This window comes from Sorex araneus, chromosome 5, assembly GCF_027595985.1.
Source record: "Sorex araneus isolate mSorAra2 chromosome 5, mSorAra2.pri, whole genome shotgun sequence".
Classification (NCBI taxonomy): domain Eukaryota; kingdom Metazoa; phylum Chordata; class Mammalia; order Eulipotyphla; family Soricidae; genus Sorex; species Sorex araneus.
In genome coordinates this window covers 36,467,672-36,611,850 of record NC_073306.1, presented here as the reverse complement: position 1 = coordinate 36,611,850, position 144,179 = coordinate 36,467,672, and the positions used below count along the sequence as shown (strand labels likewise).

Genomic DNA, 144,179 nt, shown 5'->3' with positions numbered 1-144,179 from the left:
TTGAGGTGATGGAACCAGAACATGGAGAATGCAAAAACGATGAATCTCAACTACATCATGAACTTTGTCAGAGGTCAGAAATTAAACCCTCCACTCCTTTGCATCCATCTCCTCTACTGCCTCATTGCTGCCTTTCTTTCTGTCACTTCTGACCCTGACATGTGTGCTTTCCACATATCAAGTAAATCTCTGACACCAGCAGGATGTCCCCCAGTTAAACTCCACTCTCATACTCCCATGACAGCCCCCACAGACTGCCCAGCCCTTTAGATGTGGTCACCTGTTCTTCTAACCAATTGGCTCTAAGTCCAGATTTCCATGACATGCTTATTGGGTTTGAATAATTTGTTAGAATGGCTTTCAGGATTCAGGCAGACACACCTACTGGTTTATTATGAAGATTTATTACAAAGGTTGTAACCAAGGATATGGATGAACAAGCTGCTGAATAGGGTACACATAGAATAAGTCTATGGAGAGGAGTGTGCCCTCCTCCAGACAAGAAAACGTGTTCACTTACCCAGAAACTCTCCAAACCCCATGCTTCTGAGAATTCTATTTTGTCTTTTTTGGGTCACACCCAGCAATGCTCAGGGGTTACTCCTGACTCTACACTCAGGGATCACTCCTAAAAGTGCTTGGGGGACCATATGGGGTGCTGGGGATCGAACCTGGGTCGGCCACATATAGGCAAATGCCCTCTCCACTGTACTATCATGCCAACCCTGCTTTTAAGACTGTTGTGTAGTGTAGCTTTCATCTTATATGAGACATTGGTCATTCACTCAATACCCAGCTTCTCTCTCCTCCCCAAAGGAGGGGGACTGGGAATGAGGCTGAAAAGTTCCAAGTTTCTCATCATGTCTTGGTCTCTCTGGTGACCAGTTCCACCCTGAAAGTATCCAGGGGTCCACTAAGACTTAGCTTATAAGATCAAAGACATTGTACCACCCAGGAAATTCCAAGGATTTCAAAGCTCTGTGTCAGGAAACAGGGTTAAGGCACTGGAGTGATAGTACAGGGGGCTGGGCATTTGCCTTGCATGCAGGTTTGATCCTGGCATCCCATATGGTCCCCAAGTACTGCCAGGAGTAATTCTTGAGTGCAGAGCCAGGAGTAACCAACCGATGAGCATCTCCAGGTATGATCCAAAAAGCAAAAAAAAAAAAAAAAGGAACCCAGGTCAAAATCCAAACATTAGAACTATGAATGCTCTTTGTCTTTCTATCACTTGTGAAATTATAAGCTTTTAGGGACTATGCTTCAGGAACTAGGACCAGATATTATAGTAATCTGCATCATAATTATAATTGTTTTAAAATTTGGGGGCCATACCCAGTGTGCTCAGGGATTACTCTTTGCTCTGTGCTCAGGAATTACTTCTGGTAAGGCTGGGGAACCATATGGGATTCCAAGAATTGTACCCAGGTCATGTGCAAGGTAAGTAACCTACCTACTGTACTGTCTCTCTAGCCCCTAAGTAAAGAAATTTTACTAGAGAGAGAAAAAATGCACTTGAGAGAGAGAGGAGAGAGAGAGAGAAAGAAAGAAAGAGAAGTGGGGAGAGAGACAGAGACAGAGACAGACAGGAGGGGAGATAGAGGAGGGAAGAGAGAGGAGAGCACTCATTGATTAAACAAAAGGAATTAGACTAGACTCCCCTCCCCACCTTGGGAGCTATTCCAGACTGGAATATACCCCAGTTCACAATTCTCAGGGATCAGTGTTTATGAAGGACAATAGATGGTCTGAGCCTGCACGGACAAAAGCATCTTCTCCCATTTGAACACCTTTCTTTATCTCAACTAAGTCTTATGTACCAGTGGCCAAAAAACAAAGGTAGATTTTTGGTTAGGAAAGAAAAAAATAAAGACATTTAGCCCAAGGCAAGAGATGTTTTCCTAGGGACATGTGGGACTCTTGAGGCATTATTTTCTTAAATCATCTTAGATTATCATGTAGCATCTTTCCATAAGCTTAATAAAGTCCTCAGAGCATCCCTTGAAAACACATGATTCCTTCACAAGGCTATTTCTCCCCCTGGGTCTAGGGCTACAGGATGAGAAGATAAATTCTGAGAACAGTTTCCCAGCCATCCTCCTAACTTCAAAGGAGATTGTAAAGTAAAGAAACAAAAAGATCACTCAGGCCAGGGTGTCCAAGGCCAACAGGCCTCTGCACCAGAACTGTTCTTTGTTTTCTTCATCAATAGAGCACTCTGTTTCAATTTCAGGTTTATTGCATGGATTCTGAAGATACTTGCGTCAAATAATTTGTCTTCTATGAGTTCGGACTCAATAAAGTCTATTTAATAGATCATACATTGTTGATACAGAAACTTCTTTTGTTGTTGTTGTGGGATGAGAGGGGAGGGGGGGAGGAGGCACATCTCCAGCATGTGAAGCTTACATTCACGTCCTTTGGACTCAATCTCTCCCGCCCCAGAAACTTGTTCTTGACTTTTGAGAGATGGATGAGGTGCAGAGACAAAGAGTAGGAGCTACCATTCTATAACATCTTTACCAGACTTTTTCTTTTTAACTTAAGAAAAGGAAAGTGGGAGGGTGGGGTGAGAAACTGGAGGTGGGGTGAGAAACTGGAGGTGGGTGGGAGGGAAACTGAGGACATTGGTGGAGGAAAGTGGACACTGGTCAATGGAGGGGAGCTTGAAAATTGTACAACTGAAAATCAGTCATGAACAGCTTTGTACCTGGCAGTGATTCAATTAAAAATATACTGACAAAAGAAGAAAGAAGAAGGAAAAGAAAAATAAGAAAGAAAGAGCTCCCCATACACACACAATCACATAAGAACCAAGAAGAAGGTGATAGTTTGTCTACAAGCCAGAAAGAAAGCCCTTATGGGAAACTGATTGTTCTGGACCTTGATCTGAGGCTTGTAGACTCCAGATTATGAGAAAATAAATCTAGTGTATTTAAGAAAAGGAAAAAGAAAGTAAGGAAGAAAGAAATCTGGGAATGGAAATAATGGACTAAGTTATGTTTTTAATTCTTTCAGCTCTAAAGTTCTCTACTTCTATTGAATCAGATTTATTCATAAAATTAGTTTTATCATTTCATGCTTAATTTTCTTAGTCATCAATAAAGAAAACACTGTATCACTGTCGTCCCGTTGCTCATTGATTTGCTCAAGTGGGCACCAGTAATGTCTTCATTGTGAGACTTGTTACTGTTTTTGGCATATTGAATACACCACGGGTAGCTTGCCAGGCTCTGCCGTGCAGGCGCGATACTCTCGGTAGCTTGCCAGGCTCTCCGAGAGGGGCGGAGGAATCGAACATGGGTCGGACGCGTGAAAGGCGAACGCCCTACTGCTGTGCTATCGCTCGAGCCCACTCCAGCCCTATGGATGCTAAAATTCAAAGCGTGGGGAAAATCGAATGAAAGATTGTATTCACAGAGTGAGGACAACAAATTTAAAGTAAGTGGTAAAGTATGAGACAACTCAATGCATTAAGACCAAGTTAGGGGGTCTGGAGCCATAGTCCAGTGGGTAGGGTGCTCGCCTTGCACCCAGCCGACTCACATTCAATCCCCAGAGTCACATAGGGTCCCTCCAGCCTGCCCAGAGTGATCTCTGAGAACATCCAGGAATAGCCTCTGAGCACCAAAGGTGTGGCCCCCAAACCAAAACCAAAATAAAAAGACCATGTTAGGATGCTAGTCCCACCTTGAGGCAGTTTTCAGGGTGATGCAGAATCTCTCTAATGTTCCTGAGCTTCTTTTTCAGGAAGTAACATTTTAAAACTTGATTGTGTTTTGTCAAATGGTTCCATATTCAATTGTAATTTCCCTTGTAATGCCTTTAGATAAGTGAATTTTGGAGACTGGTATTGCTACTATTTTTAAGTAGAGTAAACTGGGAAACTTTAAAGTAAGAAGGCTTTCAGGTTCAGGAGATGTACAGCACTTAGGTGAGTATCACCCAGATTGGATTCCTCAGGAACACATGGTCCCCAGACATCACTAGTTGCAGCTCTGGGGGCCTGTAAGCACCCGAGTAGGGCAATCCCCAGCACTGCAGGGCCCGAGCAGTACCACATCCTCTGACCCTTGCATTAAACTGCTGGCTGGTTGACTAAAACCAGCCTTCAGGAGAGACCCCCAGCTCCTGAGCACTTATTGGGAGGACCCTCCAAATAAGTAAATCAAGAAAACCCAGAAGCCTTTGAAAGGGAGGTACTCTGGCCAAAAGTAATGAACAGTCATAAGGTCAACCAGTAGGAATGGGCTGCCATTGTTTAAAATGGGGTATAATTTTGTGTGTGTGGCCACACCCAGCGGTACTCAGGACTTAGTTCTGACTTGACACTTTTGGTAGTGCTCAGGGGTCCATATGGGGTGACAGTGATGGAACCTGGGTTGGCTGAATGGGAGGCAAGCACCTTGCCTGCTGTACTATCTCTCCAGCCCCAGGCACAAAATATAAATGCTTCTTAAATGGGGCTGCACGGTGATGGTAGAACTTGATTGATATGATCAGATGTGGCATGTGTCAAAGATCAAAATAAAACACCCAGAGAGTCAGTTGAGGTAGGGTGTGTTGGCTCATGGCGAGGAGGGAGACAAAAATTCATAGGCTTGGCACATGCTGCCCGGGCCCATGTGCTGCTTGTGCCCACATGCTAGCACATGTGGTGCCCTAGCACATGTGGCGCAGGAGCACAGGTGGCACCCACATCTCCCCTCTTGAGATGTGTTCTTTTCTATCTAATGGGATGTATATAGGGGCTCCCTCTGCCCTTCGAGAAGCCTGGGTTCTCTCTTGAGTGTGTTACTCTCTTTCAATTTCTCTCCTTCCTTTCCCTTCCTAAAAACTTCCAAATAAAACCAGTTTTTTTCTTTCTTTTTTTTTTTTGCTTTTTTTGGATCACACCCAGTGATACACAGGGGTTACTCCTGGCTAGAGCACTCAGGAATTACTTCTGGCGGTACTCGGGGGACCATATGGGATGCTGGGAATCGAACCCGATTGGCCGCGTGCAAGGCAAACGCCCTACCCGCTGTGCTATTGCTCCAGCCCCTAAAACCTGTTTTTACTTCAAAAAATAAAAATCCACAGGTGAATGGGACAGATCAGTAAGAGAGGACCAGGAAGAACTGGCACCTCGAGGCTAACCAGAGACATCTGAGAGGGGATAGAGTAGGGCTTTGCCCTGGATTGAACACTGTTTGTTTGTTTTGTTTTGTTTTTTATTTCTGGCTTTTTTGGTCACACCCAGAGATGCTCAGGGATTACTCCTGGCTCTGCACTCAGGAATTACCCCTGGAGGTGCTCAGGGGACCACATGGGATGCTGAGGATTGAACCCGGTCCAGCTGCGTGCAAGGCAAACTCCTTACCCCTCTATTATTGCTCGGCTCTTCGATTGGACACTTTCAGCAATCAGCAGCAGTTACTCTGAGATTTGGTATTTTCCTCATTTTTATGCAGAAAGCAAGAGGAACATGGCAAAACGCAAGTTGTTCTTAGCAAGGAACCAGAGTCACTTGCTCTCCAGGGAAAGAGCATGTGCTGAGCTGCGCTTGTGGTTTTGACCACATTCTTGGTTTTGTCTGCTCAGACCAGATTATGGAGTGGTCTTGTTTTGTCTGCCTCTGTCATGGCCAGAAGGGCCTTATCTAATGTTTGTGTCTGTAAGGCATTTCATGTTCTATGTTGTTCCACGGTGAACCTCTGTGTGAAGATTGGGCCAGCTCCTGGCTCGGCTGTGCCTGGGTGTGAGTCTGGGGGTGGCTCTGGATGTCAGAACGGTACCGGTATGCACGGTAATGAGCATAGTATGAATTTTTTATATTAAAAATGAAAATCCTGGCAATTCAGATAAGAAAACAGGTGAAAAACTGCAAGATGGTAGACTGGGAAAAAACAAGCACCATGGTGAAAAATAGAGTCTCATGGGAGGGATGAAGAATGTGGAAAAGGTGAAACTACATTGTAAAAATAACTAGCACTTGAGGGCCGGAGAGGTAGCCCCAAAGGCTAGTGCTCACGCTTTGCATCCAGGAGCCCTGGGTCCATTCTCCAGCACCACGTGGTTCCCTGAGCACAGCTGGGAATGACCCTGAGCAATGCTCTGGGAGTGGCCCCTGAGCTCTCCCATAGATTTAAATAATTATAAATTTTGTGAAATTAATTTCTTTAATCATGTTATTATTTCTTTTCGGGGCAGGGGATTGAACCCAGGGCCTCTTCCAGGTAAAGCATTTGTTTACCTTCTGAGCACTTATTCCCTCACCAAAGTAATTAAAAAGTTTTATTCAGAATTATTATTTGTGGGGCTGGAGCAATAGCACAGCAGGTAGGGCATTTGCCTTGCATGCAGCCAACCTGGGTTGAGTCCCAGCATCCCATATGGTCCTCTGAGCACCACCGGGAGTAATTCCTGGGTGCATGAGCCAGGAGTAACCCCTGTGCATCGCCGGGTGTGACCCAAAAAGAAAAAAAATAATTATTATTTGAATGAGACTAAGTTTTTAAGAATTATTAGGTTAATATTGGGGTTAAGGCACTTATCTCACATTCTTCTAACCCTAGTTTGAATCTCAGGCATCTCATTCATTCCCCACAAGCATCAGCTATTTCCAGGACTAGCCCCAGAGCACTACCATGTGGGGCCCCCAGATAAAAACAAAACAAAATTAGGTTATGGTTGAACGGAACTCATGACTCTGAAAGGCTTCCATACAATCAGTGAAGTGGTTAGTGTTTGCTTTGGTGTTGCCAAGCCGAAGACCAGCAGACACTAAGAATGCTACAAATGCTGGAGTGCCTAATTTTTCACAGTGCCCATCACTAAAAGGACCCAGGGCTTCCTGGAGGACAGCCAGTACCAAATCTCCGGCATAGAAATACTGGTACATCTTGTCACCGGAGAGAAGCAGCATTTCTCTGGGGATTCCATGGATAGTGTTGGAGGAGACAAATAGACAACGTTGAGAAGAAAGTTTTCCCACGCAGAGATAGTCCAGCAGAATATTTAAACCAATGACTGCAATCAATTGGAACAAGTAAAGGCCATAAAATACATTGATGCCAGGATAATATATACATAAGAGAGAAATCATGGTTAAGATGTAACTGCACTATAGAGGTAAATTATCAGTCTGTTGTTCTAAGCATTTGTAAATATTGATTAAGCTAAATTACAAGTTCATTTAACACTGGGGTCATGACTTGTTGAATTTTAAGAGTTATTTATTTCATTTGGAGAACTGTCCTTTCATGGAAATGTCATTCTTTCTCAATTTGCAGCATCTTTTCATACACTTGACCATGTACAGTATATTTCACAGAACAAAAAAATTGATTTCAGTGAAAAACAGCTTATTAATTATTCATTTCATAGATGGTATCTTTGGTGGTTTGTCTAAAAGGCATTGCCCTTCTAAAGGTTATCTGATCATCTGATGCATTATCTTTCAGGAGTTTTATAGTTTTGCAAATCACATGTTGGTTTAGGATTCCTACCAAGTTATTTATTTTTTATGTGCCAGGGATCCAACTCAAGGCTTCACATATGAAAGACATGTGCTCTAGCACTGAGCCACATTTCTAGCCCCTCAGGTTAATTTTTGTGACACTGTAGAGAATATGTCTAAATTATTATCTTTATATATATTGATGTTCCATTGTCCCAACACCATCTGTTGTTTCACATATTGTTTGTATTCCTTTGTCAAAAATCAGTAAATTAGGGGCTGGAGCAATAGTACAGCAGGTAGGGCGTTTGCCTTGCACGCGGCTGACCCATGTTCGATTCCCAGCATCCCATATGGTCCTCTGAGCACTGTCAGGGGTGATTCCTGAGTGCAGAGCCAAGAGTAACCCCTCTGCATTGCCAGGTGTGACCTGTAAAGCAAAAAAAATAAAACCAGTAAATTATATCTGTATCACTGTCACTGTCATCCCAATGCTCATCGATTTGCTCAAGCGGGCACCAGTAACATCTCCACTGTGAGACTTGTTGTTACTGTTTTGTTTTTGTTTTTGTTTTTTAATGAAGCACTGTGATTCATGAGCTTCTGTTCATGAAGCAGTCTTCCAGCTATGGGGCAATCCTCCTGCCCTTGTATCTACTGTCCTTGGGTGTCAGCCTCAGGTGATGTCATTCTATACTCCACTAATGAGTGCAGTCCTATGTCTGTCCCTCTCTTTCTGACTCATTTCACTTAGCATGGTACTCTGTGGAGCATTTTTTAATGTGCCCTTTGGCCATTTGTATTTCTTCTTCTTCTTCTTCTTATTATTATTATTATTTAATGAATCACCATGAGGTACAGTTACAGACTTACAACTTTTCGTGCTTGTGTTTCAGTCATACAATGATCGAGTACCCATCCCTACACCAGTGCCCATTCTCCACCACCGATGATCCCAGTATCCCTCCCACCCCTTCTCCATCCTACCCCCCCCCACCACAATTGCCTCTGTGGCAGGGCATTCCCTTTTGTTCCTCTCTCCTTTTGTTGTGGTTTGCAATAGAGGTATTGAGTGGCCATCATGTTTAATCCATAGTCCACTTTCAGCGCACATCTCTCATCCCCAGCGCGTCCTCCAACCACACTTTCCCTCATGTTTCCTTCTCTATCTGAGCTGCCTTTTCCTACAGCATGTGAAGCCAGCTTCCAAGCCATGGAGCCAACCTCATGGTACTTATCTCTACTATTCTTGGGTGCTAGCCTCCCATTCTCTAACTTTATATTCCACAGATGAGTGCAATCTTTCTGTCTGTCTCTTTTTGACTCATTTCACTTAGCATGATGCTTTCCATGTTAATCCACTTATATGCAAAGGTCATGACTTCATCTTTTCTAACAGCTGCATATTATTCCATTGTGTAGATGTACCAATGTTTCTTTAACCAGTCATCTGTTCTTGGGCACTCAGGTTTTTTCCAGATTCTGGCTATTGTAAACAGTGCTGCAATGAACATTCAAGTGCAGATGTCATTTTGACTGTACTTTTTTACCTCTCTGGGATATATTCCCAGGAGTGGTATTGCTGGGTCAAATGGGAGCTCAATTTCTAATTGGTTTTTTTTTGTTTGTTTTTTGGGTCACACCTGGCATTGCACAGGGGTTACTCCTGGCTCATGCACTCAGGAATCACTCCTGGTGGCACTCAGGGGACCATATGGGATGCTGGATATCAAACCCGGGTCAGCTTCATGCAAGGCAAATGCCCTACCCGCTGTGCTATCGCTCCAGCCCCCTCAATTTCTATTTTTTTTTTTGAGAAGCATCCATACTGTTTTCCAAAAGGGCTGAACCAGTCAGCATTCCCACCAGCAGTGTAGGAGAGTCCCTTTCTCTCCACATCCACGCCAACAACAGTTGCTTTTGTTCTTTTGGATGTGTGGCAATCTCTGTGTTGTGAGGTGGTATCTCATGGTTGTTTTGATCTGCATCACTCTGATGATTAGTGATGAAGAGAGTTTTTTCATGTGCCTTTTTGCTATTCGTATTTCTTCCTTGAGAAAGTTTCTGTTCATTTCATTGCCTTATTTTTTTGATGGGGTTGGATGTTTTCTTCTTGCAAATTCCAACCAGTGCCTTGTATATCCTTGATATCAACCCCTTAGCATATGTATATAGGGTAATATTCTTTCCCATTCCATAGATTGTCTTTGTATTTTGGTCACTGTGCTCAGAGGCCTGATCAAGCGGGGCTGTTATACTCTCAGCTCTTTGAACTGCCCTGTCCAGCCAGGGCAGCAGTCCGACATCAAAGCCCAAGGATGTTATGCTGCTTTGCTCAGGTTCTGAAGTGTGGGATTTCCCCCAGGCTACCCTGGAGGCATTTGAAGGCCAAGCTGCTTGAGTCACATTTCAAGTGCTCAGTTATTGTAATAGCTACAGATTACGATGTTGGGTAATGCAACTGTTAAAAACAGATGCTTCACTGAAGAGTAATGATGAAAAAGTCAATCCTCAATTAAATTACAATTGCCTTATATATGCAAGTTATAGGGCTGGAGCGATAGCACAGAGGTTGGGCGTTCGCCTTTCATGTGGCTGACCCAGTTCAGTTCCTCCGCCCCTCTCGGAGAGCCCGGCAAGCTACCGGGAGTATCGAGGCCACGCGGCAGAGCCTGGCAAGGTACCCGTGTGTATTGGATATGCCAAAAACAGTAACAATGTCTCTCAATGAGAGACGTTACTGGTGCCCGCTCGAACAAATAGATGAGCAACGGGATGACAGTGACAGTAATGCAAGTTATGCAGAAAGGTAAAGATGTGCCTAATAAAGAGGTGAATTTCACTTAAAAATCACAGAAATACCTGTTTATAATGAGAGCCAGCATTTATCTAGCATTTTCTCTATGTCAGGCACCATACATGATCTTCACAAAGGTTATCTCATTTATCCTAATTCTTACAACATAGATAATCTAGTAAAGAAATATAATAACTGATATTTACTCCATGCTGTTCTAAACATTTTGCAACTCTTCAAGCCATTGACTGTCATGTAACCCACTACTATTATTATCCCATTCTAGAGATCTGAGGCACAGGAAACTAGTAAATGCAAATCCAAGATCTGTATATTCATATTTTTAAAATAGCTATGCCATTTTTCATGTTTTTGAAAGAAAAGGGTTTTGTTGAATGTTTTGATTTCCAGGTACTGCTTGGGAAATGAACTGAAAGTCATTTTCTACTGATGACTGATAATGGACCATAACAGATGTTATGGTTATGTTATGTGTAATACTTATTGAATTGTTTCATTTGGAATAAGATAAAGTTATTCTATCGAGAATTACTAACCTCCTCATATCTCTGGAAAGGCCTGTGAACAAACAAACCAATGAGAGATAAGCTTGGCAGTCCAGGAAAATGGACAAAGAGGGTTTCTGAGCCTGCTCTCTTCTGGGTAGAAAATGGAACGGAAAAAACCTCAAAGCTTCTGGAGTTTGGATTTTTTCCTCTATATAGGAATCTAGTACCATGAAGGGGTACATATGTGGGGGGAGGTATCCCTAATTTCATGTCTGTAGCCAGTCATGACCATTTTAAGGAAAAACATTAATTACAAGAAAAGAAGGTATACTATTTCTCTTTATAGAAAAAATGTTATTAAACATTTTAGCTTTATAGAAAAATCATGCTAAAACTTACATAGACTTTCACTGAAACCCAAATGGCCAAATAATTTTTAAAAAGGGAACAAAATTATAGGCCTTGTGGTCACTGCTTCCAAAAAAATAATTCAAAGGTACAGTAATCAAGACATCGTGGTACTGGAATAAAGGCAGACATCCAGGACAAAGGAGTAGAACTGAAGTTCCAGGAAAGACATCACACAAATGATTTTTTTTTCCTTTTGGGGTCATACCCAGCGATGCACAGGGGTCACTCCTGGCTCTGCACTCAGAAATTACCCCTGGCGGTGCTCAGGGGACCTTATGGGATGCTGGGAACTGAACCCGGGTCGGCTGCGTGCAAGGCAAATGCCCTACCCGCTGTGCTGTCGCTCCAGTCCCACACAAATGATTTTTCACAAGAGTGGCAAATCCATTTGGAAGTTCCAGGGGAAAAGCTATTCCATGTTTCTTTTAGCTTCTTAGCTGTGCTTGCACACTCCAATCTCTACGTCCTGCCTTTTCTGCCTTGTAGTCCCTTTCTGACAAGTTTTTGGGAGTTGGTGGGAGGTTTGAATCACTCCTTGCTCTGTGTTCAGGAATCACTCCTGACAGAGGCATATGGGGTGCTGGGGATTGAACCTGGGTCAGCCACTTACACGGCAAGTGCCCTACCTACTGTACTGTCTCTTTGTCCCCCCTTTCTGCCCTTTCTTCTCCTCACTTTTTTTCAGTTTCCTAGTCCTTTTAACATGTGTTTTTTTTAAATAAGCATCAAACTATTTAATTTCTCTGAGTAACTTTCCTATCAAATGTGAATAGTAGCACCATACTTTCTATCTCAGAGCATTGTTGAAAACATCGAGAGAAAAAAAAAGGAGGATCCAGAGGACGGCTAAAGGCGCCTGCCTTGCAGTAGGAGGCAGGAGCTCGTCCCTCTTGCATCCATAAGTGCTGAGTGCAGTTCCTGTATTTCTGCTATCTAGTGCCCCAAGCGCAATCCCCAATCAACAGTCACTGCAACAACAAAGGGAAAGGAGGGGGAAATGAATGTAAACAAATGAATGAAAACAAGCATCAATATCAGGGAGAGTGAGAGAGGAAGTGGGAAATGAAACAAGGCAGGGGGAAGGGATTCTTTATTCTCATTTAAACCTGGTAATAAAGATCCAGGTTTATTCTCTCAAGGATTGTCCTAGAAGTCAGAGATTCAATCTTGAAAAAGTGTGTGCTGCTTTAAGACCTTCAAGTTCCAGCAGACCCAATTTGGCTACAACTCTGTGTGTGCATGCACGATGCGTGCATGTGTTTTGTGTGTGTGTGTGTGTGTGTGTGAGTGTGTGTGTGTGAGTGTGTGTGTGTGTGTGTGGAGGGGGATAGCTGACAGGACTCAAGAACTACTCCTGCATCTGTGCTCAGGGATCACTCTTGGCAGTGCTCAGGGTGGTGGGGGGGATTGAACCAGGGTCAGTTGCACACCAGGAAAACATCTTAACCCCTGTGCAATCTCTTTGGCCCTGAGTTCTTCCTTTCTTAAGTAAGGAATCAGTAAGATTGTTTTAGTTTGGTTTGGGGACCACACCCAGGGATTCCCAGGGATAACTCCTGGCTCTGCACTCAGGAATCATTCCTGGTGGTGCTTGGGGGACCATATGGGATGCGGAGGATCGAGCCCAGGTTAGCTGCATGCAAGGCAAGCATCCTATTCACTGTACTATCTCTCTGGCCCAGGAATCAATAAGATTTTATATTGTGCCAATCTTGGAGTCAATTCTGCCAAAATGCTTGTTTTCATTAGTTTTTTATTTTTGCCATCCCCTGCAGTTTGCAGGGATTACTCCTGGCTCTGCTCCTAGGGATCCCTCCTGGCGGGTCTTGGGGGACTATACAGAATGGTAGGGATAAACCCAGGTTGACCTGGTGCAAGGCATGCATGCTGCCTACTGTGTTATCGCTCCAGCAGGATGCTTTTGATCCATTGGTGAAAATCACGTTTGCATGTCAGTGTGCTCAAAGCTTTTTAGAGTGTGATTCTCATGGATCCTTCTCATGATAAATAAGACACCAAGTAGAAATAAGAAATATGGATACAGGGCTGGAGCAATAGCACAGCAGGTAGGGCGTTTGCCTTGCACGTGGCCGACCTGGGTTCGATTCCCAGCATCCCATATGGTCCCCAGGGCACCGCCAAGAGTAATTCCTGAGTGCAGAGCCAGGAGTAACCCCTGAGCATCTCCAGGTGTGACCTAAAAAGCAAAAAAGAAAAAAAAGAAATGGATAAAAATACACATAAACACACACATTATATATGTCTTAATGTGTTAAACTGGAGGCAACTCAGATGGGCTCACAAAAGCAGGTCATCATTCAGGAGTCCTGTGAATGGCAGTCAAACTCACAACAGTTTAAAATAGCTGTGGTGGGAGCAATTACACCATGGAAATCAGCAAATGCTATAAACTAGCAGATTTTCAATCCAAAAGCTGTTTTACCAGAACAACACTATAAAAATGTCACACGCGCTTTATGCTTAGTCTTTCTCTGTATATGTGATATTTTACATATACTATACCTCTATAGAAGTGTGTACACACACATATGCACACCAACACCAATTTTTTTCTATTTTTAATTTTCTCCTTTTGTTTTGTTTTGTTTTTATGCTCTTGTATTTTGGGTTTTTTTTTTTTGGGGGGGTGGGCCAAACCTGACAGTGGTCAGGGCTCACTCCTGACTCTGTACTCAGGGATCACTCTTGGCAGGGTTGGGGGACCATAGGAAATACCAGGAATCAAACCCAGGGTTGGCTGTGTGCAAGGTAAGTGTTCAACTTGCTGAACTATCTCTCTGGCCCCTGTTTCAGTTGTTCTTTTTCTATAGTTGCAACTGTCTCTATGACAGTGAGAAACCAGCTCACATTATTCTCAATATATTAACTTCTTTCTCAGGCTTCTGACCAAACTATCTCCTTGACCCTGTTCCTACTGACCTTAACCAGAGAATCTGCCTCCTCTGCCTTGACCAGATAGGACATTTATTTGGCCCTCAACCTATTATTCTTGAGCTTTCAAACAACCCCCCACTGCCAGTCTTCCCTATCCAGACCACCAGAGTTACCTCCTTGACATGGGCCCTATCAACCTTATATTGCCACCAAATCTTGGCCTTAGTGCATTATATTTCCTTCCTTATCTACTCTTTCAATTAAAACTGCCTGCTCATTTGTTTAGGACTGGAGAAATAGCACAGAGGGTAGGGCGTTTGCTTTGCATGCGGCTGACCCGGGTTCGATTCCTCTGCCCCTCTCAGCTACCGAGAGTATCCCACCCTCATGGCAGAGCCTAGCAAGCTACCCACGGCATATTCAATATGCCAAAATCAGTAACAACAAATCTCACAATGGAGACATTGCTGGTGCCCGCTCGAGCAAATCGATGAACAATAGGATGACAGTGACAGTGACAGTGACTCATTTGTTTAGGGCCTCACTGGTGGTGCTCAGTAGCTGCTTCCAGCTCTGTGCTTAGGGGTGACCCTTGGCAGTGTTTGGGGAACAAACCAGGGTCAGCTGCATGTGAGGCAGGCACTTGCCTTCTGTACTGTCCCTCCAGCTTCTGTTGTTTTTAATGCATAATATGAGGAAGTCAATTTACTTCATGCATATGAATTGATAGATAAAATATAAGCTGCCCAGTTAAGTTTGAGTCTGGGACATACTTACAACACACTCTCCACAAAAACATATTTATCTGAACTAGAAATTTAATTGGGTATCTTGCATTTTTATTTACTAAATCTGACAATCCTAATTACAAATAAGCTTCCTTCCATCCTAGTAAGTCCCTGAGTTATCTGAAATGCCAATTATAACTCAAGACTTCCCTGTCACACCAGGACCCAAGCTCTTTTTGTCTTTGGATCTCAATACATCACAAGTCGACTGGAAAGGCACAGGAAATGCCCCTGTGCAGTTTGACTTTCTGTGCAACGCTTTTGCCCTGGGCCTGCACATCCTGCCTTTGCTCCCACCCAAAGGATCGGAGCAGTTAAAGGCAGTAGCAGACAGCTTTAGAGCTAATTGGAGAGTTATGGTTTACTAACTAGCTCATGAGTATTTTGTCTTGGACTTCTCAGAGGATAGGAGGCAGCCTCAGTCATCCTCCAGGAAGCCTGCCAGGTTAGCTCGCCGTCTGTGCACCCAGAACATTTTTGTCATTGTTCTATCTTGTCTTTGCCTTCATGTATCGAAACTATCCTGCTTGGAATGTTTTGTGATGAGCTTATCTCTGAAGTAGAATGCTCATTAAAAACAAAAGCGGGGGGTGGGGCGGAGCGATAGCACAGCGGGTAGGGCGTTTGCCTTGCACGCGGCCGACCTGGGTTCGATCCCCGGCATCCCATATGGTCCCCCAAGCACTGCCAGGAGTAATTTCTGAGTGCAAAGCCAGGAGTAACCCCTGAGCATCGCTGGGTGTGACCCAAAAAGCAAAAAAAAAAAAAAGCAAGGGGCTGGAGCAATAGCACAGCAGGTAGAGCATTTGCCTGGCACGCGGCCGACCCAGGTTCGATTCCCAGCATCCCATATGGTCCCTTGAGTGCAGAGCCAGGAATGACCCCTGTGTGTGTAGTGTATGACTGCCGGGTGTGACCCCAAAAGAAAAAAAAAAAAAGAGCAAAAGACCGCAAGATCATGACTCAGAGGGCTGGATGCATACTTGCATGCAGGAGCCCCAGATTCAAACTCTGACACTACATGGTCCCATGAGTACCTCTGAGAACAACCTCCAAGCACCAAATAGGGAAATAGGTCCCAGGCACTACCACATGTGGCTCCAAACAAAAACCAAAACCCCATGGAGAAGAACTAGAATAAATATACCCATATCATATGTGCTTGTATATGAATAGAACACCTCTGATATATAGAAAATAAACATTTCAGTTGATACTTTCAAGGAGGGAGACTACGGAATTGAGAATCAAGGATGAGAGCGAGCTTATTTATACTAGTTTTAGACATTATTGCTGTTTTTGTCTTATTTGGCATGGAGGATAGGACCACACCCAGCAGTGTTCAGGGCTTACTAGTGGCTCTGTATCACTCCTGTTGGTGTTCAGAGGACCACATGGGGTGCCAGGGATTGAACCTGGGTCAGCTGCATGAAAGGCAAATGTACTACCCACTGTACTATCAATCCAGCCCCTACTACATATATTATATAATCTTTTCCATATTTGTATATTTTAATATTTTGACCAAGTACCTTCATCAAAAACAGAAAAAAAGAAGAAAAAACCCAAGTGCATGTTTCATTGTTTTCAGAAGTGCTTTTTTTTTTTGCTTTTTGGGTCACACCTGGCGATGCACAGGGGTTGCTCCTGGCTCTGCACTCAGAAATTACCCCTGGCGGTGCTCAGGGGACCATATGGGATGCTGGGAATCAAACCCGGGTCAGCCTCGTGCAAGGCAAACGCCCTACCTGCTGTGCTATTGCTCCAGCCCCAGAAGTGCTTTTTGTTTGATTGATTATTTTTGTTTGTTTGTTTGTTTGTTTGTGGGACACACCCATGGGTGCTCAGGGCTTACTCAGGGCTCTGCACTTAGAGATCACTGCTGGCGATGACTGGGGATTTTATGTGGTGCCAGGGACTAAATTTGGGTCAGTTGCATGCAAGGCAAGTACCCTACCCACTGTACTATCTTTCCAGGCCCAACAACCTTCTTGCACAAATCTAATTTTTTTTGTATTATTATTAAACAATGAAGTTGTCATGAAGTAAAAGAAGAAAGAAAGAAAGAAAGAAAGAAAGAAAGAAAGAAAGAAAGAAAGAAAGAAAGAAAGAAAGAGAGAGAGAGAGAAAGAAAGAAAGAAAGAAAGAAAGGAAAGAAGGAAGGAAGGAAGAAAGAGAAAGAAAGAAAGAAAGAAAGAAAGAAAGAAAGAAAGAAAGAAAGAAAGAAAGAAAGAAAGAAAGAAAGAAAGGAAGGAAGGAAGGAAGGAAGGAAGGAAAGAAGGAAGGAAGGAAAGAAGGAAGGAAGGAAGAAAAGCAGGTGGCAGAGAAAAAACGCAAGGGTTAAGGCACTTGTCCAGAGTGATACCTGAGCAGAGCCAACTGTAGCCTGTGAGCTGTGCTGGATATGATCCAAAAACCCAAGCTCTCAGCTCCCCCCAAAGAAGAAAGAAAAGTGGAGAGGCTGGTGAGAGATCTCAGCACTCTAGAGCACATGCTTTGCATCAAGAGCCTGGATTCATTCCCCAGCACCACCTAGAACCGGAGCACTGAGAGGTATGGCCCCCCAAGCCACAGACACATACACAAAGAAAAGTGGAAAGACTGCCTTCTTTTGTTTTCTATTTTTAAAGACTGCCTTCTTTTCAGGAATAATAATAGCAATTGCGAGTTGTTGAGCATCTGCTATGCACCAGGAGCATATTTGCATGTTTCATGAGTCTTTTCCCTCATTTGATTTTCACAACCCCTGAAAACTAAAGGTTTACTATTATCCTTATTAAGCATGGCATGCCAGCCTCATTTTACCTAATAAGTTATGACACACGTGTAGCATTAACCCAAGTATCCAAGTTCTAAACGTCCTACCATCATCCAAGTCACTGTCACTCATCGATTTGTTCGAGCGGGCACCAGTAACGTCTCTCAATGACAATAAGTCTCAATGACAATAAGTCATTGAGAGACGTTACTGGTGCAATAAGTCATTGAGAGACTTACTGTTACTGTTTTTGGCATATCCAATACGCATGGGTAGCTTGCCAGGCTGTGCTGTGCCATACTCTCAGTAGCTTGCCAGGCTCTCTGAGAGGGGCGGAGGAATCGAACTTGGATTGGCCATGTGAAAGGCGAAAGCCCAACCACTGTGCTATTGCTCCAGCCCACCATCATCCAAGTAAATCTGGTAAATCAGTTTAATTCTCAGCAGTAACAATGATTGTCATGCAGCTGATTGAAGATGGAGTGCTGCCCCACCAGGAATTCGACATTTTGACCTCTGTGAGCCTATGTGATGGGGCCAGCTCTTTTCAGGACTGAACCCAGAGTCCCCTCAACCCCCACCTCAACACACCGTCTCCCAGGAACTCACCAAGATCCTCCTTCAACCCATTCGTGGGATGCAACTCCCATGCCAGGAGAAAATGTCCTCTAGGGGGCAGTGTAGATTAATTTCTTGGGTCAGCCGTTACAAGGTAGAGTCCCAAGTTAAAAGTGCACGAAGAAAAAATGTTGACTCTTGTGGTTCGAATATATACAGATTCCTCACGCTTGTGTCCAAGGCCCCTGGCTATTGTCCTTATGTTACCTCCATACTACCTTTTCTTCCTCTTTTCTTTATCTTCTTCCTCAACCTTTTGTTTCTGCAAACTAGGGCCAAGGTTTTGCCCACCTTTGATATACCTTCCATTCCCATGTCTTGTTACTTTATGCGCCATGTGGATGAGAGCCCTCCCCGTCCCAAGGGACCCAGCCCCGGCAGCTGATCTCCACTACCCAACTGCTGCCATGCTCCGGGCCGCTTTCCACACGCTTGGGCCAAGCTTCACACATGAGTGAACATACTCCTGGACACATCATCATAGAGGGAAATAAATATATATGCCTCTCAGAGAGCCCGGCAAGCTACCGAGAGTGTTCCTCCCACACGGCAGAGCCTGGCAAGCTCCTCGTGGTGAATTTGATATGCTAAAAACAATAACAATAACAGGTCTCATTCCCCTGACCCTGAAAAAAGCCTTCAATTGTTGGGAAAGATGAGTAAGGAGAGGCTGCTAAAATCTCAGGGCTAAAAAAATAAACAAAATAAAATCTCAGGGCTGGGACAAATGGAGACGTTACTGGCACCCGCTCAAGTAAATAGATGAACAACGGGATGACAGTGATACAGTGATACAGTGATGGGTGGAGGAATGCTGACATTAGCAGTGGATTAGAGTTGAAACATTGTGAATTTGAAAATCTATTATTAACAGCTTTGTAGATCATGGTACTTGATTAAATAAAGTAATTTTTTTTTGTTTTTTGGGTCACACCCAGCGATGCTCAGGCGTTACTCCTGGCTTTGCACTCAGGAATTACTCCTGGCAGTGCTTGGGGGACCATATGGGATGCTGGGGATCGAACCCGGGTCGGCCACGTGCAAGGCAAACGCCCTACCCGCTGTGCTATCGCTCCGGCCCCTAAAGTAATATTTTTTAAAAGAATGAATCTTGAGCCTCGGAGAAGTTAAACCTCTTGGTCACTGTCCCTAGCTGGTCAGCAGCAGCATTAGGATTCAACACAGTCTGCCTGATTCAGAATTTCTCTTCATTGTATGACTTTCCTCAGCACAGAGAGAGAACACAGCATATTCATTAGACTAAAAAGAAAAGGACATAATAAACAAAAAGCAAATTAACATGTAGGAGCCAAGCTCCAATCCAATGAAGTGAACAAAAAAAAAAAAGAAGAAGAAGAAACAACACTAGGAAGAAATGTTCTTTGGGGAGATTCTAAGCTAAGCGGAGAAGAGAGTGAGGATCTACAGGGGTTTGCTGATGATAGAGAATAATTTCTATGCATTATAATCCATTCAATGGCTCATGCATTCAGTGAATATTCATGTGTGCCAGTCCTAAGAGACAATGAAATAGAGTGGGAAACAAACAGACGTGAACACTGTCTCCTCCACCCCCGCTGTCTAATCGTGGAAGGACAGATTAATAACACTGAAATGCATAATTAGTAAGTGCTATGAAGGAAGGGGGGGGAAAGGATGCTATGAAATGGAAAAGCAAGAGATCCTCTTTAGGAGAACTTGGAAGATTGGGAAGGAGTTGGACAGGTGAAAATGGCAAAAAAGTCAGCAAGTACAGAGGCCTAAAAGTGTGGAAAAGATCAGGGTTTGAAAGCCTGAAGGGAAACTAGTATTGCTGGGAATCACTCTACTGAGAATCTTATTTTCTGTTTAGTAAAGCAGGAGGAAGATCCAAGAACTGATGCACATAGATATCTGGAGGATTAGGGCAGTGACTCAGAGCTCCTGTCTTGCAAGCATATGGTCATGAGTTCAAATCCCTGCTGTCCTGTATATGTAGAGCTCAATCTGGGCAGTTCTGCTCTTCTCCCTGGTACTGCAAGCAATTTCCAGCCATACCACGGGCAAGTGCACATTAGTACCACAAACGGGTGTGATCTTGTGATCCTCTGGGGAGCATGGCAAATAGAAAGATGTGTGAGTTGGGGCCGGAGCATGGATAGGGCATTTACCTTGCAGGCGACCGACCCAAGTTCCATCCCTGGCATCCCATATGGTCCCCCAAGCACTGCCAGGAGTAATTCCTGAGTGCTGAGTCAAGAGTAACCCTGAGTATCACTGGATGTAACCCCTTGAGTGTAACACAAAAAGAAAGAAAGATGTGTGAGTGCCATAGTCCAGAAGTGTGACACTTGGAGAGCACATGTGTGAGCACCACAGCACCCCAGGCAGCACCACAATACTAACCTGTGTGCCTCTACCCAGAGAGCCACCTCTGGTGGAGCGTGTGGGCAAGGAGCAAAAATATTGGTGAACATCATGACCAAGTGTGTAAGCACCACAACCTGCTATGCAATGCCAGGTGAGCACCAAAGCAGAGAGAGAGAGAGAGAGAGAGAGAGAGAGAGAGAGAGAGAGAGAGAGAGAGAGAGAGAAGCACAGCACATACAGATATGTGTTCAATCCTTGCTGATCACAACAATAACAATAATAACAAAAGGAAAGGAAACTGGGAGAAGAGAATTTGAAAAAAAAGAACTCAGGGCCAAGGATGTGGCTCAATGCTAGCGCCACATGTGTGGCTTGCATGTGTGAGGGCCGGGGTTTGGTTCCTTGCCCTGCATGGTCTCCCGAATGGGAGCAATTCCCATTATCTCCACTGGGTGTGGCTAGAAAACAACGACATAAGCCTGAAAACTTCTGTAGAATGTGGAGTGGGTGGTGATAGTTGTTGGGCCCAGCAAGCAGTTCTATGCTCTCAGAAAAGGCAGGTGAGGAATGGTTGGACTTAAAGTCAGTCCAAAGATTTGTTTTATTTGAAGCAAGAAAGAACTTAACATTTTGATTTAATACAGCAAGTTGAGTTAGCGTGTAGATGGGTTGACCTAGAGGCAGGGACACTTAATGAAATACTTTCGCAAGAGCTCAACACACACACACACACACACACACAAACACACACACACACACCCCAGGATTGCCCAAGGATGTTGGTTACAATAAAAAGAACCTCCTCTTCATTAAATCTAACAAACACACAATCCCCAGTCAGGAAGAGCACAGAATTCCCCGGGAGAATCTCTGGCAGGAGGGAAAGACTGAAACAACATCTGTGAGGTTTTTTAGTTTCTGACTCCTTTGGGGGTTCTCTGCCTTTGGGCCCCCTTATCTTTTATCAAAACACAACAGCAAAACCTCCTAGCAAGCAACCCTATGCTCCTGTGAGCTGATAAAAATCAAGAGAGAGTGTCTGAGGGATGGCAGTCATATGGGTGGGGGGGGCGGGGGAGTCACCCCATGGGACGATCTGGAACTTCAAACACTGCTCCCTCCCATGGAAACAGGGCAGATGAAAGACCAGTGGAGGAAAACGTCCTAGAGATAAATGGGTAGAATCTAGCCCGATTTTGAGGAAAGGAAAGAAAGTTAACAGGAAATAATTATGAGAGAAGCTGGTGTTGTGACAAAGTGATTTATGATCTTCCTACTCCCCTTACACTGATGCTAGCCTCCCTAAGCAACCTTCAGAGGATAATTTTGTTTCCCAGGTTGACTTTTCTATGGGGATGCCATTATATTTCTTAGGGTAAATTAGTAAATTGGGCTCTTGTGACTTAATCACCACCTCAGTGAAATGATAGAATCAAGTTCTTGAACTTGCAAATCAGAAATTCTAGCCTAATCAGCAGCTTTAATGAAGCAACTCTGGGTCTGTTCTCCAATCATTTTGTCACTCTCAAGATCGCCACGAAAATGGTTTCCAAGTCATTATGTGTGGGGCTTACAGTAAGGAGAGCTAAAGTCATTTTCTGAGGCTGATTATCATAGAAGTAATATTAATAATACTGATTGTATTGCTGGTGGCTCCGTAAAGTGGGAGGGAGACTCAAGAAAAGAGTGATTCCACCTCTCTGCTTAACCCACCGCAGTCATCCATACTTGGGGACATACCTGGGTGGGATCAGAACTGGAAAAGTCTGCAAAGAGTTTACCTACATGGCACAGTTGTTCATGGCCTGCCAGCCCCATCACAGTGCCATTCTGCCCAGCACGGGAGGTGATCCCTGTCACCTGATTTCTTGGGGAGTCATGGACTCAACCTGGAGTGAGGAATTGTTCTTTGCAGGAAGGAAAGTCAGTCCTAACCTTGGCCTAGGCATACTGAGTCCATCCTGTTCCTTCACGGAAAATAATTTCAGGGAAGGTAAATAGTGAAGCAACATAGTTGTTTTTTTATGATAAAATTTATTTAGAAAGATGAGAAAAGAGAGAAAGAGGAAACACATGTTCAAGAGAGAACACAGGCTTCTCCAGTGTGGGGGGAAAGGCAAGCAAAGAGACACAGAGACAGTAAGCGAACTATCTGTTCCAGACAAAATACAAACCTGAGAGGGCAAGCCCAGAATGGCTTTAGGGAGGATGGGTATTTTTTTGTTTATTTGCATGTTTTCTTTCTTTTTCCTTTTTATTTGTTTACTCATTAATTATGTAATCATGAGATACAGTTCATAATTGAGCTTCAGTTATACAAGGTTTAGGGAGGATATTTGATCAAAATTGTTTTTTTCCCTGGAATTGGCTATGTGTATAGAAGTTAATCTGGGCATTGTCACAGAGAAGCCCTGCACTCTTGATGGTCTTTTCATAATTTCATCCCTTGCACTGTTGACTGTGTTTTCATAATCTCATAGATTCTTCTGTAGCTTTTTTTTTTTTTTGGTTTTTGAGTCACACCTGGAGATGCACAGGGGTTACTCCTGGCTCTGCGCTCAGGAATTACTCCTGGCGGTGCTCAGGGGACCATATGGGATACTGGGATTTGAGCCCGGGTCGGCCGCGTGCAAGGCAAACGCCCTACCCGCTATGCTATCACTCCAGCCCCCTCTTCTGTAGCTTTTTCTTTCTTAAGAATCCACCTTTCTCTGGGTGGGGCCTTAGACTTCTGCATCTCGGTGGTGCTTCAGTTTCTCCTTTCAGAGTTCAGGATTTTCATATCTAAAGGATGTGGCCTTCAGGCCTTTGGGCTACTCCAAAACTAGGAAATCTCTTCTTAAATTTTATTCTTTCCCAAAAGTGCATTACCAGGATCCCCTACCTCTCTGCGACTATTGGTTGCTCTCTGTGTTTCTGACCTATTCCAAATACTTTGATACATCTAATCAGACCTCTTGATAGTCCTAAAAATGTTGTTAAGTCCATATGCTGCAATTATATCCTTTTTCTTGTTTGGGTGTTGTTTTGCCATTCTCAGAAATGCTTGGAAGGCTTAGGGGTCATTCCTTGGTGGTGCTCAGTGCTCAGGGCACCCTGCAATGCTGTGGATTGAAGCCACGCTGCCAGCATGTGCTGCAACCCTTTGAGTCATGTCTCCAGCCCCACATGTCATGTCTCCAGCCCCACCCTTTTCCAAATTAAAAAAAAATCTGTTATGCCCTTCTTAGGGATGAGGAACCCAAGGGTCAAAGAAATCAAAAGCAGGGCTGGAGCGATAGCCCAGCGGGTAGGGCATTTGCCTTGCATGAGGCCGACCCAGGTTCGAATCCCAGCATCCCATATGGTCCCCTGAGCACAGCCAGGGGTAATTCCTGAGTGCAGAGCCAGGAGTAACCCCTGTGCATCGCCAGGTGTGACCCAAAAAAGCAAAAAAAAAAAAAAAAGAAAGAAAGAAATCAAAAGCTCTAAAGCCAATACAACCAATAAATAATGAAGGTAGGATTCAAACTTGGCACACTTGTCCTTAGAGTCCTCTGGGTTTTTTTTTTTACCTATATTGGGATGAAATCACTGTTGTGAAACATGGTAGACATCCACAAAGCTTTTTGTATTGGAGTCAATGAACCTGCAAAATTAAGCTCCTTGTGTTGTCACTTGAAAATGTATTACTACAGTACATTGAGAAATACCCAGTTTTAAACTGGGTCCTGACTTCAATTGCTGACACTACATTGTCTCTAGGGACCATATGTGGTGCTGGACATCAAACTTGAGTCAGTTGCATGCAAGACAAGTACCATACCCACTGTACTATTGCTCCTGCCCCATCAGTTGAGGGGTTTTTTTTGGGGGGGGGGCACATCCATTAGTGCTCAGGGCTTGTTTATTCCTGGTTCTGTGCTCAGGGATCACTTCTGGCAGTGCTCTCGGGACCTTATGAGAAGTCGGGTCGACCAGGTGCAAGGCAAGTGCCCTACCCGCTGTACCATCACTTCCACCCCAGTAGTTATTTTTTTTAAAAAGAACAAATTAAGTATTTTTAAAAACACTTAAATTTCCAATTCCTCTTAGGGAGTTAGAATATAAAATATAATGGGCTCTGCACTCTCACTTAGTAGTATTTTCCTGGAGCTGAGTACTGACTGGCTACATCATTTCTTAACTATTCATTATTTCTAAATTTCTGATATCCAGCCTGCTTTACTCCCTTCAATCACTTGCCTAAGGAATGCAGTGATCCCTCATTCTCTAGGTAATCTCGTCCAATTGCATTCAAATACTATAAACTAAAAAAAAAAAGTTTGTCTAACAGATACTGACTACTGAAATATTCCGTCAACTAAATTACCAGCCAGTAAAGATTCACCCGTTAGCAAAACAGCCTACCCTACTTTCAAAGCACTTAACTTCCAGTAAGATAAAACACACAAATTAGCAGTAATGAAAAGCCAATTAATGTGAAAACAATGAAAAGAGAGCAAGGAGATAGAGCGGACTGTGTTGTATAGGTCACGAGGGAATGCCTCTCGAGGTGATACCTGAACCAGAGTGAAATTATAAAAGGAAAGATTCCCCAGAGAGGGGGATCAGTAGGTGCCAAAGTTATAGAGATTTTGACTTGTTTAAGAATACCAAGCAAATGAGACTGGAGTTCAAAGATCAGATGAAGAGGTGGGAAGTGCATTCAGAGAGCCAGAGGACCAATCTAAGGAGGGCTCTGTAAGCTCTGGTCAGGACGATGGGAAGTCACCAGAATGTTCTGAGCAGGGGAGTCATTCTGAATTTTTTTTTTGGCTTTTTGAGTCACACCCGGGGATGCACAGGAGTTACTCCTGGCTCTGCACTCAGGAATTACCCCTGGCAGTGCCCAGGGGACCATATGGGATGCTGGGAATCGACCCCAGGTTGACCGCGTGCAAGGCAAACGCCCTACCTGCTGTGCTATCGCTCCAGCCCCTGAATTATTTTTTTAAAGGTTATCTTGCTTGGGGTCATATCCGGTGATGCTTAGGGGTTACTTCTGGCTCTGCACTTAGGAATCACTCCTTGTGGTGCTCAGGGGACCATATGGGATGCCAGGAATCAGGCCTGGTTGGCCAGGAGCAAGGCAAGCACCCTACCCAACTGTACTATTACTCTGGCCCTGTTTTAAAAGGCTTAATGTGGCTATTGTATGGAAAATTGACTGTAAGATGGAAGGAATAGAAATAATTCATCCACGTGGGAATTCTTGGGATCACTCCTGGCTGTGCTCAGGGCACCATATGTGGTTGGTGCCAGGGTTCAAACCTGGGTTGGTCACATGCAAAGCAAAGCACCCTACCTGCTGCACTGTCCCTCTGGCCCTACAAACATAGTTATAACAATGAAATTCAAAAGATGCAGTATCAAGCTGTGCTTTTTGTGATTAAATATTGGTAAAATATTGATGATTAATTTTAACTTAATTGTACTCTAGGTATCTTATTGATGGATTAGAGATGTTTAGTTAAATCATAAAATACATATGCAATCAATACATGGGTCCTATACAATTAATTTTCCTTGGATTAGTAAAATTCCTAACTATGTTATTTTCCAAAAAAAATGGGGAGAGGAGTTAGAGTCGCACCCAACAGTGCTTGAGGGCTACTCCTGGCCCTGTGCTAAGAATTTTTCTCCCAACAGTGGTCCCAGCAATTTCAGAGGACGACATGGTTACAAGAGTGCAGTGGATCCATAATGGGTGCCTGAACCAGGGTTGTTCACATGTAAAACAAGTGCCTTAATCCCTGTATTACCTCTGGACCCTCTAATTATATTGTTATAAATTTCCCCCCATTAGGTTTGTAGGACTGGAGCGATAGCACAGCAGGTAGAGCGTTTGCCTTGCACGCGGCAGACCTGGGTTTGATTCCTTCGTCCCTCTCGGAGAGCCTGGCAAGCTAATGAGAGTATCCCACCCTCACAGCAGAGCCTGGCAAGCTACCCGTGGCGTATTTGATATGCCAATAACAGTAACAAGTCTCACAATAGAGATGTTACTGGTACCCGCTCAAGCAAATCGACAAACAATGGGACGGCAGTGCTACAGTGCTAGGTTTGTAGCAATGATGAGATGAAAAATATTAAAAAGAAAGTGTATTCCAAATGGACAACATTTGGGTTGGAGTGATAGCACAGCGGCTAGGGTGTTTGCCTTGCACGTGGCCGACCCGGGTTCAATTCCCAGCATCTCATGTGGTCCCCCGAGCACTGCAAGGAGTAATTCCTGAGTGCATGTGCCAGAAGTAACCCCTGTGAATCATTGGGTGTGACCCAAAAACCAAAAAAAAAAAAAAGACAACATTTAAAAGCTAATTAATTGACTAATTAATTCCCCCGTCCCTTTCCTTTGCTACTGCTGCTCTGCTGACTGGAATTCACACCTGGATGCATCGTTTGCACCCAGATTGGATGCTCTCACACTGCTTTCCATGGAGGTGCTCACACACATGTGTTTCTATGTGCCAGAGTGCACACAGTTGGTATGTGGCTGAGGATCACAGGCAGCAGAGCTGCCTGGCTCTCACTCAGCATGTGGCAGGTGCTGTGATGAAAACAAAGGCATCTTGCTTGCCAAACCAGCCCTCTACCTCTGAGCCATCTCAGGAAGCAAAATCACAAAATGTTAATAAATTTTTATAAATAGCTCAAAATAGGAACTGTCCAAACATTTTTTAACATTTAAAGAAGTTATTAATGCAAATCATCTATTAAAATTAAAATACAGGCCCAGGCGATAGCTCAGAGCTCAGAACACAGGTCTTTCAGGGCCTGAGTGATACAGTGGGTAGGGCGTTTGCCTTGAACATGGCCAACCCAGGCCCAGGTTCAATCCCTCAGGCACTGCCAGGAGCGATTCCTGGGTGCAGTCAGGAGTAACCTCTTAGCATGATTGGGTGTGGCCCAAAACCAAACAAACAAACAAAAAGAACACAGGTTTTTCTTGCTTTTGAGTCTGATCCTGATGGACCTGAGTTTGATTCTTACAATGAATGTTCCCCTACAGCATCACGCCGGTGGCCCTCACACAAACCACATCAGTTTCCTGGCTGTTCCTCTTGCACTTTTTTTTTTCATCTGTAGGTCACACCCATGGTGCTCAGGCCATACTCCTGGCTCTATGCTTAGGAATCACTCTTGGCGGGGCTCAGGTGACCATATATGGTGTTGGGGATCAAACCTGAATCAGCAGCATGCCAGGAAAGCACCTTACACGTTATATGGTCTCTCTGCATTCCTCCTATGACATTTGTTATCTACCTAAATTAAAACTCTGGGGGCCAGAGAGTACAGGGGATAAGGGGCTTGGTTCAATCACTAGCACCACATGGTCCCCCATGTGCAATCCCAGAGCACAGAGCCAGGAGAAGTCCCTGAGCACTGCAGGGTGTAACCCAAAAGCCTCCCAAAGAAGCAAACTAAATTGAAACTCTGTACTTATTAAACACTAGCTCATCATCCCCCACACAGACGCAAGCAACACTCTACTTTCTATGGTTTTGACTATTCTAGATGCTTCATACAGGGTAGACTATACTGTTAAAGAAATCTAATCAAGAATCAAATACAGGAACTTGAGAGATTAGAGGGAGAGCCAAGTATTATATATGCGTGTGGTCTCTCAACTTGGCTAATACCAAAGTGGGTTGAGCCCCAAACAAAGCTCACACAACACTTATGTAGGTTAGATACAGGATCCACCTATTCTATGGCAACACAATTCCAATCTAACATACACAATGGTTGCTAGCATAAGTAATGCTTAGTACAATCAGTAAGAATCCATTCTGTTTTAGGTTTCATGTGGACATTTACTAGTGGTTTCTGTGACCCTGTCCCATTCCTGCTCAGGCAACCTCATCAGTCTCACTCTTCTGCTCTGTTCTCTTCATAACTTCATGATTCATCTTTGCCCAGCTCTTAGAATGGGTCACTCAGAGGTCCTCTTTCTAGTTTCCTGATTCTGCTCCTAAATTTTCCCACTGCCTTCTCTTTCCTCTTAAGGTTTTGCATACAATTCATTTGCATGCCTAACTCTGTCTTGAAGCAGATGGTACTGATGAGCTAGACGCTGCAGCTGTAGACAAGCAGCTATGAGCCTCTGTGCATCATTGATTAAACAGGCCCTCTACTGTGAGAAGTCCTAGGCCTCTAATGAGGGGTCCTAGGAGTGGGGTGAGCCGTGGGGACCAAGACAGAATCTGGCTCCACAGCCAGGCCTGACTAGCCCTGTGCTTCTTAGCTAGGTCTCTAATCCTTTCTTTCAGCTGGTTCAAAGTATCCATCACCAGGTCTGACTGTTGGCTTCATCGAAGCAGCCTCCTTAAAAAGACACAGGTTTCTTTGCTATGAGATTAGCAGGTCCAGGACCTGTCTGATTTGAACTACAACCGTGGCCAAGAAATCAAGTTGGTTGTGAATCGTGTCCACAGTATTCTGGATGTCTGTTGAGCTTCATCTACCTGGGCAGCCAGCTGAGTGAGTGATACTCTGCCTGTTCCCAGTGCCCTCCAGACCAACCCCCTGTGATTCACCTTGGGGTGTTCTATTGCTCAGAAGTCACATTACCTCCTCAGCTGGGTCCCACTCTACAGGTTGTGTTCTCAATTACACCATGTTTTATAGAGTAAATGGTCAAATATAAACCAAGCTTTGATGATTAACCAGGTCTGTATTTGCTGATAAAGTTTTGCCGATTTCCAACACCTCCTTATTCATTGCTTTGCTTCATTACCCTGATTGACTGGCACCACCGCACCTACACAACTGGAACCTGCTTTTGAAATCTCTGGCATTCTATGGTGCTGTTGCGCAGGCTCAGTGAGCCATGAACAAGGTCCTGTGGCAGTGGGGTGAGGGTGGTCACAGCCCCTCTTCTTTTTATTATTATTATGTTGCAGCAAGTAGTCCTTGTCAATCCAGGTATCAGCACTGGTGCCTTTTCAGCAAATGCAAACATACCTGAGTGTTTTCCTGGTGTGGGGTCAGAGATTGCCCTGTACCTGGCGTGCCTTCTGCTCTTCCTCATGAATAGTCTGTTACCTACCATAAATCAAGTCTGCTAGAATACACTTGTTCAAAAAAAAAAATTTTTTTTTCTTTTGCTTTTTGGGTCACACCCAGCGATGCTCAAGGGTTACTCTTGGCTCTGCACTCAGGAATTCTCCGGGGTGCTTTGGGGACCATATGGGATGCTGGCGATTGAACCCAGGTCCTCGGCATGCAAGGCAAATGCCCTACCCGCTGTACTATCACTCCGGCCCCCCCTTTTTTTTCAACTTGTTCAAAATTTTTACAGAATGACAAGTTTAAGTTGCTGAGATACAGCCTTCTGTATTATCTCCTCCTTTACATTAATTACAGCAATGGGTTAAGTTTATTTCTGATAAACATTACCGGTCTTTTGCATAAGCACAATAAGAAAAACACAGATTCCTTCCATCTGTGACTTTAAATTGAGTTTAAATAGCTTTTCTGAGCTCAGGAGTAAAAGGTCAGTGCAGGATGAATTTTTCTGGTGATATCTCATCATACTGCCCAAACCACAGGCCTCAGGCCAGTTCGTTTTAGCTTTTCTCAACCCCTCAGGGTACTAGTCAGTTACTTATTTTTTTCTGTGGGTCAGAGGCTGTTCCTTGACTGCACTCTTGACCGATTTTATTTCTTGTGGGCCCTCAGATCCTCCCATGTTGGAGTCAGGCAGCATGAAGCCTGACCCTAGGTACATCCAAGGCCCTCGGCAGAATTCACCTTATAGGAGGTTAGGAAATAAGGTCAATCTTAGGGCAACTGAAGCTTAAGTTAAGTTAATATGACAAATGCCCAGGTTCCTTTTATTATGATCCACTGGTAACACTAGCATCATTACAAAGGCAAACACTGTCTGTCTTCCTGAGTCTGTACAAACAAGACATTGGCATGAAGTAAGTAACATACAAAAGGGACAAAAGAGAGAGAAAAGCAAATATTTCCCTGGCAGGTATGGTCTAATTAATGGTCCCTTTGATTCCCCATGATTTCTCAACCTGAAGTTCCCAGCATCCTCACTAGGCTACATGTAAGATCTAAAAAAAAGACACAATTCTTAGTGGGAATTTTGATATCAATGACATAGATGAATAATACCCCTAACCACACCAATTCAGATCAATTCAAAAATCAATTTTTCAGTGCACCTCGCATTGTGGGTGTGACAGAGAATAAATTCACAGATAGCAAAACAGAAGTCAGGGAGTATCTGGGCGTGTGCTCCAAAAGCTTCCGCTGTGCATAAGACTAATCAGCTTTCAGCATGTGGCTAGAGCAGGGCTGTCATCTCAACTGGATGCACAGCAGATCACCTGAGTCCACTGACACTTTCCTCTGGGGCTCCTCTGCCTTCTTAGCACATATGTGGTGAATCTCAGACCTCTGGCCTACAACTCTAAGAGCCATGGAGGTGACAAGAACCACGAGGAGTATGGTCCTTCCAAGCCGGCTGAAGGACTTCTTTCTTCCAGTCCTTCCCCAAATACAACCCCTTGTTGGAAACCTTGTGCCTGTGTCCTGAGGGTCACTGGGAACTGTTCCTGAATAGTTCAGTGGATTTGGGCAATAGATTTTATGGGCCACTTCTAGACTATCATTGGTCAGGGATCCTCTCCTCTTCGGGCAAAAAGGTGGCAGCGTTATGGGCTTGTATGGCATCAGAAGTCAAGTGTGGGTGCTTTGCACAGCAGCAGCTCTTGGCATTGCATCATCTGGGACTTGGATAGCCACTTACGCCCTTTGTTATTCATCAAAGTTGATGCTAAATGAGGAACCTTAAAGTAGATTGTTTTTCAGCTTCTCTGATCAGCAGGACTGCAGCTGCTAAAGACCTGAGGCACAGTGGCCATCCACAGGCCATGGAGAGAAGTATGTCACCAGCCTCTGCCAAGGGCCCAAATTAGGTCAGAACTCCTAAATCTTGGTGCTCTTTCTCGGGATGAAGAGAGGTTAAACTCCTTTTTTTTTTTTTTTGTTTTTGGGTCACACCTGGCGATGCACAGGGGTTACTCCTGGCTCTGCACTCAGGAATTACTCCTGGCGGTGCTCAGGGGACCATATGGGATGCTGGGATTTGAACCCAAGTCGGCTGCATGCAAGGCAAACGCCCTACCCGCTGTGCTATCTCTCCAGCCCCGAGGTTAAACTCCTTAGTCACCTCCAGGAGAACTAGAACTGGGGCTGAACTCAGAACACTTCTCCTTTCAGTCAGGGCGGTACCTCTCAGGGCTTCTCCAGGGAATTTTTCTACACTCATATTCAGGGCCTCCATGGACAAGGTGGGAGAGGTTCTTGAACTCTTGAGGTAACTGGATCTAGACGAACTGAGCTTTCTTATCTGTCTCCGGATCTTCCCACTTAAAGCGCCACAAAGTAAATAGTGGTCATTACTGCACTGACCAGGCACAGGTCCTTCGTCCTCCTGGCTTCTTAACTGGGAATTCTCATGGAAGGGTAGGCACATTTCACCAATATCTCAGCCTCCCAGAACTTCTCTATAACCTCCCTTACTTCTAGCTGAGCCTCACGGGATACTGGGTATTGTTGCTGGCTCATGGGGCTGGCTCCTAGCCTGAGTTCAATCACCAGAGGAATATGATTTTTTTTTTGCCATTTCCAGGGAAGGGGACAGGTGTTTCCCTTGGACCAGGCTTCAGGGAATTTGTTTTGGAATTTGCCTGAGTTTTCTTCCTCTCTGGACACCATGATAGTGGCACTGGGGAGGCACAAATTATCAGGGTGGAAATTTATTTGAGGTCCTAACTTCCTTAGGAGGTCTCACCCCAATAGTGATGCTGAATAGTCAGGGATATAGGGAAACTTGCTTTTCATTTGACACCCGGCATCAGCCAAGGTGATGGGCTCTTGGGAGCTTAGCAAATATGAGCACAGCAAAAAGCAATAAGGGGTCTTGGTGGGTTCTGCCTCATGGGGGACCGTGGGGCCCACCCTTTCCTAGAGGTTTCCTGACAATGCAGCTATAGGGCCAGTGACCTTCAGGTTTGTGAAAGTCTGACAAAAGCCTGTAGGATCCATGTGGCCTGAACAGGAGGAACATCATATAGGAATCTATGTAGGGAAACTTATCCAGGTGGTTGGTACTCCCTGTCAGACTGCCCTAGAGGTTCTGATGTCAGTTGTCCCCTCTGGTGGCCACTCAACATTAAATGTTATCCTACTCAAGTTTACAAAGGGTTTGTAACTTACCTGGTGTCATAATCCATGCTAAGGGACCGGAGCGATAGCACAGCGGGTAGGGCGTTTGCCTTGCACGCGGCCGACCCGAGTTCGATCCCTGGCATCCCATATGGTCCCCCAAGCACTGCCAGGAGTAATTCCTGAGTGCAAAGCCAGGAGTAACCCCTGCGCATCGCTGGGTGTGACCCAAAAGGAAAAAAAAACATAATGCATGCTAAAATATTTCTAAAAGTTCTTTAACATAAGATTCAGTGATTTTTATTTTTAACATAACATCTAGAACTTTCTGAAAGTGCTTTAACATGATGTTTAGGAGATTGTTAATTCCTCCCAAGGGCTGGTGTCATAAGACAGACAAGGGAAAGGTGCCCCTTTTCAGAAGCCACTCAGGTGTGACTGAGATCAATGGGAAGATTTAGCCTAAGTGGTTCAGGTTGTTGTGACTTATGACAGACCTGTAGGTCGATACCACATGGACCTAGATTTGACACTGAATCGCAGCAATTCAAGCTGCTCAGTCACACACACACACACACACACACACACACACACACACACACACACACACACACACACACCCAGAGGTTAGACTTTCCCTCCCAATTCCTCAGGCCCCCAGTTTAAGTCCTAACTCTGGGTCTAAGCAATAGATTCCAGAGGCTTTTCCTTCAAGGTCATGTAAGCTAAGATCTTGAAATCTAAGGGTGATCAGATTCTCCTTTAATCCTATGGTGTGAGTTTCAAAGAATAACTCGGGGGGTGCATGTGGGACTTGAACATTTGTTGGATAAGAACAGTTCCCCCTGCTGGCCCACAGCGATGAAGGACCTGGGGACCAGAGAAACAGGGCCCCGGGCTGATATATAGACAGTTTATTTCTCTCTCCTCGCCAGCGCAGTCTGATCTTTTAGATCTCAAAATCCTCTACTTTATGGGGCTGGAGCAATAGCACAGCAGGTAGGGCGTTTGCCTTGCATGCGCCGACCCGGGTTCGATTTCCAGCATCCCATATGGTCCCCGAGCACCGCCAGGAGTAATTCCTAAGTGCAGAGCCAGGAGTAACCCCTGAGCATCGCTGGGTGTGACCCAAAAAGAAAAAAAAATTCCTCTACTTTCTATCTAAATTCTTATCTTCATCATCGTCCTTGTCTAGTTTAGTCTTTCTAGTCCCCCCTTTCCCTTCATAGCATCACTGTATCACTGTCATCCCATTGCTCATCAATTTTCTCGAGCGGGCACCAGTAACGTCTCCATTGTGAGACTTGTTGTTACTGTTTTGGCATATTGAGTACACCACAGGTAGCTTGCCAGGCTTTGCTCTGCGGGCAAGATTCTCTCGGTGCTTGCCAGGCTCTCTGAAAGGGATGAAAGAATCGAATCTGGTTCGGCCGCATGCAAGGCAAATGCCCTACCTGCTGTACTATCCTTACAGCCCCCTTATAGCATAGTTATATGGAAATCATGAAGAGTGAGGGTGGGGTTGGACATTGTCATAACAACAAACAGAGGTAACAACAAACATTGTCATAACAACAAATACTCCCTCAGGTAAAGTTCTAGGGGATTAACTCAAGGACAAAATCTTATCTGAAGTGCAGCACTCCAGATTACTAGGAGATATGCTCAATGGCAGGATTCCATCCAGGGTGTATTGCTTTATCTTTTCCTCAGCTAGTAATCCATTTAAACATTCATAGTAAATTTACTTCTTATAATATTTCTATTCATTTTGTATGGACACAGTAAGTGATATATTAAGCTTAAAGCTTGGCTCTTGCTGAGGACATCTCGATAAATATCCCAGACAAGAGTCCTCAGGCCAAGTTAATCTTTCTAATCCCCAGCAGAGCATGTTCCTTATTCAGTTACTACTTTTTGGGTCACGACAGAGTTTGTCCATGACCATGCTCTTAATTTATTATATTTATGATGCTTAGATTGTTCCCTTTAGATACGAGGTAGCTTAAAACTTACCCTGGGTCAATCCACTCCCTTCATTGGGACCCTCATTTTGGGGGTATTAGGAAGTAAGGGCAACTGAGGCATAAATCAGGTAAATAAGATGGAGTCCCAGGAGTAAATATTATTTGGAGTCAATTAACTTCCATGTTACAAAGCATAGCATCAACTGTCTTCCTGTGTCTATACAAAAAGGACATTTCTAAGTCATGAAAATGACATAAAGGAAAGAGAAAAGCAATATAGGATTATTAGTGCTTGATGGAATTGGGTGTGCCTCAGGGGCACTGTTGTCGGGGTAACTCAATAAACCTGCTGGAGGAGCAAGGGTTAGGGTTGCTATCCAACACTATGGAATGCTATCCAATGCTTTCCAATACTATGGGATAGGCTCCTATCCCAAGACCAGGAACCAGGACAGCTAGCCCATCTATATTTCTCTGCTGTCTGGGGCAGTGTTGACCCACCTCCTATAGAGGATTTTTCTCAACAGCAGAGTGGCGCCTAGTAGTTGACTGGTCAGTGGGTCTCCACAGTCCTATCTGTCTCTGGACAGGTGGCATGAGGGCTCAGTTGGTTTCCCTGCCAGGAAACAAACAAAAAATTTTAGAGAAATCTGACTGCGAATCAGATGCAGGCACTAGAGAGATTAACGGGAGAGTCGTTTTATTTACACATGTGGACTCAGCCTGGCTAAAGCCCAATGTTCTTCACTCAGTGCTCATATAGGTTAGGTACAGGATCCACCAATTCTATGGGAACAATTTTCTCATCTATTATATATACACAATGGGCTGGAGTATAGCACAGCAGGTAGGGCGTTTGCCTTGCATGTGGCCGACCTGAGTTCGATTCTGTCTCTATTGGAGAGACTGGCAAGCTACCGAGAGTATCTCGCCCCCGCGGCAGAGCCTGGCAAGTTACCCATGGCGTATTTAATATGCCAAAAACAGTAACAACAAGTCTCACAATGGAGACTTTACTGGTGCCTGCTTGAGCAAATCGATGAGCAACGGGATGACAGTGATACAGTGATAAAATATACACAATGGTTGTTAACTTACATAATGCTTGCACAATCAGTGATTAGTACATTCCAATTTTAGTTTCATAAAAAACATTTACTAATTGTTTCTGTGACATACAGCCCTCCCCACCCCGACCCATTCCAGCTCAAGCAACCTGATCGGTCTGGCTCCTCTGCTCTGTTTTGGCCATAACTTTATGATTTATGACCTATTCATTTTTGCCCAGCTCCTAGGATGGGTCACTCAGAGGTCTTGCCTCTAGTTTCCTGCTTCTATTACTATTTCCCATGGCAATATAGCATTTGTCTCTGATTCACTTTTGTCAAAGTAATGTCTTTTTTATTTTATTTTATTTTATTTTTGCTTTTTGGGTCACACCCAGCATTGCATAGGGGTTACTCCTGGCTCTGCACTCAGGAATTACTCCTGGCGATACTCAGGGGACCATATGGGATGCCGGGGATCGAACCCGGGTCGGCCGCGTGCAAGGCAAACGCCCTACCCGCTGTGCTATCGCTCCGGCCCCAAATATCCTTTTTTTAAAAAGTAAAATAGTTTAAAAATTTTTTATTTAAGGGGTCGAAGTGATAGTCCAGTGGAGAGGGCATTTGCTTTAACATGTGGTTGACCCGGGTTCAATACCTGGCATCCCATGTGGTCCCCCGAGCACCATCAGGGGTAGTTCCTGGGAGCAGAGCCAGGAGTAGCCCCTGAAAATTGCCAGGTATGACCAAAAAAACAAAATTTTTTAAAAAATAATAAAAATTTAAATTCAGATTTATAAAGTTGTGCATAATACAGTTGTTTCAGACATTCAATGTTTTGACACCAATCTCACCACCAGTGACATTTCCTTCACCAATGTCCCAAGTGTTGAAGTAAAATAGTTTTATTTAGAGAAATATGAGGGGAGAGAAAGAGAGAATGAAATATATATTTAAAAGAGAACTTGCACTTCCCCAGAGGGGAAAAATACTGAAACTTCCTTTTCAAGGGATATCCTTTTTAAGGCTGAATAACATTCCACTGTAAGTATATAGCACCTTTTTTTTGCCCATTCAATGGGAAATGGGCACTTGTGTGTTTTCTACCTTTGGGCTACTAGGATTTGTGTTATTTCTACCTTTGGGCTATTGTGGTTTTTGGGGGAGGGAGGCAGGGAGTCCCTCCCTCCCAGGTTTGTACAAGGCAAACCTGGGTTTGATCCCACAGCACCCCATATAGTCTCTCTAGCACAGGCAGGAGTAAGTCCTGATTGCAAAGTCAGGAGTAACTCCTGAGCACTTGCAGGAATCACCACTGAGCACAAAACCAGGAATAACTCCAAAGAGCACTGCCATATGTGGCCCTCAAACTTAAAGACAAAACAAAAAACCCCAAGGATAAGTTTCAGAGTATAGCGGGGGATTGAAAGCTTGTATGAAATGGGCTCAGGAGAGAATGTGAAGAATGTAAATGGAAACAGGAGGCTTGACTGGCTCTTTCGAGGAGTTTTTCTTTAAAATAGGGCAAATGTGTGACATAAACTAGAAGATGATTTGGTGAAGTAATGGGAGATTCTTTTTTTTTTTTCACCCCTAAGAGGAGACTTAATGAATGGTCTGGAATCTCTAGCCCTGCCTTTTCTGAAGCGCTACAATTGTATATTCAAGTTTATAGCTGGAATCTTCATTTAGATGTCTCAAGAAGGAATCATCTTCACCTGTCCCAAACAGCACTCTGGGTTAGCTTCCTCTTTCCCCAAGCTCTCCTTTCCTAAGTCTTCACTTTGTCTAAATATTACTGCGATAATAGCCAAAAAGCCTTTTGCCCATTGCACGTTTCTCTTTTCCTTTAGGTTCCTCTCTTTTTATCAGTCCTCTCAACCAGCACATAAATCTATTGGTTTTATTTCCAAAATATATACTTGATATTTTCACTTTCATCATGTGAATTGCTGCAATAGTTTATCTATTTTTATTCATATCTACCACCCTTAGTTCTGCAAAGGGCAGCAAGAGTATAAGTCAGGTAATATCATATGACCACTTATTGCTCCCTGTTGGTACCTGTCACACTTCCCATCCTGTGTATCTTGAGCTACAAGGTTCTGTGTGTTTGTCTATTTTCTCCTTTAACCTCATCTCTGCCACTTTCCCTCTCCCAACCCAATGAAATTTCCTTCTTTCCTTTCTTTCCTTCCTTCCTTCCTTCCTTCCTTCCTTCCTTCCTTCCTTCCTTCCTTCCTTCCTCCCTCCCTCCCTCCCTCCCTCCCTCCCTCCCTCCCTCCCTCCCTCCCTCTCTCTCTCTCTCTCTCTCTCTCTTTCTTTCTTTCTTTCTTTCTTTCTTTCTTTCTTTCTTTCTTTCTTTCTTTCTTTCTTTCTTTCTTTCTTTCTTTCTTTCTTTCTTTCTTTCTTTCTTTCTTTCTTTCTTCCTTTTCTTTCTTCTTTCTTTCAAGAAACCTAACTAGGGGCTGGAGCAATAGCACAGTGTGTAGGGCGGTTTGCCTTGCACATGGTCGAGCCGGGTTCAATTCCCAGCATCCCATATGGTCACCTGAGCACCGCCAGGAGTAATTCCTGAGTTAAAAACCAGGAATAATCCCTGTGATCGCCGCCGCCATGTGACCCAAAAAGAAAAGACAAACAAAAACAACAACAACAACAAAACCTAACTATTCACACGTAAAGAGGCTTCCAAAAGTACACAGAACTTTACAAGCTCATGCCCACTACCTGAATCTAACACATTTTGAACCGCAATTTGTTCACAGAAATGTTAACTCCTTTGAATGTTTCCTGGGAAAGTGTCTGTCACTGGGCACTTGTTATGACTGAGTATTCTATCAGATTTTTAAAAAAATGCATTCTAGATGTCATTAATGATGGTTGCGTTTTCTTCCTCCTGTCTTTCCTAGTGAAATGTCATTCTAAAGGTAATATGTGTAATTCCTACATAGTTCCTACTGTTTAAGTATTCTTACTACTTCAGTAATGTTTTGTGTTTTAAACATTATAATATGGAATATTATGTTCTTTGTAATTTTATCATGCTTTGTATTTCCATATTTATTCTTTTGGCAATAACCAGTTAGGGTTCATTTTATTGGTGTGTTTCTATTTTGGCACCACACCAGCGTTGCTCAGTGCTTACTCCTGGCTCTGTATTCAGGGATTTCTCCTGGAAACTGTGGGGGAACTTATGGGGTGCTGATGATCAGATCAGGTTGGCTATGTGTAAGGCAAGCACTGTACCTGTTGTACTCTCTCTGGCCCCAGTAGTTTTTTAGTTTAATTCTATATTTTGTTTGTTTAGGGACCACACTTGGGGTGCTCAGGGATGATGCAGTGTTGGGGATTGAACTGGGGTCAGTGGTGTACAAGGCAAGCGCTGCCCCTGATGTACTAGTTCTTCAGCCCTCACCAGTTTTAATCAATTTATACACTGGCTTTATTATTTCAGGTATTTAGATTGTTTCCAATATTTTATGGATAGTCACTGTCACTGTCACTGTCATCCCGTTGCTCATTGATTTGCTTTAGCGGGCACCAGTAACATCTCCATTGTGAGACTCCTTGTTACTGTTTTTGGCATATCGAATATGCCACGGGTAGCTTGCCAGGCTCTGCCATGAGGGCGGGATACTCTCAGTAGCTTGCCAGGCTCTCTGAGAGGGGCGGAGGAACTGAACCCAGGTGGGCTGCGTGCAAAGCAAACGCCTTACCCGCTGTGCTATCGCTCTGGCCCTAGTACTGCAAATAATATCGACTTAATAGTTAAGAATTTGATTATAGGGGGCTGGATCAATAGTACAGCGGGTAGGGCGTTTGCCTTGCACGCGGCCGACCCGGGTTCGGTTCGGTTCCCAGCATCCTTTATGGTCCCCAGAGCACCGCCAGGAGTAATTCCTGAGTGCATGAGCCAGGAGTAACCCCTGTACATCGCTGGGTGTGACCCCCCAAAAAAGAATTTGATTACAGCTCCACTTTTTCATTCTGCTACTTTGGTAAGCTATTTAAATTTTCTTTTTTTTTTCTTTTTGGGTCACACCTGGCTCTGCACAGGGGTTAATCCTGGCTCTGCACTCAGGAATAATCCCTGGCGGTGCTCAGGGGACCATATGGGATGCTGGGAATCGAACCCGGGTCGGCTGCTGCAAGGCAAACGCCCTACCCGCTGTGCTATTGCTCCAGCCCCTATTTAAATTTTCTGTGCCTCTATTTTTTAAGTGGTGAAATGAGAGTAACAGTAATAGGTTTTCATGGCATTGATAGCAGGGTTAAATGAACTATGTGTAAAAATCTGAGAAAAATGCCTGGCATATGTTAAATGTCAATGAAAACAGACTTATTGTTACTATTACTAGGAATTGCTATACAGAATATGTGCATCTTCAATTTTATTATATATTACATATTTTCTCCTAAGCGATATACTTTCACTGGCAGTATGTTTCATTTTTATAATTTTTAATTAAAATTTCTGCCTCTGCCAAGCTGCTGGTGGTGCATTCGATATGCCCAAAACAGTAACAAATTTTACAATGGAGACGTTACTGGTGCCCGCTTGAGCAAATGGATGAACATCAGGACAGTGCTACAGTGCCTCTGTTAAGAAGTTATATAATTGTTTTATTTGGTACTTTGATATTGTGGAGTTAACTATCTTGTGATTTTTACCACTCAGGTTTCGTTTTCCTCCCTTCTTTCCTTCCTTCTTCTTTCCCTCCCTTCCCTCCTTTCTTCCCTTTTTTTTCACTCCCTCCCTCTCTTCCTTCCTCTCAGAATTCTTTCTCTTTCTTTCTGAGCCACACCTGGCTATGCTCAGGGTTTATTCCTGGCTCTGTGCTCAGGGATCACACCCGGTGTGCTGGATCCAATCCTTTTATTTGGCGTTGAAAATAGAAACCACCTTTGAATATATATATGTGTGTGTGTGTGTGTGTGTATATATATATATATATATATATATATATATATATATATATTGCTTTTTGGGTCACACCCGGCGATGCACAGGGCTCACTCCTGGCTCTTGCACTCAGGAATTACTCCTGGCGGTGCTCGGGGGACCATATGGGATGCTGGGAATTGAACCCGGGTTGGCCGCGCCCTACCCACTGTGCTATCGCTCCAGCCCCACCTTTGAATATTTTTAATCCATTTCTCTGTTGTATTCCCCCCCTTTTTTAAACTTGTTTTTGGAATACTTTCTGGATATTTAATTTTAAACAGTATTATATATTCATATATAATGAACATCATCTTGTCTGTATATGTATACCATCTTTTTAACTTATTACAGGATTCAAAATCTTAATGCAATTAAATCTAACAACATTTCCCCTATGGTTCGTACTTTGGGATCTTAAATTCTTCTCTAGTATTTAAAAAAAAAAGAATTTTCTATGATAAAGCAATTTATACTTTCTGGGGGAAAATTTACTTTTTGTGGTGGAGAAGGGAGGCTCCCAAGCGTGCTCCGGGGTCCTGGGAGGCACTCTTCGGGGATCCTCGCTCGCAGGGGTTCAGTGCAGGGGCTCTGCGGTCACAGGGACCGCCAGGGCCACCTGGGCGGTGTGCCGGGCGCCTTCAGGGCCACCTCAGCGGTACCCTGAGGGCCGCGTGTCGGGGGCGAGGAGGGGAAATCACACCGCGGGTGCGACCCTGAGCGCTGCTGAGCTGTATCTCCCTCTCCGTGCCTGGAAACTATCTTGAGGTCTCTATCTAGGATGTATTTTTGGAAATGAGTTGAGACAGGAATCATTTGTTCCCCTTTCGGAAAAACAGTCTGGGCGCCATTTACTGCAGAATTCATCTTTTCCCTTCTGACTCGGAATGCCATCTCGGTTAGAAACCGCGCTCCCAGGAAACCCGTCTGTCTTCCTTTCGGCTTCGGGCGCGCCCGGTGTCCCTTCTCCGGGAAATGCTGGCTCTCCTTCCCGGGCGACCTTGCTCCGGTTCTGCAGATCGCAACTCTCGAGTCACCCCGCTCCGATCCAGCCTACGTTTGTTTACTGCCGGGTGGGTCTGGCCGCGCTGCCGGCACACCCTGACGCGTCTACCAGGCCTGAGCGGGGCACCAGCCGGGGGCCCAGCCGTTGCCAGGCTGTTGCCAGGCTGTTGCTAAGGGCGGCTGACGCGGAGAGCAGCCAGAGGGGGCACCCCGCGTCCCAGTGACGGAATCCGGTGGGCGCCGGCGTCGCCGGGGAGTGCGTCATCACGCGCGGGCGAACGGGGGCGGAGCCGGCGGCGAGTCACGTGGCTTGGTTGCCTACGCGCTGCTGGGCCGTGGGAAGATGGCGGACGGAAAGGGAGACGCCGCCGCCGCCGGGGCCGGGACTGAGGCTTCGGCGGGCTCCGGAGCCGGAGACGGAACGGAGACGGAGTCCATGGCTCGGGGGCCTCGCCCCGCCTCTCCGGGGCCGGGAGCCTCGGGCCTGAGGCCGTGTCTGTGGCAGCTGGAGACAGAGCTGAGGGAGCAGGAGGTGTCGGAGGGCTCATCGTTGAACTACTGCCGGAGCTTCTGCCAGGTGAGGGGCAGGCGGGCCGGGCGGAGGGCGGCGGGCCGGGGGGAGCTGGGGAAGAGGCCCCCGCGCGCTGCCGCCGCCCGGGCCGCGCCGAGAGGCGCCACCCCGCTGTCTTCGCCGCGCCCCCGAGCCGGGCAGGCCCAGCTCGGAAGCTCGACCGCTGGCCACCCTCCGCCACTGCCCGACTTTGGCCACGGCCGGAGCAGCTTGCGCCGGGCCGGACGGAGTCCGGAGGGCGCTGGGGGCTCCTGGAAGGGCCGTGCCTTGTCTCGGTGGCTTGTGCCCTGGCCGGCCGGTCGGAGGGCCGTCGCCCCCGGGAGGATTGATGGCTCGTTCCTACCAGGAGGTCTTGTTTTGAAAGCGCCGATGGTCAGACTGGAATACCTGGGCTGTGGGGAGCAATCCGGGTTTATTCGGGACTTATTTGGAGGGAGTGAACGTCTTCTGGGCCCCCCGCGGAGAAGGTATGACAGTTGGCTTTGGAAGGCGTCTAGCGCTTTCCGATTAGGGACCTCGGAGCCGGTTGGTGGCTAGGTCGTTCGCCTTCGGGGGCCCCATTGGTGTCTAAGCCGTTCTTTATCCTCTTCTGTGCTGGTGTGAGGATGGTGCTGCCCGGAAAGAGGCCGGCGAGCCTTGCAGTAGCCGTCCCCCGGCCTGGGGAGGAGCGCCCGGGGGGAGGGGAGAGAGGTGGAGTGTGGTCTTGACCCTGTTTGTGGGCCCGAGTGGGGCCACCTCGAAGATTGCAGATTAAATAGTATGGTTAGTTTCGTTTCCACGAGCACGCCTAGAATCCCCCCCCCCCCACCCCCCGTGTTTCCGAAGCCTTTATAAAATCAGCCATTTGCCAGTATTTCTACTTTGGTTTGTGTTGTATCAGATTTCGGGGCCGCCCCTTTGCACACCTCACCTGGGTGCCTGCGAGAATGCAAAATAATCTTAGTTTGTTGGTACTTGAACTCTTAATGAGCGAGCGGAATAAATTGCGTTGCTTCAAAAATATAATTTGTGGGAGGCAGTTTGTATTGTCTGTCGGTGGGTCGGTGGCAGAATGAAAAATGAACTGGCATGGTTGCCCTCCGCCCTCGCCCCGGAACTCCAAGCACCTCAACGCTTAGAATGGAGTTTTGCGCTTGTAATCTTTTCCGTACATTGTATCTCTCTGGTTTTTGTGTTTAGAACCTGTAGCGTTTCCCGAGCACTATGAACTCATGAGGTGTAGTTGCTCTTTACTTCTTACCAAGGATGCTTCTTCCTAAACAACTTTTATTCTGCAAATTTTCATTGACTTCCCAGAATGGGGCTGGGCATTTTACAAGTGTTGAGGATTAAGACAGCACCTAACTCTTGGGCTGACCATTGGAAGGCGGGGCAGAATCAACAGTATTTCCAGTGCAGTTTGGTAATGATGGAAAGATGTTGTCAGGTCAGTGGTGAGGGGAGAGGTCTCTTGGGACATCCTAATGAGAATGACAGCGAGTCAAAATAATTAAAAGGTTAGCTATAAGTTGTAATAAGGGCTTAGAAAGAGAATGGGAGAGACCACTTTAATGGGTGGCCAAGGAAGGACCCTATGGCTAGAATAATGAAAATAAGTCAAGTAAGTGTCTAGCATGTGCGTGTTGCCGGAGGGGGAGTGTTGGGGGAATAGAGTGAGCATTTCCATTTAGAAAAAAAAAAAATGATAGGAGAAGGGACATAATGCTTTGGGGAGAAGCCTTCCAAACTAGAATTATATTACAAGAAAGAGAACATGAATAAAGTAACCAAAATGGAAGCTTGTGAGAATATTTGTTTTTAAGTCACATTCAGTTTGTTACTTGGTTGTAACTCCTGAAACTCAGGTGTGCAAAACATGCACTCCAACACTCCAACCCTTTGCACATTCCTCACTCAAGGATGCCATATTTATGTTCTGCGTTATACTTAGTTCATGTAGCTCTGGTGTTATTTTAACTGAACCTTGATGACACTTAGAGATGTGAGAACGTAGAATAAGTGCAAAATGAAAGTACTTTTGTAATTTTTCTCTTTGGTGAATATTTTTGCCTAAAATTTTTGCAAAGCATTTTTTTGACTACTGAGATAAGGTGTACCAATGGTATGTCGTAATAGAAGGCACATTGGTTTGGGATTTAGTTGGGTCCTAATTATGCTGCTACAGTTTATTACATAATAATCTTGGGCAAACCATGACTATATTTTGTCGTCTGACCTTTGTCTCCTTGTAATGCTTTATGCAAACAGTCTAATAAAACATTTCTGTATAGTTCTTGACAGTATTTGTCACTATTTTGTATCACATTTTTTTCTAGCAGATCAAATAAAATAAACTTAGTTTGTTCTTGAGCACCAGATACAGGGGGGGGAAATCCATGAAGAAACAGGAATATTTGATCCATCCAAACTTGTTTGAATAGCTCTTCAAATTTGAATTGGTTTCAAATTTGAAAGAATGAAATTTATTTATCCTCTTAATGGAAATTTGACTTCAGCACTAAGTGCTGGAGATTGATACTGCCTTCAAGGAACACATAAAATGTAGATAGGTAATATGGGGGCCTTAAAGAGGCCAGTCCTGTGTTCTCAGGGCTGTGGAACTGCAGCAGAGGTGTTTTCATCTGGTGGTTAGTTTAGAATTGTTCTAGACTTTCATTTACCAGGTAGATCTATTGCAAAGACTAAAATAATAGTTTGTCCATATTTTGTAATGCTTAAACGGTTCTATTTTTAGAATTGGCTATGTGAAATGATAGAGAAGTTTGTCTCATACTGGGCATTTTTTCAATTTTCAAAAGTTTTTAGATGATAAAAACAAAATATCAGAAGTAATTGTTCTAAGAAAATGATCAAGTTGTATTCTGTGAAATTTGTACTCAGTATCTATGGGATGCGGCAGTAATTTTTCATTTCCTTTCCCTTAGCTCTTTTTTTGAAAACATTGTTAGACAGTGTGGATAAGATTAACTTCAGAAAAGTCCTGTTTTTGTTTTTGCAGAAAATTTTTTGCTATATTCTGGGAACCAAAATTCCTTAAGTTTTATGACTACTACTTCTATTTCTAACATATTTTGAAGGTCTTACGTAGACTTCCTTAACTTCCTTAAAATTATTGGTAATGATTTTTACTTTGAGAATATCAGACAATAATTTTATGGGTGGACCTAGTATATTTGAGATACTTTCAGGTTCTAGGATAACAGTTCCTATAAATTTTTAATGGTTAAAATAAATTTTGTGGGGCTGGAGTGATAGTTTAGCACACAGCAGCCCTGGGCTTGATCCCTGGCACTGTATATGGCCTCCCAGCATCTCCAGGAGTAAGTCCTGAGGACCATGGGTGTGGCCCAAAATGCCCCCACCCCCCCCAAAATTTTTTTATATAATTTAGTTTTTTTTTCCAAAGAAGCAATTGAATCAGAAAAGCATACTGACATCATTTCAGCTAGTTGTGTGACCTTGAACATGCTGTTTTCTTAGCCTTTTCATTTGTAAATGGAATAATAATAGTATTTCTTATTCTCTGTGCATATGCATTGTGTTTGGGCTAAATAATACAATCACTGTTTAAACAACAAGTAACAACAGTGCCCCCACAGTGTTGGACTTATCAGGTTTCTTAGTCTTGGCATAAAGTCTTGGCAAAAATGGGACAAACACACACAAATTTTTTTACCTAGTCAGTTCCGTAACCCCAACCTTCTCTTCTTCCAGGGCACATTACGGACACACACACACATGCGCGCATGCACACGCGTGCGCGTGCGCGCGCGCGCGCACACACACACACACACACACACAGAGTTCCCTAACACACACACACACAGTTCCCTAACACACACACACACACACACACACACACACACACACACACAGAGTTCCCTAACCCCAACCTTCTCTTCTTCTAGCGAACTTCACACACACTCATCATAGTTTTTGCTTCTTCAAGACCCAGAATGCTTAAGCTTTTGTTGGTATAAAGCAACTGACTGATCTTCAAAATGATAGATTTACTTTACTAAAATAAAATAGCCTTAGTCTTCCCTTCTCTTTGTGCTTTTCTGTCTCTTTCTCTTATTTCTTGCGTGGCAAATTTTCCTTCCTTTGGGAGCAGTGTAAATGTTACTTCTTTTATGACACTTTCTCTGATTTCATTAGATAGATTTCCTCTTAGTTCTTTGTGTTCTTTTAACACTTTGTATATATCACGGTTCTCTTATTTTCATTATCACTATCTTAGTTCAGCTTTATAATGTTCTTTTGTTGCACCCTCTTGATTTTTGATTGGCTTTATCTATAATATATTTTGATGTTCTATTTTATTAATTTTATTATTTTTTGCGGTGTCAGAGAATGAACCCAGGGCCTCACAAATATGAGGCAAGTGCTCGCCACCAAGTCACATCTCCAGCCCCACTATTTTATGAATTGTAGATCCAATCTACGCTTTATTCCCTCACATTCTTCAATGGTTTATTGCCCCAAAGGCAATATAAAATTCAGTTCACTAGCCTGGCCAAAATGCTTTTTAGCATCTGGTTTTCTTGGCTCCCACCTTACCAGCTTCTTTCTTTTTTTTTTGCTTTTTGGGTCACACCCAGTGATGCTCAGGGGTTACTCCTGGCTTTGCACTCAGGAATTACTCCTGGCGGTGCTTGGGGGACCATATGGGATGCCGGGGATCGAACCCGGGTCGGCCGCGTGCAAGGCAAACGCCCTACCCGCTGTGCTATAGCTCCGGCCCCACCAGCCTCTTTCTTTAGGGTGGGGTGGGGGGGTACCACCTTTACTAATGTTCATTCTTTCTCATTGTGCGTGATTAACCCTGGACTCTCTTCCCTATCTGCCTACTTAACCCTTAAGATCTTTCACTTGGCATCTTTATTCTAGTAACATCTTGTGCATAAGTTTGGTGTCTGAATATTTGTTTCCATTTTTGTCTCATTGTTTAAGCCAATAAACCAATGCAAGGGTCTTACTTATTTTTTAATTTTTTGTATGTTTGGTACCTAACAATAGTACAGTACCTGGCTCAGGAAACAAATTTGCCACAAAACAAGTTATGTTGTAGGTAGTTTATGTTATGCTTAAGAGATGTATAGTTTTAGTATAATAAATAGCACTTTAAGTAATCTTTTAGGCCAGAGAAGTAGCGCTACTGACGGGTTTGTATGCTGGAGGCTGGAGGCTTGGGTTTGATCATGACAGGATCCCCTGAGCACCACCTAGATTCGTGAGGCACTGCTGCATGTGGCTCTAAAACCCAAAAATAAAAGAAGGATATTACTGTAAAGTAGTACATTTTGGTCATTTCTTAGAGACGTTACATATCAATTTAGCCTGCATTATTCTAATTGTACATTTATATGTGTAATGAGGGGTAGTATTGATGGAGAGAGAAAATAATTCCCTTGTATTAGTGTATTGAAGAAGAGTTAACATCCTAATTGATAAACAGTTTGGAGATATTAAACTATTTTATTTTATTTCCTCCCCCTCCCCTAACTTAAATGATTCTAGATTAAAAAACAAACTCGTCATTCCCTAGGAATTGACATAAAACTCATGTACACACACTTCTATTTACTTTTGTTCCTTTGCTTTTGGGCTTACTCCTGGCTCTCTGTTCAGGGATTACTCTGATGGACCCAGGGGACCGTACCAGATGTCAGAGATTGAACCCATGTTGGCCAACGTACAAGGGAAAATGCCCTACCTTCTATCTCCAGCTATATTAACTTATTAATTTAATATAATGAAGATTTTTTGTATTCATACACATTGAACGTGTGCACAATAAAACATATTCTTTTTTGTTAGAAATAATTTGTATTGATTATATATAGCATAATTTCCAAATTCCTGGAGTTGAAATTACTGGATTAAAGAGTAATTTTACATATTGGTGGATACTGACATACAAAATGTTGAATCATTGTGTCTGCTAGTAATGTTGAGCATCTCTTGTATTATTTTTTTCTCTATTCTTAACTTTTTAAAATTTTTTATTAGTGAATCACTATGGGGTATAGTTACAGATTTACAAACTTTCCTGCTTGCGTTTCAGTCATAAGGCATCCCTCTTATTTCACAATTCTTTGGAGGCGTGGGGGGAGTGTTGGGCCATACGTCGTGCTGGAGATCAATGGGGTTGTCCACATATAAGACAAATTCCTTAACCCATGTACTATCTCTAGCCCTCACTGTATTCTTGCCAGCTCTGGTGTTATTAAATACTTTTCAGTATTTACTATTATAATAAAACGCTATCAGACTATTAGGTTAATTCGCATTTTAAAACCATTTGTGTATTTTTCGTGTCTTAGATATTTAGTTTTACCTCTGAGACTGTATTTACTTTTTGTATTTGCTGTCTTTTAAAATGTTAGTTTATGAGGACTGGAGTGGGTTAGGCGTTTGCCCTTCATGCAGCCATATCGGGTTCAATTCCTAATACCTATATAGTCCTCTGAGCACCGCCAGGAGTAATTTCTGAGCACAGAGCCAGGTGTAACTCCCAAACATTACCGGATGTGGCCCCCCAGACCAAAAATAAATAAATGTTCGTTTAAAATCATTAAAATTTGCCTATAATTATTTAGTATGGCATGCAATTTCCCATGCTGCTTTGAGATTCAAAAAACAGAACATACCAAACTGTTGGAATGTTATGATACATTTAGCATTGGATTATGATTATGAGAAACTTGTCAGTATGCTCATTTCCCACAAACATTGATTGATGTTTTTATATAGGAATACTGCTAGTCTCAGGGATATCTGATTTCAGCTGAGTAACTGGAAAGACCTAGGGCTTCTCAATAGCTCCCCCCCCCTTTAATGTATTCATATGTTTTCATGTTTTCAAATCAGATGCCACTAGGGCCAAATCAGGTTGTTAGTTGAGGCATCAAATTACTGCTTAAATGGGATGATTTTTAAAAAATTTTATTGATTCACTGTGAGATATAGTTACAGGCTTTCACGTTTGAGTTACAGTCACACAGTGATCAAACACCCATCCCTCTACCAGTGCACATTTCCCACCACCAATATCCCCTGTATACCCCCCCTTTCCCACCCACCCACTGCCTCCATGGCAGACAGTCCCCATACTCTCTCTACTTTGGGGCATTATGGTTTGCAATGCAGATACTGAGAGGTTATGTTTGGTCATTTATCTGTTTTTGGCGTACAACTCCCATCCCATCCATGTCTGTCCCTCTCTTTCTGACTCATTTCACTTAACATGATACTCTCCATGACCATCTACTTATATGCAAATTTCATGACTTCATCTCCTAACAGCTGCATAGTATTCCATTGTGTAGATGTACCAAAGTTTCTTTCACTAGTTGTCTGTTCTCGGGCCGCTGGGGTGTTTCTAGATTTTGGCTATTGTGAACAGTGCTGCAATGAACATGTATAGGTACAGATGTCATTTTTACTGTGCTTTTTTTGCACCCTTGGGATATATTCCCAGAAGTGATATTGCGGGGTCGTATGGAAGCTCAATTTCTAGTTTTTTTTTTTTTTTTTTTTTAACATTGGTTTGTCCTTTCTCCCTCCTGCAGGGAACTTAGAGTTTATTTCTTTCTTTATTTATTTTGCTTTTTGGATCACACTTTGCACTCAGGAATTACTTCTGGCGGTGTTCAGGGAACCATATGGAATGTTGGGAATCGAACCTGGGTACGTCCCCTCCCCGATGTGCTATCATTCCAGCCCCATCAATTTCTAGTTTTTGAAGGACTGTCTATATTGTTTTCCAGAAAGGCTGGACCAGTTGACATTCCCATCAATAATGAAAGAGTGTCCCTTTTCCCCCACATCCATGCCAGCACTAGTTGCTTTTGTTCTTTTGAATATGCGCCAGTCTCTGTGTTGTGAGATGGTATCTTACTGTTGTTTTGATTTGCATCTCCCTGATGACTAGCAGTGTGGAGCAGTTTTTCACGTCCCTTTTGGCCATTTGTATTCCTTTTTTGAGGAAGCTTCTGTTCATTTCTTCTCCCCGTTTTTTTTATGGGGTTGGAGTTTCTTTTTCTTATATAATTTCACTAGTGTCTTGTATGTCCTGGATATTACTCCCTTATCAGATGGACATTGGGTAAATATTCTTTCCCATTCTGTGGGCTCTCTCTGTATTTTGATCACTGTTTCTTTTTAAGTACAGAAGCTTCTTAGTTTGATATAGTCCCATTTGTTTATGTTTGTTTCCACTTGCTTAGTCGGTGGTGTTTCATCCTTAAAGATGTTTTTAGCTTCAGTGTCATGGAGGGTTCTGCCTACTTTTCCTCTCTGTACCTTATGGATTCATGTCTGATATTGAGGTCTTTAATCCACTTTGATCTGACTTTTTTGCTTGGCACTGGACAGAGGTCAGAGTTCTTTTTTTTTTTTTTTTTTTTTGCAGATAGCTATCCAGTTTTCCTAGCAAAATGCTACCATCTTTAAGGTTTGGTTTGTTAATTTTTTGGGTCAGGGAGGTGGCTCAGTGGCAGAATTCTTGCATTGTGCAGAATATCTGAGTTAGATGCTCAGCACTACAGGAAAGTGTGAAAATAAAACCATGTACTAAGGATTATTTTCTAAGTCATGTCCAAACACTTTAGGGAATCATTTATTGAAACTAATGAATAATGTTTTATATCACTGTCATCCCGTTGTTCATCGATTTACTCGAGTGGGCACATTTCCATTGTCCCAGCCCTGAGATTTTAGCAGCCTCTCTTTACTCGTTTTTCCCAATGATTGGAGGCTTTTTCAGGGTCAAGGGAATGAGACCTGTTATTGTTACTGTTTTTGGCATATAGAATATGCCATGGGGAGCGTGCCAGGCTCTGTCTTGCGGGCGGGATACTCTAAGTAGTTTGCCGGGCTCTCCAAGAGGCATGCATATATATATATATATATATATATATATATATATGTATATTTCCCTTTAGGATTTTATGGAAAATGGGTAAGGAGTGTCTTGTGATGGGTCGTGCTTCGTGGTCGCACAGTCCAGGCATATCAGGAATATATTCACTCATGCGTGAGACTTATATTTTTTATATTATCATCATCATCCCGTTGATCATCGAATTTCTCAAGCAGTCTCAGTAACGTTTCCATTCATCCTAGCCCCGAGATTTTAGAAGCCTCTCTTTACTCGTCCTTCCCAATGGTGTGCCACATTGGAGGCTCTTTCAGGGTTAGGGGAATGAGACCCATCATTGTTACTGGTTTTGGCATATGAATATGCCGTGGGGAATTTGCAGGTCTCTCCCACATGGGCAGGAAACTTGGTAGCTTGCCAGGTTCTCCCAGAGGGAGACGTAGGCTATAAGATGTCCAGGAGCTTGGTTTTATAGTCTCTGGATGTTGGCCGTTGGTGGGATTACACGTCGCCAGGGGCAGTCCCTGGGTGTGACTGCCTAGCTGTTGGAAAATGGGGAATCTGGGCGGAAGAGGCCCAATCCCTATCCGAGCAGGCTTAGAGGTCTCAGCCCCGGGTCCTGCACACCTGGGTTCCTCTGCCCGTTCCTTCATGCATGAGGCTCATCCGAACATATGGAGAGGAGCCTTGAGCATGGTGAGGCTCTGGAGGTCTTCAACTGCTGGAGCTCTGCTTGGGCAGGGAGGGAAACTGAAGCCCACCCCCTCCTGAGGGGCCTGGGGAAGACAGCTGGGCTCGGTGGTAAGAGACTCTCTGTTTTATATAACGTTATATAAATGGTAAGCAAACAATATAAAATAAGTGAGTTTTTTTTTTTTTTTGCTTTTTGGGTCACACCCAGCGATGCTCAGGGGTTACTCCTGGCTCTGCACTCAGGAATTACTCCTGGCGGTGCTTGGGGGACCATATGGGATGCCGGGGATCGAACCCGGGTCGGCCGCATGCAAGGCAAACGCCCTACCCGCTGTGCTATCGCTCCAGCCCCAAAATAAGTGAGTTTTTTAAACTTACTTAAACGAGAGCATTAATGTTGTATTCATATTCCTAAAAGTTTGTCATTTATCCCCATTCAAGGTAATGCCTATTCCAATTAAAACACTCAAAAACTTGAATTGATATCATCTGTTTATTTATGTTCACTGTCCTTCACTTCACTGGAGCGATAGCACAGCGGGTAGGGTATTTGCCTTGCATGCGGTCCATCCAGATTCAATTCCTCTGCCCCTCTCAGAGAGCCCTACCGAGAGTATCCCGCCCACATGGTAGAGCCTGGCCAGCTACCCATGGCATATCCGATATGCCAAAAACAGTAACAAGTCTCACAGTGGAGATGTTACTGGTACCTGCTCGAGCAAATCGATGAACAATGGGATGACAGTGACAATGATACAGTAATCCCTCACTTTGCTTTCATAGTGAGATCTTGATTTCAGCATTTAAAAGGTTTGGTCAATAAAAATGCTAAGTTTAAAATGATTTATCTAAACCATGCCTTGAGTCTTTTTTTTCCCCCCTGGTTTTGGAACCATACCCTGCAATGCTCAGGGCTCTGCACTAAGGAATTAATCCTGTTGATGCTCAGGGGATCAAATGGGATGCCAGAGATTGAATCTGGGTCAGTTGTGTGCAAGGCAAATGCCCTGCCTGTTGTACCATAGTTCTGACCCAAGTCCCTACTAATTTAAGCAAAAGCAGAAATGCCAGGGATCTCTCTTGGACTATATGAGGGTTTTTATCAGATATTTCTAGTTTGGAAATGCAAAAAAATATATATGTATGTATATGCATATATATATATATATATATATAGAGAGAGAGAGAGAGAGAGAGAGAGAGAGAGAGTGATGTATCTCCTTTGGACCTTCTCAAGCCAAAAAACTGTTGAGCCCAGTAGGTTGTTTTTTTTTTTTTCTTTTTGGGTCACACCCAGCAATGCTCAGGGGTTACTCCTGGCTTTGCACTCAGGAATTACTCCTGGCGGTGCTTGGGGGACCATATGGGATGCCGAGGATCGAACCTGGGTCGGTCACGTGCAAGGCAAACGCCCTACCCGCTGTGCTATTGTTCCAGCCCCCAAGCCCAGTAGGTTTTTATAAGAACTAGAAAACGGATTCTTATTTATATGACACAAGCATTAAATTGGTTTTGATTGTAAGAGTGGAAATAACATGAAACAAGGTGTTTTGTTTTGGGCTGGAGCGATAGCATAGCGGTAGGGCGTTCGCCTTTCATGCGATTGACCCGTGTTTGAATTCTCAGCCCCTCTCAGAGAGCCTGGCAAGCTACTGAGAGTATCGCGGCCGCATGGCAGAGCCTGGCAAGCTACCCGTGGCGTATCCGATATGCCAAAAACAGTAACAATAAGTCTCACAATGAGAGACGTTACTGGTGCCCGCTCAAGCAAATCTATGAGCAATGGGATGACAGTGACAGTGACACATTTCAAAGTGGTGGGATTATTTGTGAAATTTAGTTTTTGTGTTTATTTCAGTATTTTTTCAATTTCAATTTGAATAGGCAAAAGGACACAGCTAGCTATGAAGGGTTATCTAAGGTCTGTTAGTCCTCCCCTCCTACCGCCCCCTCCCCCCCACCAGGGAAAGTTTGGAAACTTTGTTAGTCTATTTTCTAAACCAATGTATAGACAAAATTTGAAAGACAGTAACTGAAATGTCATTTGTTGGGCCAGGGGATGGCTCAGGGACTCTGAACACCTACCTGCCTTGAAAGCAAGAAGCCATGAGTTTCATCCATTGTGCTGCCAACACAGTGGCACCCCTGATCACAGTGGCTCTGTGTCAAGACTGTGTCTAGACTTCTGGTACTGCAACAGTTCAATCTCCAGCAGATAGTCAGGTGCGTGTAAGCACCACGACCAAGTGTGCATGGTTCCTTGTCATTACAGCAAAGGCAAGGAAGGAAGAAAATAAAACATAAAGTATCATTTTTCTTAGTAGAGAATTAATGGGACATTCATGATTTCATGTGTTTGTATGTTTATGGCATGCTTTTGAAATCAGTTTTCATTTTATCAGTTGTTTGACTTTGCTTCTTTCCCTTGTCAGATAGATATGCTTGTGTCTTGGCCCTCTTGTCATTTTCTTTTTTTTTTTTCTTTTTGTCCTTTTGGGTCACACCTGGTGATGCTCAGAGGCTACTACCGTCTCTGCACTCAGTAATTACTCCTGGTCATGCTCAGGGACCATATGGGATGCCAGGGATCAAACCATGGTTAGCCTGTGCAGGGCAAATGCCTTAACCTGCTGTACTATCACTCCAGCCCCTCATGTCTTACTCTGTAACTTCTTTTTCTTTTGGTTGTGAGACTAATACTCTCCAGTGTTTTTGTCTATTCTAGCACCCTCCAGTGCTCCAGGTCTCACTGGCTGGGTATAGGAATCTATATTTAAAAATCACTTTTTGCTTAGAACTTTGAAGGGTGTGGTACATTCTCCTGCCTCATTTTTTGTTATTGTGGTGTTCTGAGGCCATTTGATCCTTGTGGTACTCCCTTTAATTCCTTTTAGTGAAGCACACACTGGTAATGCTAGCAGGAGTATTGCTGAGATACTCACATGTATTTCTTATCTAGCTGGCAGTTCTCAAACAGCAGAACTGAGAGGACCAGGCTCAGTAGATGTGATGTGCAGGGAATTGAACTCAGGGTCTTACACCTGCAATGGCAGAAGTTCAAGCCATTGAGATCTCTCTCATATAGCCCTGGGCCCGTGTGTCTTTTTTTTTTTTTTCCTTTTTGGGTCAAACCGGGGTTGCACAGGGGTTACTCCTGGCTCATGCACTGAGGAATTACTCCTGGCAGTGCTCAGGGATCATATGGGATGCTGGAAATCGAACCTGGGTTGGCCGAGTGCAAGGCAAATACCCTACCCTCTGTGCTATCGCTCCAGCCCCTAAATGTGTTACTTTTTACAAAGTCAAATATCTCCAGTACAAAGTAGTGGAGAACATGCTAGAATGAATATAATCAGAAATGAAATCAATAAAGCTACCTGTTTATTCTTTCACAGATATCTCTTTGTACACATCCTGATTTTGGAATTTATTCCCTTATCTTTACTTTGTATTTGTGCATTATAATACAGTAGGTAGCAAGTTACATCTTTCCAGCTTTACTTAAATGTACTTTACATATTCTTCTGAAACTTCTATGAATTCTCTATAGTGAAATGTTTAGTTTTGTGCATTCATTTTTTACTGATGTGCAGAATTTTATTATGCACGTAGTTGTTTACTCTTTTAATGGATTTAAAAGCATTAGCTGCTAGGCTAGACATCTTCCCATTATGTCTTTCCACAGGGCATTTTTGTTCTGTTATTTTTTTTTACCACACCTGGTGGTGCTGGGGATAGGAGGAGTGGGGGCTCTACTCCTGACTTGGGTACTGTGTGGTACTGGGAATTGAACCCGAGGCTCCAGCATACAAAGCATGCACTCCAGCCCTTCGAATGAATTTTTTAAGCCTATATGTTTGTAGTGGAACCGCTGGGTTCACATGTAGTCTTACTTTCAACTGTATTGTAAATATTGCCAAGTTGTTCTCCGAAGTATATGTGCCAGGTTATGTCAGTTACCTGTGTATGAAAGTTACCATTGTTCCCACATTCTCTCCAGTACTAGGTATAATTTTTAAAAAGCTCAATTTTAGTCATTCTTGTGGAAATGTGCTTTTTTTGCTTTTGCTGCTGAAACCATACTCAGTGGTGCTATTTTTGGGGAAGGATGGAGGGGAATATTTTTGTGGTGCCAGGGATCAGTTGCAGGACCTCATACATGAAAAGCCTCTGCGCTGTCACTTGACCACAGCCCCAGTCCTCATTGAGGTTTATTTGTTTGTTATTTTGTTTTTGGCTCACACCTGGCAATACTCAGGGGTTAATCCTGGCTTTGCACTCAGGAATCACTCCAGATGGGCCCCAGGGACCATAATGAGATGTTGGGGATTGAATCTGAAACTGGGTTGGCTATGTACGAGCATAAATGCCCTACCCGCTGTACTATCCTCCAGTGCCAATGGTTTTCTTTTCTTCTTGTGAGGAATTGTATATCTTTTTACTATATAGTTATTACTACTCAGTTTCTCTTGTGTGACTTGCTTTTTCTTTTTTCTTGTTCATTTTCCATTTTTTTTCCCACTTTGTGGTCTCAGGCATGGATCCCTTGGCTTCCCACATGCAGGCATGCAGGGGAAATTCTCTACTGCTGAACTACATTCCTGGCCCACTTATCTTTTTGTTTTGTTTTGTTTGGGGGCTACACCTGATTGTGCTCAGGGCTTACTCCTGGCCCTGTGCTCAGGGATTAATCCTGGCAGGGCCCAGGGAGCCATATGTGATTCCTAGATCACACACAGGGCAGCCTCATACAAGAAGGAAATGGAGGGAAACCTCTTGGCATGATTGTTTCCACATTCTCTCCAGTACTAGGTATGATGTAGTGCCATGCTATGGGTGGCATTGCTTTGTGCAGTGTGGGCATTGTTGCCTTGTGTGCATGGGGAAAGACTAAGATGCTCACTACCACCTTACAACACCCTTACAAGAGAGCAAGTCACAAAAAGGTGAATGGAGGCAGAAGAGTGTAGTAGATGTCATAGGAGCTGTTTGCAAACTTATGTAAGATATCAAGGAGAACTTCCAGAAAGTTTGGATGAGACATTAGCTGGAAGGAAAAGATCCTGCATAAGTAGCTACTTATTTTCTTTAGCCACTGTTTTCTACTTGTTTTCTTTAGCCACTGAGTTGATTTTTCTTAGGCTTTTGTTTTTCTTAAAAATTAAACATTGTCTTTTGAAAAAATCAAGATCTTTTGAGAATGTCCACTTACCGGCTTTTTTTTTTCTGTGAATTATATGTTTTGTTGTTATATTAAGAAATATCCCTAAGCCCAAGACCACAGAGATTTTCTCTCATATTATCCTTTGGATATTTTGTTATTTTACATGTCATATTTATATGTGTGCTCCATTTGGAATGTGTTGAAGGATGGATGGCTTTCCTTTTTTTAATCGGAATATCTAAACATTTTAGTATCATTTGTTGAAACACTGCTTTCTCATTAAATTGAAAAATGGCCTCTGTATATGTGCTGCTGAAGTGAGCACTAAAAAAATTGCCTCTGTATCTTGTTGAAAAATTAGCCATATATATGTGGATCTTTTTCTTGACTGAGTTCCGATCTGTTGATATTTGTTAACTCTGTGCAGCCAGTACTTGTGTTGTGTTTTTTAGAGAGAAAATCTAAAATGAAAGCTATATTGCACATAGAGATAGGAAGTAGAATGTTGCTTGCTAGGGGTTGTAGGAAGACAACAATTGGGAGTTTTTGAATTATTTATTTATTTTTTAATGGATTCCATTTCAGTTGCAAGATGGAAAGAGTTCTGTGGATAGGTGTTGATGGTAGCACAATATAATAATACCACAAAACTAATCTTAAAATTGATTAATATGGTAAACTTTTATGGTTTGTCTTTTATGTTTTGTTTTGATGTCACATTTGACAGTGTCAGATGCTACTACCAGCTCTGTTCCTAGGGGGGTGGATGAAGGGTCACTACTGAAGGTGCTCAGAGGACCATGTGGGCTGCCTGGATTGAACCCAGGACTCCCACAAGGCATGTGCTCAACCCCTTGTGCTATCATTCCAGCTGGGGTCATGTGTTTGTTTTTATTACATGTTTCTAAAAAGCTGTATTGCATAATGGTTTACTAAAGTAGTACTCAATTTCAGTTGAGTGATTGAACAAAGAAAAAGTTTGAGCTGGCAAATGATAGGGGTAGAGGTATTAATCCTTAGGCAGCATTTTATTTCACTCTGTTATGCAGCTGCCTTAGAGTTTTATGAAAATGCTTGAATTTTTAAAAATCTTTCAGATTTGAGAGTATTTTAGATCAATTTTTTTTTCTTTTTGGGTCACACCTGGCAATGCACAGGGGTTACTCCTGGCTCTGCACTCAGGAATCACTCCTGGAGGTGCTCAGGGGACCATATGGGATGCTGGGAATTGAACCTGGGTCGGCTGTGTGCAAGGCAAACGCCCTACCTGCTGTGCTATTGTTCCAGTCCCTAGATAAATTATTTTAGTAATAGAAGATTTGCTGAAGCAGAAATACAGAATGTTGGAATTTATCTTTCCTTTTGCATTCTCACCCACCTCTTTTTCTTGAAAATGTTTAACCAAAATCCCAAGACAACATTATTTGTGGTGACATGTACATAATAAAAAATTCTAAAAATTAAGGATTTAAGTGTATGGTGATATTACATTTATTTTATGACTGTCTCCAACCCATCAATGTCAGGTGTGGGGTCAGAGCAGTATTTTATTCCTCTGACACTTGCATGAATTGCAGGTAGGTCCCCTGGACTTCTAGCATTACTTGGGAGCCCCCATCCCCCAATAAATAAACAAAATAGTATTTCCATTACCACCATTTATTTCTAGAACCTTTTCATCTTTCCAAACTGAAACTGATCCCAGTCGACACTAATCCTCTGTTCCTCTCTCCCAATCCTTTGGCAGCTGCCATACTACCTACTTTCACTCTCCAAGAATGTGACTATGGGATATTCATAAATGGTCCTTATAACATGTAGAATCTTAACACTGTTTGCTTTCTTATAATTTGCTCATTTGGCAGATTAATGGCCTATATTCTTCCATCTTGTGGCATGTGTCAAATTTCCTTCCTAATGTTGAATAATCTGTTGTGAGTATATAGCACAAATTGTTTATCCATTCATAGTTTAGTAAATTCTTGGTTTTAGTTTCACTAGCAAAGCACAAGGGCTTCAAATTCTGGAGAATTATTAAGTCTTTACAACACTTGGTATTTGATTAGAGTTTCCTGACCAGCAATATTAGCACCTTAACATGCTTATTAGCCATTTGTGTATATTTGGAGAATGATTGTATCCTTTCCCCTTATTATTTTGTTGTATTTGGGCCACACCCTGCACTGCTCTGAGTTTACTCCTTGCCTCATACTTTGCCGTGGGGGTGGGATACTCTCGGTAGCTTGCCGGGCTCTCCAACAGGGACGGAGGAATGGAACCTGGCTCGACCATGTGCAAGGCAAATACCCTACCACTGTGCTATAGCTCTCTATTTAAATATATATACATGTATTTATTGGGGGGGGGGGTGCTGGGCTGAGTTATCGCTGGCAATGCTTAGGGGTAGTCCTTGTTCTATACTCAGGAATTACTCTTGGCGGGCTCAAGGGAATATGGCATGCCAGGATGCCAGAGATCAAACCTGGATCAGCCTCATGCAGGGCAAGCACCTTTTTCTGTGTTGATTTTTGTGTCCTATAATTTTTCTGAATTTATTTGATTGTTTTTGGTGGCCATTTTAACATTTTCTTTTTTGGGCGGGGGGATTGTTGAGGCACACCATGCAGTGCTTGGGGAGAACATGTGCTAGGGATCAAAATGGGGTTCCCAAATGAAAAACATGTGCTCCAAATCATTTGAACTATCTCCCTGGCCCATCTTAAATATTTTATCTGCAAAAGATGATACTTTTACTTTCCAGTTTGAATGGTTTATTTCTTTTTTCTTGCCTACTTGCTTTTTCCAGAACTCAAGTACTGGTGTTAAATAGAAGTGGTGAAAGCAGGTATCTTTGTTCCTTAGCTGAAAGGAAAAGCTTTTTGTCTTTCACTGTTATAGTGCAAGAGGCATGATTTGGTTTGGTTGGTGGGCTATAGTATGTTGAAATAGTTTTATTTTGGGGGGTGGGGGAGGGGGGCACACTGGTGGTGCACAGAGTTTGCTCCTGGCTCTGTGCTCGGGGATCATTTCTCCTGCTGGTGCTCAGGAGACTGTATGGGGTGCTGGGAAACAAACCTTGTGCGCAAGACAAGCCCTTACCCACTATATTGTCTCTCTGATCCCAAGGTAGGTTTTTTTTTTTTTTTTTTTAATTCCAGGCTTGTTAATTTTTTTAAAATCCTGATAAGGTGTTGAATTTGTTGAATATCCTTTCCATATCAGTTGGTAGCCTTGTGAAGGTTTTTTTCCTTTCATTTGCTTGATGTGGTTTATTCCATTGATTTCATTGTTGCTACCTCTCAAGCATTGTGCCCAGGAGGTCCTGGAAGTCTCTCTGGTGATACTTGATCCAGTGGTTTAGGCCTGGAGATTTAGTGTTCAGGCCTGGGAATGTGTTGCTGCTAGGGCTACACCTGGTAGTGGTTGGGCCCATGTGAGACAGTGATCAGACTTAGATCCTCTGCATGCCAAGTATATATTCTAACCCCCTGAGTTATCTCTGCAGCTCCTGCATTGATGTTTTAAATATGCTAACGCAGTCTTCAGTGTGAAAAAGAAGTCACACTGGTTGTGATATATCTATTTAAATATGTTGTTGAATTTAGATTGCTAGTATTTTACTAATGATATTCTATCTGTTCATAATAGGAACTACTTCGTAACTCAGGAACTACTTCTGGCAATAGTAGGCCAACTGGTCTGGATTTTCCAATATTCAGGCCCAGGGGTGTGGTACTTCTGGGTACCACTGTGACATCCCTGGTGGTGCTGGGGGTCACCAGAGCCTCAGTGGATGGTGCTTGGGGCCATGAATTTCTGGGGTTCAAATTTACACTAGGTATGCACCTCTGTTAAATTCTCTTGCTGGCCCATCTTCCCCCTTTTTGGGGGTGAGGGGCACGCCCAGCAATGCTCAGGGCTCATTCCTAACTCCGTACTCAGTGATCACTCCTGGAAGGTTCAGGGGAACAAATGGGTGCCAGGGATGGAACCCGGGGCAGCTGCATTGCAAGACAAGTGTCCTACCCACTGTACTATCTCTCCAGACTTGTCTTCCTTTTATTGTTTAAGTGAGATGATATCATATGAGTGCTTTTGTGATTAGATTTTTAAGACTCATATCGTAGAGGAAACATGAAAACACATGCAATTGCAGTAGTAATAAAAATATTGTAAATTGAATGGACAGAATAGTTTATTTTTTAAAGATGGCAAAATTTTGTGTTGAGATTGTAAATTTTGTGACAGCTCCTATTTTTATTGTATGCTAACACTAAAAGGAATAATGTAAATTGAAATAAGTTTTCTGGAGTAGGATTTGGCTATGTAAAGCCTTAAATATGTGGTGTCTTTTGGTCAGGAAATTCTATTAATAAGATAGTATCTTCAGAAAATTGTCACAAACAGTTAATACCCAAGATATATAAAGCACTTGTAAAATAAGCACTTCCTCAAAGAAAATGAGACTAGTAGGTATATTTTTTTTTAAATTTAAATTTTATTGAATCACCATGTGGAGGGTTACAAAGTTCTCATGATTATGTCAGTTATACAGTACTCAAACACCCTTCCCTTCACCCGTGCCCATATTCCATCACCAACCACCCCATTATACCTCCCGCCCCCTCCCACCCCCCCAGTCCCCGCCCTTGTAAGTGATAAGTTTCACTTCATTTACGCTTTATCTTGGTTACAGTCCATGTTTCAACACATAATTCACTATTGTTGCTAGGGTTTCCCCCCAAAAAAGAGAAGACAGTCCCACTGTCAAGGAAGCATTTGATGGCTCTCCATTGCTGAGAATGTAGAGATATTAAGTCCCGCTGTTTGTTACATAACTTTTCTATTTTTTTCCCCCCTCGTCCCGCGCCACCGAGATCACGCCTGTTTAGTAATCACCACGCTGCCTGACAAAGGGAAACAAACCAAAAGAGATGGTTATTTCTCGTCATCAGCCGGCGTGGGGCTCTAGCTTAGTTGATAGTCTGGTATAATGTTAGTAGGTATATTTTTAAAATGCTCTGCCTCACTAATGTGAATGGAAATAATGAACTATCACCTCACACCAGTGAGACTGACCCACAGCACAAGACAAGATTATGAAAAACTGAACCCACTTCCACTACTGGTGGCAGTGTGTACTTGTTCAGCCCTTTTGGAAAACAATATGGACACTTCTTAGAAAACTTAGAATTGTGCTTCTATACAACTCAGCAATTCTGATTCTTGGCATCTACCCCAAGCCTTGTCCCCCCAAAACAAACAAACAAACAAACAAACCTTTCCATGCCTATGTTCACTGAGTCACTATTCACAATAACTAAGATCTGAAAATAGTGCAAATATGTAAGAATAGATGACTGGATAAGAAACTATGACATGCATACACAATAGACTACTACTTGGCTATAAGAAAAAATATGAGATCATGTGGTATAATTTATGTGGATGGATCTGGAGAGTATCACACTGCATGAAATTAGTCAGGGGAGGAACAGATACAGAATGATCTTTCCTGTGTGGGATATAAAGAAAGTTCGCTAGACAACATTAAACAACCAAAGGTAATAGAAAATGAGAACTGAATTTACCACAGTGGGGGCTGGGGCATGAAGGTATGGTGAAGGGAGTGGTATTGGAACGTCATATGCATGAAACCCTCTAATAATACTGTAAATCACGGTAGCCGAATTTAAAGAGAAAATAAAATTGTCACAGATACGTGGAAATAATTGTTAGAGTGGTATTGTCAATGGTGTGTATAATAAAGCAAAGTAGTAAACATAATGTCCAGAAAGACATTTGTGAATAAGTTAGGGCACACAACTAAGCTATATGAATGCTGATATTAGCACTGAGGAGATAGCTCAAATGGTAAAGACTATTTTTTTCTTTTTTTTTTTTTTTTGCTTTTTGGGTCACACCTGGCGATGCACAGGGGTTACACAACTAAGCTATATGAATGCTGATATTAGCACTGAGGAGATAGCTCAAATGGTAAAGACTATTTTTTTTTTTTTTGCTTTTTGGGTCACACCTGGCAATGCACAGGGGTTACTCCTGGCTCTGCACTCAGGAATCACTCCTGGCGGTGCTCAGGGGACCATATGGGATGCTGGGAATCGAACCCGGGTCGGCCGCATGCAAGGCAAACGCGCCACCCACTGTGCTATTGCTCCAGCCCCATTTCTTTTCTTTTCTTTTCTTTTCTTTTCTTTTCTTTTCTTTTCTTTTCTTTTCTTTTCTTTTCTTTTCTTTTCTTTTCTTTTCTTTTTTGGTCACACCCTGCAATGCTCAGGGGTTACTCCTGGCTCTCTGCACTGAGAAATTATTGCTTAGGATGCTCGACAGACCATGTGGAATGCTAGGGATTGAACCCAGGTTGGCCACGTGCAGGGCAAACGCCCTACCTGCTGCTCCAGCCCCTCAAGTGGTAGAGTCTTGCTTAGCATGTATGAATATGAGCTATCCCTACTACTATGTAGTCCCTCGTACTACTCAAGCACTGAACCATGGTGTTCTCCAGGAATGACTCTAGTTCTGCACTACCACTGGACAGTTCTTATTAAAAAGAGACACTGTTGTTGAAGAACATTTGTTGTTGTTTTGGGACACACTTGGTGTGGTGCTCAGGGCTTGGTCCTGGCTCTGAACCAGGGGTGACTTGTGGTGCTCAGGGAACCACCTGCTCTGAGGGATCTGACTTGAGCTTCGCTAAGCGCAATACAGGTGCCTTTTTCTTTTTGCTTTTTTTTCCTCGTGAAGTGAAATAATTTTATTGAAAGAAGTTTACTTAGGAAAGTGCAAGAGGAGAGAAAGGAATAATGTTCAGGAGAAAATATAGACATCTCCAGAGTGGGAAAGCAGAGAATGACTTTTGGGAGAAGGTTATATACAATTTCTCCAAATTGTCATGGGTAAGGCCAAGTGCTTAAACTACTGTGTTATCTCTCCAGTTCTGTTGCAGAAAATTTCACCCAACAATGTATAAAGTGATTCCATTAAAATTCTTGTACTTGGGCTTTAGAACTCCCCGCACTTGATATTGTATGTTAACTATTTGTGGGTGATGATGGAATGCATCACGACATTTTTTCCCTCCTTTTTTGTCTGAAAAGTCAGTTGACACCTTCACTGATAACGGGAGTGCACTCTGGAACTCCTGGTAGGTTACTTTTTCATCTGCAGTCTTGGCTCTGTAGATAGCAGCCATTATCTGCAGATATGTTGAAATAGTTTTACATCAGGATCCTCCGTGAGCTGTATTACAGATTCATCACCAGGATCTCACCATTCTACAAGTGATCATTGACGTAAAGGTTCGGCAGGGCGATACCATTTCACCGAAACTCTTCAGTGCCACCCTCGAGAATGTCATGCGACGACTGGAATGGGAAGGGATGGGAGTGAAGATAGGCAGTCGGCAACTACACCACCTCCGCTTCGCTGATGACATCGTTCTCATAACACCAAACATTAGCCAAGCAGCACAAATGCTGGCCGACTTCGACTGCGAGTGTGGAAAGGTCGGACTGCAGCTGAACCTCAACAAGACGATGCTCATGAGAAATGAACTAGTCCCTGACACTCCATTTGCTCTCAATGGAACAAACATCTCCGAATGCAGCAGCTATGTATATCTGGGTTGAGAGCTCAACATGAGGAACAACTTGGCACCAGTACTGCACAGGAGGAAGAGAGCAGTGTGGAACGCCTTCAAGAGCATCGAAGAAGTGGTTAAGAGGACAAAGGACCTCCAACTCCGGGCACATCTTTTCGATTCCACTGTTCTCCCTGCACTAACGTACGCCTCAGAGACCTGGGCCCTATGCAAACAGGATGAGAATCCTATTCAGGTATCCCAAAGAGGAATCGAAAGAGCTATGCTAGGAGTATCACGTCTCACTCAAGTGAGAGAAGGAATTCGGAATTCCAATCTCTGTCGACGGTCAAGAATCAGGGATGCTGTCTCGTTCGCCAAGACATCAAAAATCAGATGGGCCGGACATGTATTGCGATTCAGAGATGACTGCTGGACTAGAGCTTTTACCGACTGGATTCCATGGGACGTCAAAAGACCGCATAGCCGCTCACCAACAAGATGGTCAAACTTCTTTGTCAAAACCCTGAATGAACAGTTTGAGGCTCTTCCTGTTCCTGGATCGAGCAGATATCATTGGGCTACATTAGCACGCGACAGGGACAAATGGAGATGTTACTAGCACCCACTCGAGCAAATTGAAGATCAATGGGAAGACAAGTGATACAAGTGATCTGCGGATAGCCAATATCTACAGCATTCTTGTAAATTGTGTACCAGATGCCTCTGAGAATGACCCTGGGTGACTCTTGGATAGTGGTCTGTCTGCATGTAGTGTTGCAGGATTTCACAAGATGATTCTCTGCTTCATGACCATTACTACAGCTCTGCCATTGGCTGGCTCCATCACTTGCTCCACTCAGTGGTGCTGGGAGGTTGTGGGGGAGTGGGCTACAGGGCTGTACTCAGTGATGCTCAGTAATGCCAGGGATCAAACCAGCCACTTGTTAGGTATGCACCTTAACCCCTATACTATCTTCCAGACCCCTCTCTTTCTCTCTTTTTTTTTACACCTCCCCCTGCCCCATTCCTTTTGTTGTGATCACAGTGACTAGGGGTTATTTACCTGACTTTGGTGCTTGCATATTTTTTCTGGTAGTATTCCTCAGGAGTCACACATCTGGTTGTGCTTGCACACTTGATTGTGGTATCATCGAATTTTGCACTTTCAATTGTGGTGTTTGAACTGGTATTCACAGCACGACTTGAATCACACTATGTATGTATGGCACTGGGGATTTGAACTGAAGACCGGGATGTGCATGGCAGGTGGCTCTAAGCCAATGTAGTGTTCCTCTGGGCCCTGCTTATTCCTTTAGATGAGGATATTGTACAGTTCTGCACAGCAGTCTACTTTCTAAACAGTGATACTTTAGTTATGAAAGAGCAAAAGATTTTAAAAATATGAAGGTGAACAGCTAAAAGTTACAGTTAAATCCCACGACAGAATACATATTATAAAATTATTTTGGTAGACTAGGATAAAGGACTGAGTCCAGTGAGATTTAGCCAGAATGGACGAATAGGTTGTTAGACTTCTGTTTTTTTTTGTTTGTTTGTTTGTTTTTGCTTTTTGGGTCACACCCGGCAATGCACAGGGGTTATGCACTCAGGAGTTACTCCTGGCGGTGCTCAGGGGACCATATGGGATGCTGGGAATCGAACCCGGGTCGGCTTTGTGCAAGACAAAAGCCCTACCCGCTGTGCTATCGCTCCAGCCCCAAGATTGTTAGACTTCTGGACTTACTGGGTTTTTGTTTGTTTAGGGGATCACACCTGGCAGTGCTCAGGGATCACTCTTAACACGTCTTGAAATACTGCATGGGTTGCTGCGGATCAAACCTAGGTTGTCATGTGCAAGGCACAGTCTTACCTGCTGTACCAGCTCTCCATCCCTGGGTGTGGTTTGTCTAGAAGTAGCCGTTGTAACAAAGTTTTGATTTACTCTTGTCACTTTCTCAGTGTAAGCAGCTAACTGTTCTCTTCTTAACTCATTTCAGTTTCATTTCATTTCACACTCATCTGAGTTACTTTCTGGGGAGTCTTCAGTATGTTCTCTGTTTCATGTGTTAATCTTCTCACCATTTGCCTCCATCTGGTTTTGACTTTGTTCAAGTTTCTGTGTACTTGGAGCCCTTCTGTTTCCCTCGTTTTCATATTTTCAAACAAGCCATATTTAAGAAATCCAGTTTAGGTGCTCCTTACTGTTGGAGGTCTGTCGAAAGTGTAGTCATATTTTACTCTGCTGTTGGGATTTTACATGATAAAAATATTTTTGGTTGAGGGAGAGCTATACCCGCTGGTGCACAGGGGTTACTCCTGGTTCTGCACTCAGGCATTATTCCTGGTGGTGCTTGGGGGGACCATATCGAATGCCAGGGATCGAATCCCGGGTTTGCAAACTCCCTACCTGCTGTACTATCAGTCTGGCCCATAAAAGTTTTTTAAATTAAGCTTTCTTGCTGTAAGTGCAAAATTTGAAATGATGAAAATTCTTTTCTTAAAAAAATCATCTATTTCCTATTGCCAGAGGATTTGCAGCTTTAACAGTGAATGCCAAGTGTCAGGTATCTTTTTGTCATTTTTTGGTAAAACATTAATATTTTAGAGTGTAAAATACCAATTAACTGGACAGTTCTGAAGAAGCAGTCATTTTTAACAGTTCCGCAGAAGCAGTCATGATGTAAGAGTGTACCACTGGTAACTCACATGTGAATGTGACTTAACACAAATTGCAACACTAATATCAGTATATTATATGGAAATCAGATGTAAACTTTGAGGAAGGAAGCCACAGCCTAAGAGATAATACAGCAGATATGGAACTTGCTTTGCTCATGGCTCCTGATTTGATCCCCCGCACCATATATGGTCTCCTGAGCCCCAGGAGGATAGATCCCTGAAATAAGGGGCACTGCTGGGTGTTTCCCCAATCAAGAAGAACAAGTAAGATTGGCTTTTGTTGCTTTGTGCATGTCAGGCATCTGTTTTAGGTCACGAAAACATCTTCCAGGTCCTTTTCATTCAAAAGGTCATGTTTAACAGCATGACTGTCTTATCTCCTTAGTGCATTTGGTGATACTGTATTTGAACTCACTTCTTGTGTTTGCCAAACATGGACTTTATGCCTCTGAGCCATCATCTTCTAGACCAAAGGTAATTTCTATTTTTGGGTTTTGGGAGGGAGTTACTTCCAGTAGTACATAGGGTTACTCCTGGCTCTATGCTCAGGAATCATACCCCTCATTGCTCAGGTGACTATTCATACTGCCAAGAGTAATTCCTGAGTGCAAAGCTAGAAGTAACCCTTGTGTCTTAATCCATGTGCTATTTCTCTTGCTTCAGATTTCTGTAATCATTTGATATCATGGTTTCAAAGATAGTCTTTTAAGTCTGGCTCCTGAAAAGGGGTTAGATGGGACATAGGAGGAAGAGCATATTTTTTGGGGAAGATGTTTGTTTGGTCATGTGGAATTTAAGATTTGAATAGGACATCCTATTTACATCAGATGGAAATGTGTCAAAAGCAGTGGAAGAATATAGTAAGAACCTGAGGGAAAATCAGTCTGGAATATGAATGCAAGCACCCCAGTAAGACTGTTTGAAAGATTTCACCCCACTCCCCACAACCAAAAGACAAAAAAAATATACTTTCTTCTCAGTACACATGAAACATTTGCTTGAATAGACCACATGCTGAAACACAAATCAACTGTTTACAAAGTTATGAAAATAGAAGTCAGACCAAGTTTCTTTTTTTCAGATCAAAAAGTTATCAAGGAAAAAAACAAGGTCATCAGGGTAGAAGAAGTTAACCATGAAAAGAGAGCTGGGGAAACGCAAACATTTAGAAACTAAATAATATGCTATTGCTACTGAATGGAAAAAAATATTGGCATGCCTATATTCCAACAAAGCTTATTTCAAAGATAAATTAATTATTCAAAGCTCAACCTCAAACATTCCCGTCAAAAAGTGGGGAGATGAACAATACTTCCATAGAGACATAAAGATGGCCAATAAGCATAAGAAAATTTGTTCATCATCACTGATTATCAGTGAAATGCAAATAAAAGCAGTTGGTTATCAATGGTGAGAATGGCCTGTATCAGTAAGCCTTGAAACAATCTGGATTGGGGGATACTCTGAAAAAGGAACCTGCCCTCATTGTTGGTGGGAATAGTATCTGGTTTTAGCCTCTATGGAAAACAACATGGAGACACACACACATATATATATATATATATATATATATATATATATATATATGTAATTGAAATGACCTAGCAGATCCACTCCCTGGCATCTATCCCAAGAACACAGAGCATTAATTTGAAAAGATACGTGCATACTTGTTCATTGCTGTGTAACAATAAATAGCCAAGATATGGAAACAGCCCAAATGCCCAGCAACACATGAGTGGATATAGAAATTGATTGGACTACTCAGTTATAAGAAAAGAGGAAAATCCTACCTTTTGCTTTAACTTGGATGAAACTAGAGCCATCATGTTAAGTGAAATAAGTCAGAGGATGGAAGACAAATGCAGGATAATCTCACTTATATGTAATATATAAAGAAACAAAGCAAGGGAATGGATTGTACCCAATGAAAATAAATCCTGTACTCCTTATGACAATAGCTGAGACTACCAAGGGCGAGGGCTAGGGGAACTGGGGTAGGGAGGGATAGGACAGACATAACAACAGAAGTGAGTGGTTGGAATGGTGTTTTGAGCACATGGTTGTGATGGAATCTCTTTTGGGGACTCCAGCATGCAGGCATTCATTTTACTCTCTTGAGTTCTATCCCTGGCCCCTTGCTAATACTTACATATATGTATGTATAATAAGTATATACATATATGTGCACATACATACATATATATAAGCTCTATCTGAGCTTGTTATTTTTTTTTCTTTTGGGGTCACACCGGTGATGCACAGGGCTCTCTCCTGACTTTGCACTCAGGAATTACTCCTGGCAGTGCTTGGGCGACCATATGGCATGCTGGGAATCAAACCCAGGTCGGCCGCATGCAAGGCCAACACTCTACCTGCAACCTGTCGCTCCAGTCCCCTGAGCTTGTTCTTTAAAGGACATGAATAGTGTCCACTCAAACTCCATTACTCAACATTGGTGACTGCTATGTGGTAGCACCTTGAGAAATATGTTTGCTGAAACAAAGAAAAAGCTCCATTAATCGGTTTAAGGATGCTACTGAACTTGAGGATGCTATTGAATGCTATAAGAATGCTATTGAACTTGAGTCATTTAAAAAAAAATTTTACTTCTTTTACTCTTTCAGTTTTGTTTAAAATTCTAAAGAAAAACAAGGGACCTGCATTGTTTACTAGTTCTGATAGAATTTTGTTTATAAAATGATACTTTAATGTCAACTCATTTAACTAAATCGTGACTTATTGTTATTAGTTTTGGTTTGGGGGCTATACTTGGTGGTGTTCAGGGTTAACTTCTTAGGGATCATTCCTGGTGGGTGTGGGGGGGACTATACAGGGTGCTGGGATTAAATCCTGGTGGGCAAGGCAAACACCCTACTCCTGGTACCCAATTTGGGTACTGTCACTCCAGGCAGCTCTTGGTTAATTTTGCGTGTGTGGGTTATTAGTTGTGCTGACTTGAGGATAGGCACCATGTTCTTTTATCCCACTACCTTGCTCTGTATAGTAGGTCTGTCAGTAAAATATCATGTGGATAAAGTGGTAAATGTGTTCAGCGTACCTATTAAGTGAGATTTGAGAATGTCCTGTAGGGACAGAAGGGTAGAGTGTCAGTATTGTTAAGATTGATAAGTTACAGTATACAATCTCAGGGAGCATAAAATCTGATGCTAAGTTTAAATGTATAAACCTTTCTGAATTTTAGATGAATCAGTGCAGACCAGTAAATTGCTTGCTGACCTAAACAGAATTTCTTTCTCACTTAAATTTTATTTATTTATTTTTTCTTTTTGGGTCACACCTGGCGATGCACAGGGGTTACTCCTGGCTCTTTACTCAGGAATTACCCCCTGGCAGTGCTCAGGGGACTATGGGACGTTGGGATTTGAACCCGGGTCGGCCGCGTGCAAGGCAAACGCCCTACCCGCTGTGCTATCACTCCAGCCCCATCTCACTTAAATTTTAATTAGACATGTGAATGAGCATATATAGCATATAAGTAAGTATTGGTTTTGGGGAGGAGTGGGCCACATCCAGCCGCACTCAGGGCTGACTCTTGACTCTGTGTATAGGGATCACTCCTAGCAGGCTCAGGGAGTGCCAGAGATTGAACTTGGGTCTGCCACATGCAAGGCAAACATCCTGTTCATTGTACCATGGCTCCAGCCCCAGTATTCTGCATTCTTAATAATTCATTTAGCTCGCTGGGCAATTGTTAAGTAGTTTGTCTCAAAATCCTGTGTTATTTTTAAGTTTTTTCTTACTAAGATTTGGTATTAGATTAAATGAGGACATAGTGCTCTTCTGAAAATACAGAAGGATCCCAAACCTATAAAGTGACATAGCAGCAAAATACTTGTCTATACTAAAAATAACTGGCCTAATCATTCATGCATGCAGAGATGAATGAGATTATCCAATGTGTTAGTTTAGAGAGCCTTTTTTGTTAGTTTGGTTTTTTGAGCCACACTGGATGTTCTGCTCAGGGCTTTTCCTGCTAATTGCTTGGAGGTCAGTCCTGGTGATGCTTTGGGGCAGAGTGGTCCCAGGATTCAAACTCAGGCCTCCTGCATGCTTCCTTTATACACTCATTATGGTTGACCTATCTCTGTGTCCTTAAGAGTCCTCTGTTATATGAGGATTAGTTTTAGTTCCCTATGAACTCCCTCCTACCTGTCTCTCTCTTCTTGCTTCTCCATTTATTTATTTATCTGAGGGAGGAGCATATCTGGCAGTGGTCAGAGCTTAGTCTTGGCTCTATGTTCAGGGACCATGTGCGATTCTGGGGATCAAACTGGGGTTGGCCACATGCCAGGCAATCGTCTTACCCTCTATTCTATATCTCTGGTCCCAAAACCATTAGGCTTTAATTATTAGAGCTGATAAAAGGACCTTTTGTGAGGAAGTAAAGCTGCAGAAAACCCAGTGGAATTTTGTAGTAAGACACTTGACTTGTACATGGTTAACCCGGGTTTGATTCCTGGCACCACACACAGAGATCATCAAGAGTAATTCCCCGAGCAGAGAGCCAGGAATAAGCCCTAAGCTCTGCTGGTGTGACCCCATATCAAAAGTGTTTGAATGTTTGGGGAGGTGACTCAAAGGGCTAGCTTGCGTGCTTTGCATGTGGGAGACCCAGGTTCCATCCTGGAGCCACATGGTCCCCAAGCAACCCTGGGAGCTATCCCTAGCATTGTGCTAGAGTAATCCCTGAGCATGACTTCGCGCCAGGCTGTTTTTACTCAGGGCGCCCCAGAGGGGGCAGGTGAGAACCCTTCTCACCCCAAGGGACCCAGCCCCAGCAGCCGACCTCCACTACCCAACTGCTGCCACGCTCCAGGCCGCTTTCCAGACACATTATAAGACACTTCCTACCCATTTTCCATAATTACCACACCATATTTGTTGGAGTTCAGACAGTAGGCAACAAATCATATATACATATATATACGCATGTGTAATATATATGTATATATAAAACCTCTTGGAGAGCCCGGCAAGCTACCAAGAGTATCCCGCCCGCATGGGCAGAGCCTGGTAAGCTACCCATGCCATATTCATATGCCAGAAACAGTAACGATAGGTCTCATTCCCCTGACCCTGAAAGAGCCTCCAATCATTGGGAAAGACAAGTAAGGAGAGGCTGCTAAAATCTCAGGGCTGGGAGGAATAGAGATGTTACTGGTGCTTGCTCGAGTACATTGATGAACTATGGGATGACAGTGATACAGTGAATCCCTGAGCACTGCCAGGTATGACCTAAATCGCACACCCTGCATCCTCAACTACCCTCCTTGCCCCCAAAAAAAAAAAAAAAAAAAAATCTTTGAAGTGAACTAGGAAGATAACTCCGAGGTCATGCTCTTGACCCAAAGTTTGATCCTTTACACCACATGGTCCACAAACACCACCATGTGTAGTCCTAAATGGGGCCCTGAGCACTTGAAGGCTCTCCCCATGTTCCCCTCCATACACACACAAAGGAGTAATGAATTCAAATCAGATGAATTCATTTGAGGTAAAGGTCTCACTGACTGACTGTGGAAACTACTTCAGTCAAAGTACTAAACTTCCCAGTGCAGTCAAAATATTTATTCTAAGGAAAGAAAGCTTGTATTCTGCCTGTCTATAATTTAAGTCTTAGCCTAGCTATATTTATTTACTAAGCAGGGCAAAATTGAAATTAGTTATTTCAAGAAAGAACTGTATTCATAGATAAGTATCAAACAAGAATTTAACTTATTTTTCTGCCACTGCCTAGAGAACATGTCAGCTTTCTGTTATCTTCTATTTCTTGCCTCCCAAGGTGAGTGAGCAGGTCCAAGGGCCCAGCTGGACATTTTTGGGCAACCTGCACAAGGGCCCAAGGGTGTGATGCTGCTCTGGCCCTTCATTGTTGGAGATACCTGGACCACCCTAGTAGTGCTGGAGACTTCCAGAGCTACCCGTGGCAGTCTTTGGAGGATCATGTGTTTCTGGGAATTGAACCTAGGTCCAGGTGCATGTACTGTATGCACCCTCATTGCTGTATCATCTCCTCATCCATTTTAATTATCTTTTAAACAAATCCTTCCTGTTGGGTACCTTTGACTAAACAGATTTGATTGTGGTTCTACTTTTCTTTGTTTCAGATTTCTTACTCACCCATCTTAGATACCTGAGTATAAGAAATGAGGTAACCTGGATGATAATATATGACCATTGTTAATATAAAAAAATAGACATTTGACCAATATGTTAATTTTTCCTTTTCATCCCACCTTTCCCTTCACTCTCTTTGATGTTGTGATCACCAGGGGTTGGACATATTCTTCGTCATGATGGTTGCTCATTTTAGTTGTAGTGCTTGCTAGAGGTTGCATTTTTTAGTTGTTGTGCTTGCTCACTAGGGACTGCTGGGGTACTCACATATATGCTTACCAGATTTCACATTTCTTTATTTTTTAAACTTTTTAATTGAATCACTGTGAGATAGACCATTACAAAACTGTTCATGATTGGATTTCAGTCATACAGTATTCCATCACCCATCCCTCCACCAGTGTACATTTCCCAGTACGTGCCCCCAGGTTCCCTCCCATCACACCCTACAGTTTCTTTTATTCAGTTACATCACTAGTCTTCACTGTTCCCACCTTCCTTTCCCCTTCCTCCCTCATATATAACTCATGTCTCTAGATAATAATTAGCTTACAGACAAATGCAGTTATTACTCCTTGTGAAATTGGGAGAGATTATTTACTATAGTGTATTACTGTGATAAGTAAAATGATCTGAAATCAGAATCTCTGGAGGCAAACTATATTTTCCCATAATCATAATATTTTAGGAATATAGTCTTTTTAATGCAGACTTCAACTATTTGAAAACCAAGCTTTAGCGTGGTAGTTGTAAACACAGCATAGCATTAGTTGATGAACCTGGCAGTGCTCCTGGCATTGTGCTGGGACCATACACCATGTTAGGATTTGAATCAGCATCACAGCCACAGTTGTGTGCTATGCAAGTGCCTTAACCTTTGGGTTTTTAAATTTAGGCTTTTTGTTTGTTTTCAGGCTACACCAGATGATGCTCAGGGTTTACTTATGCCTCTGCATTCAAAACCACTCCTGACAGTGCTCAGGGAACAATATGGGATTCCGGGGATCGAACCAGGGTCGGCCATATGCTATACTGCTATAGTGCATGACCACCCTGGTATAGTGCTATACCTGCTGCACTATCTCTCCAGTCCCTGCCCTTTAACCTTTGCACTGTCTCTCTAGTCCAGTTCAGTGGGAGTATTATAGGTTTGGGGGGGTGACACCTGGATATGTTGGGGGTTATCCCTGGGTTGATTTTTAAGAGTGACTCCTGGCAGTGCTTGGGGAACCACGTGGTGCTGGGGATAGATTCTAGCATTTTCTTGTTCAAAATGTATGTTGAACAGATCCATTTATTTCAAATGGGGACATTGTAAAACACCAAAAAGATAGTACGGTGGGTAGGGTGTTTGCCTTGCTTGCAGCCAAGCAGGGTTGGATTTCTGGTACGTTTTATGGTTCTCAAGCCTGTCAGGAGTGATCCCTGAGTGCACAACCAGGAGTAAGCCTTGAGTATCACTGGGTGTACAACCTACCCCTGCTCCCCCAACCACCCTCCCCAAATAAATGCATCATAACTTTATGTATATTTTTCCCTCCCTCCCTCCCTCCCTCCCTCCCTCCCTCCCTTCCTTCCTTTCCCCCCCTTTTTATTGATTCATCGTGAGGTATAGTAACAAAGCTTTCATGTTTGAGCTTTGATCATATGATCATTAAACACCTCTCCCTTCACCAGTGCATGTTTTCCACCCCACCAAAATCTCAATACCCAATCCCCCCCCCCCCCCCGCCATTCCACACCGTTCTCTGCCTGTGTGGCAGACAATTTGCACAATGCTCTCTACTTTGGTTACATTGGTTATTTTGACACCAGTCCCACCACCACTCATGCCTGCTGAAAAAGCAATGCTAGACAATTTGTTTTGTATTGCTTGTTATGGGTAAAATATAATGTGCGGCTGCTCTCTCTAGGAATTCTAAAATTTTAATAATTAGGGTCTGGAGAGATCTCTGTAGCAAGTTGTTTGGTTCCGAGATTCGTGTGTGTGTCTCTGGATATGGCTGTGTGGGAGCTTAGGTAGACAGTAGTCTCATGTGGGCGTCATCTCAGAGTCCCATTGGGGTGGGGGGGAAGGAGAAGGGCGACTTCACCCCTGTCCCGTGAGGCCTGGTCTTTGCCGCCACCCCATACCTGGAGCTTTCACTGAGTTCTAGAAGATGGCAGCTGCCAGGATTCCTAGGGGACAGGCGGAGGGACGGCACCTGCTCCTTTCTGGTGTGGCCTAGCAAAAGTGGCCTATTGCAAAGTCCAGAGCCATCCCTGTAGCAAGTTGCTCGGTCCGAGATGTGTGTGTGTGTGATGTGTGTGTGTGTGTGTGTGTGTGTGTCTGGATCATGGCCGTGTGGGAGCTTAAGTAGATGGTGGCTGTATGTGGGCATCATCCATATTTCACATTTCTGACCACAGTGTTCAGATAACTTTTTCTGTAGCCGCAGTGCTCTCTTGGGGTCACACACATACCTGACTGAATAGGCTGGAAATAGCTGCAGGGATTGTGACAGCAACATTTTCAAACACCACAGTATGCTGTTAGGATTGAACTTCACATTTATGGAAGTTCAGTGAATTCAATTTGCATCTTAGCATCACCTAGTGCCTATGGTTAGGTTAGATTTTTTGAATTTTAATTTACATAAAAATTTACTTTATTAAGAACACTAATGTAACATTAACTTGTATAAGTTGGCAAGTGTAGATGGAACATTCTGTAAAGGGGCAAGAAAGAATTTTATGGAGCTGTAGATATGTGAGCCATACTGTAGAAGAGGGATTATAATTTTGACCTTGAATACCCAGTATTTGACTGGTGCTCAAGTGAGAATAACTCTGGGCATTTATGACTCTACACTTGGATTTGTTGTCTTTTCAAAAGTCCATTGTCTTTCTGTAACTCAGCAAAAGAAGTCATTAAGTGATGAAAATACAGTTCTCTAAATCAGAGTCTCAACTGGAGCTCTGTAGCCCCTTGTAGGCCCCCAGGATTCCAAGTGAAAATTGCATAATGGGGTATGGGGGGGGGGGAGTGCAGTATGAGACTAGGGGAACAGTTAGTAGGATAGAGGGCTATGGGAAAGGAAAAAGTTGGAAGGGGGCGATGGGAAGAAAAAAATACTTGAGAAATATTGCTTTTAAGCTAACATTCTTCAAGCTTCTGAACCTGCCAGCAATGATCCCTGAGTGCAAAGCCAGGAGTAACCCTTGAGCATCACCGGTGTGCCCAAAAACCAGAACAAAAAAAATAAAAAGAAATAAAGGAGAGGGAAATGATTTTAGAACAAAGAAAGTGTGTTTATTTCATTAATTGTTTCTTGTTATTTTAATTAAATTATTATTAAATAATTAAAACTGTAATTTTTTTTAGACCCTATTGCAATATGCAAGCAGCAAGAATGCATCAGAACATATTGTGTATCTTCTGGAGGTATATCGACTTGCCATACAAAGCTTTGCCAGTGCGCGACCATATTTAACTACAGAATGTGAAGATGTCCTCTTAGTACTTGGCAGATTAGTACTGTAAGTAAGAATTTAAATTACCCTTAAAAATTAGTGCTTTTGGTTATGTTTGTCTGACTTCTGTTTATGGCATCACATTGTTACATGAGAATCATACATTTGAATGAGCTTTTTTTCATCCTGAGCATTCATACTCATATTCCCAGGTGACAGAGTATAAGTGAAGCTATAACCAAGCAACTTAATAATACTCAATTGCCTGTTGAGCCTCTTTTCCTACTCCGGCTTAGATTGTAAGAATGATATATTTTCTCTGTCTTTAACTAAAGATTAGTTCAAGTGATGAGTATCCAAAAACTTTGGTAGTCATTGAGGAACACTATATATATATTTTAGGGGAACTTTAAAATCCTGCCATTTAGTTACATTATTTCAATTAAGAATAATTTCATTAGCAAAAATATCAAAATACATTTTAAGATAACCACTTCTAAAAGCCCATGACAATGTAGCTGCTTTTTAATGGTTTTTGATGCCTTAGCAGACAAAATAGTACCTTCAGTGTAATTTCCATCTACAAGTGGAACAAATAGAAAGCTATTCAGATTTTTCTCTGTCGTCTGTTTTCCAAAATCCCAAACCTCTTATAGCATATACCTTTATGGAGCACAAATACTTTTGGTTTTATAATCTTACTCTTCCTACTGTTAACTGTGGTGATCCTTAATGGGTAATGTAATATTCTGTAAGATTTTAGAATGAGGTTGGTTGTTTCAAATTGATCTTTATTCACATTGTCAGGCATTTTCTTTTTAAAATTCTTCCAATAATTGATAAGGTAGAAAGAAGAAATTCTATTTTTCTTGCTTGGTTAAAGGTAAAGAAGGTTACAGGTAAAGAAAAATGGTTTCTCCAGTCTATTTTCTTAGCAAGTGATAAGAACCTATGAAGATTACTTTTAATATACTTATCACTTTATCAACCAAATTGACTGTAATCCGAACACTTCTTTCTATCTTCTGTAGGAATCAGAATGTTTAATATATAGTTTGCTTCTCCATGCCCTAATTAATAAAACTGGGGTATGACTTTTAAAACCCTCATATTCTTACCAAATATATTAAAAGAGCAATTTGAATTTATTATCTTTTGGTTTACTTTTTTAAAGCCAAATAACCAATATAATTAAAATAGAAGAAATATTTAAAGAGTAAAATAGAAATGTAAATAAACTAAACAAATAAAATGCATATTGTATGTTATTTTCATGTACCTTGTGGCTATAACTAGCATTATTTGCTGATTTACATAATTCATGTTGTAGGAGTTGTTTTGAATTACTGCTCTCAGTGTCTGAAAGTGAAGTGCCATGTGAAGTCTGGGTACTCTTCCTTCAGTCTCTGCAGGTATGTTGATTTGCGCTCAGTTGATTTGAGTTCAGTAGATACTGTTTAAGAAAAGAGAAGGAGGCCCTCCAATAGTGTAGGATGTGTTAAATATTATGTTTTTCTCGCTTTTTCAAGCTAGAAATCAATGTTATTTTTACTATTTAAAAGCAGTTTTAGCAGAGGAAAGCTAAAATCATATCGGATGACAGGTATTAGGATCATTTATAGTACACCCATATTTAGTAATTTCCTCCTAACACTTCAAGGATTTTGTCAAGCTTAACCACATTAGTCACAATAGATTCTCTTTATTAATTTTCTCCTCTGTTAGAGGAAAAGCTGTAGGGAGAAGGGGTAGAATAGGGGCCAGGGAAATAGCTTAGAGGACCAGAATGCATTTTGTATTACCTGACCTCCCGAGCACTGTCTAGTATACTACTGGTGCTAGTATACTTCAGCACTGGTGGGAAGGCCAATAAGTAATAGTTATTACTTATTATCTTTAACTATATGTCTAACACTGCTCTGCATTATATTTTATACATTTTCTGTTTCCCTTTTTCTTTGGTTTATGGGCCATACCTAGCTGTGCTCATAGTTTACTTCAGGCTCTGAGTTCGGGTGATCATAGGTGGTACTGGGGATGAAACCTAGGTTCACTGCCTGCAAGGCTAGCGCCCTACCCACCTTGTGCTGTGTGTTATTTCTGTATTTGAAAATGGTCCAGCTCATTGAGCTATATCTTCAACCCCTGAACTGGAATATTTTGCTTTAAAAAAGAAAACATTGGGACCAGAGAGGTAGAGCAGTGGTAGGACATTTGCCTTGCACCCAACCAACCTGGGTTTGATCCCTGACATCTCATATGGTCCCCTGAGCACCATCAGGAGTGATCCAAGTGCAGAGCCAGGAGTAACCCCTTAGCACCATTGTAAAGTAACCCCTTAGCGCTACTGGGTGTGGCCCCAAGGGCCCCGCCCCTCCTTCCCGCTCGAAAAAAAAAAAATCTGTGACCAGAGAGTTTTACGGAGGTTGAGAAGCTCCCCTTGCACACAGCCGGCCCAAGTTTGATTCCCCAGAATGTGTCTGGTCTTCTGAGCACTGCCAGAAGTAACCCCTTGGACCACAACTGGGAGTGGCCCAAGTATTTAATTTTTAAATTCTTTTTTAAATTTCACCATATTTTTAATTTAATGTGGCCACCAGTGATTTTGGGCCACACCGGTGTTTAGAGCTTAACCCTACCTTTGTACTCAGGGATCACTCTGGCAGTGCTCAGGGGTGAATATAGTGCTGGAGATCAAACTCGGATCTGATGTATTATACAGGCAAGCATCTTAACTTAAGGACTCTCTCTCACTACAAATAATACTACTTTATTTTAAATTATCTTAGCTATTATCTTCTTTTGGTAACAGTATTACATAATCTTTCTTACTTAGCATTTTGACCTTTAACAAATGAAAAATAGAAGACTTATTCATCCGGACACTGCCTTTTAAGTCGCTATGTATCATGGTGATGGTATTTTCTACTGAATTGTATTTGGTATTATTCCTAATATGGTGACCAAACCACAGAAAATTCTGAATTTTTCATATAAATTCTGTTTTCAGTCCAAAGTAAACACTTATTTTATGATTAAAGAGAGAGATGCCTGAAGGAGTCAGGCATGTGACTCTCTGGTAGAGCACTTAGCCATCATGTGTGAGGCCCAGGGTTTGATTCTGGGAACCATGTGGTTCCTGAGCACAAGGTCAGACACAGTTGGGTGTGGCCCCAAAACCTAAATAGCAAAAGACCAAAAAAAGTCCTGAAAGAAGACAGGGCAAGATACTAAAATAAAATTGCAATCATTAGTTAAATATTGCCATTAATAAAGTCTTATTTGAAAATACTGCATCTTAACCCTCTCTCAGCAGGTGATACTTACTATGTTGGAACTATATAAAATTTCTGTTGGGTCAGGGATATGGTTCCCTGATGGAACATTTGAACTGGAAAAAACACTGTTTTTGGTTTGGGACCATACCCGATGATGCTCAGGGGTTACTCCTGGCTCTGTGTTCAGGAATCACTCTTGGCAGGGCTCAGGGATCAAACCTGGGTTGTCTGAGTGCAAGGCAGATGCCCTTTACACTATGCTATCATTTCAGCCCAAAACAACTTTTTTTTTTTTTTTAAAGATTTTTGGGTCACACCCAGTGATACACAGGGTTTACTCCTGGCTCTGCACCCAGGAATCACTCCTGGCGGTGGTCAGGGGACCAAATGAGATGCTGGGAATCGAACCTGGGTCGACCGCATGCAAGGCAAACACCCTCCCCACTGTGCTATCCCTCCAGCCCCCTAAAAAAACTTTTTTAAAAATGACTTTTGATGTAAACATTTAAGGGGTGATGTTAATTCTTATATTTAACTTAAATACAAGGTTATATTCTCAGGTATATGGCCACTTTCAATTAAAATTTCCAAAGAAATATTGATATAAATGAAAGCTTATATTCCGGAGAATTTTCAGCAGTCTAAAATAAGGGAAAGGGGTGGAGAGGTTGCAAGATATCAGATAGCTCAATATGAATATTTTGCATACAGGGCACCAGTTTTAATCCTGAGCATTGTTGGGAGTCATTTAAAAAGTTAAAAAGAATAAAAGATAAAAGAAAACAAGTTACTAATTTAGGTTTTGGTAACAAGTAATCCTCACTAGTAGTAGAAAACAGTGAAACAATAGTTTATGTTGAATTAAATTTCTTTCCCCTCACCCCCCCCCTTTTTTTTTCAGAACACAATAATTTTGGTTTATTTCTTTTGTTTGTTTTTGTTTGGTTGCTTGGTTTGGGGGATGTGCCCTGCTGTGCCCAGAGATGACCCTGGCATTGCCATGGAGACCATATGTGGTGCTGAGTATTGAACTGGGGTCAGTCTCATATAAGGTTCGCGCCATACCCTCCGTGCAATCTCTCTGGCCCTTTTAACATCACAACATTGAAATCCCGTGGCAAGTCTTTTTTTTTTTTTTTTTAATTAGTGAATCACTGTGAGACAAAGTTACAGACTTACAGGTTTTCATGCTTACGTTTCAGTCATACAATGATCGAGTACCATCCCTCCATCAGTGACCATTTTCCACCACCAATGGTCCCAGCATCCCTCCCACCACCCCCATCTTGCCCCCTTCACCCATCCCGCCTCTGTGGCAGGGCATTCTCATTTGCTCACTCTCTTCACCCTTTCTTTGTTAACCTTTAGTAGTAACTTTTTTTGTGGTGGGTGAGTTTGGGCCACGTGCATGGTACTCAGAGGCTGCTCTGTGCTCAGGAGTGACACTGGCAGTGCTTGGGGAGCCATTTGTGTGGTGCCAGAAGTTAAACAGGTTGGTGAGAAGCAAAGCAAGTACCATGACCCCTATACTCTCTCTGGCCCAAGTCTAAATTCTAAATTGTGGGTTGCAGCACCATAAAACTTAATAAATGTGCAATTTCTAATCAGTAAATGTTTGATTTATGTGCTTATTTTATACATTTATGTGTAGACATGGGACTAAGCAAGAATTTATCATGTGGAATTACTTAGTTGTATGTGGAAAAATTTTGAGAAGCCGTGCCTTAAACACTAGTTACATTTGGTTTGTTTTCTGAGGAGATAGAATAACAGCTAGTAATTGAGATTTTATACAAGAAAGAGTTACTTCTCATTTTAAGTAATTTGATACAAGAAATTTGGGGCAGGGGTTGAGGGATTGTTGACAGTGTTCAGGGTTTATCCCTTCCTGGCTCTGCTTCAGACCATATGCAGTTCCAGAGATCAAAGATCAGCTGCATGGAAGACAAGTGCCTTAACTTCTTACTGTCTCTCCAGCCATAGAAGAATTTAAATGATGAAAGTATATATTAATTGATATCATTAATATTTCTGTTAAAGGCAAAGTCGACTATGTGACTCCTGTAGAATCCTTTAAAGGCAAGCTGTACCAGTGATTTTAAAATATTTAATAATGTGTGATACAGAAAGAGAATTCTGGGGCTGAAGCTATAGTATAGCTGTGAGGTGCCGGCCTGGCATGTAGCCCACTGGAGTTTGATGTCCTGCACCCTCTTTGGTTCCCCAAAAGTGATCCTTGAGCCCAACCAGAAGTACCCTGGGCACACCTGGTATGGCCCCAAAATTTTAAAAAAATTCAGGAATCATTTTTAATACCAAAAAATTTTCGCGTTAGTGAGTGAAAACTCCCTAGTTTGAGAAACACAAAGAGTATAGTATGGAATTTTACAAAGCATTTGAGACCACGATGATAGATTCAAATATATTTAAAAGACAAAATTATTTTTTATATTGCTTACTGTTCTGTTTTCTGGTCCTGGCTATTTTACTTTAGGAATCACACGATGCATTATTGGAATTTGGGAATAATAACCTACAAATACTGGTTCATGTTACCAAGGAAGGGGTCTGGAAAAATCCAGTTCTTCTTAAAATTCTGTCTCAACAACCAGTAGAAACAGAAGAAGGTAAGTCTTTACACTTCACTGACTATATTGAAGGATTTAACTCAAAGAGAATTGAAATTGATTTATGAGAAAAAAATTATAAATTTCTCCGGTTCTTTGGTTCATAGTAGCCATTGGCTTTTATTATTTCTTTTAAGGATTTCTGTTTTCTTTTAGGTATGGTTTAAGTCATTGTACAGTTACTTATATTTATGACTTTGGGGCCATACATAGCAGTGCTCTGGGGACCATGTAGTGCCAGGACCAAATTCAGGGCTCCGTCATGAAAAAATATGAAATCCAATCCTTTGAACTATTTCCCCAGTCCCTGCTTTTATTTTTAAATGCTCTGTTGAGTAGCTTTTTTTTTAAAAAAAAAAGTCACTGTGATAAAAATTAATTGCAAAGAAATTACCTACTGCAGGTCTTTAGTGTTTATTCATTACCAAAATTGAGGGTAATGTGGTAGAGGGGGTTGTTTATTTATTTTAAACTTAGGATCTGCTGGAATTTGTTACTTTATAGAGAAACACAAAGAATAGTGTTTTTTTTTTTTATGGCAGTATTACTTTATTACTATTTTTTATTCCAGGAAGAATCAGTGGCAGCATTACTTTTATTTTTTTATTTTTTTAATTTTTTTTTCTAAGAATAGTGTTTTTTTAATTCTTAAGTTGCTAAAAATTTAATGTATGCCATCACATCAATCCTCATATATATATTTTTTTTTAATTTTTTTTTTTTTTTTGCTTTTTGGGTCACACCTGGCGATGCACAGGGGTTACTCCTGGCTCTGCACTCAGGAATTACTCCTGGCGGTGCTCAGGGGACCATATGGGATGCTGGGAATTGAACCTGGGTCGGCCGCGTGCAAGGCAAACGCCCTACCCGCTGTGCTATTGCTCCAGCCCCTTTTTTTAATATTTTATTGTGGAAAGTTACAAAGTTACAAAGTTTTCAGGTTTAAATCTCAGTTATACAATGCTCGAATACCCATCCCTTCACCAGTGCTCATATTCCACCACCAAGAATCCCAGTATAGCTCCACCCCACCCCCTCACACCCCAAGCCCCCCCACGACCCTAGCCCCCCCACCCTAAGCCCCCCCCCGCCTGTGTAACTAATAAATTTCACTTTACTTTCACTTTGATTGCATACAATATTTCAACAAAACTCACTGTTATTGTTTGGAGAGTCTCTCCCCTAAAGTCAGACCTGCTGAAAAAGAAGCATTAGATAATTTGTTTTCCATTGCTGAATCCTCATATATTTTAAAGACATTAAGAAACCTAGATTTCTACAACTTAAAAACTAGAAACTAGGGAATTTGGATATTTCTGCCCCACGAACTGCTATTTATGTTTCTCAAGAGTTATTCAAAATTTTTCCCATAATAGAATATTTACTGAAGTGAAACTTACTGATGAAAGTTCTTCATTTTTAAAAAAAAACTGTAAAAAGTCCACTGAAACAGTGTCCTAAGTAGAGAGAACATTTAAAATACAAGAATAATGTCTTTTATTTTCAAAATTGTGAATTTAAAACAACCAGAAAATTTGTGGATTTTGGTTAACATTTTTATTTTAGACACATAAGTCTGTTTGCTGTGGATAATAATTGTATTTCATTTGCTTTGGTTATTTAAAAAAAAAAATGAAAGGATCCTATATTGTTAAGTATGTTTCCAGAATAAAAATTAGTAAGTGTTGAACTTACTGTGTACCTCCTATTTGGGGTTTTCTGTATAGTAAGAAGATAGGCCTTAAGGCTATTTTGGGGTTCTTTTTGGTCCCTTTCTTTAGATAAGTCTGCTGCTTATCAGTTACAGTGCCAGAAGGGGTGAGAGAAATCAGAAAAACAGCTGTTAAATAGAAGAGATTTATATTTAGGAGCTAGAGAGATAACTCAGGGAATAAGGCACTTGCTTTGTTCCTGGCCGGTTCAGGTTCAATCCTAGTCATCCTGAGCACAGAGCCAGGAGTAAGTCTTGAACACAGCCAGGTGCAGCAGCCTAACCATCAACCCCTCCCCCCAGTCCCCTCCCTGCCACTGTACCCCACATAAAAAGATAAATAACTTTTTTGTTGTTGTTAAAAGTCCCTAATAAATAGTATCCTTTTGTAAATATAGGAAGAGGAAATAAATAGTATCCTTTTGTAAATATAGGAAGAGGATAAAATAACATTTTTATTATTTAGTGGAAATTGGTAAGGGACAGGCAACACTATCAAGAATTTTAGAATTGGATTCCAGTTCAGATAAAGATTGTTTAAGGTGAAAAACACTTGGCTCACTGCAGACAAATCTAAACCCAAGAGGAAAGAGAGAAATTCCATTGATAATCCCCTATTTACTCTTCCCCAGGTGTATTAATTAAATATGTCACCCCACTTCAGGAGTTAATGGTATTTAATTTCTATTCATATAGAAATAAGAAGCAAACAGCATATTACATAATATCTTAGCTTATAATAAAGATTAATTAGGTGTTCCCATCTATAGTTTTGGGGTACAGAATCTAAAAAATTGTTCTAAGTACTGTGGTATATATGGTGGGCAGCCTACTTATTTTCAGTTGTCCTACCTGACTATCAGATCTGAGGATTAAATACTTCCTCTTAACTCTACCACCCCTGCAGCCCTGATAGTAATATTGCTTGGTGCTAGAAAGCAGCGACTTCTCTCGTTGTTTTCTATTCAGAAGCTTGAAAGGGTACTTTCTTTTTAACTTCCAAGAATCTCAAAAGTGTTTTGTTTTTTTTTTTGGTCAGGATTTTGGTGGGATGGGGTATGCCTCCGCAGCTGTGCTCAGGAGCCACTCCCAGTGGTGCCAGATCTGAACGTTTAGACACTACTCTGGCCTGGTTGGTCTATCCTGCAGTGCTAGGAGTTACCAGGGCCACATTCTGTCCTGCGTAGGGACCACCCAGCTAGATTGGGTGGTGTTGAGGGAGTTAAACCTTGAACTAAAGGCCCACGCAGTTATGTGTACCCCCTTTGAGCCCCAAGGTTTAGTTTTCATAATGCAAAATAAATGTAAGATTTTTATTTATTTATTTATTTATTTATTTGCTTTTTGAGTCACACCCAGCGATGCACAAGGGTCACTCCTGGCTTTGCACTCAGGAATTACCCCTGACAGTGCTCTGGGAACCGTATGGGATGCTGGGAATCGAACCCGGGTCGGCCTCGTGCAAGGCAAATGCCCTACCTGCTGTGCTATCAATCCAGCCCCAGATTTTTATTTTTCCTTTCTTGATTTCTTACATTTTGTGGTTCCCTGTCCCCTCATACACACACCAGTTTATTATTGAAGTTCACAGAAAGGTGCCAGTAGTTGAGTCTTCTGCCTGGCCTGAAAGATGAGGGGTAGGTCTCTTCGTGCAGATTCTGGGTCAGGTACTGAAGGCCTTTTTCCATTCCGTCCAAGCACCTCATGGAAATGCCTCTTCCACTCATTGTGGGAGGTCGTGGTTTCCTGAACTCGGATAACCCATAGCCCAAGAGACCTCAGCCTCCCCATAGTAGTGGAAACCCACCACTGTCACCCTACTGAAGTGACTTCACCTCACTTAGTTACCATCTGGTATTTGCCAAATTTTCCAACTTTTTAATACCCTGTTGAATATCTCTATTTCCTTTCCCATAATTCATGGCATCAGAACTATTTACCCTTTCCTTAAGATTTAGGAAGCCCCATAGAATAAACTGTTGGTTCTGGTTTTATCCACTCCTTTTTCTTCCCTACCAAGGTTTGACGGAAGAGGTTTGTCCTTTGTTTTGTTTTTGTTTGTCAAACAACCACCTATGTCCAGGGGTTACTCCTGGCCCTGCACTCCTGGTGGAATCATTCCTGGTGGGGTTCGGGGCCATAGGGGATTCCAGGGATTGAACCCGGGTAGGCCTGTGCAAGGCAAGCACCCTACCCATTGTACTCTCACTCTGGTCCCAAGAGGTCCATTTTTGAGTCACCAACTCCCTCAGTTAAATCAAGCTATTAAACCCACAACATGCAATGCACAAATGTATGTTTGGTTTTGGTTGGAACAGGTATGAGGCATGCACTCTATCTTTGAGTCAGAACCCTGGCCTCATCGATTGTCTCCCCCTCCCCTGCCTTCCCCAGTTTATGTTTTGTATTTTCTGTAGTCCCTATCTCTGAAGTCTCATTTTCTCATTTTCCACTTTAGTCCTCCTAACCTGCCTCTGATAAACATCTCTCTCGCTCTCTCTCTCTCTCTCCTCTGTCTCTCTCCCCCCTCTCTCTCCTCTCTCCACACCCCACCCCCTCCTTTTAGGCATTATGGTTTTGCAAGATAGGTGCTAAAAGGGTATCATGTGTATCACTTTACCTCCTTTCAGCACTCAGTTCTTGTCCAGAGTGATAATTTCCAATTATTATTGTCTTAGTGGTCCCTTCTCTGTCCTGACTGCCTTCCCTCACAACTTCTGCCAAGCTTCCTACCATGGATCAATCTTTCTGGCTCTTGTTTCTACTGTCTGTACCCAGAGACATACTCAATGAGTGAGTGTGATCATTCTGTGTCCCTTTTCCCCAGACTCATTTCACTCAGCATGATACCGTGTCCATCCATCTATAAATGACATTTTAATGCAATATTGATCTTGTTCAAAATTGAGATTGCAGTGGTATAACTATGATTGTAATATGTTGAATGAGGTATTTGATCTCATAAAAGCAATAGCTATGGTTTCTAGGGGCTGGAGTGATAGCGTAGTGGGTAGGGCGTTTGCCTTGCACGTAGCCGACCTGGGTTCGAATCCCAGCATCCCATATGGTCCCCTGAGCACCACCAGGAGTAATTCCTGAGTGCAGAGCCGGGAGTAACCCCTGTGCATCGCCGGGTGTGACCCAAAAAAGCAAAAAAAAAAAAGCAGTAGCTATGGTTTCTAGATTTAGCTTAGTCCATGAATCAAGTAAGAGAGTATACTTCCTTAAAACCTCATAGTTAAAATTCTATAAACAGAATATGATTCCAGTAGGGAAGTACTAAGGCTTTTTGATTAAGGACAAATATTTAGCTATTAAATACAAACATTCTTAATATTCTTGGCAATAGACTTAGTGCTGTAGGGAATACAAAAGTTAATATACCTTAAAATACATATAGTCATATAAACTAATGTTATCTCAAAAGAAAGTTAACAAGCTAGAGTATTTGTTCACAAACATTGTCAATGGTACAGTAAAGGAGATGTCAGACAAATAATTGCACAAATGTTGAGCATTTTCTCCATGGCTTACCCTGTGCCAAGTTTCTTTTTTATCACTGACATTTCATTCTTCTCCATTTCTGTGAAGGAGATATCACTAACTTTTTTACAGATGAAAAAAGTTGAGGTACAGAGAAGTTAATTATCTTGTCCATTAGTCTCATAGAGTCATCTTTCCCCTTGATCCCCTATATAAAGAGTTAGGATTCAGTCTCAAATTGGTGATTTCAAAACCTGTAATCTTAACCTTTGAGCACACTAATTCTTTATTACTGAAAGAGAAAAGTAAGTGTGGTAAAAGGACATAATGCTATAGGGATTTAAAAGGGAATGAGATGTGAAAACAAGTTTCTTGTAGAATTTCTGAAAATGCTTAGAGCTTGTTCAGCAAATTAGCAGAGCATGGTTTGATATTAGGCAGAATAGGATATAGGGTGAGGGATATAACAGGAATTAGATTGGAGAGGGTTCTATAATGAATTACTGAGATACAGTAAGTTGATTTGTTTTTTTGAGGGGGGTGATTAGGTCATATCTGTTGGTGCTCAGGGATTCCTGTCAGGGTCACTCCCACCAGTTCTTGGGACCATGTACTGCTAGATTGGACCTGAGCCTCCCACATGTAAGGTAATATACTCAGCCTTTTGAAGTGTCTCCTGCTCTAAGTTGATTTCCTTGGGGCAAGGAGTTTGCCAAGAAGAATGATGCCAAAATATCACTTTATGATATTGTAACTGAAAATAGAAGTAAAGAATAAGGAACTGTCCCTGTCGCCGCCGCCATGAACAGCGTCGAGGAAGCGTGCACCGACATGAAGCACAAGTACGACCAGTGCTTCAATCACTGGTTTGCCGAGAAGTTCCTCAAGGGGGATGGCTCCGGGGACCCGTGCACCGACCTCTTCAAGCGCTACCAGCAGTGCGTCCAGAAAGCCATCAAGGAGAAGGAGATTCCCATTGAAGGACTGGAGTTCATGGGCAATGGCAAAGAAAAGTCTGAAGGCTCTTCTTGATCTTTACAGTCACCTTAAAATTGTACTTCTCTGAGGAACTCTGGATTTTGTCAATTAAGACTGTGAAGAGAGCCACTGATTTGAGGAGGAATTTACAGGGGAGTTTTATTTCCTCCTCCTCGATCTTTTTCTCTCGTAAAAGATGATGGACCATCACTGCTTTGGGACAATTTTCACAGCTTTGGCACCTTGAGAAACTCAGTAAGCTAAAACGGAATTATTTTTTGGGATTATGGTTGCAATAACTTGATCTGGAATCAGCTTTAAATATATACCTGTATGTAAATAATGATAAATCTGTCAGCGTCGCCTGACCTTGATTTATGCTGCCAAAAGGACATGAGGTATACTCAACCTTGCCCTTGCCTTGGGGCACTGTTCACGGATGTGATTGATTAGGACATCTCTTTTTCTCTCAGGGAGCTAATGGTCTGAAACGGGATCGTGGTAACAGTTTCAATCAATGCTTGGGAGCAGTTTTATTTTTTATATATTCTAACGCTTACTACTGCTGATGGGAAGTTAGCCCAGAGGAAGAAAACTTTTAACCCAATTAACATAGAGGTGTCAGAGCTCAGATTAGCACTTGAAAGGTTGCAGTGAACACCATGTCAGCTCTGTACAGCTCAGGAGTTCTGGTCCTTGAAGTAGCAATGGAGGAAGCTAAAACAAAATTATTTATTGGGATTACAATTATAAATTGTAAAGATTGGCAATTGCCAGTTTTAACTCAAGGTAATGAATTAAGTCAAAACCTGTCATAAGATGCCAAAATGCCTCATCTCGTTAAGTAGGGAGAGGGAAGAGTTTGTTTTGCTTTACTTGCCTCATTTATCCACTCTGCCCTGCCCTTGTAATCATAAAGATGGAATAAACTAACATTTATTTCTTAAAAAAAAAAAAAAAAAGAATCGGGAACTGTTTGAGTAGAAGCTATTTTCGCCCGTTTTGTGGAATGTCGTTATTGGGACTGATAGAAAAGTCCAAACGAAAGTGATCTGCTTTTGGCTAATACATTTTGACCATGATTGTCTATGAGAGTACCTATGGAGTGGGAAACCAATATACTCTCCCTCTTGCTCTTCCTCTGGCTCTTTCATGTATACTCACTTGTTCCAGGAAATGGCCACTTTCCACCTAAAAGAAATGGAAGGGTTGGGAAGGTAGGTCAAAGGACTAAAGCACCGCCTGGCATGCACTAGTCCTCAGGTTAGTGTTGAGGTTCAAAAAGAAAGTAATCAATCCTCAGTACCACATAGTCCCCTAAGCACAGAACTGGAAGTATCCCCCAGCGTGGCTCAAATACCTCCCCTCACCTCAGAAATTACAAAAGAAAAAAAGATAAAAGTGTTGGAAGTATATATTGTACAATTGCTGAAAACCAATTTGGAATCATATACTAATTTTACAAATGAGCAAAAAAAGCCTTTGATTAGCAGTCCTACTTCTCAGAATTTTTTTCTATCAATTTCTATAGTCACATTATTGTAAATTGTATCATTGATGATTGCCAAAGACTAGAAACAACTTTGAACTGTATCAGCCAGTTTTGGCTTAATTATATGCATCCATGCAATAGAATGTCATTTAACTGAAAATGCTGAGGTATCACTTGCAGTGTATATATGAGAACCCCATTCAATCCTTGGTACTTTCCCTATGCCCACAAAAAAAGGTGATAGAGGAAGCTCTAAATGTGCAACAATGACACTTATAAAAGAGATGTTTCCTAGACTAAGAATGTTTTTAGGAAGATAGTAGGAAATTGCAAAAGGTGATTGTTTCTTGGGGAGAAACACTAAGAGGCATGTTAAAAGGAAGACTGCTTTCACTCACACATTGTTTTGTAGACCTTAGAATTTTGTGTTAGAAAGATAGATACAATATTAGCCTTTTTTTTTTTTAAACTGTGCCATTAAGAGCGGCCAGTTAAAATGGCCACCATTACAACCTTAAATGTGATCTGTAGACCTAATATTATGAATATTACCTGGGAGGCTTATTAAAAAAAGCAAAATCTTGGATCAAGCCAAACCTGCTTAATTAGTCTGCATTTTACTCAGGTAATTCAGAAAATGCATCTGAGTTTGAGAAACACTATTTTGGATTAATCACCTAAAACAGTTTATTCATTACTACTTGTCTTAACATGTAACATTTCCTTTTCTATTCCTTAAATAATACTATGTAATGATACCATATCCATGCCCAGTATCTGCTGTGTGTAAATTGAGGGCATTCCCAGAGCACCATACAAATTAATGTTCTTAATATTCCTAGAGCAGCATTTTCCAAAGTGTGTACTGAACCAGGAACATGATGTTTTACTTTCTACTAATAATACATGTAAAAGGGTTCTCTGGTCAAATCAGTTTGGGAAACATTGGGTCAACTAAAAATGAACAGCTTTCTTTATTGCAGGACTGTTCAGAGATTTGACCAAGGAATCCTTTTTTTTTCTAGGACTATCTCTCAGGTCTTTTGGTCGGTGGAACACACTTTGAGAAATGCCTGGTTTAGAGGAAAGAACACCACTGGCATTGGAATCCTTGGCAAGTTACCTAATTTCTCTGAATATTAACTTTCCTAACCTTAAACTGGGGATAGTGATACTTGCCTTGGTGGTGGTGTGAAGGAAAGATGAGAAGTACATAAGAACCAGCTTAAAGCTTGCTATCTGAGAAGTGTTCAGTGGTGGTAGTTAATATTACGTAGATTACTTCTTTTTCGTGCATTTATGCTTAGAGTTTACTTTAGTATTCCTGTGATCTTATCAGAAAGTGAGCGAGGAGGTGGTCAAATAATTTGATGAAAGTTGTCTTTCATTAGAACATTTGGTGTTCAGATACAACTACTAAGCAGTGTGGGAATCAGGAGCAAAATTAACTAATTTTACCTTCTACTATAGGAAATGAATATTATTAGAGAACAGAATAAACTTCTGTATCTCACCTGAATTTTTATTTTCCAAAAACAAATGAACTCCACAAGATATCAGATTTTTATCTTAATAACTATGCACATGTTATTTGATAAAATGTTACTGAATTCTTTTTTCTTTTTTTTTTTTTTTAGTCAATAAATTGATTGCACAAGAAGGATCTTCCTTTCTGCAAATGCGAATAAAACATCTGTTGAAATCTAACTGCATCCCCCAGGCTACTGCTTTGTCAAAACTATGTGCAGAATCTAAAGAAATTTCAAATGTGTCATCTTTTCAGCAAGCCTATATCACATGCTTATGTTCTGTTCTCCCTAATGAAGATGCAATTAAGGAGGTAAGTAAAACATCACTATTGTTCCCTGTTTCATGACAGAATGAAAACTAAGACTTGTTTTTATTTCAGATTGTTGAAATAATTTTACATTTTAGTTTCACATTTAACTTTTTTAATAAACCAAATGTTCATGCTATAGGTTGATTTGGAAAGTAGGTAAAGAGTATTGAGATGAATATGTATATGTTTGTGTTTGCTTTGAATTATTTAAATGTAAAAGTTGTTTTCTCTCAAAGTAGGTGATTTTTCCATATTTGGGAAATGTAAAAATCAGTAATACTGGCATCAGGGGATTAAACAGAGGAATGACATTTTCATTGAGCTTATTATTTTACTTATGTATTTGTTTATTTTTACCACATCCAGTAGGTCTCAGGGGTTATTCTTGACTCTGCACTCAGCCATCATTCCAGACATTACTCAGGAGACCATATGTGGTGCTGGGGATTCTGGGGTTGGTTATGTGCAAGTCAGGCAACTTAACTCCTGTGCTTCCTGTAGGTAGAAAAGCATAGGACTTTTAAAAATCCTGCGAATTAATATATTTTGATGATTAAGTTGACGAATTGGATACCACAGAAAATAGTGAAACAACTGAATATTTTAAATGTATTTCATTAGACTGAATGCGTCCTTTTTAAAACTCAATTTGTTCTATTTCCTTAAAAATTTGGGGTTGGGGGCTGGAGTGATAGCATAGCGGGTAGGGCGTTTGCCTTGCAAGCGGCCGACCCGGGTTCAAATCCCAGCAGCCCATATGGTCCCCTGAGCACCGCCAGGAGTAATTCCTGAGTGCAGAGCCAGGAGTAACCCCTGTGCATCGCCAGGTGTGACCCAAAAAGAAAAAAAATTGGGGTTGACTTTCCTTAATAGTTTCTGATATTATATAGAGGAAAATGGGGAAATCCTCAGTTATATTTGTCTTCGCAACCTGACATGTGTGTTGTCAGTTTACCTCTGCATTGAACTTAATTGCACCAGTTTCACTAATCAGAATCCTGATTATTCTTAAATCCCCTCCTACTACATATCTTTAATTACACAGGCTAGAGAAGAGGCATACTTGGGTAGAAAATAGATTTGACATTAAATCAGTAACACTGTATTTCTGTAGTGTTGTAACTTACTCTTTTCTTAGATTAGTATTTCTTACATTTTCTCTTTAAACTGTAATATTTTCTATCCCTCTCGCTCTGTTGGTGGATTTCTTCCCATTTCTCTAAGGAAATTGAGGTACTTGGAAGAGTATTTTCATAATATTTTTTTTTTCAAGTTTGTTGAATCACCGTGAACTACAGTTACAAAGCTTTCATGATTGAATTTCAGTCATACAGTGATTGAACACCCATTCTTTCACCATTGTACATTTTATACCTCCAATATCCCCAGTATCCCTTCTGCTACCCCCACCCCACCCCACCCCATCCCCTGCTTCTATAGCAAGACACTTTCCTTCTTTCTATCTACATTTGGGCATTATGGTTTATAATACAGATACTGAGAGCCATCATGTTTGTTCCTTTATCTAATTTCAGTACATCATAAGTGCTTTCATGGCACGTATTTATTTGCAGACGAATGGATGGTAGATAAATACGTCGTACACATATACCACCCCAAACATATATTGTTAGTTGTTTTCTGTTATAATAAAGGACACCAGTCACCTAATACCCTTGACTTCTGTATTGGGTCCTATTCGTTCTTGGCCCTGTGAGTATGATACTACAGCATTTATGCTATGTATTTTTTGGGGTCTTTTTTTTTTTTCTTTTTGGGTTACACCTGGCGATGCACAGGGGTTATTACTGGCTCTGCATTCAGGAATCACCCCTGGCGGTGCTCAGGGGACCATATGGGATGCTGGGAATCGACCCCGGGTCAGCTGTGTGCACAGCAAACACCCTACCCACTGTGCTATCGCTCCAGTCCCTTTTTTTGGTCTTTAAAAACAACTTTAGGTTTCACTACTCCTTTCAGCTACCATCTCATTTCTTTCATGGCCTTTCAGCAAAATTGGGAGAAATGTCTGGTTATATTTTCTTTCCCAAGCACAATCTACTATGGCATTCATCCCTGTTATTGTGCTACATTATTTAAATTCAGTTATGATTTTTCAGTTTCCATCCTACTCTGACTTCTTTACTTTTTTTATTATTATTATTTGTAAGTTTTTTTTTCCCACTTGGCTTTTAGGGTACAATAGACTCTTAGTTTTTTAAGCTGTTCTTAGATCTACTTCCTCTTCATCTCTGATGAAGTGACTTTTGTGGACAGTGTTCTTCAACCTTTTTCTCTCTATGGCCCCATTCTGACTTTGTTTCCCTCCTATGGCCCCCAGTTCCATGCTGTGACCTCCTTAGAATATCCTGAGGGTCCATGGAAGCTATATGGCCCCCAGTTGAGAATTTCTGTTCTAGAACTGCCGTTGCATGTCTTCTCTTTTCTCTCTATACTTTTGGTGATCTCCTCTAGTCACATGGCTTTAAATACCATCTGGGTTCTGAAGTTCAAAAGCTTTGTCTCCAGCTTCCCATCATTGTCTGTTTGTATGGTGAATTGCAGTTTGGTCCATTATTAAGCTCCTGACATTCCTGATATTGGACTTTGTTCATTTGGGGTGTTAGGGGGGCAGACTTGGAGAATCACATAGGGTGCCAGGAATTGAACCCATTTAGCTACATGCAAGGCAAGCACTTTACATACTGTACTATTGCTCTGGCCCGGACTTTGTTCATTTTCGTGAACATTTTCTGAAGTCAGTTTCCTTCTAACTATATCTTCAGTATTAAAGATGGAGGGCAGGTAACAAGTAATAAGCTACCATTTTATTCTTTACTATGTGTTAAACCATGCTAAGTATTTTATACACATTGTCACATTTAATCCATATAGCAACTCTTAGTTCTATTTTATTTATGAGGAAAATGATGCTCAGATGATGCTCAGGAAAATGATGTGTATGGATACAAAGTCTCAGATAGTTAACCTGCCACGCCAACCTAAATTTGGTGTACTAACACTAATATTAGAGAGATTTCCTTCAATGTCATAGACTTAAGTTATGTGTCAACTGCTGTCTCAAGCATTGGTGCCTCTCTACTGGTATGCTTGGTTTCACTTTTTTTGGTTTGGGGGCCACACCTGCCAATACTCAGGGGTTACTCCTTCCTCTGTACTCAGAAAACTTTCCTGGCAGTTATCAGAATTCATATTGGATGCCAGGGATCGATCCCAGGCCCACCGTTTGCAAGGCAAGTGCCCTACCTACCTGTACGGTCTCTTCATTCCCTGTGTGATTTCAGTCTTGTCCTCTCTATTTTATTCTTCTCAAAGTAGCCAGAGTAATTTAAGACTTAAGTCATTCCATTGTCCATTCAACAGCCTTCCATCTACCTCCGAATAAACCCAGATGCCTTTTGTTGATATATAGTGGCCCCTGCTATGTCTGTAACCATCTCTGATGTTATATTGTACAACTTTGCTCTCACTGCTCCCCAGCCATCTAGTCTTTGCTGGTTTTTATTTGTTTTGTCTTAGCCACTTAGTAGGCACTTAAAAGAAACTTTCTATAACCATGAATGCTTTATTTATTAGCGGTAAAGGATAGAATATGTAAAGGGGTGAATGATAGCTTAATTCTAATAGCTCTGATTGTGAAACACGGTCAGAGTAAGATGTTGGCTTGTAGAAATGATTATTCTTAGTACCTGATGTAAGCCAGAAAAATTCACAAGAAGCAGCAAAACTGATTTGATTTTTCTTTGTTCCAGATCAGTAGCAACTTTTTGTTGTTGTTGTTGTTGTTGTTGTTGTTGTTGTTGTTGTTGTTGTTGTTGGAGAGCTTCCAAATAGTGCTGTGGGGGCCCATTGTTGCTAGAGGCCTATTGTCACCAGCTTTACTCTACCCATGCTGGGGCAGGAGTCAGGGGAACCAACAGAGCCATACTTGGTGCTGCCTAGGGGTCTGTACTGCTACACCTGATGATGGTTTGGGTTCATGACTGACAGGGATAAAATCCACTCCCTTGTGTATGCAAGGCATATGCCTCTGACTCCAGACTATCTTTCTAGCCCCAATAATAACAAGTTTTAATGTCTCAAATTTAATAACAAAGTTGTTAAATAACAAAAATTAATGTCATCTTTTTAATGTTTATTTTAAAAAGATGTTTTGCGATTGCATTAGGTATTAACAAATTTTAAAAAAGAGTTCATATGACCCAGTTTGGTTTCAAAGAAATAGTTTTAAAAGGCTTTATAAAATTTCATTCTTGAGTTAGAACTTGAAATAATGAAGGCGTTTGGACATGTAGAAAAAAATTGGAGTAACAGACTCTAGTAATGGAACATACATGAATGTGTATTTTGAGCGACCCATTCATTAGAGAACAACATGCTGGCTGGCTCAGAGAATAGGTGTTGTGGTCTTTTAAGAAAGAAGACTTGTTAGGTGGAGGAAACAAAGATCTTAGAAACTCTGGGGCATTACAGTTTAGATTTGAAGCAGTAGATGTAGTAAATGCAATGACTAAGCCAGACTCTTTTGTAGGATTTAGACAAAAAGAGCATATTAAGATGTAGAGAGAAGAGATTGGAATTAGCAAGCAGAGAAAAAAAATAGGACTTGCTGATAGGACAAAAATAAAGGATAACATGCAAGATCACCTTCAGAGTCTCATTAGACCAGGAGACTGGAACAGTGATGGTGTTTGGCTGTTGACTAGAATGGCAGAGAGGACGGGGAACAGAGAGAATGTGAAAGTACTTAGCTTTGTTCTGTTAATGAACTCTCCAGACTTATTAATAGCATATCAAGTAAAAAGAATTTCTTCTTATGATTTTCGGGCCACTCCTAGCGGTGCTCAAGAATTCTCCTAGTTCTGCACTGAGAAGTCACCCTGGTGGGGGTTGGGGGGACTGTATGGGATGCTGGGGATCTAACCCAGGTCATCCACAAGCAAGACAAAACACCCCACCTACTGCTTCAGCCCATCATCTTCTGAAGTTTTCTAATTAAATTGCTTTCGACAAGTTTATTTTGTTTTCTAGGAACTGGGTCATGGAAAGTGTTATTTGTCTATATCAGAGATTGTCATACTTGTGACTTGTCCAAGTCTACTCAAAGGACTGTTTTGGTGGAACATAGCCACATCCATTGGTTTATTGTCTACGATTTATTCTGCAATGGTACAGCTATGAGGGAGATCATCTGGCTCTTTTTAAAAAATGTCTTTCAACTTTTGTTTTACAAAAATGAGATTTTCCAATATATTATAATCTTTAAATATTAGATAGACTTAACTTTTCATGTTTTTAGGATAGCTGAAACCAAGGCCAAAGAGTAGTGTTTCCAAGGTCCTACTAGCACTAAATTAATTATAGATTCCAAGTTGAAGCTAGAATGCAGATATCTGGCTATTTCTCTTTACATCCTGTCATTTTATTTCCAGTTGGTAAACACCACTGTTGCACTCATCCCGTTGTTCATCGATTTGCTCAAGCAGGCACCAGTAACGTCTCCATTGTGAGACTTGTTGTTACTGTTTTTGGCATATTGAATATGCCACGGGTAGCTTGCCAGGCTCTGCCGTGAGGGCGCTATACTCTCGGTAGCTTGTCGGGCTCTCTGAGAGGGGCAGAGGAATTGAACTTGGGTCGGCCGCGTGCAAGGCAAACACCCTACTGTTCTACTGCTCTAGTCCCTGGTGACAGCATGCTCAACATTAAGTTTCTTTATAGACTAGACAGGTTACTCATTAAATTACCCAATTATTCAATCATCTTTGTAAAACTAGAATCTGATTCTTACAGAAAACAAATTACAGAAGCACAGTTTTCTCTCCACCTTCACTTTAAACTTGCCAGATGGCTTAACAAACCTGGCTCATTCTTTTGCACAAACACAGCAAAGTTGGTAAGCACCATGAGTCATATTATAATTGGGAATATCTTGATTGCATATAATTCCATTCTTTTGTTATCATTTGTAATAGGTAAAATTTTAAGCATTTTTTAAAAAAGATTTGGATTAATATCAAAGTAAAGACAAATCATACACATAACTTTCTTTTACTTTTTATTGAATCACTGTGAGAGAGACTCTTACAAAGATGTTCATGATTAAATTTCAGTCATGCAGTATTCAACACCCATCCCTCCACCGGTGTACATTTCCCAGCACCAGTGTCTCCAGGTTCCCTCCCATCACCACCACCACCCCCCTCCCCTCCACCTCTATGGCAAGCACATTCTTCTCTCTCTCTCTCTCTCTCTCTCTCTCTCTCTCTCTCTCTCTCTCTCTCTCTGTGTGTGTGTGTGTGTGTCTCTGACTCTCTGTATCTGTCTGTCTCTCTCCTCAAAACTTCCAAATACAACATGTTTTTTCATTGCAATATTTACCACCTCTTGGAGTTATTTCCTGTGAAGGAAAAGTGCGGATCCAAATGTCCTAGGTAAGGTTTAGGAAGGCTTTCCTTTCTTACAAAGAGCAAAATTCATGGCCAAATTTATCAGTCCTAGATTCCCAAGGTGACAGAGCCAGACAGAGAGAAAACGGTAGATTCTCTGCTAAAGGATGCTACCTCTTTCCTCCCACTTCACATAAGTCATCAGGAACCTAGCTCCTGTTTTCCCTGGCCATGGATGTTTGTCTTCTACTATATTATATATATATATATATATAAAATATTGAACATATATATATATATATAAAAAATACCACAAATGAATGCAGTCATTCTGTATCTGTCACTCTCCTTTTGACTCATTTCATTCAGCATGATGCTCTCCCACGTCCATCCGTGGCAAATTTCATGACTTTATTTTTCCTAGCAGCTGCATAGTATTCCATTGACATATACTTATTTTCAAAGGAACACTTAGGCTTGGTATGTAGTTCAATAGTAGAGTGCTTCCTTTTCATGTATGATATTCAGTGTTTGATCCCCAACTAATGACGATCAGAAAAATAGAATGCTGGTACCATCACAATTAGTTTCTTATTAGTGTTGTTGCATTCTTTTGCATTTGACAACAGAATGAAAGATAATTTTTCATTTGCTTTGGAAAAGCACTAATGAATCACTAGTGTTTATTAATTGGAGTTTAAAATCAGCATTGAAGAGTTATACACACATTGCTGTCTACTTCAGCTGAGCTCAGAAGAGTTAAATTAACTTGAGCAACAGCTGGGAATAAAAGTACTTATATCTTGGCACCTGTGGGTATCCCAGTAATGGGTTTGTGTAATGGGAAACCTCTGTTGGGGAAAATTCAGTCAGACTCATACAATTAAGTGTAATTTACTGGGTTAGCTTGAATGCCAAAATTTTGAACCCGAAACTCAGAACTCCATAAAATGCTGAAGTTCTGGATTGTAGATAGATGAGAATTGATAGAGAACACAATGCTATTAATTTTACATTTGATCCTATTTTAATGAAAGTTTTGAATGTAGCATGGCCTATTATTTCAGGTGGATATTTCCTATATTCTTTCATTACAGAAAGAGGACATTTTTGCTGAGGTCATGTTTTCCATATAGAGTATAAAAATGTGTTTCAGAGCATTGCTCCCATTATTTTGAAAAAAAATGTTAGAAAACTCTATTTCAGTTTTGATTTATGAATGAACTACATCTTCAACATATAAAGTGCTTGCTAGAGATGGTGGCCTGGGCTGCTTCTCACAAACAGTTCCTAATTTACTCACCAGTCTAAAACTGTTGGGAATTGACACAGTCACTAGGTATAAATGATAAACAGAGCAAATACATTTAAACAGGACCCACTGGGAATTCAGTTTGGGAATAGAAGAAAAAGTAAACAGGAACATAGAAATTCTATGTGTGGTTAAGAATGAATTAAAGATTAAGGTAGGTCCTGAATAAGGAATATAAAAGGTATAACTAATTTTAAAATATTAAAATCTGAGTAATTTTATTTTATTTTTTTGATTGTAGAGAATATGATGTTCAATAAAAACTATCCTAAAGATATAACAGCTGTATGAAATAAAATAAGGATTTGCATTTTTAAATACTTTTACTTTCTAAAACAGTTCTTTAACTAGCCTTGGAGAAGATCTTCTCAGAACTTATATCTCTGGATCTTGCTTCTCATCTTAACTTTTATGTGTTATTTGTAGGTATTTTGGTTGATGTATAATTAATTACACTGGTAGGTTCAATAAATCAAACTCATCTCTTAAAATAATTCAGTTGGATATTTCAGGCTCTTTTCAGATACATATCATAGAATTTATCTATTTATTTATTTGTTCATTTATTTATTTATTTGTTTGTGTCACACCCAGCAATGCACAGGGGTTACTCCTGGCTTTGCACTCAGGAATTACTCCTGGAGGTGCTTAGGGGACCATATGGGATGCTTAGAATCGAACCCAGGTCGGCCGTGTGCAAGGCAAATGCCCTACCCACTGCATAATCATAGAATTTAAATAGAAATATCAGTGACTCACTCCTTCCTTCCTCCCTCCCTCCTTCCCTCCCTTCCTCCCTCCATGAGATTCAGTCATGCAATGTTGTAACACTCATCCCTTCACTCAGTCATGCAATGTTTCAACACTCATCCCTTCACAAGTGTACATTTCCCACCACCAATGTCCCCAATTTCCCTCCTACCATCCCCCTAAACCCACCCCCACCTGCCTGTATGGTAGGCACCTTTCTTCTTTCTCCTTTTGTGCATTATAGTTTGCAGTACATAAGCGCTTATAGTATCTGTTCATGGCATTCAGTATTTTCATTGGGAAGGTATTACAGCTGGAGTAGTTTTTTTTTTTTTTTTTTAACTGGGTGGGGGCTTTGGTTTTTGGACATGACTGGTAGGACTTCTGGAAGTACAGGAGGTTGGGCGGAGGTAGCCCTTTTTTTTTTTTTTTTTTGGCTATTGGGTCACATCCGGCGATACACAGGGGTTACTCCTGGCTTTGCACTTAGGAATTACTCCTGGCAGTGCTCAGAGGACCATATGGGATGCTGGGAATCAAACTGGGGTTGGCCACACGCAAGGCAAACACCCTACCCCCTGTGCTATTGCTCCAGCCCTGGTTTGCAGCTTTTTAAAAGCAGCCTTTTTCTCTTTTCTGTTGTCTTCCTCTTCCCTTAAAAAAAAAAAAAAAGAAATTCTGGCTATACCTGGTGATGCTCAGGTGTTACTTCCAGCTCTGTACTTGGGGATCACTTCTGGCAGTACTCTGGGGACCATATAGTGCAAGGGGTTGAACCTTGGCCTTTTGCATCATGATTTCAGCTGTCTCTCTAGCACCCTCCCACTTTTCCTTTTCTTTGGGGGTATTGTCAAAGCAGCCTATTTTTTTTTTATTTTTATTAATTCTTTTATTGATTCACCATGTGGAAAGTTACAAAGCTTTCAGGTTAAAGTCTCAGTTATACAATGCTCAAACACCCATCCCTTCACCAGTGCACATATTCCACCACCAAGAATCACGATATACCTTCCCCCCACCTCCCCAGCCCCCCACCCCTCATGTGTAACTGGTAAATTTCACTTTACTTTCACTTTACTTTGATTATATTCAATATTTAAACAAAAAATTCACTATTATTGATTTGGAGTTTCTCCCCCCTAAAGTCGATCTGCTGAAAAGAAAGCATTTGGTAATTTGTTTTCCATTGCTGAGAATGAAGAGATATGAGGTCAGGAGGCCGCACCAGCAGCAGCATAGTTTTGGATTTCTGTATTTTAGTATTTTAGTAACTAAGTCCAGAGAAATGTCTGCCAGGAATCGCAACATTGTAAGCTTGTACCTCTCAGCTACTTTATATTCCACATATGAGTGCGATCTTTCTATGTCTGTCTCTTTCTTTCTGACTCATTTCACTCAGCATGATACTTTCCATGTTGATCCACTTATATGCAAATTTCATGACTTCATGTTTTCTGACAGCTACGTAGTATTCCATTGTGTAAATATACCAGAGTTTCTTTAGCCAATCATCTGTTTTCGGAATGCCGACTGGTTCAGCCCTTTTGGAAAACAATATGGATGATTCTCAAAAAGTTAGAAATTGAGCTCCCATTTGACCCAGCAATACCACTCCTGGGAATATATCCCGGAGAGGCAAAAAGGTATAGTAGAGATGACATCTGCATTTCCATGTTCATTGCTGCTCTGTTTACTATAGCCACAATATGGAAAAGCAGCCTATTTTTAAAGTGTTGTGTATGAATCCAATAAGGATGATTCTTCCAGAGGTAGATCCAGGGTTAAGTGAAATGTAAACTTACAGTAACTCCCAGCTTTATCTTTTTTAGTAATGTAAGAAAAAAGAACCTTAAGTCCACTATAATTTCCTTTTGAGAAAACAAGACATGTACCAGTTTTTAGAAAATTATTTGGAACAGGGCCTAGAGAGATAGTATAGCAGGTAGTGTGCCCGTACACGCCAACCTGCGTTCAGTCTGCAGCACTCCACATGGTCCCCTGAGCCCTGCCAGGAATGAACCTTGAATGCAGAGACAGGAGTAAGCCCTGATCACTGTTGGTTGTGGACCCAAAATACACAAAAATTATCAGGAACAAATTATTTGACTTGTATCTTAGACTTAATCAGGAAAGTCCTAAATTGAAAACCACTATTTCAGAGAAAGATAACTGATAAGATATTTCATTAATGGTGCTGTTCAGAATACTAGTTTATACTGGTAGCATAAGCATGAAAATAACTTTGAAACACACTCTGCCTACTCAGCTTTTCATGACAGACGACTACCTGTTATAACATTGATGTTCTGTTGTCTGGTTATGAAAACTTTCCTACATCTATTCTTGTGTCTACGACTGTTTATTCTCACTATTGCAAAGGTGCTCATTTTTCTTTTAAATAAAATTAGGCATTTTAAGACTTCAAATTCACGTGTAATTATAAGAAATAATGTCAGTATGGGTTCCAGTCATTTAATATGTATTCATTGGGGTCCTCTGCTAGGCAGTCGTGATACAATGATGAGTAAGACATAAAGGAGAATAACAGCAGACAGTGGTCAGGCATTGTGGAGTCCTGAGTTGAAAATTGGATTATAGCTCATCAGCATTTGAAGAAAGTGAATGACGGGGGCCAGAGCGATAGCACAGCGGGTAGGGCGTTTGCCTTGCACTCGGCCAACCCGGGTTCGATCCCCGGCATCCCATATGGTCCCCCAAGCACCGCCAGGAGTAATTCCTGAGTGCAAAGCCAGGAGTAACCCCTGAGCATCACTGGGTGTGACCCAAAAAGCAAAAAAAAAAAAAAGAAAGAAAGAAAGTGAATGAGTTTAGTTTTTTCAAAACTTTGCTTAGAATCCAAGATTTTTTTCAAGAAAAATGTTGAATCTCAGTAAGAACAGTAACCTTGGTTGCATTTTAACTTGCCTTACTTCCCATTACCCTCTTCCCAGCTATACAATAAATTAAAGAGAAACAGCCTCAAGAAGCAGACTGGGGGGCAGGAAAAAAATTAAGGACATAGGGGAGGGGCTGTGGAGAACACTGATGAAGGATTTGGTGTTCGAATATGGTATACCTGAAAGTCAATCATGAGTAACATTGTAATTCCTGGTGATTCAGTTTGGAATAAAAAAACAAAAACAGTAGCTAAAAAAACACCTGCAGAATGCTCCAAAACTCATCCCTAGGGAATTGCACTCTTTTTTTTTTTTTTTTTTGCTTTTTGGGTCACATCCAGCAATGCTCAGGGGTTACTCCTGGCTTTGCACTCAGGAATTACTCCTGGCGGTGCTTGGGGGACCATATGGGATGCCGGGGGTAGAACTCGGATCGGCTGCGTGCAAGGCAAGCGCCCTATCTGCTGTGCTATCGCTCCGCCCCCCATTTTTTTTTCTTTTTGGGGGGAATTGCACTCTTTAACCTATTCCACAACTTTCTGAAAAGCTCCCTTCTTTGGACTTGTCTTTATGTGACTCAGAGCTTCCTCTGTCAAAAGCTCTGACAAATGGGGCATTTATCACAACACTGGGTGGCAATTGTTTTAACTGGGTAGTTGTCTGAGGATCTGGTGCAAGAACTGGGGGAGGTGCACTCAAATTCACTCACTCACATTTGGACAGTTAAAATAGACATTGAACCTAAAGTGGACACCTTGGAGAAGTAAGAGAAGATGGAGTCTATTTAGAGAAAAAAAAAACTCACAGATAAGGGGAGAATGTACATGTCTAATTTCACATAGACAGTGACCCCAGCTGGAAATGAATTTTTTTTTCTCATCAGTGTTGTAATAAAATAATATAACACCATAAGTATTTTGTTGTCAGAGAACGGGTCATGTAATGAAATGTCCTGTTTGTGTGCTCTGTATGCTCTGTGTGTGTGTGTGTGTGTGTGTGAGAGAGAGAGAGAGAGAGAGAGAGAGAGAGAGAGAGAGAGAGAGAGAGAGATCAGATAAGGGCTAGAGATACAGCACAACAGGCTGGGTGCATGCAATGAACCCGAGTTCATTCCCAGCACCTCCTGATCCCCTAAGTACCGTTGGGAGAGATCCCAAGTGCTGCAAAGAAAAATAAACGAAATGTCAGGTAAAGAAAATGGTAGTATTTCGACTAATATTTGTAGAAATGCTGCTAGTTACTATTTCTAAGTTCTTAGAAAACACCATTTGGGATAAGTTTGACAAATTGGTAGAGATTAGGTCAATGTAGGAGTATGATATTAGCATGGTATAAGCATTCCCTGTGATAGAGGGGGATATTGGGCACTGCCATACATGCAGCCCATCCAGGTTTAATCCCTGGCACCCAGTATGGTCCCCTGAACTTGCTAGGAGTAAATCCTCAGCACCACCAATGTGGCTTTAAAAAAAAAAATGTGGTGAAAGCTAAATGAAGAGTAAGAAATGGTCTTGAAATACAAGTTGTTTGTTATTTCCATTTAAATTTTTTTTCTTTTTCTTTTTTCCTTTTTTTAGTTTTTGGGTCACCCGGTGATTACAGGGGTTACTCCTGGCTCTGCACTCAGGAATTACTCCTGGTGGTGCTCAGGGGACCATATGGGATGCTGGGAATAGAACCCGGGTCGGCCGCGTGCAAGGCAAACACCCACTGTGCTATCGCTCCAGCCCCCATTTTAATTTATATGTCTGATTGAGAGTTCCTTATGTTATTTCTCAGCTTGGAGATGTTTTGAATTTTAGGATTCTTAGTTTTTGATAGCACTTCAACATGGAATTGATGGTAGATAGTGTTTATTTTGGTACAGCTGTTTTGCTTTGCTATGGAATTTTCATTTTGTTCCTTCATCACTGCAGCTTTACTTGATGTGTGGTAGATCTTTCCTTTCTAGATGACCATTCTTATTCAGTTGTGACGGAGTACTTAGTTGGTTAGAGCATCAGTAAAATTCTCTCTTCAAGACCTGGGAGCACCCAGGTACCACAAAATAAAGTTAAATAAAGTAAAATAAAGTTCTTTCTTCATAATGTACTTCCTGAAAACAGTTTTAGTTTTTAGAATGATTTAGGTCTTATTTCTTCCGGTACTTGTGAGGTATAAGTTTATCATGCTTTTTATATCATGTTTCTACATGTAAAATTTATACTTTAAAATTTAGAGTGACCATTTTATATACTTACATGTAGCCTTAAGTTCTCTATTTTCCTGTTTTTTTAATTAAAAATTTTCAAGAAAAACCACTTTAATGGTACTTTTCAAGTGCCCTGCCTATTTAGGCCAGGGGATATGGCACATGACCTGGTTTTGGTCCCCAGGGCACTCTGAAAGTGTTTCTATTATTCTCACTTTATAGATGAGGAAACTTAGGATCTAACTATTATGAGAAATTAGGTAACTTATCCAGGGTCAATTAGATAACTTATCCAACTAGTCTATTGAGCTAGAAAAAGAATAAGAACAATTTGGCTCTAGAAAAATGATTTTATCACATGGTCTTTGCAAAGTTTAAAAAGCAGGACTCTAGCACAGTGGGCAGGGCGTTTTCTTTGCATTGAACTTAGGTTTAATCCTCAGCACCTACAGGTCCTGAGCACCACCAGGTGTGCTTCTTGCGAGCAAAACTAGGAGTAAGTCCTGAGCACTGCAATATAAGTAAGAAGCAGAATTGTTTAAGGTTCAATTTGTAATACTTTATTATATTTCTCAGTACCTATTGATTCCCCTTTTTTCAGAAGCACTGAATTTTTTTGTTTGTTTGTTTGTTTGTTTGCTTTTTGGGTCACACCCGGCAATGCACAGGGGTTACTCCTGGCTCTGCACTCAGGAACTACTCCTGGCAGTGCTCAGGGGACCATATGGGATGCTGGGATTTGAACCCGGGTCAGCCTCGTGCAAGGCAAACGCCCTACCCACTGTGCTATTACTCCAGCCCCTAAGCACTGAGTTTTAAACAAAATATACATCACTACTAACATCATGAATTTTATATTCTATCAGAGAGAACAAAGTAATAAGATTTTCAACTAATGTCTGAATGGCAGCTATGATAGCTGCTCAGAGAACTTTGAAAGAATTGTTGTGGGGAAAGTGGTGGTATTTGAGCTTTTAGGCCACACTTGTTGGTGTGCAAGGGGCTACTCCCAGTGATGCTCAAAAGGCCTTGTGCTACCTGGAGATCAGACTGGGGTTGTTGTCTCCAGTCCTGGGAGTAAAATTTTGAATGACAATTCTAACATAGTTCTAGAAGTTAGATTCTGTGATATGAGAAAGTGGCATTTGTGCTAAGCTATGAAAGAAGTCTTCTTTGCCTATCTGAGGGTTTAAGATTGAAACTACATAGTATTTGCAGAGATGATCAAAGCTCTGTATACCTAATTTACCTTTTCACAAACATCATTCATCCTGAAATTTTAGTTTTGTTTTATCAGGGTAAAACAAATGGATCCCTGAGAATTCTACTGATTTGCCCAATCTTGTTTTCTAAGAGTGCTATTCATAGTAAATAACATAAATGGAAAGATGTCTTCTTAAAAGTGTTTTAGAAAAACACTACACAAAACCTTTTTTCCCTTAATTATGTGATAAATTATGTGAAAAAATGACTCTCAGTTGGGGCTGGAGCAATAGCACAGCGGGTAGGGCGTTTGCCTTGCACGAGGCTGGCCCAGGTTCGATTCCCAGCATCCCATATGGTCCCCTGAGCACCGCCAGGAGTAATACCTGAGTGCAGAGCCATCTGTAAACCCTGTGCATCACCAGGTGTGACCCAAAAATTTAAAAAATAAAAAAATAAAAAAAGTCTTAAAAATCTCTCAATTGGTCTTCTTCAGCCAGTAAATTTCTCAACTGGCAATAAAGTCAATTATTGTATTTCTCTCTAGCTAGAATGACAGGATGAAATATTGGGGGAAAAAAAGGTAGGGTGTCCAGGGGTAAGATGAGAATATTTCAGGCCAAAATAGTCTGAAGATTTTTTGGTTTTGATTGTTTTTTTTGGGGCCACACCCGGTGATGCTTAGGAGCTGCTCTGTCTCTGTGCTCAGGGGTCACTTCTGGCATGCACAGGAGACCATACAGTCCTGGAACTCAAACCTGAGCCTTCCAGATGAAATTCCAGCTTGTTGACCTGTCTCCCCAGTCAACCTGAAGTTTTTTTCTCATAATTCAACTCATTCATATGGCAGCAGTGTTCATGATTAGTTTTTAAAAAGTACAAACATATTTCCTTCCCTGTGATAGAACTGCAGTAAAACTGCCTATGGTACCTATTCTCTTCTATGTTTGAAACTGAAATAATATGCCAGAAGTCAGAGCCATTAGTTAATAGGAAAAAATTATATTATCCTCTCTTATCTAGGTAATTATCAAAAACAGACAATGTTATAAAGTAGTAATAAATAACAAAGTTTGTAAGAAAACACCAATTTCTTTGTGACCCAGTCATCTCATTTTTGATAGATTGCAAAGGTCGACTGCAAAGAAGTACTAGACATCATATGTAATCTGGAATCCGAGGGTCAGGATAACACAGCATTTGTTCTTTGTACGACTTACCTGACCCAGCAGCTCCAAACTGCAAGTGTGTATTGTTCTTGGTAAGTGTATTTAGTTCTTACTCCCTTTATCTTTAGAACATAGTATAGTATTTAGAGTTTATGTTTGTTAGGTTTCTAATTTAAAGTCTAAGCAAGTAAATGATGTGAATAAAGTCTTTTTACATGCTAAACCATTTGATTAAAAATACTGTTTTATTTTTCTTTACAAGAAGAGGTGCAGAATAAGGAACGAAAGTTTCAACACCTCTTTATTATCCCATAGTGATTGTCTATTAACTTGAATATGTGTATTCGTCTTTTTTTTTTCTTTGTTATGAACATTTATTTATTTATTTATTTTTAATTTTTTATTGAGTCACCATGTGGAAAGTTACAAAGTTTTCAGGTTTAAATCTCAGTTATACAATGCTCGAATACCCATCCCTTCACCAGTGCTCATATTCCACCACCAAGAATCCCAGTATAGCTCCACCCCGCCCCGTGTATTCGTCTTTAAAGATAAAATATAGCAATATGAAATAAATTGGTGTTAGGTTGTTTTTCTTTATAACGTATTTTCTGGCCATCACTTTCCCCCTTTTATTTGAAAATCTACCCTAGAGAAAGAAATACGTTTGAATTTCTTTTGCTTTAGTATTATATAATGGAATTTCATTGTTTTGTTTTGGTTTTGTTTGTGGCTACACCAGGCAGTGCTCATCGCTTGCTTTTGGCTGTGTGTTCAGGGATCACTCCTGGTGGGCTTGGGGAACCTTATGTGTGACCAAATCTGGGTCAGTTGTGTGCAAGGCAAGCACCCTAGCCTTGCTGTCATACTGTCATTCTGGTCCCAATTTTGTTTTTTTAACTCCTTTTATAATTTTATTTAAAAATATTAAGTTGGTACAAAAGAAAGTCTGTAATTCATGATTCTTTTGTTCTAACTATTGAATCTATTTACACCAGAGAAATAAACTTGATACACAGAAAAGCTCCAAAATAGGGCTGGAGCGATAGTACAGCCGATAGGGTGTTTGCTTTGCACTCGGCCGATCCGGCTTTAATTCCCAGCATCCCATATGGTCCCCTGAGCACCGCCAGGAGTAATTCCTGAGTACAAAGCCCTGTGCATCACCGGGTGTGACCCAAAAAGAAAAAGAAAAAGAAAAGCTCTAAAATAGAAGACTTCTGTCCATAAGTTCAAGGTTAGTGGTGTGGATAATGCTAGAGGGGATTAGGCAAGGTATTCATTGTACACTAATGTTTAAGAAAGGTGTCTAAATAGTTGGTATTTGAACTTTTTAATTCATTTAATGAATAGCTTGAATAATCTTGATTAGAGGAGCCATGAGTATTTTAGAATCTATTGGCCAGAAATTGGAAATGAGCATTCTGTTTTATTAGGAAAACCTAGTAAAGTTTTTCATGTATTGTACTTCAGTCTTCCGGATGGACATGAATACTCTCTGTACAGATATTTGGATGGGCCTTCCCAGCAGGGTTTGTTCTGGTGCAGTGCATACCCAGTATATACTAAGGCCCACTGGGGCTATATTTTGTGTGCTGGGGAAGGGTATTCAGTGCCAAGAATTAAGCTCAGGTACTTGCCTGGTTCTAGCTATGTGCTCTACTTCTTTGGCCTCTCTGACTCAGCTGTCATATTTTTATGGTTGTATTATTAGCATTTTTATATTCTTTTTACTTAATATAAAATTTTTGTATACTATAAATGATATACTCAGTCTTTTTTTTTCTGGAAAATACCATTTTTTATTTTATTTTTTTTTCATTTTTTTTTATTTTTATTTTTTTTTTCATTTTTTATTGTGGAAAGTTACAAAGTTACAAAGTTTTCAGGTTTAAATCTCAGTTATACAATGCTCGAATACCCATCCCTTCACCAGTGCTCATATTCCACCACCAAGAATCCCAGTATAGCTCCACCCCGCCCCCTCACACCCCAAACACCCCCACGCCCCTAGCCCCCCCACCCTAAGCCCCCCCCCCCGCCTGTGTAACTAATAAATTTCACTTTACTTTCACTTTGATTGCATACAATATTTCAACAAAACTCAATACTCAGTCTTTTTAATAATAATTGTACAAATGACTGAAAGATCAGAAAAGTCTGGACTGTCCAAGGTTTCAAGGCTAAAGTGATAGATCTAAGACTTAAGTTGAGGGAACTTATTTTTATTCTTAATCCAGGACTATTCTTTTATACTATTGTTTTATTGACACACCAGCATTCAGATTGTAGTTTTCTATCACTAAGTCCACTGCCAAAGTTTTATCTCCTATATAAAAGAAGGTGGATAAATAGAACTTAAATATATTCTGTAATAGTCTTTGTGAACATTTTGTTAGGAATGAAAAAGTGATAGCAGTAAGGCTTTTGATACTAAATCAAAGAATTTTTTTGCATTAAATATGAGCCTTGGTAAAACAAATGTACTTTGGGAGGAATAAACCCCAGTTTTACTTGTTAGTCTCTTTACCTTTTATGCTTTGAATGCTATGAATAAATCCAATCAACTGAGCAACACCATACCCTACATCCTCAAACCCTCACAACTGAATAGCTGCTATCCTAGTCATCTAAGATCATGGGGAGGGGCCCCAGGTATCCTGAGCACCGCTTAGAAACTCCCATCCCAAATTGATTATCAATTGCATATAGGATAGATTATAAATACTTTTGAAACTATGAAAACTTTTCATATTATTGATACAGCTTTTCTTTTACAGTTTCCATTAACCTTTTTTCTTCCAGTATCATTAGTTCTTCTGAGAGTGTTATTGGCTCTAGGGTTAATATTGTTCCTCTGTACCAGGAAAGGATTAATGAGATTTCCCTTAAGTTGGCTTCCCAGAAGTTAGAATGAGTAAAGGAAAGAAAATCTTTCACTTTACTATTGTGAAAAGTGAGCTTCTTTGAAGTAGATCTGAGGATTGCTATTTAGAACCTAAAGCATTTAAAATTTGGAGACTTGGGGTTTGTTTTTTTTTTAACCCTTACATTGTATACAGTGATCCTCTCCCACCCCCAACCCCCTTCATGTCCAAGGGGAGGGATATTGAAGTTAGACGAACTATAATGTAAAACAGTGAATTACTAAGGAAAATAAATCTTAGGAATCCAGTTAAAATAAAATAGATTGTTTTGTTGTGCTAGAGGTTTCTTGTGTTGACTATGTGGCAATATGGAGTATTTCTCTTGAAAATAAAATTTTAAGTCATTTTTAATAAGATCACTGTATCACTGTCATCCCGTTGCTCATCGATTTGCTTGAACGGGAACCAGTAAAGTCTCCATTGTGAGACTTGTTGTTACTGTTTTTGGCATATCGAATACACCACTGGGAGCTTGTCAGGCTCTGCCATGCGGGCAAGATATTCTCGGTAGCTTGCCGGGCTCTCCGAGAGGGGCAGAGGAATTGAACCCGGGTTGGCTGTGTGCAAGGCAAATGTCCTACCCGCTGTGCTATCGCTCCAGCCCTTTAATAAGATATAATCAAAATTTTAAAAATAAGATTATTGGAATATTATAACGTATGCAGTTTCTTTATTTTTAAATGATTATATCCTTTATTCTTCCACCAGACATATTGACAAGCCCCTACTAATGTGCCAAATGTCACACTGGTTTTTAAGTATCTGTATTAGAATTTCTTTATTGAAGTGTAATTCTTTAATCAGGTAAACATGGGAGGTATTTGGGATGTACAGTATATAACTTACAACTCAAACATTCTTTCGTTCTTTAGAAATGTCCTATAGATATAGCCCAGTGAATATATACAGTATAATAAAATACCTTACAGATTTAGCTGTAAGCAGTCTATCAATACTGGGATATTTACAGTAATACTACTTTTCTCTAAAAGTAGGTTTCTTTGCATACTTATTAACCTTGGCCCCAAGAGAGTTTTAGCTACTGCAGAAATCAAAGAAGGGTTAGATGGATGAGTTTCTTATAGATGTTTGGCAATAATAATGTAATTAAGAGGAGTCATGCCAATGAGAAGGATAGACATTTTGTTTATTTTTGTATTATTTTTTTCACTTGGGAGCCACACCTAATTGTGCTCAGAGGCTACTCCCAGCTCTGTGAGTCTCCAGCAGTACATGCAAAATGTGCTCAACGTCAAGAGCACTTGCTTTGCATTTGCTGGGACTGATTTCAAACCCTAGAGCCCGTATAACCCCTACTTCCAGCCCTGGAGCACCTCCCTCCTCCCACAAACCCTGCCTTGTATGGTTCTGGTAGCCTCAAGTATCACTGGAGTGGCCCAGGTGACCTCTAGCATTTCAGGGCCCAAGCAGCCTCACATCCTAAAACCGAGCATTGAACCATGCAGCCTGGTTGCCAAATATGTCTAGGAGTGACCCCTGGACCTTCTAAGCAGTGCTTAGGAGAGTAAAATGAAAAGGAGAGAATGAATGACATATTTATCAACATGTAATTACCTTTGGTATCTTAACAATTAAGGTCATAGAGCTGACTGGAAATCTCTGTACCAAACTTGGAATATTTGATAGACTGATCTTTTTTTCTGTAAGACCTCTGATCTTAAATCTGTATGTTATGTTTATTTATATGTCATCAAATGTCATTTCTTTTTCTTCCCAACTAGTGTGACACTGATATCTAGAGCCATGCATGCATATTGCCTAATTCAAAGAGGTTTCCCAGCACCTGGTGAAGAGCAGATAACCATATGTTTTATTTTGTAGGGGAGGGGAAACAGGGTATGGAAATCAGCTACTGTATTTGCATTGCCTTCTTTAAGAGATGCTCATTGAACCTGGGTTGACTGCTTGCAAGGCAAACATCTTACCCTCTGCTCTTTTTTTTTTTTTTTTTTTAATTTTATTGAATCACCGTGAGATAGTTACAAGCTTTCGTGTTTGGGTTGCAATCTCACAATGATGAAACACCCATCCCTCCACCAGTGCATGTTCCCCACCACCAATATCCCGGATATACCCCCACTTTCCCACCCTCCCCCTGCCTCTATGGCAGACAATATTCCCCATACTCTCTCTCTCTCTACTTTTGGGCATTATGGCTTGCAACACAGGCACTGAGAGGTCATCATGTTTGGTCCATTATCTACTTTCAGCATGCATCTCCCATCCCGACTGGTTCCTCCAGCCATCATTTTCTTAGATGGAATAGAGAAGGGATCATTACCCTCTGCTCTTAATCTTTCCAGCGACTCTCTTTGCTTCATTTTTAAAATGCCTAAAATCTGGGTCTCAGTGTGACATGTTACATAAGGGCTCAGTGGCCCTTTTGCTGTGCATGAAACAGTAATTTAAGGATCTTTGTGGTGTCTGAGACTCTAGATTCAATCCCCAGCACCACACAAAGTAACAGTATTAATGAAGATCTTGCTTGGTAGGCAGATCTCTACCAGAATATGTTTCCTACTTTAATAGAACTGCATATCTTTTCCAATTTTTTTGAGTTTGTATATAGTTTATTGATTTGAAATAGACATTTGATTAATCTGAGAGTCCAGTAAATCATCTGAATTAATTGGAAGCATTCTTAGAATCATTTTAAGTGATTAATTTTTCTTTTCTTTTTTTTTCTTAAAAAAAAAAAAGAAACCACATCATTGAACTGGAGAGACATAAAGTGGGTTGGGTACTTGCCTTGCACACAGCTGACCTAGGTTCAAACCCTAGAAACCTACACAATTCCCCAGAACCCCACCAGGAGTGCAGGAGTGATTCGTGAGCACAGAGCGAGGAGTAAGCCCTGGGCACTGCTGGTGAAGCCAAAAAAACCCAGAAACTCAACCCACGTCATTTTAATAATTAAAGAACTATTTGCCAGAGGACATATATATCAACATGCAGAGAATATGGCTCAGCCCATTCATCTGCTCTCATGTCCCCATCTCCATCCCCCCAACCCCCCCTCCCATAATTCATGGGGTGGAAAGGGATATCTGGGTCAGGCCTCGAGCTCGGGAGTTATTTCTGGAATTGTGCTCAGAGGTTGCTCACAGCAGTACTCGGGAACCAGGTAGTCTTAGGGATCAAAACAGGGTCTGCTGCATGCAGAGCAAGCTCCTTAAACTATTCTTTCTCTCTCTCTCTCTCTCTCTCTCTCTCTCTCTCTCTCTCTCTCTCTCTCTCTCTCTCTCTCTCTCTCTCACTCACGCGCTCTCATGCACTTTCGATCTCTCTCATTTAATTTTTTTTGGGGGGGTTGTTTGTTTTTGGGCCACACACTGCAGTGCTGGGGTTACTCCTGACTTTTGCACTCAGGAATTACTCCTGGCTTGCTCAAGGGACCATATGGGATGCCAGGAATCGAATCTGAGTCAGCCACGTGCAAGGCAAGTGCCCTACCCGCTGTATTATTTCTTTGGCTCCTGCCCCATGATTTATTTTTAAAATATTGCTAGAGAGATGTTAATTTTTAGTCTGCCTTTGCCACTTTATCAGATTTTCCTAACTTTAATTTGATGAACAGTGTTAGATAGACACTCTTTTTGTTTCTGGTTTTGGAGCCTTACATAGTGGTGCTCAGGAGTTACTCCTGGGTCCGTGCTCAGGGATTACTCCTGGCAGTGATTGGGGAACCATATGGGATGCTGGGGGTCAAACCCGAGTTGGCCACTTGCAAGGCAGATGCCCTCCCCACTATACTATCACTCTGACTCCCTATAGCTTCGTAATCAGGTTTTTTACTGGCTTTGAAAATTTTGTTCTTTCCAGAATAGGTTTTGAAAAGAATGAAATATACATAGATTTTTCAAAATAGATTTTGAAAAAATTATGTAGATTTTACATCTATTCAAATTCAACAGACTTATTTTATCTCTGAATATATATAATTCTCCATTTGCTTTATTTGGAATTTTGCAGTATTCTCAAAAATCTTTATTACTAAGATAATTAAGCTAAAAAAAATCTTGTGTGCTTAGAAATGAAAATCCATTCTAGTACTGACTGATATATCTCAGTTTTTAATTTCTTCTGGTTAAATAAAAAGAAGCACCAGTCACCAAGGACAAATGTTTTAAGTCATTCCCAGTTATATTTGTTCTATTCAAATTTGCCATTACTAAGTATTCATATTTTATTCTCAATCTATTATAAAAAGAGGTTTATGTCTTTAGCTCTAGATTTAAACCTAACTCCATAGAAAAGTATGTTACATAGTAACATAGGATATTTATTAGTTTCTAAAACTGACCTGGGCAAACAATGATTTTTTTTAATGAGAATATTTAACATACTTATCTATTAGGGTTGTAGACAAAAGCGTAAAAATTTTTTAATTTAGGTTTTATTAATTTGGGGGCGGGGCAGTGTTTGGGGGTTACTCCTGGGTCTGTCCTTAGAAATCACTTCTGGCTGCTCCTAGGGATCCTTGGTACCAGGGATCAAAACTAGGCCTCCTGTGTGTGAATCCCATGGCAGCCCATTGGGCCCCCTCTCCAGTCCTGAGCTTATTGTAGAAAGCGATCGTATTCTGTCCAGTTCGCTAAGCAACTTTCCTTGCATTCAGACTTCGTACTTACTCCAGCGTTTCTATCCCTGAAGTTTTTTAGTTTTTATATTTTTCCTTGAGATTTTTCTCTTACCCGTTAAATGTTTTTATTTTACTTACTCTAAAATGATTTTCTTTGCTCCAATAATGAAGATTTTTGAGATTTTGGTATTTTGACCATTTTACTGATTTTACTAGTAATGTTCAGATTCCCAAAATGTAGGCCTAAATAGCATCGTGACACCCTGGAACTGGAAAGAGCCCCTAAGAGCCAGCAGTGCATTACTGTAATGACACATATTAGTTATATACATTTTGTTACCAATGTTGAGATATGATGATCCCTACCCAGTAGTATATTAATCCAGTCAGTTTAATTGGAGTGTAAGCAGTTAGTGACCTTTCAGAATAAGATGGACTCTGAGGAAGCCTTTTGTTTTTCTTTTTCTCACAGATAAAAAAGAAGGGGGGAAAAGCGTGGAAATTTTGGGGGAAGGTTTTTAATAATTTTTACTGATTTGGAAGGAAGCAGTAGGAAGTAGACAGTTTTTACTCTCTGGTTTTTATTTATTTTTACAAACCAAAAACTTGTTTATTGGGGCTGGAGTGATAGTACAACAGGTACGGCGTTCGCCTTGCACGTGGCCAACCCAGGTTCAGTCCGTGGCATCCTATATGGTCCCCTGAGCACCACCAGGAATGAGTCCTGAGTGCAGAGCCAGGAGTAACCCCTGTAACCCCTGAGCATCTCCAGTTGTGACCCAAAAAACGGAGGGGGGGGAACCTTGTTTATTTTTTACCAGCTGTTTATTTTTACAAACCAAAAGGGAACATATGGTATACTCAGCAAATACCCAGTGTGCTTTTAATGTTTTACTATAATCTTTTTCCTTTCTTTTTTTAATAGGGAATTGACTCTCTTTTGGAGCAAACTACAGAGAAGAATCGACCCTTCTTTAGAAACTTTTTTGGAACGCTGTCGTCAGTTTGGTGTCATAGCTAAAACACAGCAGCATTTATTTTGCCTGATTAGAGTTATACAAACTGAAGTGAGTAATACATGTTTTTTATAAGTTTGATACCATCACTAAAACAAAATAGCATTTATTTTTCTTGATTAGAGTTATACAACCTAAAGGGGGAAAATGTGAATGAGATCATTTGTAAGCGACCCCTTTTAGAGAAGAGAAAATGAAGAAAAATGGTACTTAATAAAATTATGAAATTGAATACACCTACTTGCTTCTACAAATTAACTTATTAGCAATCCAGTTTTTCTTGGTGGAAAATAGTAATTTGAATGACAGAAACTAGAGGAAAAGAAGAGTATTTTTCTTGGCAATTCTAACTTCAGATTGTCATATATCTGCTTCTTTTAGAAAAATGTTTCCAGAGGCATGTTTATAAATTAATTATAAATGAGGAAAATATAATTATTTTAACGGGGGTGCTTGGGGGCCCCAGGGTCTCTCCTGGCAATACTTAGCCTGCAGGAAGTCCATGCCAAGACCCAGTGATGTGGTGCTGCTCAGGGCCAGTGGTGCTGGGGTCAGGAAGGAGAGCATGTGCTTGTGGGGGTTGAACTTGTGTGTGCCAAGTATGCATGTGGTCCAGTCCTTTGAACTTTCTCCCTGGCATCTTTTGTTTCTTTTGTTTTTTGTTTTTTGGACCACACCTGGCAATGTTCAGGGGTTACTCCCAGTTCTTCACTCAGAAATCACTCCTGGTTGTGCTCAGGGGACCATATGGGGTGCAGGAGATTGAACATGGGTCGGCAGTATGCAAGGCAAGCACCTTACCTGCTGCATTACCGCTCTGGCCCAAGTAAAATACAATGAGTATTTCTAACTCATTGAGAATGGAGCAACATTTTCTAGGTTTTAGATACAACACTTTCAAAGTCAATTTTACACAAATTTTAAACAAACAGGAAACAAGTTGTATTTTTAGAAAATTAATATCTCCTATAATGAAATTCCTGGAGTGAAATGAAGCACCATATATTAAATTATTTTTCAGTTGAAACCCACAGATGGACACTAAGATTTATCCACCTAGAGATTTGGAATTAATCTTCTGCTATGCTGTTTCTGTTTCACTTTTAGTATTGATTCATTACTGAGCTCTCTTATCTCCATAATTATAATGGATCCTGGTTTTGTTTGGGGCCTACTCTGGACAGTCTTCAGGGCTTACTCCTGGCTCTGTGCTCAGGGATCATACCTAGTGGAGTTCAGGAAACCATATGGAATGCGGGGATCAAACTTAGGTTTGCTATATACACCTTAACATCTGTAGTATCTCTCCAATCCTTCCTAGTTATTTTTATGGATTATTTGACAGTATCTCAGAATTGTAGTAAAATCAAGACACCATTGACTCTTTTTTTTTTTTTCCTTTTTGGGGTCACACCTGGCAATGCACAGGGGTCACTCCTGGCTCATGCACTCGGGAATTACTCCTGGCGGTGCTCGGGGGACCATATGGGATGTTGGGATTCGAACCCGGGTTGGCCGCATGCAAATGCAAGGCAAACGCCCTACCCGCTGTCCTATTGCTCCAGCCCCACCACTGACTCTTAATGGTCCTAATTCTTTATTTGTTTTTAGTGTGTTGGGGTTTTTTTGGGGGGAAGCACACCTAGCTGTACTCAAGGGCTACTCCTGGCTGTGTTAAATGACCAAATGTAATCTAATTTTTTAATTTAATGACTTATAGCCTATACTTTATTTGAAACATGTTGATTTCATCTCCAGTGACAGTAGGAAAATGTAAAATAGTTATCATTATTTCTAAAATAGTTATTAATTCTAATCACAGTGAATTTAAGTTTTGTCTCCTATCACAGAAAGGATTTAGTAATTAGTCTGACTTGCCCTATTTGAAAAAGTGATTAAACAGCTGGCCTTTGAAAAGTGTTTTTGTTTTAAGGAAAGTAGTAGCTTTCTCTTGCTGCATAGCAAATTGTCCCAAGTTTACCCTAAACAATACCCAATTTTTAGCTCAATTTTTAGGGCAAAAATCCAGCACAACGTGTAGTACAATTCCCTGGTCAGAGTATCACAGGACTAAAATTTAGATGTCAGCTTGAGTTCCTCTCTGGAGTGTTTGGACATCACTGTATCACTGTCATCCCATTGTTCATCAGTTTGCTCAAGTGGGCGCCAGTAATGTTTCCATTCATCTCTGTCGCTTGTTAATACAGCCTGATGGCATACTGGGGGCTCTTTCAGGATCAGGGGAATGAGGACCGTCGTTGTTACTGTTTTCGGCATATCAAGTATGCCATGGATAGCTTGCCAGGCTCTGCTATGTGGGTGGGATACTCTCAGTAGCTTGCTGGGCTCTCCTAAAGGACAGAGGCTTTCAGGGCGGCCTCTGATCGCCTTTACAGGTGTTCCCAGTCTGCTGAAAGTAAGCTTTTGGTCAACTGGCATGATGTAACTATCTGCACACTGATAAACACGCACCTGCCTGCATCTCTGGGCAGCACCTGGGACATCTGCAGCCTCAGGTTGATCACCTTGAGGTTGATGGGGTGTGCCCAAAGGTTGTTGAACAGCTGGCAGAGCAAGACCTTATCGCTGAGGGTCTGTGCCAGATTGAACACCTGCGCCGAGACCCAGGTCACCTGGTGGTTGGCTGACAGCACCACACAGTGGATGAGCCACTGCTTGCACAGCCGCCGTGGCTCTATGCCCCATGGCGCTTCAACTCAGTCCAGCCCGGGCACGCAGCGATGCTGCAGCCGCTGCCACAGTTTCTCCATGCCCTGCCGACACCATTTTGTCCGAATCTTGCAAAACAGTCGGCAATGTCCATCAAGAATCATGTGTAGAGTTGCAGCAGGGATCACACGTAGAGTTCATGCCTAGCATGCTGAGCTGCACGTTGTCTAAGGCGAGATGATGAGTGGGGTTCGGGAGAGCTCGAGGGGTTCGGGCGGCTCAACACCATCTTGCCTCCAGTCTATAGCTGAGCTGGAGGTAGTTTGTGAGTGTGTCTCCACATACCTAACTTTTGGCCGTTTAATTTCTTGGTAAACTTGGCCTTGAGTTGTTGAGGTCTGGCCAAAGGCACAGCAGCAATTTTGGGGTATCTAGAAGTCTGAAGATACCATCAGGCTGCTGATACACTCGTCCCACAGGTACAAGTTGACCTGCTCGCAGCACCATACCCCCGTAATTCTTTTTTTCCCCCTTTATTGTTGGCAGAATCCTGTTCTCTTTGGTTGTAGTACTAAGGTTCTCTCTTTGTTTTTTTGGTTTTCATTTTCTTAATGGCTCTCTGCCAAAGTTTGTTTTCTGCTTTTAGAAACTTCTCTTATTTCATGCCTCCATTTCTAAACCAGCTGAGGCCAACGAATTCTTCTCCTAATCTCACATCTCCATTTTTCACTTTCAAACCTAGATTTAAAGTGCTTTAGTAGTTAGGTCAGACCCACCAAATTAATTTTCCTGTTCATAAGGTCAACTGATTTGGAGTTTTAGTCACATCTGCAAGGTATCCTTTTTCTCGGGGAGGCACTGTGAAGGATCCAGTTTGCAGGGTTCAGGAATTATACCTGATTCTGCTCAGGAGTGACCTCTGACTTTGCTCAGCAGACCATATGCAGTCCCGGGGATCAGACTGCTACATACAAGGCAAAGCACTCTATCTCTTGTACTATCTCTCTAGTCTCTGAAAGGTGCTTTTTTGCCATATAACTTAACATAATCATACAGATGACATCAGTATATTTGTAGGTTTCCATTTTACTCAAGGAAATGGAAGTCAGTAGTTACTGGGGTTGGTTTTAGAATTCTAAAACCACCTCCTTACTTCTTTCCCCACTTCTTCAATATATTTGGCTGCAAGAGTTGCTGTGGGGTTTATACAGCAGGTGTTGTTCTTGCCTTGCATGCAGCTGATCCACGTTCAATCGAATGGCACCTGGTATGGTCCCCTAATCCCTACCAGAAGAGATCCCTGAGCACCACTGGGAATGGCTCAAAAGAACAAAAACAAAAAGTTCTAATTGCTGTTAGGAATTGGAGAAAATGGAGAATACTGAAGGATTGGAGAAAGTGCATTTGTCACATGCCAAGGAATTTGCTATCTGTACAGAAATTACCCATTTCTTTTTAACCCTAGTCTAGGTTTTATGATCTGTGACTTAGAGAGTAAAACGATATGGAATAGGAAATGAAGGTGAATGAATATAGAATATTTTTTAGATTCGCCTCTTTTTTTTTTTTTTTTTTAATTTTATTGAATCACCATGTGGAGGGTTACATAGTTCTCAGGATTATGTCGGTTATACAGTTCTCAAACACCCTTCACTTCACCAGTGCCCATCTTCCATCACCAACCCCCCCAGTATACCTGCCGCCCCCTCCCACCTCCCCAGTCCCAACCCTTGCACATGATATGTTTCACTTCGTTTACGCCTTATTTCGATTACATTCCATGTTTCAACACACAACTCACTACCGTTGTTGGGGTTTCCCCCAAAAAAGAAAAGCAGTCCTATTGCCAAGGAGGCATTTGATAGTTCTCCATTGCTAAGAATATAGAGATATTAAGTCCCGCTGTTTGTTACATAGTTTTTCTTTTTCCCCCTTGCCCCGCGCCACCGAGTTCATGCCTGTTTTAGTAATCGCCACGCTGCCTGACAAGGGAAAAAAAAACCGAAAAGGATGGTTATTTCCCGTCATCAGCAGGCGTGGGGCTCTGGCTTAGTTGATAGACTTGTAGAGTATCTGCAAGCAGTCTCTGGAACCGAAGGTCTTGCGCTGGTATCGGCTCCGGCTCGAGATTCCACCAGCGTCCCGCTGTTCCTTGTACATAATTTTTCCCCTTATATCCCATTCCCACGCCACCAGGTCTGTTTGCTTAATGGACATCACACTGTAGTTGATGACACACCGCGTTTCTTCCCGAGAAAGAAGAAAATTTCTTCTCAGCCGGCGTGGGGATATAGCTTAGTTCAGTCTAGTGAGATGGCTACCACTTTGATTGCCTTCAATATTTCAGCAACAGACTTACTATTAGGATCTCCCACAAAAGTCCGCCCCATTAGAAAGGAACCATTACATATTGCTCATACTAAGATGACATTAAGTCGCGCGGCCGCAGCAGCGGCCGCGCGGTTTTGGGTTTCTGTATAAAGTCCAGGGAAAGTACAACCAGAAATAACATCACTACAAACTTTTACCCTTTTATGGTGCTCATAAGATGGAGAAACCTAGAGAGAGGCTCGGCGTCTCCGTTTTGCGCTCAGGAAAACCGCGGCCCCTGCGCTGTGCTCAGGAGGGAGGAGTTGAGAGAGAGGTTAAAAGAATTGGGGGATGCCCGGGTCCCACAGCTTCAGCACGCCGTGGGGTCTCTGGTCCCATGCCGGAATTAGTTCAGTGGGCTGCTTGGAGTCCGAGGGCGCTCCCTCGGGCCCCTCCATCATGCTCCTTCCACAGCCGAGTCCAAAGGGCTCGCCTCTTTTTTTTGAGTAATTATTTTTATTAGAATGTAGTTCTGTTGTGAGTTGTGTAATCCACAGTATTAGAGGCGTAAAGAAGATAGAAAGTTCTCCCTCTCTCATATTGGTATATATATATAGGATGACAGGATATGGTGGCTGTTAACCTGCATATTTTAGTAGCTTCACATACCTGAAACCCTGAAATTCTTAAAATGCCATAAACATACATCTTCCTTCTCATTTACAGGATGATTTACTTTTCACTTTTGTCTCCATTTCTGAAAGCCAAGAAGTGCAGGAGGGGCAGGCTGTACTATGGCATACCCCTTCTCCACTTCTCCAATATATTTGGCTGCAGGAATTGCTTAGCACTTCTTACTAAGGAGTTCTCTTACTTTTGGTGACTATGTCATAAGGTAAAATGTGTTCTGTTTTTTGTTACTTTTTTTTTTTTAAGGGTGTTCTGTTTTGTAGAAGGGAATGAATTGTGGAGATTGTGAGCAGCCAGTCACATAACTCTTGAAGTGATAGAAAAGGATAATGAATCCTGGAAAGCTGTGTGACCCTTCGGTCTCTTGCAAGAAGGCAGCATTGTATATTGGGGAGGGCACTATAGTAGTGCTCTCATATGCTGAGTTTCAGTTTTCTATAAGTAGCTTAAACCATATCATCGCTTAAAGAGTCCTCAAGTTAACTTTCAATGCTATGACTTGAAAGAGTCGGGGCTGGAGAGATAGTACAATGTATTGGGCACTTGCTTTACACACAGCCAACCCAGTTTCAATCCCTGGCATCCTATATGGTCAGTCACCTGTGTAGCTCCAGGACTAATTCCTGAGTGCAGAGCCAGGAGTAAGCCCTGAACACCTCCAGATGTGCATGGCACCCTCCCCCCCCAAAAAAAAAAGTTAATAAGAATTATATACACAGACCATAGCACAAGTAGTAGACCGTCACAGAATAGCTAATGTATTACTTCACATATTTTAATTTGTGGACTAGAGAAATAATGCAAGGGGTAAGACATTAGCCTTGGACGCAGCTGATCCTCAGCACCACCCACATATGGTTCCCTGAACACAGAGCCCAGGGTAAGCACTGAGCACCACCAGGTGTGCCCCCCCCCAAGAAAAACCCATAATTTTGTAAATCAAGTTTGTATCTTATCAGTCAACATAATTAAAAACAATCTTTCTCCCCTTTTGTTATAGGCACAAGAGGCTGGTATTGGGGTGTCAATTTTACTCTGTGTCAGAGCTCTTCAACTCAGATCAAATGACGATGAAGAAATGAAGGCATCAGTTTGTAAAACAATAGCTTGTCTCTTACCAGAAGATCTAGAAGTTAGACGAGCCTGCCAGCTTACAGAATTCTTAATTGAGCCCAGTTTGGATGGATTTAATATGTTGGAAGAACTCTATTCACAACCAGACCAAAAGTTCGATGAAGAAAATGCACCTGTTCCAAATTCTCTCCGATGTGAGCTCTTGCTAGCTTTAAAAGCCCACTGGCCTTTTGATCCTGAGTTTTGGGACTGGAAAACTTTAAAGCGACATTGCCACCAACTCTTAGGACAAGAAGCCTCAGATTCTGATGATGATTTAAGTGGCTATGAAATATCAATTAATGACACAGATGTTTTAGAGTCATTTCTCAGTGACTATGAAGAAGGCAAGGAAGATAAGCAATATAGAAGAAGAGATTTGACAGATCAACAGAAGGAGAAAAGAGACAAAAAACCCATTGGTTCTTCTGAAAGGTACCAGAGGTGGCTTCAGTATAAATTTTTCTGTTTGTTATGTAAGCGGGAATGTATAGAAGCCAGGATTCTTCATCATTCTAAGATGCATATGGAAGATGGTATTTATACCTGTCCAGTTTGCATTAAAAAATTCAAGAGAAAAGAAATATTTGTTCCTCATGTGATGGAACATGTCAAAATGCCACCAAGCAGAAGGGACCGCTCTAGAAGGAAATTGTTGTTAAAAGGCTCTCAGAAGGGGGTATGCCCCAAGAGCCCTTCTGCTTTGGACCAAAATTTGAATGAACAAACCAAAGGAGAGTCTCACGAATATGTCACATTCAGCAAATTAGAAGATTGCCATCTACAAGACAGAGATTTGTACCCATGTCCTGGCACAGACTGTTCGCGTGTATTTAAACAGTTCAAATACTTAAGTGTGCATCTTAAAGCTGAACACCAAAATAATGATGAAAATGCCAAGCACTACTTGGATATGAAAAATAGAAGAGAGAAGTGTACTTATTGTCGACGACATTTCATGTCTGCTTTTCACCTGCGGGAGCATGAACAGATTCATTGTGGCCCTCAACCTTATATGTGTGTATCTATTGACTGCTATGCTAGGTTTGGCTCGGTGAATGAATTACTTAACCATAAACAGAAACATGATGATCTACGTTACAAATGTGAACTAAATGGCTGTAATATTGTTTTCAGTGACTTGGGACAGCTTTACCACCATGAAGCACAACACTTTAGAGATGCTTCGTATACATGCAACTTTGTTGGCTGTAAAAAGTTCTATTATTCAAAAATTGAATACCAGAATCACCTCTCAATGCATAATGTTGAAAACTCAAATGGAGATGTGAAGAAAGTCAAACTTGAAGAGCCTACAGCAGGTGAAAAGCCAGAGTGTATTGATCAGTCCCACCTACTTGATCAGACTGATAAATCACATTTATCTGAGGATCTTTTCTGTGCAGGATCAGCTAGTTCTCAAATAGAAACTGCTGAAAATCTGAAAGAAAACAGTGACAGTAACTCAAGTGATCAGTTAAGCCATAGCTCTTCACCTTCCATGAATGAAGAGTTAATTGACAGTTTAGATCACTCAGAAACCATGCAGGACATGTTATTAGCTCACGAGAAAGCCTTTGTACCCTCCAGTATCAAAGAAAAATGTCCTAGTGTGGCAGTGTGTTTTGATGGGACTAAGTTTACCTGTGGTTTTGATGGTTGTGGTTCCACATACAAAAATGCAAGAGGGATGCAAAAGCATTTACGGAAGGTTCATCCATACCATTTCAAACCCAAAAAGGTACAGACAGAAGATCCTTTTCCCTGCTTGGGTAATGGACATAATCAAGCAACTGAAAAATTTGATGCAGAACCTAAACCCAGCTCAGATACAAATAGTGACTCCCCGGATGAAGGTATGGATCACAATACTCAAAGTAAATGTAAACGAGAACATCAAGGTTATTCCTCAGAAGCCTCCATTTGTGCCCCTAAAAGGCCTTGTACAGAGGATACCATGTTGGAACTTCTGTTACGCTTGAAGCATTTAAGCTTGAAAAACTCAATAACACATGGATCTTTCTCAGGGTCATTACAGAGATACCCATCCAGTGGTGCTAAGTCTCTTCAGACAGGTTCACCTGCTGTGTCAGACCTTAATTTTCAGAATCAAGATGAAAATATGCCAAGTCAGTACCTTGCACAGTTGGCAGCTAAGCCATTTTTCTGTGAGCTTCAAGGATGCAAATACGAATTTGTGACTAGAGAAGCACTATTAATGCATTATGTTAAAAAACATAATTATTCAAAAGAAAAGGTTCTTCAATTAACCATGTTTCAGCATCGGTATTCCCCATTCCAGTGTCACATTTGCCAAAGGTCATTCACAAGAAAAACACACCTTAGAATTCATTATAAAAATAAACATCAAATTGGCAGTGACAGAGCAACTCACAAACTGTTAGATAGTGAAAAATGTGATCATGAAGGCCCCTGCTCTGTGGACAGGCTGCCAGATGATTGTCCTGCAGAACTGGGAAGTGATCCCAGCAGTAACTCCCAGAAGCCACACTGTCATTCCAAAAAGGATGAGTGCAGTTCAGAAACAGATTTGGAGTCATCTTGTGAAGAAATGGAAAGCAAAACATCTGACATTTCGTCACCAATAGGTAGCCATAGAGAAGAAGGAGAAGGAAAAGAAGGGAGAGGTAGTAGGAGAACTGTTGCTAAAGGAAATCTGTGCTATATTTTGAATAAGTACCACAAACCATTCCATTGTATCCATAAAACTTGCAACTCCTCATTCACCAATCTCAAAGGTTTGATTCGACATTACAGAACTGTACACCAGTACAACAAAGAACAGTTATGTTTAGAGAAAGACAAAGCGAGAACCAAAAGAGAACTTGTCAAATGTAAAAAGATTTTTGCTTGCAAATATAAGGAATGTAACAAACGCTTCCTGTGTTCCAAAGCTCTTGCTAAGCACTGTAGTGACTCTCATAACCTAGACCACATTGAAGAGCCTAAAGTGCTTTCTGAGACTGAATCGGTGGCAAGATTTTCCTGTAACCAGCCTCAGTGTCCTGCTGTTTTTTATACATTCAGCAAATTGAAGCACCACTTGATGGAACAGCATAATATTGAAGGAGAAATCCATTCAGATTATGAAATTCATTGTGATCTTAATGGTTGTGGCCAGATTTTCACCCATCGCCGTAATTATTCTCAACATGTATATTACCGGCATAAGGACTATTATGATGATCTGTTTAGAAGCCAGAAAGTAGCAAATGAAAGGCTGCTAAGGAGTGAAAAGGTATGTCCAGCAGCTCACACTCAGGGGCATGAGCATCAGACTACTCGGAAGTCATTTAATTCTAAGGCTAAAAAATGTGGCTTAATTAAGGAAAAGAAGGCTCCAATTACTTTCAAAACAAGAGCTGAAGCCCTCCATATGTGTGTGGAGCATTCTGAGCACACACAATATCCCTGCATGATTCAAGGATGCTTATCTGTTGTCAAGCTGGAGAGCAGCATAGTGAGGCATTACAAACGTACTCATCAGATGAGTAGTGCCTTTTTAGAGCAACAGATGGAAAATCTTGTTGTTTGTGTGAAGTACGGTACCAAAATCAAAGAGGAGCCCCCCTCTGCAGTAGAGCCTTTTATAAAGAAAGAAAATGAAAGCTGTGAATCAGATCACACGAAGCACAGCCATCCCCTAAGCGATGGTAGCAGACCTGTTCAGAACCCTGACTCCCTTCATCCAAGTGATGACCAGAAAAGATGTACAGAAAGCAGCTCATTATTTGATTCTGACACTCTACTCTACAGAGGAACTTTGAAATGTAATCATAGTTCAGAAACCACTTCCTTGGAACAGTGTAACATAGTTCATCCTCCTCCTTGTAAAATAGAAAACTCCATACCCAATCCTGATGGGACTGAAAGTGGGACTTACTTTACAAGTTTTCAGCTGCCTTTACCAAGAATCAAAGAGTCGGAAACTGGGCAGCAAAATTCAGGGGAAGAAAACACTGTAAAAAATTCAAACCATGTCTCAAAAGAGAATTTTAGAAAGCATTCGCAGCCCAGATCGTTTGACTTGAAGACTTACAAACCTATGGGATTTGAATCTTCATTTCTGAAATTTATTCAGGAAAGCGAAGAAAAGGAAGACGATTTTGACGATTGGGAGCCTTCAGAGCACTTAACATTAAATAATTCTTCACAGCCCAGTAATGACTTAACAGGGAGTGTTATGGCAAATATAGTAAATGACAACAACCCTGAAGTTGACATACCTCATCCTTCCAGTGACTCTGCAATTCATGAGAACCTGACTGCAATCCCACCTTTAATAGTTGCTGAGACAGCAACAGTTCCTTCTTTGGAAAACCTAAGGGTGGTTTTGGACAAAGCATTAACAGACTGTGGAGAGCTTGCCTTAAAACAGCTTCATTACCTTCGGCCAGTGGTTGTCCTTGAAAGATCTAAGTTTTCCGCACCAATTTTAGATTTGTTTCCAACAAAAAAGACAGATGAGCTTTGTGTAGGAAGTTCCTAAATAGCAATTTTGTTTTAGAAACAGACTGACTCCAACACTGCAACATGGGGACAATTGCCAATTCGAACAAAGGCTGAGAACCAGCCACACCATTGTTTAGGGTAGAGTAGGCTGTGTATTTACATGAATGTATAATATCTATGTCAGCAGTATTGGCTGAGTTCATTAGCTCTCCTGTTGGTTTATTGATTGGGTTTTTGTTTATTAAAAAAAAATGGAACTGTATTCTTGTTTGGTGCTAATTAATACATCAAAATATACTGGGGCTTCCTTTTTCAAATTAAGTGTGCATGATTGTATATGGAACAAATACTAAGATCCTAGGGTGGGAGGGCTAGGGAGAGGGATATGGAGTTCATACTTGACTTGAATGTGCACCTAAGGGTGCTTTGTGTAATATATTGTACACTACAGCATCTTATATTTTTTGAGTTGAGTTTCAATAAATTACAATTTTTCACCCATTTCTTGTTTATTCATAATGAGCTGTCATGCCACATATGAACTGGAATTGAATTTGTATATACTGGGACGTACACTTATATTTTATCTTTGTTTTTTCTTATTAATCAAATTATTTCAAACAAGTTTCTTTTTTAACAACATTTTTTTTAATTGTGTAAAGAAAATTCCGAGATTAAGTAATTAGCTCTTCGAGACGAGACAACTCCCAGAAGAAGATGTCCAGAAGTTTCCAGGTAAAAGAATATGCCAAGCAGAACATGAAGGATATAACAAAGTCAGGGATTTAGAGTCTTGTTTCCAGGCAACTATAAATAATTGTATATACTCACAGTTAAAAAAGAGCACTGGGATGGAGCTAAAGGCAAGAACAAAGTCATGAACACTGGAGTTTGGTTGTGAGTCTGTAGACAGATGAGAAATTCTGAAGATTTCTCTATTTTGTGGGGGGCACTGGTCACATCCGGTGGTGTTCAGGGATTACTCTTGGCGGGTCCAGGACACTATATGGGGTGCGAGGGATTAATGCATGTTCTCCCTGTGCAAGGCAAGTGCCCTACCTCTGCACTATCTCTCCGACCCCTGACTGGAGACCTTTTAATCAAAATAATTTTTTACTAGTTGAGTTTTTAATGAGGCTGAGAATAGAAGCAGTACATAGATAAAAAGGCCATTGAAGTAATTGGGGCAAATTTGGCAAGTGAGGCCAATGTGGAATGACAGTTGTGATTAAAAAGAGTAGATGCGAAGTAATTAAAAAGATTGTGGGTATGGGAGGGTGAAGAAACATTCTGAGGAAAACAGTAGTGATGCTGCCTACTAATGTGGGGATAGAAAAGGAATGGGTTTTCTTTTCTAATGGGGATAGTAAAGAGTGGAATACCTTTTGGAGGTTAGATGTTTGGATCTTTAGGTGAGCTTGATCTTAAGATGGCAGACATATGATCTGTATGTATAGAAACATAGCCGCTTTTTCTCCCTTGTCAAATAGTTGGTGACTTGCTTTCGTTTTTTTGGATCACACCCAGCGGTACTCAGCGCTTACTCCTGGCTTTGCATTCATGAGTCACTCCTGATGGTACTTGGGGGACCATATGAGATGCTGAGGATCAAACCTGGATAGGCTGTGTGCAAAACAAGCGCTTAGCCCACTGTACTATCAAGCCCAGAGAAGTGTTTGCTATTTTATAAAGCTATTTATAATGGCTTTATATTTAAAATGGACATTTCTAATATTTTCTCACCGAAAGTATATCAGCAAAGGGAAATTCTTGTGACATATGAAAAAAGATTGCAGGTAGGATTTAAGGTACTGGAAATAATGTAAGTCTACGCCAAATGTTGTGAAAGTTAAAGCGGTCCACAGGAAATCCACCTCCAGTCAGGGTTGACATTTCCAAATATGAGGAAAGGTGGAAAATTAGTGCATACTGTTGCTATAAGTAACAAGTCTGTTTTTTCTTTCTGGAAGAAATTTCCAAAAGAAAAGTTGCTCAATCGCTTTCCTACTTCCCACCCCGCAGTTGATTGGTTAATCCAATTTTGTGCAAATGGTCTGTTACTGACATTGACACATCTAGTAAGTTGCAAGGATAAATGAGAAAGAGTGGAGAGGAGGCTGTATAGGAGAACAGGAACCAGGTTTGTTTTTAACTTTTTATTGGGTACCAGGATTTATAGTACTTTTAATCACACTTTTCATGAATCCATCATTCCAGTACCACACCCATCACCAGAGAGCCTGCTTCCCTCCACCAGTGTTCCAAGGACCCCCCTACCCACCCAATCCCTCATGTGAACTCAGTTCTGTGGGCAAAATCTTCAATTCTGATTACTTTGACCATTTTTGTTTCCTTACTGTGTTTTGTTTTGGATGGAGGTGGTGACACACATCAATGAACAAAGCTAATCTGAAATTCCACAAAATTGTAAATGACAAAAATGACAAATTGCTCATTTTTCAAAGCTATCTTTTGAAAGATATTTTTACTAATATGAATAATTCTTTGATAATATTTATATGAAATATGTAACTTTCAAATGTAAATTTTTGTAAGCCTTAAACTCAAGTTTTTAAAAATTGTTCTAAGAAAAGGCATATTGGTTTTATGTTAGAAAATAGTGCATTATAGATACTGCTTAAGTGTATTAACAAGGGATTGTAACAAAAATCTCTAAAAAGAACATCAGCCAAGTATATGGATTTCAATATAAGTTAAATGTTAATTCATTATTGCAAATGTGTGCGGTCCCTTAATAGAGGAGTAAGCAGACCTTTCTTAATCTAGTAGAGGGCCGCTATAAGCACCATGAGTGAGTGTCATACTCAATGCTGGGTGCTCAGGAGTTTGTCTTGCCTTTTTAAAGAAACTCCATAAATGCTCCTTGCTAGACTGGTTTCAAGGATATGAATTCCCCTAAGCTGTCCCTGAAGCTCTGTATCAGAAACCAGGTATTTTCATGTCCTGTAACTATATTCTAGATTTTAGGTATTGTTTGAGAGGCAGTGGAGACTACAAAAGACTTAAAGTAGGCTTTGTGTAAAAAGTTGCAGTTCATTAAAAAAAAAAAAAAAACCAACATAATAAGGCATGGGTATTCAAGGCTTCTGAGTGGAAATGATTAATACCAGCTGACTGCATGGATGGATGGTTGACACTGCAGTTGGGCTGAGGCTATGGGAACTCCACCAAATAATTGTTCACAAAATAGTGATCGCAAAATAATTGTTCCCCTTTTTTTGCTAGATAATTTTAAGACACCTCATATAATTAAGGTTGCAATACTTTAAATTTGATCATATATGTTACTGCTAACAACAGTTGACTCATAGCAGTGTGAAGAATATTCTTTTACACAAATTACTAAAGGTAAGACATTCTCACAGTACAGATGGAAAGTGTGAAACCTCAGCTTTGCAGGGTGTGACCCAAAAACCAAAATAATAATAATTTGTCCAAATAAACCTTGTTAAATACCAGAGTCCAAATTTGAACCCAGGGACTGGTGGTGTCACCTGATAGTATAGAACTTGCTTTGCATGTGTGCAGCCCTGGGCTTGATCTCCAGTACCATGGGGAAGGGGGGAGGGGGAAGAGTCAGGGAATTGAATCCAGACCTATTACACTCTTGAACTGGAGTGCATGTGTTGCATTTGGGAGGCCCAGATTCTATCCCCAGCATTGCATGCTCTCCTAAGTACCACCAAGAGTGACCTTTGAATACAGAGCTGGGAGTAGCTTCCGGTATTAACAAATGTGACCACAAAACCAAAAAGTAGATCCTCTGTACTCTTAAAACCTATCATCTTAACTGATGCTCTATAATGGCTCTGTACAAACAAGTACGTAAGCAAAGAGAACAGTTGAGACAATGAAAATACCTTGTATTCTCAAAAATATTTTGAGCCAGGAAGGTGGTTCAAAAGGCCTGGGACACACATTTTGCCTGTAGGAGCCCCAACTTCCATTTCCAGCATTGCACTGTTCACTAAGCACTGCCAGGTATGGCCAAAATAAAATTTTTTTTCTCCCTTTCCCTTTGTCGGCCACACCCAAGAGTGCTTAGGGGTTACTCCTGACTCTGTGCTCATGAATTACTCCTGGTGCTGCTCAGAGGACCATGTAGAATATCAGGGATCAAACTCAGGGTAGCCACATGCAAGGCAAACATCACATCTGCTGTAAAATCACTCCAGTCCACCCCCCCCAAAAAAATTGTTTTCAATATCTATTAAGTGCCAAGCACTAGGAATATAGTGTAAAAGAAATGGACATGACCCTTGCCTTCCTTGACTTTACTGAGGAAGACATACTAAACCCAAAATTGCACAAATAACTATTGCATGTTTTGAAAGTAAAGCTTGCATTGCCATGAAATGGATTAATCTAAGGGAGGAATTCAGTTATTAGAACCCTATCTTCAAAGGTTTCTGGTTACCATTCTTTAATAGTTTCTGACCAATGGTTAACCCATTATCAAACCCTAAGTATCTTATCTAGTAACTTTTTTTATTAGTGAATCACCATGAGTTACAGTTACAAACTTATGAACTTTAAGGTTTGCATTTTGTTTATATTCCTCCACCAGTGCCCAGTCCCCTCCCCCAATGTTCCCAGTATCCCTCCCACACTCCCACCCCACCCCCCACCCACCCCACCCTACCTCTGTGGTAGGGCATTCCCTTTTGTTCTCTCCTTTTGGGTGTTGTGGTTTGCAACAGAGGCACTGCATGGCCATCGTGTTTGGTCTATATTCTATTTTCAGCGCCAATCTCCCATCCCGTGTGGGTCCTCAAACCACACTTGACCTGGTGTTCCCTTCTCTATGCGAGTTGCCCCTTCCTCCAGCGTGTGGGGCCAGCATCCAAGACTTGGAGCCAACCTCCTGGTACTTATCTCTACTATTCTTGGGTGTTAGTCTCCTGTTATTTTATTTTATATTCCACAGATGTTACCTAGTAACTTTTATCCTGGATAGGTAGGATTCTGGTTTTGGTCAACCAACTGACCAACTATAGGTATAACATCAATATCAGTCTCTCCTAAATCGAGTCAGATCATTTCACCCTAGTCACAGTATTTAAGGAGGTTTTCTGTTTTTGTTAATTGGTTCTTGGCTGATTTTGTTTTCGTTTTTCTGAATTATTAGGCCACATTGGCAGGGCTGGCTTCTGGCTCAGTGTGCAAGGATCATTCCTCGCCATGCTCAAGGACTATGTAGGATAACAGATCAAGTCTGGTTTAATCCTGTGCAAATTCAGAATAATTTTAGACTCCTTTTTCAAAAAGTATGTCTGAAATCTCAAGCAACTTGCCATCTTCTCTCCACTGAAAGAACAATAGTTTTTCCTTCTCTACTAGACTTTCTGTTCTTTCAACAAATTGGAATAGCACTAGGCATTTTTCTGGTATCTTGGTCAGAATCCTTTTTTGCCTATTGTGTCCCTCCCTGTTGGTGTAAACCCTCCTTTGTAATTTCTATTGTCTTTGTTACTGATTTAAAAAAAAAAATGGAGAGGGAGTCATACCAGGCGGTGCTCAGACAGGGCTTACTCCTGGCTCTGCATTCAGGGATGACTCCTGGCAGGACCCTGGGGGATCATATGTGGTGCCAGGATCAAACCCAGATTGCATGCAAGACAACCACCCTACCCACTGTACTATTCCTCTGTCCCTGATCTCACAGTTTAATAAAGTTGTGTGAACTTTTTTCACACAAGCTTGTGGGGAAGACCATAGATTTTCTCTTTGCTGGGTAGATAGGTAATTGATTTGGCAGCCACATAGATTGTGATGCAACATGATACTGTCTATAAAGTACTTTAAAAATTATACCATTTGTTCTAATATAAAAGTTGTTACGGAGCTGGGGGTGTGACTCAGGTGGTAGAGGACATGCTTTGCATATACAAAGCCCTGGGTGCAGTGTTTGGCGTTACATAGACCCCCGTGAGCACAGCCATGTGTAGCCTTGGTGACCCCTGAGTACAGCTGGGGTGGCATTTACACAAAGCCCAAACCCGCAAAACAAAACGTGAGATCCCTATTTATAAGTAGCAAAATAGACCTTGTTTCTTTTTAAAACTTTAAACAGTGGTGGACATATGAAAAGAAAGAAATGATAAAAATGATGCACTAATACTGCCCCCCCCCATCTGGTGTATCAGACCCTATACTCCTTTGGAAACCTCTTTATTTTATGTATTATTTTAAATAAAATATAAATTTTATTATTGTTTTCCACAAACTAACATCTAATTATCTTCATAGCGTATTTTACAAATATAAGGCAGTAGGAGGCAAAGAATAGGAAATTTAAGGATTTTTATTAGTCTCCCAGATACCTCCATAGGCTTCTTTCATGCACTCATCATGCCTTGCTGGAATTTTGGGTTTTTTATTTTTTTTTAATTTTTTATTGAATCACCATGTGAAAAGTCAAAGCTTTCAGGCTTAAGCCTCAGTCGTACAATGATCAAACACCCATCCCTTCACCAGTGCACATGTTCCACCACCAAGAACCCCAGTATACCTCCCATCCCACCCACCCACCTCCCCATCCCCATCCCCGCCTGTGTGGCTGATGATTTTCACTTTACTTTCTCTTTACTTTGACTACATTAAGTATTTCAACAGAAAACTCATTATTATTATTTGGAATTTTCCACCAACAATCAGACTTACCGAAAAGGCATCATTTGATAATTTGTTTTCCATTGCTGAGAATGAAGAGCATTTGGATTTCTGGTATTTTAGTAAGTAAGTCCAGAGAAATTTCTGCCAGAAGTCTCATCATTGCAAGCTCATACCTCTGTTTAGTGGGCCTTATAAGATGGCGGTCGCCACTTCCCAGGGGAAAGGAAAGGTCGAGAGAGAAAAACCTTTCTCCTCCCGGGGCGGCATGGGGCCGTAGCTTAGTTCACAGTCTAGAAGCATTTCTGCAAGAAGCTGCTGGGTGCTGAAAATAGTTAGTTGGCCTCCGGGATCATGGGAATTCAGGAACAGAGGAGCCATTCGTGTGCGGCCACTCGGGGTCACATCTGGGTGGAGAGTGGCGTATTATTATTATCCTGGGGTGCTGGAGATAGGGAACAAGGCAAGCACCATACCTGCTGAACTATCTTTTCAACTTGATTTCACCTTTTCTTGGTCTCCACAGTATTCTGTTGTGTACATATGTCATAGGACATTTAGGTAAAAATTGCCCTCTGAATCATTCTAAGGGCCAGAGGGATGGTGCAGAAGGTTAAGTGCTTGCTTTGCATGTGTTTGATCCCAGTTTAACCTCTGCTCTGCAAATGGCCTCCTGACTACTGCCATGGGCACTCTTAAGCACAGTCAAAAATAGACCATGGGCACTATGGCCCCAACCCTCCAAAACGAATCTTGTCTTCTTAATTTGTTTACTCATTTGTGAGATTTCGTGGATTGATGGTAGAGTTCTGTACACTGTCCAAGAGCGTAACCATTAAGCCACGTGTACCTACTTCAATTTATTTAGAATTAAACAGGTGTAAAATTCAAGTTCCTCGGCCATACAACCTGCATTTGGTTAGCAACTACTTGTATTGACCAGAAAAGATAAAGAACATTTTTATGATTGGGGGAAGAGGGTGGATGTTCTACTGGACAGTACTGCCCCTAGGACTTATACCAAAACTCAGTGAAAGAGTGTGATTGTACTGAAAAGCCAGGCCAGTGCCTAGTAGATTTTGTGTGAGAAACTTCAGTAATGCCTAGGGAGGCTTACCTTTGGAATGGTGATGTCATAAAGCACAGCTCACAATGGTTCCGGAACATCTGGACGCCCAGGCCACTTGACACAACTCATATCTAGGTTACTGAAACCTCTACACATGTAGTTCCTGGAGTACTATCCCAGTAAAATGTCATCACCTTCATCTTCTTTCACGGACTACATCTTAGATATTTCCTCTCTGAACTCAATATGGAATTGGCTACAATCAACTTTACTGGGAGAGACAAATGAGCCTCAGTCAACAAATTTGGGGATGATAGATTATCTTGCTCCAGCTGTGCAAGTTGTTTTGGGCATTTGCTTTTTGGTCGTGTTGGTGATAGGAATATATACCTTGTGGAAAAGAAGCGTTCGGTCACTTCAGGTTATACTCTTTTGTTACAGGGAAATTTAGTTATAAAGTGAAATGTATTTACTTCTATTGCTGCACCCTAGATTTAAGAAGAGGCAGATAAACAGGGATGAAACCTTACCTCTAAAATTGGCTGAAGACATTTATAACTTAAGAAGGCAGCCTATCCCCAAATTTATTTGATCACTTACTCATCTTTGGATGTCTACTATGATCCAGAAATGGGTACATTTTATAGACTACACATTGCAAGTAAAACTGGGAACTTTGATCTTTTAGTTCTCACTGTGCCTTTGCTCTGTAACCAATAAGATGTACATTCATAAATAATATTTTTGCATTATCTCTGTTTTAACAAGATAAAGTTCTATGTACAGGGGCTCTTTTGGAGGGGATGTAATTGACTAGCATTGTAAGAAACATGTAGTTCAATTTATTTCTGTTTAATCATGGATAATAGCAATGTTTAATACACAGTCGAAATACTTTGAGATTTCCAACAAGGCCATAAGCCAAATTGAGTTTGTTTCCATATGGAAAACAAGAAAACTGAGGTGGGTTGAGATTCAATGGGTATTTAAAGAAGTAGGATTTTTAAAGAACTGGTTTACCTTGTAAATGCTGAAAGAACTTATTTGCAGACCATTCTATCTTAAGTACTTGCTGTCATGTGTCACTAAGGTTGAATACTTAAGGCCAGTGTAATCTCTTAACCTCTCAAAACCCTGCATGTAGGCAGGGCATAGATTACCTCCATTTTTTAGGTAAGTTAACAGTGTTACCTAAATTGACAAATTGAAAAAGTTGGTAATTTTGAGATTTGAACTCAATTTTTAGGATTTTACATAAAATTCTCCAAACCTCTGTTTTATATTAACCAACTGACCTAAGTTTCCCATTGGGAGACATGTATATGTTTATACAAGCTCATAGATATGCATTTTAGTTAGCTAGTAGGAGAATATCACTGTATCACTGTCATCACTGTCATCCCATTGCTCATCGATTTGCTTGAGTGGGCATCAGTAACATCTTCATTGTGAGACTTTTTTGTTACTGTTTTTGGCATATCAAATACACCACAGGTATCTTGCCAGTCTCTGCCGTAGGGGCGAGATACTCTTGATAGCTTGCCGGGCTCTCCAAGAGGGGCAGAGGAATCAAACCCGGGTCAGCAGCGTGCAAGGCAAATGCCCTACCTGCTGTGTAGAAGAATATAAGAATACTTTTGCTTCTATGGCAAATGTTTAGCTCAATCAGAAAGGTGAACTCACAATCTTCTCCCAGGGATCCCTAAATTTTCCTTCATATTTGAACTACTGGAGAAATTTCAAAATTCTTAATGTCTTTCTTAAATTCCTAGTAACATGGTTGAAGGCTCCAGATGACAACCATTTCAGTTACATCAGAATAATCCCTGGGGCGGGAGGATCCAAAGCTGAAGTAATTTTCAGTCTTATCTAAGTGACTCCAATGTACCCTCAACTTTGAGGACCACTGCTCTAAACACCTCAACCAAGAAAGAGAAGGCAGTATGGTTAGTGCTGTGGGTTCTGGAGTAGGGCAGCTAGGGTATAAATCTTGGTTCTACCCCTGGCGGTATAACCTGACTGTAGTTAGTTAGCCTCTCAACCTGTTTCCTGACCTATAATATATTGCTAACAGTGCTTCCATCAGGATTGTTATGAAGGATGGAGGAAATTATATATGTATGTATATATATAATTTAGCAAATTATTTAATAATCTTCCCTAGTTGCAATTATGATAAAGGATGATCAAATTTTTCACCTTATAGTGGTGTAAGTATGTCCTGGTACTTTAAAAAAATTTTAATTTCGTTTGTTTTGGTGCCACACCAAATCTTGCTGTTGGGTCTACATTCAGGGATCATTCCTGGCAAGGGCTAAGGGGACCATACAAATGTGGTGCTAGGTATGATATCCGGTTGGCCACTTGGAACTGGATATCATACCTAGCACCACATTTGTATGGTCCCCCACCCCCCCCAAAAAAAAAAACGTTTTTCCATAACCGGAATATCTAGTGGTCTTATGAAGCCATGTCTTGAGAGTATACATGGAAACTAGAAATCCTGGGTTCCAGTCCTGGCTCTGCCATTGCCAGCCTTGGACAATGGCAGATTCCAAACTGGAAGGTATTTTTGTGGTTATTCATTTGGTTTCTTTTTAAGTCAGTCATAGGCACAGAAACTCCTGATAGACTCCAACTTATGGCATACTCGAACAAGTGGTTTATATTTATTATTTTACTCATTGAATGCAAATAATCTCTGGCCTACTTACCACTTTATTTTGTAACCAAGATCAAAAGTTTTTTTTTAAAGATGTAGCATGTTTTGTTAAGCAGAGGGCTATGAAGAATATTGTTACTATTAAGTTTTTGTTTGGGTTTGCATATAGTAAACTAACATTTTTATGAATAAACAAGTAACATTTAAATTTTCTTCTATTTTAGAAAATATTGCTGTTTGTAATCACACTCTACAAGCTTTACAAGAAGGGTTCAGATTTTTTTCAGGCTATTCTGGTCAACCCAGAAGGGACTGAGCTCCCAGTTCAAACCAATAGTAATACTATGGTTCTGTCCTTGGGTATGCAAGAAAAAATCCTGAAAAAACTTAAGGCAGTGGAAAACAAAGTGAAGGACCTGGAGGGAATCATCATTTCCCAGAAACCTACCACAAAGAGAGATTGCTCATCTGAGCCCTACTGCAGCTGCTCTGACTGCCAGAGCCCTTTACACACATCAGGGTTTTCATCTACATTGGAAATGTAATGAATGGACTCCAGTCTTTCTGAGAAAATCAGTTTTCATCATGTGTGGTGGTGGTGTACCAATAAAGATAAACTATATTAAAAGTGTGCTTCCAGGAATGGGTCTCTGGTGGTAGGGCCCAGCTCCTACTGTTAGGTGTGATGAGATAGTGTGGGGAGTTGTGATGTTTTAAAATGTCACTAAGATTGGAATGTCACCACTTGGAACCCAAAGCAGTCAGTAATCCATGTGAGTGGAAAAATAAGGAGAGTAGTTGTGGATATGGTTTTGAGTTCCATGCTGCAGAGATGAATTGGCTATAATGAAAACAACAATGTGCACTGTTTCAGGATGATGCATTGACCTGTACAGGTAGACTGGCCCTTGTGCTGGTTTTTGATCTAAACTCTGTGACCCAGGATTCTCACTGCATTAATTACTCGGAAGTGGACAAGAGTGGGGATGAATATAGACTTTATATTATCGAATTTTCCTAAGACTATGTACTAACTATTTTCGTGGGGGATTTGGGGGGAGGAGGCACACCCATCAGTGGCCACAGTTTACTCCTGGCTCTGTGCTCAGGGATCACTCCTGGTGGTGTTCAGGAACCATATGTGGTACCAGGGATTGAATGGGATCAGCTGCATGTAAGGCAAACACCTTACTCTCCTGTACCATCTCTCTGGGCTTAGTATTTTAACAAAACAAAATACAATGCACAGATGATTTTAGAACATAAAATTATAATAGGGTAGGATCATTTCATCTTAAGCTTAGGTGAATTATCCTTATTTGAATCCCAGCTTCTCAAAGGGACAGGAAGACGACACCAGTAATCAGTGTGTTCCCTGAGAAGATGGCTGTCTGGGTAGATGGCAGTTAGTGGTCCCCTCAGTGAGTCTCAGATTGCACAAGTCTTGTGTGTATTTTACCACAGCAAATGTGATTATGGACTTTGAAATACTTTGTATCTCAGTACCTAAGTGAAAATATATATAACAAGAAAAACTGGCCACACTGCAATAGAAGACATCTTTGCTGATTCCCACATGGTTTCTTCCTAAGGAATTTCCTAGCATCCTTTTAATCATACTCTTGGTATAGTGTAGGGAACTGGCATAAAGGTGTAGCTCCCATGATACAAATAACACTTCAAAGTATATGTACTCAGTGCAAAACAAAACAAAACAAAAAAAATGTAGGAACAGGGTGAAGCAAGAACGACTTTGCTTAGAAAGTGACAATGAATTGTCCCATAAAGGAATACAGATGCTGACCAAAAAATGAAAAACCTTTTTTGAGGGGGACATCGTACTAAAGTTGGTGATACTCAGTAGTTACTCTAGGCTCTTTGCTCAGGGGTCACCCCAGGAGGGGAGTGACCATACACGGTGCTGGGGATTGACATATACAGTGCTTGGGGTTGAGCCCTAACTGGCTATGTGAAGGCAAGCACCTTAAGCCCTGTGCTATCTATCCAGCTTCTAAAATGGAAAACATTCCTGCTGATCATAGAATCCTCAAACAAAGAGGAGGGGGTTTCCTTGGAGAACAAAGAATTTCTTCAGTATGGCTAGGGCTCTGGCTATTTCCAGAGCTACATTTAAGAATTTACATTTATGGCATGGCAACAGCGGATAAAGCACTTGCCTTGCACACGGCCGACCTGGGTTTAATCTCTGGCATCCCATGCAGTCCCCCAAGCACCACTCAGGAAAGATTCCTCAGCGCAGAGTCACTCCAGGAGTAACCCCTAAACACCGCCAAGTGTGTGCTACCCCCCCCCAAAAAAAAGACAGCCTAACCTCATCTTCAAATCAGCTTTAATTCATGTCATACCAAACAGACCAGATACAGTAAACATGCATTATCTGACAGAGGTGAGAAGTTAACTGTGCTGCTGAAGGAACACCATGCAATCTTTTAGTGTCTCCAATATTTTTGTGCTGTCAAAATTTTAATAATTTCTAAGGCTGGAGAGATAAGGTGCTTGCTTGCCTTACATGCAGCCAACCCAAGTTTGATCCCCAGTACTGATATAGTCCTCCAAACCTTGCCAGGTGTAATTCCTGAACACAGAACCAGGAATGTCTTGAGCACTGCTGTGTGTGGCACAACTCACCCACAAATACATTTTAATAACTGTAGTCATTGGAATAGAGAGATCATACAGGGGGTAGAGTGGTTTCCTTGCACACAGCCAGCCCTGGTTCCAATCCCCAGCACCTCGTATGGTCACCCCATCACTGTCAGGGGTACCCCCTGAGAGGCAACGATAAGTCCAACTTTCTCTAGATGTGACCAGTTTCTCTATACCAAAATTTTTCAGTTATCTTCAGTTAGTACTCTAAGGTAATATAAAAGTATTATCGGGGGCCCTCAGCCGAGATGTGATCTGAGCGGCCGCACATGTGCAGCCTCTTTGTTGCTGAATGACCATGATCCCGGAGGCCACCTATCTACTTTTGGCACCAGCAGCTTCTTGCAGAAATGTCTCTAGACTGTGAACTAAGCCACGGCCCCATGCCACCCCAGGAGGGGCGAGGTTTTTCTCTCTCGGCTTTTCCTTTGTAGAGGGGAGGCGGTGTGGCGACCACCATCTTATAAGGGCCACTAAAGAGAGGTACGAGCTTGCAATGATGCAATTTCTGGAAGAAATTTCCCTGGACTTAGTTACTAAAATACAGAAATCCAAAATCACGTGGCTGCTATTGTAGCCGCGCAACCTCATATCTCTTCATTCTCAGCAATGGAAAACAAATTATCAAATGCTTCCTCTTCAGCAGGTCTGATTTGGTGGGGGAACCAAACAATAATAGTTTTTTGTTGAAATATTGAATGTAATCAAAGTAAAGAGAAAGTAAAGTGAAAATTATCAGCTACATAGGCCGGGGGTGGGATGGGAGGTATACTGGGGTTCTTGGTGGTGGAATATGTGCACTGGTGAAGAGATGGGTGTTCAGTTATTGTATAACTGAGACTTAAGCCTGAAAGCTTTGTAACTTTCCACACGGTGATTCAATAGAAAGAAGGAAAGAAAGAAAGAGAAAGAAAGAAAGAAAGAGAAAGAAAGAAAGAAAGAAAGAAAGAAAGAAAGAAAGAAAGAAAGAAAGAAAGAAAGAAAGAAAGAAAGAAAGAAAGAAAGAAAGAAAGAAAGAAAGAAAGAAAGAAAGAAAGAAAGAAAGAAAGAAAGAAAGAAAGAAAGAAAGAAAGAAAGAAAGAAAGAAAGGAAAGAAAGAAAGGAAAGAAAGAAAGAAAGAAAGAAAGAAAGAAAGAAAGAAAGAAAGAAAGAAAGAAAGAAAGAAAGAAAGAAAGAAAGAAAGAAAGGAAGGAAGGAAGGAAGGAAGGAAGAAAAGAAGTATTATCAGAGGGACTGGTGCTGATGCTAGGTAATGAAAATCCCTATAGCAGGAAATGGGCCATTCTAGTTGTTAAACAGAGGAACATCAGATCTGGTCATCTGAGACATGGAATAGAAATATCTAGTTGCAAAAGACAAGAAAGACTGGCTATTCCTGTGTGTGAGAACACTGGAGTAGAAACGGATGGGCTCATCTCGTTCCTGTTCTCAGTTCTACAAAGAGGATGTGTCATTCATGCCCAAACCTTAAGATTTATTTCAATTGAAGGGTTTGCTCTTTTCTAGAGATGAAAGCCCTTATGTCCCAGGCATAGAATAAGGGAATCCACATGCTTAGCAAGCAGAGAATCAAGGCAAGACATGGAAAGAGCGTGAGAGCTTTTAAATCACTAAGGTTAGATAAGTTCAGCTAACTACCCTCGATTGTGTCCACCACGATAGAGAAGAGAATTCTTACTCTCCAGACTCAGCCTCTCCTTTGGCAATACCCTGAGAACTCGTTTTGAAGCTCCTGTTTTAGACTCCAAATAGACAAGCTCCTGCATTACTGCTGTCTCTGTATAAAGGGGAGTAGGTGATTATTTGTTTTCTATAATTTGCTCTTCTACTGCTGCTACGCTAGTCCAAAACACCATCATCTCTCACCTGGAATACTTTTCTCCCACATTAAAATTTTGTAACAGTCACACCCAGCGGTGTTCAGGGACTATTCTTGACGATGGTTCAGGGGTTACTTCTGGCTATGCTAGGAGGGACTATATGGTGTGCTAGGAATTGAACTTGGGTTTGATGCAAGGCATGCAAGGCAAGTATCTTACCCCTGTCCTCCCTCCATCCCCCACAAAGATGTTTTCAGTAATATGCTGAGGAAAAATTTCACAGTCACCACATAAAAGTCACTGCAGAATCTTTACTCCTGATGTTCATTCAGAAGCTCACTTTTTATTAGCACCAAAAGTGACTTTGCAGTTCCTCTTTCTTCATTCTCTCTTGTGTTCCTTTTGCTGTTTTCATATAGGACACATTTTACAAGTTGATGATTGGATATATTTTTCTTTGCACAAATAAAGTAATTGTAAATTTTTCCAGAGCCCATTGTTGCCTCCATCAAAATATGTATGACTCCAAATAGAAAGATGGCATCTGCTATGGCCTTACGTGTTTTAGCTACCTTATTCCAAACTTCTGTCTTAGATGCTGTTGCTTTCTCAGAGTGAAGGATGTGAGTGGCCTGCTGAAATAGCTAGTTGGTCATAAACTTTCTGTTTTGAATAGTTATGGTGTCATTTATGATGGTAGATACTCAGGGAGGAAATATCTCACCTGGATTTTGTCCTCTTCCTTTTGTTTTTTTTTTTTTGTTGTTGTTGTTGTTTTTGCTTTTTGGGTCACACCCGGCGATGCACAGGGCTCACTCCTGGCTCATGCACTCAGGAATCACCCCTGGCGGTGCTCAGGGGACCATATGGGATGCTGGGATTCGAACCTGAGTCGGCTGCGTGCAAGGCAAACGCCCTACCCACTGTGCTATCACTCCAGCCCCTGTCCTCTTCCTTTTGTTAATATTATTTTATTTTGTATTTTGGAGGCGGGGTTCCCAAGCAATGCTCAGGGGGTCCTGGAACTTCTCCTATCAATTCTTGGCTAACCAGGTCAGATCGCTCACTGCTAGGGTGTGAGAATGCAGTGCTTTTTGGGTCCCACAGTACCAGGGAGTATCCAGTGGAGAGAAGCTAGTGATATTAGGGACAGGGGGACTATCAGATAACAGGGATCTAACTAGAATCAGACATATACATATGCCCTTTAATAAGCCCTGTGCTATATACCCCGCCCTGATGACGTTGAAACGACCTG

General features: G+C 41.4%; 3 protein-coding genes across 3 annotated transcripts; all 3 read left to right on the top strand.

Annotated features, from left to right (window-relative positions):
* Positions 1–42,039: 42,039 nt before the first annotated feature.
* RLF (RLF zinc finger) lies at positions 42,040–128,332 on the top strand. Its single transcript, XM_055139720.1, has 8 exons — positions 42,040–42,316; positions 76,839–76,993; positions 78,258–78,339; positions 82,700–82,832; positions 92,134–92,336; positions 108,224–108,360; positions 116,724–116,865; positions 123,485–128,332. Exons 1-8 carry the CDS (start codon positions 42,083–42,085, stop codon positions 128,105–128,107), a joined length of 5,709 nt encoding a protein of 1,902 aa, XP_054995695.1. The 5' UTR covers positions 42,040–42,082; the 3' UTR covers positions 128,108–128,332.
* Positions 88,828–90,362, top strand: LOC129404938 (TP53-regulated inhibitor of apoptosis 1-like). The gene has a single exon (XM_055139721.1). The coding sequence runs from the start codon at positions 88,828–88,830 to the stop codon at positions 89,056–89,058; it is 231 nt and encodes a 76-aa protein (XP_054995696.1). The 3' UTR covers positions 89,059–90,362.
* Positions 128,333–135,956: 7,624 nt separating the features above from the next.
* Positions 135,957–138,979, top strand: TMCO2 (transmembrane and coiled-coil domains 2). The gene is made up of 2 exons (XM_004614307.1): positions 135,957–136,193; positions 138,659–138,979. Exons 1-2 carry the CDS (start codon positions 135,957–135,959, stop codon positions 138,977–138,979), a joined length of 558 nt encoding a protein of 185 aa, XP_004614364.1.
* The last annotated feature ends 5,200 nt before the right edge of the window (positions 138,980–144,179 follow it).

What these genes read in the sequence shown, in the direction of transcription:
- RLF (XM_055139720.1), top strand. Translation starts at nt 42,083, where the DNA reads ATGGCGGACGGAAAGGGAGACGCCGCCGCCGCCGGGGCCGGGACTGAG. An exon ending in ACTGCCGGAGCTTCTGCCAG is followed by an intron (nt 42,317 to 76,838) that starts GTGAGGGGCAGG and finishes AATTTTTTTTAG; the next exon opens with ACCCTATTGCAATATGCAAG. An exon ending in GTACTTGGCAGATTAGTACT is followed by an intron (nt 76,994 to 78,257) that starts GTAAGTAAGAAT and finishes TTCATGTTGTAG; the next exon opens with GAGTTGTTTTGAATTACTGC.
- TMCO2 (XM_004614307.1), top strand. Translation starts at nt 135,957, where the DNA reads ATGTCATCACCTTCATCTTCTTTCACGGACTACATCTTAGATATTTCC. An exon ending in GAAGCGTTCGGTCACTTCAG is followed by an intron (nt 136,194 to 138,658) that starts GTTATACTCTTT and finishes CTTCTATTTTAG; the next exon opens with AAAATATTGCTGTTTGTAAT.
- LOC129404938 (XM_055139721.1), top strand. Translation starts at nt 88,828, where the DNA reads ATGAACAGCGTCGAGGAAGCGTGCACCGACATGAAGCACAAGTACGAC.